The 136263-nt window shown below is 42.9% G+C and overlaps 1 protein-coding gene across 1 annotated transcript; it reads left to right on the plus strand.

Moving 5' to 3' along the window:
- The first annotated feature begins 22072 nt into the window (after window positions 1-22072).
- Window positions 22073-114173, plus strand: FGFR1 (fibroblast growth factor receptor 1). Its single transcript, XM_081333918.1, has 18 exons — window positions 22073-22122; window positions 45792-45997; window positions 78437-78700; window positions 81386-81472; window positions 83252-83427; window positions 86981-87104; window positions 91479-91669; window positions 92948-93098; window positions 97220-97416; window positions 101195-101340; window positions 102720-102841; window positions 103888-103998; window positions 104187-104377; window positions 105424-105546; window positions 107577-107647; window positions 108816-108953; window positions 111327-111432; window positions 112730-114173. The coding sequence occupies exons 2-18, from the start codon at window positions 45907-45909 to the stop codon at window positions 112904-112906; spliced, it is 2466 nt and encodes an 821-aa protein (XP_081190044.1). The 5' UTR covers window positions 22073-22122; window positions 45792-45906; the 3' UTR covers window positions 112907-114173.
- The last annotated feature ends 22090 nt before the right edge of the window (window positions 114174-136263 follow it).

Here is a 136263-nt window from a genome sequence, read left to right on the forward strand (position 1 = left end):
CATTCTTCTATAGTCGGCAGTTCCTCCTTCTTCCAATATTGACCTACTAAAAGTCTTGCTGCTGTAATTAAGTTCAACATCAACTTAGTGTCCACAACAGTAGTATCTGTAATTATGCCCAATAAGAACAATTGCGGACAAAACTTTATCCTTTGCTTAAATATCTTCTGCATATTCCACCAGATTTTAATCCAAAAAGCTTTAACCTTTTTACAGGTCCACCATATATGAAAATACGTTGCATCTTCGCCACCACATCTCCAACATTTAGGTTGGTAGTTCGGATACATACTTGCAAGCTTTTTAGGATCTAAATGCCACCTATAAAACATTTTGTAAAAGTTCTCTCTTAAGTTTTGAGCTTGTGTAAATTTTACGTTCCTCACCCAGATCTTTTCCCAAGTGTCCATTGTGATAACTTCTTGAATATTCTGAGCCCACTTTATCATACAATCTTTAACAAGTTCTGTTTCTGAGTCAATTTCTATCAATGCAAGATATATCCGTTTGATATGTGCTGGACCCTGATTTCTAATTTGCTTTACCAAATTTTCATCAGTCATTGAGAAACCAATTTTGACCGTTTTTCACACTACCGTTGCAGCATGCCAGTGTTCATGTGATAAAAATTCGGATGCTTGGCAATTGGTTCATATTGATGAGGGTTGCGGCTGTTATGTACTGGGCTTTTTGGTACCTCACCACGTGCGTTGCTGGAGAACTAACGGTTCTCCAGCAACCCAGACAGAATGTCTCCGGTTCTGCAATTGGTCAACTTTGGGCGGCAAGCATGGGTTCTATCCGATTGGTTGCTACCAGAGGGTCTGACTATATATTGTGGCGGGGTGCACCCAAGTCCTCAGTACAGTTCCAGCTTAATAAAAGAATGAGTTTCTCTGTACTCAGCTGTGCGTCTTCATTCCTGCTCATCAGAGCCCACGACTTAATAGCGGCGTCCCGGGGTCATGTGATCCCCTTTTGTGATCTTCTGACAAACAAAGTCAACACACTTAACCACTGTGTTACTAACTTAATAACTGCAGTGATTCGCTTAACAACCGTGGCAAGAAAGGTGGTAAAATGGGGTAAAATTCATTTAATAACTGTCTTGCTTAACAACAGAAATTTGTGGGCTCAATAAATTGAGGACTACTCATTCAAGGCATAGGGCCTGGTTGCCTGAGGAACCACCGACCTCTCATAGCATCTGCCCAGCTGTTTTGATCATGCACTGTTGATGTGCTCTGAATTCCTTTGATCAAACGCCGGCCTCTCAGAAAGCTGGAAGTCTGCCATCTCTGAAGCTCTCCCTGTCCTCTGGCATGGGGTTCCCCCAGAGATCTGGATGAACCCCCTCCCCTGCTGATTTTTAGAAGAGCCTTGAAGACCTGGCTGTTTGCCCAAGAGGGGGAGTGAAACCCCCCCACTTCTTTGCACTTGGCAGCTTTTACCTTTTATTGATTTTATTGCAATTTCTTCAGATTGTTGCGAGCTTCCCAGAGTTGCTGTTCTTATTTGCTCAGTGGCATTATGACTTTGACATTGCCAATCCCACAAGTTCTGTCCTCTCCATCAGTTTGCAAGTGTTACAGTAAGCTTTTCCTCCCATTAACTGAGATTCAATGGCGCAATGACTTTGAAAAGGTAGGCGTCACAGAAGCCACTTCCACCTCATTCCTGAACCAGGTTCCTCAACAACAACAAAAAAAGAAAAAGCAAAAAGAACACATTCTTTGCATACAGGGAAGCTGTTTGCAAAAAAAGAAAAAAAGAAAAAGTATCGAAGGATATTGTATCCAGAAAAGATTGCAATAGTACAGGTGGGCTTTAGGGGGTGGGGGGAAACGATCTCCAAAACTGCAGAGTAAGTGCAGAAATGGGAAATGGATGGATATATGTTTTAAAAAATGGATATATGTTTGGGGAAAAAACATATCTCCATCTCTTTGGTTTAAGGCAGACAAAGATTTCACGTCAAGCTATTTTTCCATCTAGAGAGAATAGGAGTTTGCTGTCTTCTCTTTGAAACTGCTGATGTGTCACTGGATCGTTGCCTGATATATATATATATATGTATGTGTATGTGTATGTGTATGTGTGTATGTATATGTGTGTATATATATATGTGTGCGTGTGTGTATACACACACACACACACACACACACACACACACACACACAGACACACACACAGTGATATTTATTATTTGTATCCCTTTTCCATTAATGTTCCTGGCAACATGCCTGGAAGAAGGAATGAGCAATACCAGCCAAATCATTTCTGAGTTCATTGATTTCAACAGAGCTAAACGGAGTTCAGTCAAGGCACTTTGGCTTCTGTAGAGCACAGATGAGGTTACAAAGAATTTTCCTTGGCAGGCTGCAGCTCCCAATGCAGGTTAAAAATCAAATATTTTTCACAATATGCATAACAGGGTCACTTTGAAACTTTGCACCTGGTATTTGCACAGCATGTTAACCTTGGTTAGCTTGTTGGCTACTTTATCGTAGTATGCTGTGTGAAATTAGAAAATAGGTTTATTGGATCACCAAGCACATGGACTAAACCCAAAAGTGTTTTAGAATATATTTACTCCAAGTGTGAGTGCTATTTAATGCTGGGTAACCTATTTAAGATAGGAGAGCTAAAACAGATGAAACTCTAAATGGGTCTTCTGGTTGGACAATAAAATGGCAGAAGGGGTCCTATATAAACCATATATAAAGAAATAGATGTGCAGTGATGAGAATAGTCCATATAGTTATCAAATTATCTTGCTGTATAGTAGTGTTTCTCAACCTTAGCAACTTTAAGATTTGCAGACTTCAACTCCCAGAATTTCCCAGCCAGCCTTGCTTGTCCTTGAATTCTGGGAGTTGAAGTCCACATATCTTAAAGTTGCCATGATTGAGAAACTCTGCTGTACAATACAATAGGATAGCATTCAGATTAGCATTGGCCTATTGTTGCTATTCAATGTTTTTCTATTTCTAGACCATGCTACTCCATTAGGAATAATACCTACTTTCCTTTAAGCTATCCAATCCATGACCACCTTCACCTATAGGTTTCTTACATTTGAGAAGGGAGAGGGGTAGACTTGAGCCCAAACTTTGCCCATCACTGTATAGAAGTGGAGTCAGTAGAGAGACTCTAGAAAGAGTGCAAAGAAGAGCATCAAAGATGATTAGGGGATTGGAGGCTAAGACATATGAAGAATGGTTGCAGGAATTGGGTATGTGTAATCTTGTGAAAGGAAGAACTATGGGTAGTCTTTCAATATTTGAGGGGCTGCTATAAAAAAGAGGGTGTCAATCTATTCTCCAAAATAACTGAAGGCAGGACAACAAGCATTGGATGGAAAACAATCAAGAGAACCAATCTAGAACTCAAGAAGGTTTTTTTTGACAGTGAGGACAATTAACCAGAGGCACAGCTTCCTCCTGGAGTTCTGGATGCTCCATCACTGGAGGTTTTTAAGAAGAAAATGGACAAACACTTGTCTCAAGTTGTACAGGTTTCCTTGCTTAAGCAGGGGGTTAAGACTAGAAGATCTTCAAAATCCCTTCCAACTGGTCTAAAAGTTCAATATAAAAATGCAACTAAATAGATCAAACCCTTTTTTCCTTTAAATCACTGCCCTAAAAGATAATGTTTTTTACACTAGCCTGTAAGAAAAAGTATTGTTGCAAAAAAAAACCACTTTGTCCAAGCAGGGTGAAGTACAGTGAAATGCCCAGATGCACAAATGATTTTATGATTGGGATGTGTTTATGTGATTTGGAAAGAAACATGTGTTTTGCAGCAAAGACACCTCAATAGCAATAGTAATAGCAGATTTATATACAGCTTCAAAGTGCTTTACAGCCCTCTCTAAATGGTTTACAGGGTCAGCCTCTTGCCCCCAACAATCTGGGCCCTTATTTTACCGACCTCGGAAGGATGGAAGGCTGAGTCAACCTTGAGCTGGTCAGGATCGATCTCCAGGCTGTCGGCTGAGTTAGCCTGCAATACTGCATTCTAACCACTGCACCCCCAGGGCTTAATGTTGGCTTAGTAGTTGCATTCATCATAATGCAGTTGATGATACTGGCATTATCCAAACAATTAATGAATTTTGGGTAAACAGGGCATTCTGGTTGAAAAACAACAACCATTAGTTCCACCCTGATTCTTCCAAGAAGACTTGCAGATAAACTCTGGAAAGGGCTTAATATTTCTGAGAACATAGAGCATATTTTTGCAGTAAAAAGAAAGGGGAAAAAACCTAAATGCTCTGGGCATCTTACATATAATATACTGTATATAATTTCTCTTGCACCTAAACAGAAATTGCCCCAAATTTAATTTGGAAATCTTTTTCTTTAATTCAATTGATAGAAGCACGCATGAACAGAAGTCTGAAGACACCTGATTACTCTGTCAATATATTTCCTTTAAAAAAAAATGTTACGAACTTTGCAGTACAATAGAGTATTGTAGAAGTGCCAAACCTGAAATCAAAAATAAGGAAAAGAGAAAAAGATGGAAAATAAGAAAAAAAAAGAAAGTGAAAAAAGAAAGAAAACCCTAGGCTGTTGATTTCCTCTTTTCTGTCCATTGAATAATTGTCACTTTATTCTTTCCTCTCCCTTTTTAATCCTTAATTTCTGCTCCCTGTACATTTTCAGATTAAAGAAGGAGGATTTTGTGAGCTGCTCCATCAGCAAAACTTAAAAAATAATAATGGTGGAAGGACGTATATAAGAAGTTAGGAAAGCTTGCAACATTCGTGCATCAAAGCTGGTTCTTGCCACAATTAATTACCTCAGTGAATCAATGGGAGGCCAGAAGTCAGATTCATCTCAAGCAGAAAGTACACTGCAGTGAATAATTATCCCCAAGGATGTCACAGAGCATGTATCTAAGTGATCACTGCTAACCTCAGAGCAAATTAAATGGATTCCTAGGGTGCTCAGCACAGCTGTGGGCTGGAGAGAGATGGGGTCAGCCCCTGAATTCTTGCTTACAATAATTAATAATTAATAAATAAATAAATAAATAATAAATTAACAACAACAACAACAACAACAACAACAACAATAATAATAATAATAATAATAATAATAATAATAATAATAATAATAATAATAATAATAATAATAATAATAATAATAATAATAATAATAGACACAGCCAGAGTGGAAGAAAAAGAACTGGCCATCGAAACTGCGCGACTATGGATGAAATGTGTAACAGTGATACCCATTGTCATCGGGGCACTGGGAACTATGTCCAAAAACTTTGCAAAATACATCAAGAAACTGCAGCTTCCTACAATAACTCCAGCAAAGCTACAAAAAACTCAGAACATCTTTCATTTTAAGGAGATACCTGGTTGATATCTAGGATGCTGGCAGCAACCCGTGTCAGCCATTAGTGCCAGTCAATTTGAGTGTTCAGTTGACTGAGTTTCATGTTTAATGAATAAAAGTTATATAATAGAGAGGCACAGTTACTCCAAAAGGGCCAGGAGGAGGCTGGGAACACCATTCAGCTTTTCCCTTTGGACTTTGGTCCTTCACGTTCTGAAAACTGCTAGAACTTTAACCAGGTGATGTTAAAACGGGTGCACAGTTCAACTGGACCTGCTGACCTATGGCCATTATACCGTAGTCCTTATTTTACAACCATTCATTTAGTGACTGTTCAAAGTTACCCCGGCACTGAAAAAAGGGACTTATGACCATTTGTTGCACTTAACGACTCTTGCAGCATCCCTGTGGTCTTGGTGGAGCAGTGGGCTAATGCCTCCTTAAGTAACACCAGCTGCCTGCAATTAGTGCAGGTTCGAGTCCCACCAGGCTCAAGGTTGACTCAGCCTTCCATCCTTCCGAGGTAGGTAAAATGAGGACCCAGATTGTTGGGGGCAATTAAGCTGACTTTGTAATAATGCCGCTTGGGGTGTGTGTGTGTGAAAGCCCTAATAAGCAGGCATATACATAGAATGAAGGCTACTGCTAAGCTTGTAAGCCGCCCTGAGTCTTCGGAGAGCTGCATTGGTTACCAGTTGTCTTCCGGGTGAGGTTCAAGGTGTTGGTAATGACCTACAAAGCCCTCCATGGCATGGGTCCAGAATACCTTGGGGAGCACCTGCAGCCGGCGTCATCTTCCCTCCGCCCAGTACGCTCCCACAGAGAGGGCCTCCTCAGGGTGCCGCCAGTCAAAGAATGCCGACTGGTGACCCCCAGGGGGAGAGCGTTCTCTGTGGGTGCACCGGATTTATGGAACCATCTTCCGGTAGAGCTCCGGATGGCGCCCGATCTCCGCTCCTTCCGGCGCGACCTTAAAACCCATCTCTTTAACGAAGCGGGCCTGGCCTGATGGGACGGGGTGGGATTGTTACTATGATTTTAATTTTAAATTTGTATTATTATGGGCACTGTTTAATCATGTTTTAATAATTTTAATTTTTTTGTACCTGTTTTTATGTATTGCCCTGTTAACCGCCCTGAGTCTCTTGAGAGAAGGGCGGTATATAAATTAAATAAATAAATAAATAAATAAATAAATATAAATGGAATTAAAATAAATAAATAAATAAATAAATAAATAAATAAATAAATAAATAAATAAATAAATAAATAAATAAATAAATAAATCTGGTCAAAACTCGGCTGCTTGCCAACTGGTTCATATTTATGATGGTTGCAGTGTCTTGAAGCCATACGATCATATTTTGTAACCTTCTGACAAGCAGAGTCAATGGGGAAGCTAGATTCACTTAACAACGATGTTACTAACTGAACAACTGCAGTGATTCACTTAACAATGGGGCAGGAAAGGTCATAACCTGGGGCAAAAGTCAGGAGCAAGCACTAGACAAATGCTTATTCTTTAAGGAGCAGTTCAAACCTGCAAAACCTATTTTAACCAGGCATCACCAATAAGAGCCAAGAATAACCACTTGTACTGGTCATCTCTTGCTTGCTTTTTCTCTCCTTTCTCTTTTTCTTAGTCTGGATCTTAAACACTGCCAAACTGTGAATAAAGTCATTGCTGGAAATCTTTTAATAGAAAAGATCAATTGTATTGACCAAGGAGGAAAAGTCACGTATAGTGAATTCTCAGACTGGAGGAATATACGCCCAGAGCTTTGGAAGAGTCCAGATCACTGTTTAAGAATCATTGTTCATTTTTTGGCAGTGGTTTGCTCTCCAAGCTTGTGTCAATTTCGTTACCACACTAGGTAACATCATCCGCAGGATTTTCTTGTCCTATTCCTCTTTTAGCTTATATATGTCTTGTGTGCCATTGTGGTCAGTTGATCGTGTGATCCATTCTTTGTTTGGAGCTATATTTAAATTCTGAGCAGCTGATTGGTTTTCTTGTTGATTGGTCGTTCAAATGGTCTAGTTTCTTATGTAATCATATGCTGGATCGAAATCAATATGCTTGTTAATTGCTCCTTTGGTAGAATATACCAGGCTTCAATAAATTCATGTATGTGGTGGGTGTTGGCATGTCCAATGATTTTTGTTCCTTCCCAATGGAACTGATGTTATTCATTGTCAAAGTGGCTTGAGATCAGGGCGTTTTGGTGGTGCTGTTTAACTGCTCGTCAATATCCATGAACCCTTTTTTTCAATTGCCTTCTTGTTGTCCCACATAGAACTAATTACAATTATTTCAATTGATTCTGTATACTATGTTGCTTTGCAATGTATGGCAGTGAAAGTTGGACCATAAAAAAGGCTGAGCGCCAAAGAATGGAGGCCTTTGAACTATGGTGCTGGAGAAGACTCCTGCGAGTCCCTTGGACTGCAAGGCGATCAAACCGGTCAGTCCTAGAGGAGATCAACCCTGACTGCTCTTTAGAAGGCCAGATCCTGAAGCTAAAACTCAAATCCTTTGGCCACCTAATGAGAAGGAAGGACTCACTGGAGAAGAGCCTAATGCTTGGAAAGATTGAGGGCAAGAGAAGAAGGGGACGACAGAGAATGAGGTGGCTGGATGGAGTCACTGAAGCAGTAGGCGTGAGCTTAAATGGACTCCAGAAGATGGTAGAGGACAGGAAGGCCTGGAGGAACGTTGTCCATAGGGTCGTGATGGGTCGGACACGACTTCACAGCTAACAACAACAACAACTATGTTGCTGTTGGCTTCCTTCTTCCAACTGACCACTCTAGCGCATGAGACCTATATAAGCTAAAGAGGAATAGGGCAAGAAAATCCTGCTGCTGATGTTACTTAGTACAGTAACAAAACATTCAGAAACTAAGACTGAAACCAGTCTTGGAGAGCAAGCCACCGCCAAAATATAAAACCCGAGCTACAAATATTTTCTATTACTTCAAAATCATTGTTCATGTTTTCTTCCTCTCTCGTCCTCCCCAAGTCTGCTGTTTTTCCAGAAGGATGAAGACACCTAAGGATCTCAGATGTGGAAGCCTGATCCACAGCATGGTGGGATGGCATGCTAAATCAACCCCCTGTCCTGATCCAAGATGCCTTCTTGATGAGTGCAATGAGGGATAATGAACATTTGACGCTGCCATGGGAGAAGAAAACAACAGTGTAATAAGTGGCTCCCTTCTTGGGCACTTCAGATCAGAGGAAAGCATTAAGTGTTGCTCTGGTTGCAAACACCACTGTGTAACTGTCTGGCCTGATTGTTGTCTGCAGACAATAAACCATCATGTGACCTTCCTTAATGAGCTCCTTGGTATGTGACAATTGCAGGCTAGTCATTCTCCTTCAAGCAGGCAGCTCATCTCCCGCACAGCCCAGCTGATACTTGCCCTTTTTAAAAAAAACTGCTTGCTTTTTGCTCAGAGGCCAGCTCTGAGCTGTTATCCTTCCCTTTCAAGCCTGCAAAATTCACCTGGAATTTTATTTATTCATTAAATGTGTATGCCACCCATTTCTCCTATAAAGCGACTCTGGGCAGTTCACAGATTACAAAAGAGAACTGGAAAAAATAATTGAAGTATTAGAAGGCTATAAATGAAATTTTTTAAAGTGTAGAAAAAAACAGAACCAATGAAGCTTCTTGGATGAGAAGCAAAACGTCTTCAAGGAAAAACAGAGAAAGTCCAACTGCCTTTTGGAAAAGCACCTTCGAGACAACCATGAGTTCAATGACTGAGAATCTCCATAGACATTTATACAAAAATCAGAACTAAGAGATGGACGAGGCGGGGATGAGTTCTTCCTACTCCATCAACTGCCTCCAATGGCCCCAAGCAGCCAGCAAAACCAAATGTTAATACTCTTCCAGAATGCCAAAAGGGTGGGGGCAGTTCTCACCTCCAGTGGTAGAATGTTCCACAGGAATGGAGCCACAGCTTAAAAGACTCTTCTCCTTGACCCCACCCACTGGAATTCCTCACCAGATGGAACAAGCAATAGTAGCTCAAACTCAACCTTCTATTCAGGAAACCAAGCCTCCTTAGGAAATTTTTTATGTTCTCTCAAGTCTGGTCACCAAATTTGGCACCCTTTGTTAGCAGTCATAGCTCCACTTCTGGCAAGGTCCTACTGGCGGTGGGAGGACCAAGGGCATCCAAGGGGGTGCCAAGATGGCAGCCATAGCCATGGAAGTCAAGCTGCCATCTTGTTGTTGTTTTTTACATTCCCCCTTTGCTATGGATGTTCATGCAGAAAGCCTTGCACAAGTACCCTTCGGGGCATGTACAGGCGTGCACATCACCTTCCATCCCCTTCAGCTCTTCCTGGCACCATGTCTGCTGCAAAGAATCAGTGTTAAGTTCCAGGTAAGCTTACTTATTCCTCATGCCTTTGACCAAGAATCTAGTCAACTAATGGTCAGCCCTGAATTGGAGCTAGATAAAAGAGTTAATGGAATTCAAGAGGGGTTGGACTTAAACTGCTTGTGGGTGTGTAAGGATTCCAGGCTGATTACTCTCTTGACTCCATCCCCCGTCCTTCTACTCACCACTTTATTTTATTAGTTTAACATTTAAGAGGGTTTGGGGCTTTTAAAACAGGAATCATTGTGCATCCAAATTTTTCCAAAATTCTATAATATAAGCCAATCCCCTATTGATACAATAATCATGCTCTTTCCAGTCACAGTCTTGTAACATTGGGCACTGAGGCCAGATTTAGTGGTCAAACCAAATTTTGAGACCTCTGGGGCATTACAGAAAATTAACCTGGCTGATCCCACTAAAGGCTATTGCTAGCTTCTCAAACAGAGTCAGAAAGATGTGCTTTGGGGAGATTAAAATGTCCACTCAGTTGCACACACTTGTACCAAGCACACTTACACCTGGGGGTTACAGGCCCTCTGCCATGAAATCTTCAAACCTTTGTCTATCCAAATAAGAAAAAGAAGTATCATTTCTGCATGCCATTCTTGGACGTCTGATATAAGTCCCAGGGATGCATTCAGATTGTCCAAGAGCTACCACTTCTGGATTGCAAAACTCTAGGAAAATCACTAAACAGCAGCAATTTTTAATAAAACAAAAATCAAAATCTCTTTGCTTCCATCTATAAAGAGATATAAACTTACTTTTAAGAATTAAAATTTTAATTATTAAATACAGGCCCCTTTAACTTGATAAATAAATAGTTAACTGGGAACAAACAATAAAACAGTGTATTCCAAAATCATATTTTAATGAGATTCATTTTTCTTAGCTTTGCATAATCCATAACATTTGGGTGTACCTCTGAGCGAATCTCATTTGTAAGTCCCTACTTATTTTGAATCAATATTTCCTCTTGATGGTAGCAACTGTAGAAAATACTGACATTGTGTTTTGTCTAAGTTTTCCTGGCAATCTGGCTTTGTGTGTGCAAAATTTGTGGCCCAGGGGCATCTGTAAGGGATCAAAAAAGTGAAGATGACAGCTGAGACTCTGGGATCAAAGACCTGCCACTTTGACATATGTTCCATGCAATGCAGATTTAAAGGAGGTGCATGTCTTTGAATATGCTGTCACATTTGCCATATTTACTTTTTTTACACACACATACACACGCACATGCAACCTGTTGATGTCCCTAGAACAACACATGCAGACACTTATTTGCAATGGCCATTCCTGCTGTAAGCGCTTCGTCCATTTTCAAACAATTTCACAACTGCTTTGTGTATCAAACTGTTCTATCCAATCTCACTTTTGTAGTGCTGATAGAAAACTCCTGGCTACATATGTAACATACAGCAAAGCTTTCAAACAGAACAACAGTACCATATCTGTAAATTCTCAGTTCAAAGAAATAAGGAGAAAAGTTGAATTATCCCATCACAAGGACAGCTTAGGCCCTCAGTGTGTGTTTTATGAGCAACACAATCCTCGTTGCAATAAAATATATTGTTTATGTAGATCCATCCAACATGTGCTCGACTATTGTCAGAGTTTCCCCATAAAGCATCACCTATTCCCTTAATCAGTTGGAAAACTATTACTAACAATGTAGATTGATCTTAATTGGATGTAGACAGAGCATTTTTCAAAGTTTTACAAACCTCCAGTTTGGAGCAACAAAATGCAACAAACCACTGTTTGTCTGCAACTACCATTCTTCAATTCAGCTTCTTTCTTTATCCAAATAATAGAAGCCAGTGCCATCAAGACCTTCCTCCTATGTATTGAGAGTCTTTCTTTTCTATGGCAGAAAGATGGAGCCTACTCTGTTGGCAGAGATGAAATATCAGTCTGTTTGCTTTCTTTCTGAAATGCTTGCATCCCAGCTGGTGATGATAAGAATACAAACAACTTCCGGCTGCTTTATAGCATTAGATCTGTGTTACAGCTGTTTGTTGTAAGAACTTTACAAGTCTTTTTTTCTTCCTCCTCCTCCTCCTCCTCCTCCTTTTTTCTTTCTTTGGTGTCATGATTCAAGATCACAAACCAAGGGGTAGGTATCGGTAAGAGTGAACAATCTCTCTTAGAATCATAAGAGAAACTCTTCTGGAAGGCGATTTGAAGCTTTTGGTTGTCTCGGGTGAGAAAGATTGCAAATTGGCTTGTTGGGAATGGTCAATAGAGAGTTCTCCCGGACAAGGTGCCTAAGTCACTTTGTGGAATAAGTCAATGACTGACCTCCTACACCATCAAGTCAGAAACTGTGGTTTCATAAACCACAATGCCTTGGTTTACATCACCCAGAAAGCCAAAATAAAACCTTATAATGGCTCAGTATGACATATGAACCCAGCCTTTGAGTCTCATAACCAAACTCTAACATGAACCAAAGATTATTGCAACTTATGATCATCTGAGTAGCAATTGCATCTAGCCCATGCCTTTTACTTTGGGGGATGTGGTACTAGCTAGTTTGTTTTGAGGGTCTGCTATTTTAGTCAATGTGTAACTGGGAATCTCTTGTGTCTTTAAAACTGGGATATAGGATATTGATAAAGAATATTTGTAGCTTAGGGTTGAAATGAGGGGTCCTTGGTGCTCTCTGAGCACCAGAAGTAATGGTACTGATGATGTTACCTAGTTTGGGCAATGAAACATCTGCAAGTAAACAACCAAGCTCAGAAAGCACCAAGATCTTGATACACTAGCAATGAAGGACTTGGAAGTGAGATTTGGATGTTGTGACAAGCCTAAGCTGCTTCTGTAGTCAAGTTAGATCAACTCCCTTAACTTTTTTTTTACTGAAATAGCTTTTAACAGAACAACAGAGTTGGAAGGGACCTTGAAGGTCTTCTAGTCCAAGCCCCTGCTCAAGCAGGAAAGAAACCCTAAACCATTTCAGACAAACATTTGTCCTCAAATAACTGGTTGGAATAATAATAACCAAATAAAGTACTGATGATGTTACCTACCTTGGGTAATGAAATGTCTGCAGGAAAACAATCAAACGCAGAGAGCCCCAGATAGGATATTGCTTTCTCTCATCAACCAGTTCCGCTTCCATCCTTCCTCCAATGAAATGTGGTTTAGCTGGTATCCTGCTGGTTCACAGAAGAGTAGGCATTCATACCTAGGAAAATATATGGAGGAAATTGACTTTTCATGTGATTATGAGGTTTCCAATGGGGACTAATTCTCTGTGTGTGCTTCAGCAGCAGAGGATTGGAAATGTGTTTTTCAAAGATTTTTATGGAGAACAAGCAGCTCTCAATGGACTGCAGGAATCACTTGTTTTAACATCTGCCTGTTGCCTCCAAGTTCTCATTTCTTCTGAGTGTTATTATAATTTGTCAAGTTGTGTTCAGTTGCAAAAGGGTTGAAAAACTGCTGCTGTCCAAGAAAAGCACACGTTGGAAGGGAGAAGCTTACACACAACAGTTCTGCCCCTTCTTGATATGCTGCTACTTTGGGCTCAGGTTGCATCAAGAGTGTGCAATTTCCACGAGCACTTTTCCTATAGAATGAAGTGATCATCAACACTATTACAGATTTACTTTTTTTATAATACAGGTTGCTTGCTGTCAGACAAAGGGGATTCTTTTGAAATAGGTCCAGAAACTCCAACAGATACAAGAAACTGAGGTCCACCTATTAACAGATGTGGCTCAATTTAAACATCTTACTGTCCTTCTAAATCCAAGGTCTTCCCAGGACTAATCTGGACATTGCCCTAAATCAGGGATCCCTGATAAATTTAAGACTTGTGGACTTCAACTCCCAGAATTTTCCAACTAGCATGAGAGCTGAAGTCTACAAGTTTGGAGACCCCTGCCCTAAATCATAGGTTTCTTTAATTATGCCAGCTCACTAGGACAAAGCAAACAATTTCAGATGTCAAATGTCAAGTTTCAAATTGCAATGACCACATGTGATAGCATCCTGATAGTATATAACCTTGTGTTATGTTTATAACTGGCTTTCTAGGATAGCTTATCCTGAAACCCAGACAATTGTATTAAAGAGGGGCACTTCACGCTGATCAGGACCCATTGGCAGAGTTCCTAGGCTTCTTTGGAGAAAGGGAATGACCACCAGACTAATTCAAGTCACAGGTCTAACTAACATCTTGTCATCTATTGATTTGATTTCTGCCCAAACAGCATTCAATCCAGCTAGAAAAAAATGGCAACTAATATAGGACCTATGGTCTAAATCCAAGCAGTATATCTTTTTTTACTAACCCCAGAATGTTTTTCTACACCAGCCTTGCTAAACAAATAAGAATTGAGCATAACTCTGCTGGATCAGTATCTCTTCCATTTCCTCCTTCCTTCTCAGCCAGTCTCTCTGCAAATACGCAAAAAGGATGGGAGGTTTGCCACTTTCTCCCCCCACCTTCACTTTTGGAGATGATTTCCCTCCCACCCCTCCAATCATGGTTCTTTTTCTGTTATTTCTGGACCAAAGAAAAGACAAGCCAGTCAAAATTATTCTCCCTATCTGAAGACTATATAAGCCTCTTGGATTTTGTTCCTGCCAAAACTACAGATGAGCTAAACCACAGATCTAGTTTAAGCAAGAATCCTATGAGTGAAAGATTCTTATATTATTGGTTTTATTCTTGCAACCTTCTGTTACAGTGTTATTTGCTTTTATCTACTTGTCCCTCCATCCTGAACAAGTGAGCTGACCTGTATTTCTTTGCCCTATTAAGCAACTGCTCTTCTGTAGCATGGAAATATTACCTGGATTTATCTAGCTATACAGAAGCCAAAGTGATTGGAAGGTAGAAATGTCATTTAATTCCCAAGAACTAAGTATCTTTTAGAGCAGGCTTATAGATTATACTAAGCTTTGGTTCATTGAGCCAAGATTTATTGAACATGTTGCAATTGACTGGGTTTATGCAATATACTAAACACATTGTCAGAGCACGCACAGTCTTATTGCGCTGAGGTAACCCAGGAGTAAATACAGTAAACAGTGGTTTGTATTAAATGGTGGTTAATATAACAATATCTACAAATGTACTAGAAACAAAATACATACACATGATAATATATCAAAGTACAATACACAGCAATTACAGCAGGAAAGAGAGAGAGAGAGAGAACACAGCAGCAAAAGCTTTCCCTTTTATACTCTGGCTCTTAAAGGGATACACACACCTACTGAGTCATTCCTATTATTGCATTATCCACCTTACATTGCATTACATCATTCCATAAATGTTTAGCTATTAAATTATTATCCTGACACACATCTTCCCAACCTGGACAATGCCCAGATGTGTGGACTTCAGCTTCCAGAATTTCTTCACCAGAATGGCTAGTTCACTGAAATATTAAGCTAAAACTATACTGTATTTTACCTTAGCCTTCTGTAACAACCAGGCTATAGACTTGGAAACATACTTATCCTAGGTTTAGAGCAGGGGTGTCAAACTGCCGGCCCATGGGCCAGATGCATTATGATGAAACCGCGCCCACCCCATGCCGGTAATGGGAAAAAATGTCACAATACATCACGACACATCACGTGACATTGTGAGTTTGACACCCCTGGTTTAGAGGGAAGGAAATGGTTGGTCTTGACATTTCAATCCTCTGGGGAACAAATGATATGATCACCCCTTTTTTCTTACAACCTTATTTGCCTCTGGCTGTTGGATAACAACTAGAAAGCCTTGCTAAAGTAGGGAAGAACAGTGGTTTAACCTCTCAGATCTGCTTCTCCTGACTTTGCTTTCCCCACAACCAGGGAAGGATGGTCAGAGAAATCTTAATGTCCCTTTCGACTTTAGAGCATCATGTGATATGACCAGATAACCAATTCTCAACAGACACCTCATATTTGAACCACCTCTGAGCAAACAACTCACCACAAATTAAACCCTGATTTCCTCCACAATGGCTGTAGGATTCACTGAACCCTAGATAAGCAGAGAAAAACAAACTGCACATGGGTCCTTACTGTTTAAAGATGGGGAAGTTATCAGAATCAGCTTTTATAGCTAGCTCATCTGATTTACAACTATTGATTTTACATTTTAAATGGAAGAAAGGCACTACAGTACAGCGTGCCTGAAAAAGAATTGCAGTCTTGGCTCAGCAACCCTTTTTAACCATTTACTTCCTCTACCCAATCATTGGTCAAGTATGATCAGTGCTTTTTTTGTAAAAGAAAAAGATGCCGGAACTCACACATGTCATACAACCTACCTTGCCTATCCTACAAGGTTCCATCTAAAAAAGGTGCTGGAACTCCGTTCTGAGCGTTCTATGAGGAAAAAAGCCCTGAGTGTGATAGATATCAGCTAAGGAATTCCTAATGGGGAACTATTTTTGGATGAGAGAAAGACAGGACAACATTTCTGCTGCTTTCCTTTCTGTTGTGTTTTAATAGCTGTATAGCCAACAGAAATTCAAGTGATTCCATCAGAGGGATGGGAGAAGTTAGGAGTTTCGATACACCCTGAAATCAAAACCATTGACTGTACTTTCACAAAGCATAAGCCATCATGTGGGTTTGACAGTGGGGAGCTAAACATAGTGGCTTGCAAATCATGATTTATAGCTTAGCACTTTCTGGCTTATCTAGTTATGGTTTATTTAATAAGCTTTGTTGATCCATGCCCTACCTTAGTGCAATGTGTCAACTCTGTCTTAGAGAAAAACAAGTTCCACAGAACTGCACTGTATTAACGAGTCCAATCTCGCCGGACAAATGCTTAGCAGGATTCTGCGTACTTGGTCTAGGAACTTGGGTTGTTTTTTTTTTTCCTCCAGTGCTGGAACTGAAGTGATGAAAGCAAAAAGGTAATAAAAAGGGGTGGTGGTCTTTGAGGACTTGCAACATGCCTTTCTTTGGCTATGACCCAATCTCCATACTCTTGGGATTAAGGGAGAGAACAGACGGGTCCTTGGTGCTCTCTGAACTTGGTTGTTTTCTTGCAGATGTTCCATTATCCAACTAGGTAACAGCATCAGTGCTAGAAGGGAGTGAGGTGTGTTCTCTGTTTATATACAAATGGCTTGACCTACCAGTTTTGATGGGAGAGTTCTTGGTAGTTTCTTGATTGGGAAGAACACCAGGGATTCCACAGTTCAATCCTGAACTATAAATGTTATCTTCTATTGGAAGAGTTATGTACAGCCTGAATTTAGGAAAGCTGGCTGAGAATGTCTTTGTCTTTCCATCCTTAATAGCAGTGATTTTTCTCTCTACATGGGGCTGCCCTTGAAGACCACTCGGAGGCTCCAACTGGTGCAGAATGCAGCCACACGAGTTGTGCTGGGAGTCTCCCGATACTCCCATGTTACACCTTTGCTCCGCGAGCTGCATTGGCTGCCGGTTGCCCTCCGGGTGAGATTCAAGGTGTTGGTAATGACTTACAAAGCCCTACATGGCATGGGTCTGGATTACCTACAGCAACACCTGCAGCCAGCGTCAACTTCCCTCCGTCCAGTGCGCTCCCACAGAGAGGGCCTCCTCAGGGTGCCTCCGATCAAAGAATGTCGATTGGTGGCCCCCAGGGGGAGGGCCTTCTCTGTGGGCACGCCAGACCGGTTGAGCTCCGGATGGCCCCCGACCTTCGCTCCTTCCGGCGCGATCTAAAAACCTATATATTCGAGCAATCTGACCTGGTCTGATGGGTTAGGGTTGGGGTTTTAATAAGTCTTTTAATTACTGTTTTATATTCAGGCATAATATTTAATTGTTTTTTAACTTTTGTTAAAAACTTTTGTATTTCGTTTTTATATTTATTGCCCTGTACACCGCCCTGAGTCCTTCGGGAGAAGGGTGGTATAAAAATATAATAAATAAATAAATAAATTTTCAAGAGATCCAAGCTCTGCCAATTTGTTCCCATACAGTAATTTTTTTGTGATGAAAACTTTATCCTAAACTTTGGGCAGGTGCTTAGCTTAGCAGGCAAAAAGCCAGGATCTCTTGCCTGGGGTGCCTCCAGATTCAGTGCAACTCGGCTTCCCAACAAAAACAACAATTAACAGTGGGCTTTTGTGCTTCTTTCTACCTTCCTGTTTTTCCTTTTATTCCCCAGAGTTCATTTTGAAGAAAATAAGATGTCAGGAGCACCTGCAACTTTGCGAGGTCCTTAAACACTTTCGGTAGTAAAAATTAAAAAGAAAATGAGCCAAGTTGTGTGCTTATAGGAATCCAGATTGTGGATTTGTACAGATTATACAAATTCCCCCATTCTGTGGTTTAGCAGCATGGGTGTGAAGTAAGTACTGTTGTTTAGTCAAACCATAGTTTAAACGAGCTATTGTGTAGCACACTTTGAGAGATAGAGAAAGAGAAGTACAGTATTGGCAGACCCAAAGAGATATAGAAATTGAAAGAATTTCAATCCTCCAATTTTAGGATATTTAAATTTAGTAGTTGGAACAGTAAAGTGTACAATGGGCCAGAACACACAGTGGTAGTTGATTGATTGGAGACTGCTGGCTCCGCATGAGGCAATCTATGCTATGATAGGTTGCTGTGGTTGTAAAGGGGTGTTTCTGTTTTTTCCCGCCTTTTTTGTCTGTGTGCTCCGTGTGCTGTCTAATTTACCTCATGGTGTTCCTGACTATCTTGTCTGCTGTAAATACAGAAGTTAAATATATTTATTTACGTAAAAACCACAAGTTTGTGTCCGCATCTCTAACTTCATTTAGACACCTGCTGTGCATGTCCCTGACATCTAAGATCCATTCCAAGCCTATTATTCTATGTTCTATGTTATTCCAGAGCATGTTGATCAGGCTCACAACTGCTCTAATTTCTTTGGTATTAACATAACACCAAGCCTAATAACCACATTATGACTTAAAGTATATGTATATGTATACATTTGAACTGGTATAGGTATGCATTCGAACTAGGTGTTTGTGTCATATGTGTATGTGGGTATGTGCATAATGTTTTTTTTTTTTGATAGCTGAATGCAACAAAATTTCATTTAATGTATGCTGATTAGTATACATTTAAAGTGATAATAAAGTTTCTATTCTGTTCCATTCCATTCTAAAGTGTGGATTCAGTTAGTCGTGGCTTATTCAGTCAACTCCATTACGCTGGTTCATCCCTATTACTATGACAGCGTGCTTAACCGTGCTTTGCTGAATAAGCCATAATTACTTGAGTTTCCACAACATTAACCAAAACCAAAGAAAGCAAAGATTTTGTGAGTTGAGTAAGCCAATTTGTCTCATTATGGGATTTGGGTGTCTTTTTAGGCTTAGTTTCTGATAAATGAGTTATTGAAAAGATGGTTTAGGCCAGTGGTCCCCAACCTTTTTGGCATCAGGGACCGGTTTCATGGAAGAGAATTTTTCCGTGGACTCTGGGAGGAGAAGAGGAGGAATGCACAACCTAGATCCATTGCATGCACAGTTTACAGTAGGGTTTGTGCTCCTCTGAGCATCAAATGTCTGATGATCTTAGGTGGAGCTGGGGTGGTGATGCTAGCGCTGGGAAGTGGCTGAAAATACAGGTAGTCCTCGACTTACAACAGTTCGTTTAGTGACTGTCCAAAGTTACAACAACACTGAAAAACCTGACTTATGACTGTTTTTCACAGTTAAGACCTTTGCATCATCCCCATGATGTGTTCAAAATTGATGCTTGGCAACTGGTTCATATTTATGATGGTTGCTGTGTCCCAAGATCATGTGATTCCCTTTTGAAACCACCTGACAAGCCAAGTCAATGGAGAAGCCAGATTCACTCAACAACTGGTTTACTAACTTATCAATTGCACTTGTTAATATTCAGTTAACAACTGTGGCAAGAAAGGTCATAAAGTGGGACAAAACTCACTTAACAAATGTCTCACGTAGCAACAGAAATGTTGGGATCAGTTGTGGATTGTAAGTCGAGGACCACCTCGACCACAGATGAAGCTTCACTTGCTCACCTGCCGCTCACCTCCAACTGTGCAATCCAGTTCCTAACTGGCTACAGACTGGTACAGGCCAGAGACTGGCACCGATCCATGGCCTGGGGGTTGGGGACCCCTGATTTAGCAATACATTCAAGTTCGTTCCTGATGAAATTCATTGTAAGACTTGCATGTGAACTCTTCATTGGCTTGATTGACCCATCAAAAGTATGGCTTGTTTCACTTAGCTCAATATGTGATTGAGTCATGGCTGTTTGTAAAGCAGAGTTTGTGGCTTAGTGTTAGGTATGAGCTGAGCCATTGTTTCAAACCACCATTTGCTCAGTCATGGCTCATAGCTATGGTTTCTGGCGGAATAAACCATAGCCATGGATTTGCATAATACAGTCATACAAGCAAACCCCATTACAACTTAAGAGTCTTATGCAAGTACAACTTTAGCTAAGCAGACTCTGGCTTGAAGAGGCCAGGATTTCAAACTTTGCTGTAGAACAATCCCCTATAAGGATACATGAAGTTGTGTGACCCCCCCTCCCCCCAATGTGAATAACTTGAAGATTTCGCTGGGATTGAAACAGGGGAAGAAATAAAGATGCTGCATTTTAAAATCATGACCGTACCCTTTAATCTGTATATCCCAGGCGGTCACTTTCCAGGGCCACAGCCATCCACTTTGCCAGGAATGCAGGGGCGCACCTAAAAGCAAATGCCAGCAGATTCGGATCACATTCCCATTTTCCCTGCGGAGGCATGATCGGATTTTTTTAAAAAAGCAAAATACCCCACAACCCTGACTCCTTTCTCAGTCATTCACCACCCTGCGGAGGACCCCAACTCCAGCCTGAACTCTCCTGGCTTAGAGAAAGGGACAGATGCGAGAGCACGGAAGTACAGGTAGTCCTCGGTTTACACCCACAACTGATCCCAGAATTTATGTTCCTAAGGAAGAAATTTGTTAAGCGAGCTTTGCCCCATTTTACTTCTCCCGCCACATTTGTTAAACGAATCACCGCAGCGGTTAAATTAGTAACACAGTTGCCCAGTGAAATCTGGCTTCCCCATCCACTGGGCTTGTCAGATAAATCACAAAAGAGAATCACATGACCCCAAGACACTGCATCCGTCATAAATGCGAACCAGTTCTCAAGCATCTGAATAAGTAAATCACGCGACCAGTGCTTTTTTTTGTAAAAGAAAAAGGTGCTGGAACTCATGCATGTCATACAACCCGTCTTGGCTATCCTACAAGGTTCCATCCAAAAAAGGTGCCGGAACTCCGTTCTGAGCGTTGTATGAGAAAAAAAGCCCTGCACGCAACCCTGGGGATGCTGCCACCGTCCTAAGGGTGAGAAATGGTCATTAAGACCCTTTTTCCAGTGCTGTTGTAACTTTGGTCACTAAATGAACCGTTGTAAGTCGAGGACTATCAAAAACACACTTTCTCTCTCTCTCTCTCTCTCTCTCTCTCTCTCTGTCTCTGTCTTCCCATTGAGGTCTGACGGGGGCTGCAAAACCCGGGAGACGGCATTCACCCCAAGGCCGGCCAGTAAGCCGAGAAGCACCCGGGTTTCTTCTGCCTCCGCACAACCCCAGCAGCTCGGCGTTGTAGCCGAGCGCCGCGCGGGTCGCAGGCAGCCCGGGGCGGCTGGGTTCGGCTGGCCTTCCCGCAACGTCCACCCCGGCCCGCCTCTGCCCGCTCCTCCGCCGGCCAAGGAGCAGCAGCAGGCGCCGCGGCGGGAGAGCAGCGCCGGAGCTCCCGGGGCGCCGAAGACCCCAGCAGGAGGGGCTGGCCGTCGGGCGGACGGGGCGGGGCCGGCCGGGCGGGCGGGGTGGGAGTGACTCACTCCCCCGGCTGCTCTCCGCCGCCGGACTGGGCGAGAGCCCGAGTGAGTCGCCGCCAGCGCCGGTCGCCCTGTGGAGCGCCAGGAAAGAGAAGCCGCCGCCGTCGCCGAGCTCGCTCGCTCTGTCCCCGGGAAGCGCGCGCCGGAGAGACCTTCCGGAGCTCCCCGTGGCCGCCGCCGCCGTCTCCCGCGCCACCTGCCTGCCCCGGCCGGCCGGCCGCCTTCCCTCCCTCCCTCCTCCGGCCACTTGGAAGGCGGAGTTGCAGCCGCCGCCGCCGCCGCTGCTGCCTGCTGGGCAGCCTTCGCCAGCGCTCTCGGCGGGTCGGCGATGGAGCCCGGACTCTGAGTCGAGCCGAGGAGGAAGAGGAGGAGGAGGAGGAGGAGCGCGCGTGGCTCGCCTATTGTTTCCCGGCGGCGGCGGACTCGCTCTCGTCTCGGCCGGACCTGCGGGGGACACCTGGGGCCGCCGGCCTCGGAGTAGGGGGGGCGAGGTTCTGCCCCCCTAAAAGGCTCGCCTGCGCCCGGGAGGGCCGCTTCCCCCGTCCGAGCGGTAAGTTGGCCGCTCGCTCGCTCGCTCGCCCGTGGCAGGAGAGAGAAAGTTTCGCCCAAACTTTTGCCTTTTCCCATCGGGGGTCCCTGCAGGCGCGGCCGTTGCGTCTCGGACCTCGGAGCCGACCGGGGAGCCATCCCGGGGGCCCGATCCCCGTTTGGGGAGGGGTAGCTTTTCCCCGGGGAAAAAAATGCTGGGGGGGGGGGTTGGCCGCGGCGAGTGTAATTGGCAAAGTTCCCGCTGGTATTCAGCTGAGCCGGAGTTCTCCATCGCCCCCGGCGTTTGGCGCCTGGCAGTGCAACGGCTTGGGGGGCGGGGGGGGGGCCGCCGGTCGGAAACCGGCCCGCTTCCCCGCCGGTGCGAGAAGGGGGAAAGAGACGGCCGGAGGCCCGCGGAGGGACGCCTACCGGCTGCGGATGTGCGGGGGCAGAGGGAAAGAGAGTTGGGTCGGTGGGTGTCTGACTGCCGAAGCCAGGGGGGCGGCGTGGGTGTTGGCCGCAATTCCTTTCGCTTTGGTGCAGTGGCTCGTGTCCACACGCACGCAGGAGGAGAAGCAGGCATCGAAGTCCGCGTGTACGCACCTACAGACGTGCTTGGGTTCCGCAAGCCAGGGGTCGGTGGCTTTCCTAAACTGCCGCCGGGCGCTCCAAGCTGGAGAGCGGCTTGATTTCTCTTCTGGACTCCAAGCTAGTGGTTGGAAATACCTGAAATTAAGGGAGGGGGATGTCCTCTGAGATACTCTTAAGGGACCCTTAACTCGTGTCTGGGGGCTTCAAATCTATTCGGGACCTCAGTCGTGGCTTCGGATTTTAAACACAGCCGTGTTTGGAACTATCGTTTGGAACTTGGACGATTTTACTTTTCAGTAGAAATGATCTTTCCTTGACTGGTCTTCCTTGCTATTTTTTCTTTCACTTCCGAAATTTGCATTGTAGGCTCCTCCAGTACCCAGAACGGGTTTTGTTTCGTTTTGTGATGGAATTTTGTGAGGTGCCAAGCACACAGATGGAACTATGTAAAACCCCTTTTCTTCATTCTGGTACCCTCCGTGGATTGCAGCACCTAGAATCCCCAGCTGGCATGGGTTCTGTAGCCCAGCAGAGCTGGAGAGCTTAAGTGAGGAGAAGCTGCACTGTCTATGGAGATTCTCAATCTTGCCGGTCACGGTTGTCCCAAAGGTGCTTTTTTTTTTTCTTCACCCCCTTTCTTGCAAAAGGCAATGAATTTTCTTGTTTCTTTTCTTCTGCTTCTCATCTAAGCAGCTTCCTCAGTTCTCAGCTTGGTTCACAACTGAAGAAGCTTCTTGAAAGGAAGTCTTCAAGAAAATCCAGGTGTCTTTTGGAAAAAAACAACCACACACCTCGGGGGCAAGGCTGGTATTGTGCAAGTGCTAATGGATTTGGATTTATTGATAAGGCCAGGTAGTTTAGAGATCTGTTACAGGTAGTCCTCGACTTACAACAGTTCATTTATTTATTTATTTATTTATTTATTTATTTAATTAAATTTTTATACCGCCCTTCTCCCGAAGGACTCAGGGCGGTGAACAGGGCATATCTTAAAACTACAAAAGTACAAAAGTTAAAAAAGAATTAAATTATTGCCCACAATAAAAACAATAATATATATATATAAATATTAAAACCCTAAGTAATTCCCCATCAGGCCAGGCCAGCTTGTTCAAATAAATGGGTCTTTAACCCGCGCCGGAAGGAGCGGAGATCCGGTGGCCCTTCAAAGTTATGACAGCGCTGGAAAAAGATGACATCTAACCATTTTTCACAGTTACAACCTTTGCAGCTTTCAGTCCATGCGATCGAAATTCAGATACTTGGCAACTGGTTCATACTTACGACCCTTGCTGTGTCCCGGTGTTATGTGACCCTCACTTAAAAAACGAAAATTGGGACTCACATGGCCGTGAGCCGAGGACTATCTGTACTCGGCAAGCCGTCTTTTTCATATGGCAGGAGTGAATGGAAGCTCCAACCAGGCAGCTGGGGAGTCCAGGAACCCCCATCTCCCCAACTCCCCAACTGCCTGCTGGGTTGCTGACTAGAAGCAAAAGAAGAGAATCGAGGGACAGAAGGCCGATGAGGGCAGAGACTCTCCTCATTGCTGAAGCACTGTCCAGGAAAACAAATGTATGGCCAGGCTCCACCATGCCAAACTGCCCCTGTTTCTCTACTTTGTTAGTCTTGACCCAACAAATGGACTTTGGGGCATATTGACCACCTGTTACTTGATGAGGTGGGAAGGGTTGGGAGGAGGGTTGTTTACAAGACAGAGGTGCTACTTATGTGTAAATTGGCTTGAAGAGGCCTCCCTATGCTGATTTCTTCTGGAGTAGTTGGATATCAAGTCTGTTCCTTCCTTCGTGGTTGGCTGGTCTGCAGAAAGGACTAGGAAGCTGACTGCTGTTGCCAACATCTGTCCTTGGCTTGTGCTACGTTGGCTGGTAGGCAGGGAATGGTCTTTGAGCAGAGTCCTGTGGCATCCTTAAGAGTGGACCATGATATCATGTCCCAGTGGACTAGAGCAGGGGTGTCCAACCTTGACAACTCAAGATCTGTGGACTTCAACTCCCAGAATTCCCCAGCCAGCTAGGGGAGTTGAAATCCACAACTTATTAATTCCCCAGCCAGAATTCTGGAAGTTGAAGTCCATGTGTCTTAAAGTCACCAAGGTTGGACACCCCTGGACTAGAGCCCAGTGCTCAGCTAGTACAGGTAGCCCTCGACTTACAACGGTTCATTTAATGACATTTCAAAAGTTACAACAGCACTGAAAAAAGTGACTTATGGCCATTTTTCACATTTATATGACCGTTGCAGCATCCCCAGGGTCACGTGATTTATATTCAGATGCTTAACCACTGACTCACTTTTATGACAGGCGCAGTGTCCCGGGGTCATGTGATCCTCTGTTGCAATCTTCAGACAAACAAAGTCAATGGGGGGAAACAGATTCACTTCAGAACCGTGTTACTAACTTAACAATTGCAGTGATTCAGTTAGCAAGAAAAGTCATAAAATGGGGCAAAACTCACTTAGCAACATAAATTTTCAGCTCAATCGTGGTCATACGTCAAGGACTACCTGTACTGAATGCTATCCCTTGTGAGCATCTACATAGGCTTTCTGGGAGATGAGATAAGCAATGGTCCTCCAGAGCAAGGAGACAAATGGTCAGACCTGTGACATGTCTCCTCATTGCTCCAAGGTATGCAAGATAAGGGAAAAGTTATCTGGTACTTGCATGGGTATTCACATGTTGTGCAAATACAGGTGCAAAAGTTTGTTAGTTCAGCAAGGTCATTGGAATATAGCCATAAACATAGATATTATGCTATGGAACAAGAGCTCTGCAAGAGAAGTGCAGATGTTTTTATGTTGTCTTATGTTCCAGACCCTAGCTGCCTCTTCATGATTAATTGCCAGCTCAGGAGGGAATAATACCTTAATATTCCCATTTATAAGCATACAAATATTTATAAAACACACGCCTTAAGGGGTAGACAGGGCTTTTTAGAATCAACTTGAAAGCAAATTGTTTCTCCCTTTGATAGTTTGGGGCTAGTTAATCTCTCTTATTCCTCCAGCTTCTATTCACTTTGGTGTGTACAGTAGCTAATATCCAACAGTATCATAGTCCATAAAAGATATTTTTAAGAATTGAATATCTTTTAAGTACTTTATTCCAAATTAAAAGCTCCTCTCCCATCATTAACTGAAATGACCTTACCTTCAAAAAGTACTGTAACTATTTTTCAATAAATATATAAATAAATAGAAACCATAGTAGTGTACCTCGAGATAAGGGGAACGTCCATTTAGGTTATTTTGAAAGACTTAGTTATATGCAACTTCAACAATGTTCTGGCATAATGTCACTTTGGATTATGATTATGGTGGTTATGTTAATATGTTAGCTGCAGGACAGAATGCACACTTAACAGGTTGGGTTAGATAGAACTGTATATGATGTTAAATCATAATAGTGCTTGGTTTTGCACTGGCATGCTACATGAATCCAGCCAACCTGATTTCTAAGCCATGATTTATGAGTTAGCATGTCTAAATCCCACCTATTATGGTTTATGCAATAACCATAGTTCGGGAAGTAATGGTTTGTTATAAAATGTAAAGAGATCATTCGCAAGAACGTTATATTATGGAGTGGGAAAAGTGGATTGATTATATCCAGAACAAATATGGGACTAAAAAGTTTCACTTAGCATTTGAATACCGTAAGTTTTTTTCTCTTTTTTTTTCTTTCCTTTTATATGTAATATTAGTATTGCTTGTAGTCATCTCATATGAGCTAGAGTGCGATAGACTTAATAGTTTATTGTTGTTAGCATATGGATGTTTATGATTGTTCTTTGTTTTTATACCTTGTACTTAGCTCTGGGAAGTGGGGGGGGAGGGGGGAATGGGGGGGAGGGATAGGGAGGGTTAGGTAGGGGTGGGTGGAGGGAGGGGGGATTGTTAAAGATAAAATGTATTGTAAAACTTTTCAATAAAAAATGTAAAGAGGGTCAGTAAAAGAAGAGAAGGATAGAATGGTTTTGTAAGTGAACAGTAAAGTAAACCCTTCAAGGGCAAGTATAGATATAGTTTAATTTTAATTTTAATATTTGTATTCTCTTGTATTTTATTGTTGTTAGCCACCCTGAGTCCTTTTGGAGATAGGGCAGCATATAAGTCCCATTAAATAAATAAATAAACTTGAGATGCAACTTTTTGAGGTGGAAAGTCTACCATATAAATTAAAATAGAAGTCAGTGATTCTTCTCAGTCATAAAGATCTGAGTCCCAGAACTAGATCATCTCCTCAAGTGCTGATTCTCTGAAGCTTACATTGGACACATCATAAAAAGAAAATAAAGTTCCCCTCCATCTTATCCTGCAGTCTTAAATCTGGGGAATTAAAACAGATTAAATGTTGTTGGCTTGCTAAAGAGTGGGTGATGAGCAAATCTCCTTCTCAGTTCTTATCTTGTAGTTCTTATCTTGTACAGAGCAATAAAAGGCTCATAAGAAACTTTATGATAGGTGACTTCTTCTACTGGATTACTTTCTTTCAGATGCTGTTTATGTTGGTTGAAAAGGGATTTAAATTTGTGAATTAAATAGCCCTTTTCTTGTTTTAAAAATTCAAGTATTAGACCACTTTTGAACTAATAAGGAACAATGGCATTCCAAATAAATACCCAAAGAAGGTTGAGCTGTCATCTTTTAAGGTGCTTAAGTGATAATTTGGCATGCTATTTAGCAAGGAAAGTAAATATGGAATACGTCGCATTTTCCAGGCTGTCTTGATGTCCTGCGTGAACTGGCAATCTTCTCTATACAGTGCTTTTTTGTGTAGCCAGATGAAATTCTGGAGAGAATTCAAAGGTTTCCTTGTTTTATCAGCATGCAGTAGTCCAATAAAAAGTATGGAAATGTTTTTTTATTTTTTCTGGAAATCAAAGCAACCCTTCCTTCTTACCTACCTACCTACCTAAGGTAAAGGTTCCCCCGCACATGCGTGCTAGTCGTTTCCAACTCTAGGGGCTGGTGCTCATCTCCATTTCAAAGCCAAAGAGCCAGCACTTGTCCGAGGACGTCTCCGTGGTCATGTGGCCGGCATGACTAGACGCCAAAGGCGCACGGAACGCTGTTATCTTCCCACCGTAGCGGTCCCTATTTTTCTCCTTGCATTTTTATGTGCTTTCGAACTGCTAGGTTGGCAGAAGCTGGGACGAGTAACAGGCGCTCACTCTGCTACGCGGCACTCGGGATTCAACCTGCCAAACTGCCGACCTTCTGATCGACAAGCTCAGCATCCTAACCCACAACCTCCTACCTACCTACCTACCTACCTACCTATCTACCTACCTACATTATTTTTGCTTTCCTAACTGGAATACATTGGTGGTGCTATTTTTTTCACCTCACAGCTGGAGTGCAAAAACTGTTTTCCACCAATGTTCCTGTGAATTTTGGTTTGAAGTATCTATGATTGCATAGATACTTTGTTGCATGTTATTGATTAAAGTTCCTCTTAAAAAACAAACATGGGGACTTCTGTGTATTTCATGTAAAAGTAGACCTTTTAGCACAAGTCCTTCTGTCCTTACGACAAAGACCATTTTGCTAGATCAAGGCACAAACCCTCTTTCTTCTCTGCTGAGCAAGTAGATTAATTCCATCTCAGCTATTCTTTCATCAGGGTTAACTTTAAAGGCTGCTCTCTGTGTATGTGTGTGATGCATTTTAATGGAATTACATTTATACTTTGATTTATTTGAATTAAAATATTTCTGTTCTGCCTTTTTATTCTTTCATAATGGAACAGGTCAGGATACATTCTACAAATAAATTGTAGAAGAGGGCAGAACGACTGCCAATGCCTATTAGGAAAATGCTTAGAGAACCGTCTATTATTAAATTCCAGGGTCTTGTATTATAGTCAAAGACCAAAGTCTTTCATCTGTGTAAAGCCCTTCATTCTTTTCTTGAGGATGGTTCCATATGAGGCATTTGTATTTCCCCAAACTCATATTGACACCAGTGTGATCACTTGACCTTGTCTCTATTCGGGAGCTGAGTTGATTTCTTTCCAGTTCAGCTGAAATCTCTGGGTGTCTAGTTTGGCAGCTGAAAACCTGTTCTCTTTGGTGGGAATAACTCCCAAGATTTTACCTTGTGTCTTTTCCCTGTTGGATACAACTAGTTCACCAGGCACCTTCGGGTGATGTTGCCATGATGGATGACTCCTCTTTTACAAAGCACCGAACCAGCAACCGTGATGGGAAAAGGGGATGGCTCTGATCAGGCTCCATTTTGACACATTCCCATTTGTTGGTTGGCGAGAACATTGGTTGGGGGTTCTTCTTTGTGTTTTGATAACAGTTGGGGTGAAAGCAGTTGGGGTGAAAGCAACCTTAGATCATCTCAAAGTGTTTCTAAGGGTCAGGGAGAGAAAAATAGTGGAACGAGGCTTATTCCAGAGCTATTAGCATGTGTGAAGAGGATCCAAGAAATGAATGGATCTTAAGATATCGGAATCTAAACATCTAAACATCATGAAACCCTGGTGATCAGCAGATGGATTGTTTTGCTCCCTAGTTGGTTCAGAGTGTGTCCATTCACAGGAGATATAATCCATGTTTTAAGTCCATTTTCCTCCTCTTACAAGTAGCTGATTTACATTCTCATCTTAACTGCTTGATGACTTATAATCAAGATGGTAACTCCCGTGTGCTAATGAGTCATCTCAGTGAGAATGCTAGTGCTTTTATTATACTAATCTTGAGCTTTTGGTGGAAATGTAGGATCTGTAGGAATTTGCTATACGTGGAGTCAAGTTAATGCTCTGCTTGTTCCAGAATTGTGTTTTCTAACTGGTACTGGGATGTTTTTCAGCATAATGTCTTACTGCCAGCCTGCTCCCTGATGTTTTTAATTAAATGATCTTCCAATGAATTCTCCCCACCATTTTGAGAACTGTAGGTTACAGGGCTGTGCGCTTTTACTTGGGAGAAATGGATCTATGGAGCTGAAATTTTCTCTTGAGTTCCTATGATCAGACTGCAGTACTCTTATTTCATTTCTTAGTTCCTTGTCCGCTTATCAAAATATCACTTGACCCTGCCGATTAACATAGGTGCTGTGGAATTCAAAAGACAAAGGGTATTTCGATCTTGGAATGTTGGCAGCCAATCAAACGTTAATAAGTGGCTAAGCTTTCTCTTCCAAACAGGCATTCCTTAGAAAACATTAGCAAGCATCGAAAATCTGTACAATTTGATTTTCTGCTTCTTTAAAACTCTCCTTTTTTATTTTGGACTTTTAAAAACTGGGAAATCATTTCTGTTTTGCTTGACTAAATCAATCATTTCCTTGAAGGTTTTCTAGAGATCTTTAGTTCACCTTACCTATCTGAATAGGTAGAGGTTCAGATACGGGAGACAATGTGAGGATTGTGAGTTTTAATACCCAGCCTGGTATAGCTAAGAAAAAAAAGAAAGACATGACGCTTCTTCTAACTGCCCTTGCCTGCTAGATATGGTCATTTGTTCCCATCCTAGATTTGCATGATTGAGAAAGACTTCTCTAGGGCCTCAGGTTTAGATAAGATTTAAATACATTATTCAAAAAACGACAAGAGGAAAACCCCCTTTATTTATAAATGAAGGCTGAAGAAGGATAATGTGTCTTAAGACTCTAAGTTTATTTATTTATTTATTTTATCACATTTATATACCGCCCTTTCCCGAAGGACTCAGGGCGGTTTACAGGGTGATTAAAAAACAAAGATACAAAAGTTAAAAACAGATTAAAAAAATTATATTCGTCCCTGCATAAATAAAACCCCAGTTAAAATTAAGATTAAAGCTAAAATTAGAATTCTCAGCTAAAATTAGTGATCCTCAAGATGCTGCCAAACTTGCTGTGAATCCTAGCATTTGACATTGTTGACCAGGTTTGCAGTAAAAAGCTTAGATGTAAGTGCTTGAGGTTAGAAAATGCAGAGAAACTTTCACCACCACAAACATCCAGGGAGTTGGGGTGGGGGGAACTATCTTCCTCTTTCCCCTCAACCCTTAGGTGAGAGAAAGCACCATCTTTCCGCATTTTTTTCCCTTTCCTAAATCTTCCTGTCTCCCGAGGGTTGAGTGAATTGAATTGTACTATTACCGTTTCCTGTTTTCAGTTGTCGCCCTTGGCCAAAGGGAATGACTTATGGAGACCCTAGATAAATACAACAAATTCTACTTTGTTTGCAGTCATAGCAGAAGCAGCCCAGGATCCAGGGAGGGGGGAGGGGCAGGAGGGAGGGGGGAGGGCTCAAGATGAATATTCAAAGTTGAGCAGATGGATTCCTGCAGACTTTGTTGTTTCCCCCAGCCTAGCGTGGTGTAAATAATCACGCATAGAGGAATTCGCCAAGGCTGAGCTCTGTTGGGGCCTGTCACTGCATTTCTTTGGCAGAAAGCCATTCCTCCCCAGCACACACACACACAAGCTCTTTCCTTCCGTAATCTCAGGGGTGGTTGGCAGACCCTTCCATTGTCCTCTTCAGAGAGGATTAAAAAGCATCAAGACAGTCTCTGACTGGAATAGAAAAGAAGATCCTGCTTGGGAATGAGACATTGGCTAGAGGGGGAAGAAAGAAACAAGAGAGTCCTTTACAGCAAGTTGTTTTTGTCTGAGCATAATAAGAAGTGCAGGCACGTAGGACTGGGGATGAAGGAGGACTTTCCAGTTTCTGGAAGATTCAGGACCTTTGCTGCTTAGTTTTAACTCTCAGGTACATCACCCTTTGGAAATAAAACATGTGGAACCCAAAGCTAAATTGCAATCTCCCCTTTTCAGTCAGTCAGCAGCCACAGATTCAGAGGAGGTCTCTGTTGTGGAACGCAATCAACATGGCAGTTCTTCTGACCAAGCTCTTGATGCTTGTGGAAAGGCTTTCTTTTGCAAAACAATGCCACAATCCACACCTGCTATAAACATAGTCTGAATAAATGGAAGCTAGATAGATGGGTTGCATTAGGGCATAATGTGGGAGTTACTAGGTCGGTACAGATAGTCCTTGACTTACAACCATTTGTTTTATGACTGTTCTGAGTTATAGCAGAACTTTAAAAAGGGACTTATGACCATTTCCCCCAGTTTGGACTGTAGCAGTATCCCTGTGGTCACATGATCAAAATTTGGATGGTTGGCAACTGGCATGTATTTAGGCAGTTGCAGCATCGTTCATGTATGCATGTATGTGTGTGTATGTATATATATAGAGAGAGAATAGAATAGAATAGAATAGAATAGAATAGAATAGAATAGAATAGAATAGAATAGAATAGAATAGAATAGAATAGAATAGAAAGGGACCTTATATATATTAAAAATGGCACAATCAATTGAGTTTATCCATCATGTAAAGTCATCAGTTACGGCTGACAAATGACTATGGCCAAAGGCAATGTAACTTACTAAGCCAAGTCTGTACAAATTGTATTTCCATTTTAGGACAATCTTAGCAGTCGTCGTGCAGTTAAGGAGTGGTTTAAAGACAAATCTGGCTGGGTGAGGGCATTTGGAGAGGTGTATTAGACCACAACTCTCAACTTCTCTGGATGTCACTAGATGTGTAAAAAAAAAAGAAGAACAACCCCAACCCCATGGCAGTTAATTTCTGTTTCAGAAGGTGTTAGTTTATCTTATTTTTCTTTTTGAGAGTTTCTCATAGGTAGTTGCTCGAGAGCTTTAAAATTGTGTTGGACCCATGCACATATCCTGCAAGAAGAAGAAGTTTTTGGCTGCACTTCCATATCTGAATATTAATTTTCCTTCTGAAGCTGTTGGAACAATGGATCAGTGCCGTCTTTTTCCTCTGTACTCAAAGCAATTAGAAGGACCATTTTTAAGAAAATGGTTTCTACTCTGATGTGCAGAAGTGGGTTTTTTCCCCTCTTAATTCTTCTCATTCAGCATCTGTACACTTGTTGCCACCAAAAATAAAACTTCCAAGTTGAGTTTGACGCTTGGTGATTTCATGGCTGCGTCCATGCATATTCTTGGCAACAGATTGCCACGGCTGCTTTCTGGGATTTTTTTTCAGCCCTCCCATCTATGCTGCAATTCCAGTTTTCTGTGGCAGGTTCTCATCAATTACTAACTAGACTCAAGCCCCTTTAGCTTCTGAGCTATAAAAAGATCAGCTGAGTGCTGATATGTGCTGAAATACACACACACAGCTTGCAAATTGGGGACAAGGTTATAACTGAAGCTGTAATTTAATTTAAGATGTTGGGTCTGGTAGAATTTGGACTAAGAAATTGGCCATAAGCATTTGCAGACTGCATGCATTTAGCAGTTAAATTGCTTCTCATGTTGTATGGACTTGAGTCTGTGCTTTCTCCCTTTGTACTTTTCAAGCTGATAATTAAATATAAAACTGGCAGGTGTTTTGGACTCTAAATGCCATAATTCCCAGCAAGCTTGCTGGTTGGGAATATGAGAGATATTTCAGACCATCGTAAAGTTAGGGAAGTCTGGCGTAATGCATAAGGTACCAAGTGGCTTCCATACTTGGTTTAAATCTCACCTCGGCTGCAGATTTGCTGTCTTGATTCAGATGTAATCAGCTAAGCTAGAAGGTGGCTTGTTTGGCTTGGTGGAAAGTCTTTTGGCTCTTGTGGTTTGTAAACCATGATTTATGATTTTGCCAGGTTCGGTGAATCTCAGCACTTGTGGTTGAGTTAAATCGTGATAAATCAAACCATGACTTGGTATGATGATGAACATAGTAATTAGGAGGCCGTCAGTGCTTATGTTCTTTTCTAGACTAAACCTTCCCTATCCACAGCTTTCTGTCTGGAGATGAGAATATGGACCTGCTTATTAGAGGTGAGATAATGATTACAATGAAATACATGCTTTGAACACTGGAAATGCAGTTAAGGGTTTGTTGACAGACTTGGTAATTGTCTGCACTAAAGTATGAATAAGGGATTACTCAGAGCTATTAAATGACTTTGTGCGTTCAAGCTGGCTTCTTCTCTTGAACGAAATATAGATGACATTTCCCATCTTGGATCTATCCTGATGTTTAATGGGGGCTGAGATCCTTGTCCATGGCTGTGATTTGGGGTCCAATTTCACGTTCTGAGAAGACAGAAAACAGGGTGCCTTATCTTCAAATCCCTCCCTGAAACCTTGCGGGGAGAAACATCAGACCCAAAGGTACAACTACAGAATGTTCAGTTCAGTTGAAATTAAGCAACATAATTTTATTGATCTGTGTTTTTTTTAATTTCCTAACATCAGAGAGGCATACTCAGTATTCTCCTTTAGTTTTACTTCCCCTGACAATAAATGTAGCCCTACAGTCTGGAAAATTTCTCAGACCTAGCCTAGAAAAAAATTGGCTGTACTCTTTAACAAAAATCCTCTTATGTGTCATTTTCAAGTAAAATATATTCAAGTTGCTGTCTAAATAAAATATGTGCGTTCAATTGTTGTTGTTCGGTCACTATGTTGTGTCTGACTCTCCACGGTCCCATGGACCACAGCATGTTAGCCCCTCCCCCCAATTTAGAATACAATAGAGCTGGAAGGGACCTTGGAGGTCTTCTAGTCCACCGCCCCCCCACCCCACCCCGCTTAAGCAGAAGAACCTACACCATCTCAGACAGGTGATTGTCTAGTCTTTTCTTAAAGATCTCCAGTGATGAGGCGTCCACGATTTCTGGAGGCAAGCTGTTCCACTGGTTGATTGGCCTCACTGTCAGGAAGTTTCTCCTTAATTCCTGGTTGCTTCTCTCCTTGATCAGTTTCCAACCATTGTTTCTCGTCCTGCCCTTTGGTGCTCTGGTGAACAACCTGGCCCCTGCTGCCTTGTGGCAGCCCCTCAAATACTGGAATACTGCTATCATATCATTCTTATTTCTTCTTTTCTTTAGACTAGCCAAACCCAAGTCCCGCAACCGTTCTTCTTATGTTTTAGCCTCCAGGCCTTTGATCATCTTAGTTGCTCTTCTCTGAACTTTCTCCAAACTCTCAACATCTTTTTTGTGATATGGTGTCCAAAACTGGCTGCAGTATTCCAGGTGTGGTCTTACTAGGGCTTTGTAAAGCGGTACTAGTACTTCGTGTGATCTTGATTTGCCACTATCTGCTGGTGTTTGCCCAAATTCATGTTCATTGGGTCGATGACACTATCTCATCCTCTGCCATCCCCTTTTCCTTCTGCCTTCCATCTTTCCCAACATCGGGGTCTTCTCCAATGAGTCTTCTCATTACGTGGCCAAAGTATTTGACCTTTACCCTCAATATCTATCCTTCTACAAGTCAGGGTTGATTTCCTTTAGGATTCACTGATTGGATCCCCTCTTATGTGAAGGGGATATGAATTCTACACACAGGCAACGTTTGTTTTCTTTTGGAAATATTCCATGGTTTTGCTAGTTTATGGGTGGGTGACCAGTAACAGATGTTGGCCGTGGTGGTGGGGATCCAGTTGTTATTGCTGATATGCCTCTTGACTCTGTTCCCTTTTATTTTCCCCCTAGAATATTCTTAGATGTCTACCTTTTGTCCTCTGTAGTTAACCAGCAATCATTTTAAACTTCCTGGGAGCCAATTTGTAACTCTTACTTCAGCAAAATTTTAGGCAGCAATGCACTGAAAATGGCCTGATGACTTTAAAAAAAAGGCAGGTGGCAACTTAAATGTAGCATTCCATCACAACAGAGTCATTTTTTTTAATTAAGATGAGCATAATATAAAAGGGACGCAGTGGCTCAGTGGGTTAGGATGCTGAGCTTGTAGATCAGATGGTTGGCAGTTTGGCGGGTCGAATCCCGAGTGCCGCGTAACAGAGTGAGCGCCTGTTACTCGTCCCAGCTTCTGCCAACCTAGCAGTTCGAAAGCACGTAAAAATGCAAGTAGAAAAATAGGGACCACTCCGGTGGGAAGGTAACAGCGTTCCGTGCGCCTTTGGCGTCTAGTCATGCCGGCCACATGACCACGGAGACGTCCTCGGACAAGCGCTGGCTCTTTGGCTTTGAAACGGAGATGAGCACCGGCCCCTAGAGTTGGAAACGACTAGCACGCATGTGCGGGGGAACCTTTACCTTTAATATAAAATACAAGTGACAATTAAAATAATTGGGAAATGGGAAAGGGAAAAAGGGGGGGGAAGCGTACAGGATAAACAGGAAAAAGAAAATAAAAGTATTCCAACCTTTTTCAGCACATAGAATAAAAAAATCAAGATACAACCTTTACATTTTACTTCTACGTGCTTACTAAGGACTAGCCATTTCTATAACAACAAGCTAATCTAATCCCAAAGTAAAGATTTCATTTTTCCCCATCTTGAGCACAAAATCTAGAAGCAGTTTCCAAGCAGAAACAAAATTAGAGATTTTTTTTCTAAAAGAGTTAATTTTGCCTGCCATCTCTGCTGAGTTCCATCAGTTCTTCCATTTTGGGGGATCAATATGCAGCAGAATCATTCTTCCATCCTTCCCACTCAGGAAAAATTAAGAGCTAATTCTGCAACCAGATGAAAGCCTCAAGGCAGCCTGAGCTCAGTGGAAGGACTTGGCCAACTAGGACATGAATTTTAAATCTTGGTCTTTGCTGCGATGGACTTGTTCTAAAGTTTGCAGTGGAGCTGCTGACGCCAGATGACATGAACAAGCTTCCTTGCCAAAAGAAAAGTTCTCCGGAAATATCTGTTGATTCAAACTGTCATCGACCAGGCATGAACTCTTGGTTACATTTGAGAGGCACCAATGAGGTGATTTCCAGATTCCACTCAGAGATCTGGTTCTTAACCTTGAAGGATCTAATTAACTTAGGACCCAGATACTTTTGAGTTTCAGGAACCAGCCATGCATCTGTGGAGATTCTCAGCCATCCAGGTTATGGTTGTCCCTATCCAAGAAGAGAAGAACTGAAGAAGCTTCTTGGATGAGAAACGAAACGTCTTCAGGGAAAAACAAAGAAAGTCCAGTTGCCTTTTGAAAAAGCACCTTTGGGATAATCAGCAATGTTTTTTTTTTTATCAAGATACCATTTCACGACATGGTCTGTGTTGTGCATCTCCCAGTAGTGCCTACTTTTTTCTATTCTCTCTTCCCTGTTAGTGGAACTCACGCCCTACATCCTATTTCACCAAAGACAAAGTTTCCTTGGCTAGCCATGTTAGTTTGGCTCCTGGGACAGAAAACTATGTCAGCAGCTCTTCTGCCAGACGGTAACTAGGCAGCAGTGTTACGTTCAACAATTAACAGTCTGCCCTTTAATAGCGCCCAAAATCAACAGCCTGCAATCTTGATAATTTTCGGTCAGCCTGACATAACAGGGAGAAGAAGGAAGAAGGAAAAAATTGTCTGGGTATCACAACAAGACTTAAAATAACGGAAGGAGGGCAGAGCACATATTTGCTAGGTCTGAATAAGATATCTGAACCTGTGGAAGTGCACAGGTAAACATATATAAAACACAGTGAGACAGAGGAATTCCGTATTTGCTTATAGAATTTTCTGCATGATCAGAGCCTCTGTTTTATCATGACCGTACATTGGTTCTGTATGTTTTCAAATGGATGCTAGTAGAAGCCCCAAGAGATAATGGCATAGAGTTATCAGCGATGTGGCCAAGGGATCCCTCCCCATACACTTAACCAGTGTTTCTAAACTTTGGCCACTTTAAACTCTGTAGACTTTAACTCCCAGAATTTCCCAGCCAATGTGTAAGATTCTGAAAGTTGAAGTCCACACAGCTTAACGGGGCCAAGGTGGAAAAACACGGCCTTTGACCACATCGCTGCTTCTTTAGCCATGATTCTTGATCAGGATTAGGTACAAATTTAACTCAGCTGCAGATTGGGGGTTGGTGAAGTGTGGTCTTCCAGATGTTGTTGAATGGACCATTGACATATTGACATCTAATGAGAGTTAAAATTCCCTAACATATGGAGGCCATCTCTTGCCCATCCCATCACAGATTTGAACCCAACCGTTTTCCAACTGGGAGGCAAAGCTACCCTAATCCTAATCAGGAGCAGCCAGTTTTGTTTTTGTTTTTTAGTTATATTGTGATTTTCATGTGCTATTCTGGGAAAATTCTATTATGAATGTCAATTAAGAGGCTATTAGTGCTATTCACTCCATTTTATGCATCAAAGCACCAAGATTAGCAGAAACTAATAGTACAAAGCCAGCCATGGTAGGGATTTCTTTAAAACCCATTTTAACAAAGTGCTAATGGTCTTTACTTAACTGTGGTTAACTACTGGGAGCGAGACAGCCCCGTGTTGAGTTATAAGATCTGTTGGTTAATATGATCTGTCAGTTAATACATCACAAACACATATCTGTGAATAATGGTTTAAATCATGTTTCTTAATCTTGGCAAGTGGCAGAAGTATACAACTCCCAGAATTTTCAACAATTGCCAGATGACTGGTGATTCTGGGAACTGACACCCATCCATCCAGAAGGTGCCAAGTTGAGAAAAACTCTCCTAGGTTGGGATGCCTGCTATTAGGCGAATATGTTCTCTGCCCCAGAAAAAGGCATTCTTCTTGTAGTTATTTCTATAATGTTATAATCAGTCATTTTTTAGTAGCCAATGAGCCCTGGTGTAATGGATTGTGAATACTTTTGTATTTCCTGTCTATTGTTTTAAAATAGTGCCGTATTGTTTATTTTCAGGGTTTAATATTTAGAATGTTGCAACTGACTTATTAAGAACGTATTAAGCCTCAAGGGAGGAAATAGGACCACGAGTATTTGCTCTTAGTCACTTCTTCTGGTATGTAAGAATCACTGCACTGCTGCCAGTTGAGAGATGGTTTGACATATAGTGGTAAAGAGCATGAACTATGAACGGGATTCACCTCTGCCAGTAACCTACTAGTCAAGAAGGGTGACAAAGATGATTAGAGGGCTGGAGACTAAAACGTATGAAGAATGGCTGCAGGAATTGGGTTTGTCGAGTCTAGTGAAAAGAAGGACTAGGAGAGACATGATAGCAGTGTTTCAATATATTTGAGGGGCTGCCACAAAGAAGAGGGGGTCAGCCTATTTTCCAAAGCAGCTGAAGGCAGGACAAGAAGCAATGTATGGAAAATAATCAATGAAAGAACCAACCTAGAACTAAGGAGACATTTCCTAACAGAACAATTAATCAGAAGAATGGCTTGCCTTCAGAAGTTGTATAGGAAGATCCTATACCCGTGGTGGCAAACCTTCGGCACGTGTGCCACAGGTGGCACACAGAGCCCTCTCTGTGGGCATGCACGCCATCACCCCACTGCTAGGCCTTCATCTGGTTTTATAAAACCTTTTCGCTTTAGCCCTCTGCCGCCGCGTGCAAAAAAAAAAAGATTCAATCAATCAATCAATTTCAACTTCTTGCAGGGAAAAAAAAGATCTCGCAAAGTTGGGATTGATTGATTGATATTTTTAGTCCCACCCAGTCTGCCGTTACCACCACAGCCATGCCCACCCAATTGGCCACACCCACACAACGAGCCACGCTCACCCAATGGGCCACGCCGACCCGGCACACAGCAATACATAAGTGGGTTTTGGGTTACAGTTTGGGCACTCAGTCTCTAGAAAGTTTGCCATCACTGCCCTATACCATTTCAGACAAGTGGCTGTCCAGTCTCTTCTTAAAAGCCTCCAGTGATGGAGCAACCACAACTTCTGGAGGCAAGCTGTTCCACTGGTTAATTGCTCTCACTCTTAGGAAATTTCCTTAGTTTAGGTTGCTTCTCTCTTTTAGTTTCCATCCATTGTTTCTTGTCTTGCCTTCTGGTGCTTTGGAAAAATTTGGGTCTAAACCTTGGTGTCTTTTGGCATTAATGTTTCCTTGCAGTTCTTTGTATTCTTCTATGGATCTTTCTGGGAAAACCACCATTTGTCAGACTTAAAGATTTTGTGCTGGATGGTGACAGTCCTGTGCCCATGTGCCAGTAGGCCTGCATAAATGTTCTCTTGCCGTGTGGTAGGGGGTAGTAGCCATTGCCATGTGTGCTAAACTTTTACTTAGTATTTGAAGATGTGCTAAAACCTTAAGCATATACACCCCGGGAGGATGTTATGAAGGTGGGTGGGGAACCAACCTGAGGTGAACAAGTTCCCATAGCTGGGAAGGAAGGAAGGAACGGAAATCGTCTCTGTTTGCTTTCCATCCTTGTGCAATGAGCAGTGAGGTTGTTCAAATTTATATAGAGTCTGTGTAAATACCAAGAAGAGCTGAGTCTCTATATTCTTTGAGTTCAATTGCCTCTTCACAGAACAGCCAAGACTCATTAGGGACTTCTGTTCCTGGTCAGAGCACTCCCTGGCCATGTGTATAAAATTGTCGTTGTTGTTCAGTCACTAAATTGTGTCTGACTCTTTGCAACCCTGTGGACTACAGCACATCAGGCCCCTCTGTCCTCTGCTGTCGCCCTGAGATTTCCCAAATTCATGTTTATTGTGTCGATGACACTGTCTAACCATCTCCTCCTTTGCCGTCCCCTTCTCCTTTTGCCTTCAGTCTTTCCCAACGTCACCAGGGTCTTTTCCAATGAATTCTTTCTTCTCATTTGTTGGCCAAGATACTTGACCTTCAGCTTCCTTATCTGTCTTTCCAAAGAACAATCAGGATTGATTTCATTTAGGATTGATTGGTTTGATCTCCTTGCAATCCAAGGAACTCTCAAGAGTCTTCTCCAACACCACAACATGAAAGCATCACTTCTCCAGCACTCATCCGTCCTTATAAAAACTTCCAATGTTGGAGCATTCACAACTTCTGGAGGCAAACGTTCCACTGATTAATTGTTCTAACTGTCAGGAAATTTCTCCTTAGTTCTAAGTTGCTTCTCTCCTTGATTAGTTTCCATCTATTGCTTCTTGTCCTGCCTTCAGGTGCTTAGTAGCCTGGCACTGTGTTGGCTTTTTTGACAGCAGTAGCTCTCTCCTGGCTCCTATTTAAGTGATTGTCCACTAGGACTCCAAGATCCCTCTCAGAGTTACTACTATTGAGCCAGGTACCGCCTATACTATACCTGTGCATTTGCTTTTTCTTGCCTAAATATAGAACCATACTACATACGCATCTAGCCAACCTTAGTTGATTGAAAAAAGCTAAGCAAAGTTAGACCTGCTCAGTATTTGGATTGGAGAAGACCAGGAACTCCCAGGGCAGGAGAGTAGATTGAAGTGTTGAAAAACATCTCCGATCAAAAACAAGGTCAAATTCCTTGCATATGTTGCTATACAAACTTTGTGGATGTGTCTCTGACGTCAGCAGCAGTTTTACTGCAGGGCGTTTTAGGTTTAGATGTAGAAGCCACATGGAGAGATCCATCTTGAATAAACATTCCTTTTTAAGGTGATGTCTATTGCCATGTTCATCCATCATTTCCAAGTCCAATTGTGTCCTGAAAGAAGCTTCTGGTTTATGCCCCATTAGTTTGTAAGAGGACAACATATCTTTAAAGGCTGCCCAGCTCCCTTCTCACCAATAACTGCTTCATGAGAATTGACCCTGTCTTTGTCATGACACCTCAAATGTTTTATTTTTGTGTTTCTTTATTGGGAATATGACTTTTGGTTTCCCAAGCTGCTAATAGGATTATACCTGCTGGCCCAGAATCCTTCAATGGACTTCCAGGACCCTCCCTACTTTGCATTTATTAGCACATTAACAATGGTTTATGTGTAATAATGAACATGTTAAACTTATAGACGTGTAAAGTTCCTCTAGATTTATTGAATGAAGTTACACTTCCTCTCATCTGAAAGGATCAGGTGGGTCTCCTTTTGGGGTCCAAATTCTCCTCGCCTACAAGCAGTTCTCGACTTATGGCCACAATTGAAAGTCAACATTCTGTTGCTAAGCAATCCGGTTGTTCAATGAGGTGTGGCTGTTTTTACAGCTTTTTACCACAGTTGTTAAGTGAATCATGTGGTAATAGAGTGGATCTGCTTGTCGGAAGTCCCCTGGGAAGGTCACAGATGGTGATCATGTGACCAGCCGCAACCATCATGAACACATGGCAATTTCCAAGTGCCCAAATTCTGTTCACGTGATCTCAGGGATGCTGCAACTGTTGTACGTGTGAGGGCTGGTCATAAGCCACTTTTTCTCAGTGCCATCGTAACCGTCATTAAGCAAGTGGTCATAAATTGAGGACTACCTGTATTTTTCAAAAAGGGAGATCCAGAAATGACACTGTGCAACCTTTAGTGTTCTCCTAGTGAGGCATTTTCAAGTATGTAGCTCTCCACACAAACAGAAAAAGCAGCTTGCGTGGTAGAAAGCACAAGTAATAGCTGGAGAGAACAGCAGGGAACAACCATACAATAATAGACCAGGATTTACAGTCTGCACTGTCCTAGTTCACAAACACACACTAAGCAAGAATTAAACAAATTACATCATCTCTTTGCTAACTGTGATCCCAGTCTCTCTGACTGACGTTTCCCTTTAACGCGCTTGGATTAGTTTTATGTGTTTGGCTACTTCTGCGCAGTGTTCAAAACCTAGGATTCTTTGCGCTTTGGGGAAAACAGCTAGCCTCTTTTCATTACATTTCAGCATGGGATCTGTGGCTTTTTTTGCCTCACAATGTTCAAGGAGACAGTGGTTCTCCTTCTTCTATTCCAAAACTTGCAGTTTAATTTGGCTGCAGAGTAGCATGTTTTCTTCCTGACACCACTTCCGTGCCCCTGGGCCTTTTTTTCCATGCCTGAAGGACAGCACATCATCTCATGTGACTCAACCTTACGAATCATGCTGGAACCATGAAGCTGTCCCTTGATGAAACTAGGATGGGCTTCCCCATGACTTCTTCAGAGCCAACTTTTGAGATATTTCAGGGAAGAAAAATTCAGGGGCTACAGCCAGTTTTAAATCATGACACTTTTCCTTCTCTCCTTCGACTTCCTCAATCATGTGAAGTGACTGTACTGCTTTGTGCTGCCCCGGTGAGATCACACTTGAAATACTACATCCAATTCTGGTCACCAAAATATAAAAAGGAGTTGAGAGCCTAGAAAGAGTGCAGAGAAGATCAACTAAGGGGTGTTGGTAGTCTGAAGGCTAAACCACATGATGAATGATTGTGGGAACTAGTTACATGTAGTCTAATGAAGAGAAGGACTAGGGGTGACGTGATAGCTATCTCCCAATACTTGAGGAGCTGTCACACAGAAGAAGTCAATTTATTCTCCAAAGCACCTGACGGCAGGACAAGAAGTAATGGATGGAAACTTACCAAAGAGACACCCAACCTAGAACTGAGGAGAAATTTCCTCACAGTGAGAACAATTAATTACTTAATGTGATTGAGAAAGTCGGAGGAGAGAAGGAAACCTGTCATGATTTACAACTGGCTGTAGCCCTTGAATTTTTCTTCCCTGAAACACCTCAAAGTTGGCTCTGAAAAAGTCATGGGGAAGCCCATCCTAGTTTCATAGGATGCCAGTTTCAGGGTTCCAGCGTGATTGTGAGTGCTTCAACACTGGAGGTTTTCGAGAAGAAACTAGACAGCCATTGGTCTGGAATGGTATAGGGCAGGGGTAGGCAACCTTGGCTCTTTTATGACTCGTGGACTTCAACTCCCAGAATTCCTGAGCCAGCATGGCTCAGCTTGGAAACCTCTCCCTTTCCCCTCAGCATGGCTGGCTCAGGAATTCTGGGAGTTGAAGTCCACGAGTCATAAAAGAGCCAAGGTTGCCTATCCCTGGTATAGGGTTTCCTGCCATGGGCAGAGGGTTGGACTAGAAGACCTCCAAAGTCCCTTCCAATCCTATTATTCTACGTTCTATATTTTCTCTTCTTTCCTTCTGTTCCACTCACCAGCTTTCTTTAAGAGAAGGGTCATGGGAGCAAAACAACCCCTTTCTCCTAATTTGGCTCCTCTTTGGAACCGGAGTAATCACTTCTGAAAAGACTGATGGCTTTTCCGTCATTCTTGGCTCACTGGACCAAATTCCACTTGCTTATCAAAAGCCCTGGTGCCAAGGAACAAAGCCGGGCACTTAAACAAAACTGGCACCAGACATGAAGGCCAGAGAACAACAGCAAGAGCCCGAACAACACATTTTTGAAATAGTTGACCCAGCTTTGAGGACTAGGCTTTAAATGTATTACTCAGAACTCACTGTTGCTTTTCAATTTCCGTAGAACATAGAATAATAGGGTTGGAAGGAACCTTGGAGGTCTTCTAGTCATCTCCCTCTGGTGCCAGGTTGGTTTAAGTATCTGCTTCAGCGTATGAGCGGTCGATAAGCCCGTGGGATTTGATCCAATGAACCAAGAATGGCTTTGACCCGGGAGATTTTTCTTCCTGCCTTGGGCTGGTAGAAAGATGACAACTAGAGTGCCTGGCATTAGGGATCAAGCTCTTAGTTCTGTCTGGCTGTCCAATCAGGGCGTCTACATTACTCTATTTCTCCTCTGAGTGTTGGGTGGGGTTTTTTTTAATTTATTTATTTAATTTAATGTGTTCTCCTAGCGTGGAAAGTGTAGAAAAAGACTGGAAGAGAAGAGAGACAAAACCAATCAAAAGATGGTGGACTGGTCAGTTAACAGATTATCCCTTAAGCAGCATCTTAGCTCAGCTGCAGGAAAAGCTGGGAAGAAGTATTTCAAATCATTCAAAGAACTGAAGAAGCTTCTTGAATGAGAAGCAAAACATTTTCAAAGGGGAAAAAACCCCCAAGAAAGTCCAGTTGTCTTTGGGGCAACCATGACCTGGATGACTGAGAATCTCCATAGACATTCGGACAGATGTTTTATTGTATTATTGAAGCACTTTTGTGAGTTTTGAAATTGAGTCAAGTGTGCAAAAGGCCATGCAGACCATTGTGAAGTGGATTAATGTCAGAGCAAACAACATGGCACAAACTGTAGTATCTTTTTACACCAAGTGAAGCACTCCCTTTCAAAAGAAAAAAAAATGACCCAGAGGTTGATTCTTTAGTGCTCTTTTTGAAATAGGTAGTTTGTGGAGTTGCATTTAGTTGGCTGGTTTTGATTTTGTTGTTGTTGTTTATTTTGCATTCACCTCAGTGAAGTGTTAACAGGTTCTCTGTAGGTTAAAAATTGTGACCTCTTGTTAAAAATAAAGGGCAAACTTGATCTTGCAAGTCACCATTCTGGCACAGTTGCTCCTCAATTTTTGCAGTTTCTGCTTGGTGTAATACTTTGCCCATCAGATGACTTCCGTACTTGGAAGAATGATTAAACCAAGTGGTAGTTGAACATTCCACGTGCAAGCAATAACCCACCCTGCGAGTTCCCACCAAGGACACAGAGGTGATTAAAAACGTTCCTATTTTAAATTAATTGGCCTGTTTCACTGTCTGCAAACCAGATGCAAAGAGACTGGCTTAAGCTGTGGTCCGTTCAAACAGATTAAGAGTGTTTTGCCATGATAAAATATCTTAATGACGTTTAGTTGTGGTATATGCATTTATTTGGTATGTAGGTTTTTGTGTGTTTGGGTGTTAAAAATATTGATTAGCTTGGATTGAGAATGCTGTTTAGATACTCAGCCTTTAAACCAGTTTTAAGTCTGCCATATGAATATATAGGTAGTCCTCAACTTATAACCACCATTGGGACCAGAATTTTCTTTGTTAGCCCAAGGCGTTTGTTATGTGAATCATGCCTGGTTTTACAACCTTTTGCAACCTTTTTTTTAACCATAGTTGTTAAGCGAATTATAAAGTTATTAAGGAAATCTGGCTTTCCCTCACTGACTTTGCTTATCAGAAGCTGGCTAAGAAAGTCAAAAATGTGATCACACAGCCTTGGGAAGTTACAGCTGTCGTAAATACCTTCCAAATTCAGGCCAAGTCCCTGAATTTGATCATTCAGTTGCAGAGATGTTGCAGCGGTCATAAGTCAAAAATGTTCCATGCCATTGTAACTTAGAATGGTCGTTAAAGGAATGATTGTAAATCAAGGACTACCCGAATAGTGTCGTGTGTACAAAACTTCTGTTAATCCATAAGAACACACAGGACACAAAGGATCTTAAATTTAGGGCCCTACTGTAATTGAAATATTAGAAGTATTACATTTTGATTTTTGAAAAATTTCTGGAGCATTAACTTATTTTTCTTCCTCCCCTCCTCCTCTTTACAGTAGTTGAAGACCTGCACTTCATGGAAGAACGAAACATCTCTGTGTTGACCAGCAAACATCCAAGCCCTCATGGATTCTGAGCACTCTGTTGCTGACCAGTAGCTGGAGAAGTGGGATGTTTACGTGGAAGTGTCTTATTTTGGGGGCTGTGCTGGTCATAGCCACGCTGTCCACTGCAAGACCAGCGCAAACCCTACCAGAGCAAGGTAGGCGCATCACCTGCTTTATTCATATCCATTAGTTTGTTTCCATCCTTATGTGTTCTACGGCCATGACGTTGGTTAACGGGAATTCTCTGCCAAACATATACCCAGAAGAACCGAATGTAACTCTCATAATTTCTCACCAGGCGCAATATTTTATTGGGTGTGTATTACAGTATATCAGTCCAGGATATTTTCTTCACCATAAAGAAGGGGGGGGGGTGTAACGGTCTCTCTTCCTCCATTCTCATTCATGAAACCTGGCAGAAAGGTGGTTTCCTCTTGTATGTTCTCTACTGGCTGTGTGACCTGTGCAGGATTGACCATGTGAGATATTCAAGGAAACCTGGTTCTCCAGTATTTGCAAATCTCCAAACTGAAGCAAGAGGGTTAGGGGGAAAGTTTTAAAAAAAACAAAGACAGCAGTCAATAGTGTGTAATCAAAGACATTACCGTGACTCTTTGGTCGCTCCTCACTAAATCAAACCTAACATTTTAACAGAGATTGCAGAGTTCATTTTATATTCTTGTACTCATAATAGGTTGTCTGTCTGCACAGTCAAATGCCTTTCCCAAGTGACAGTATTGATCTGCATTCACATAACCTTGTAAACCCACACTCTAGTTCATCAAATATAAAGATCTGGTTTCCAAAACATATGATGCCTTAAAATTGATCTTCTCCTTTAAGATGAACTGATCCTCACTATAGGCTATATTATAGTTTGTGAGGGAAAATGACTGGCAGAGCCTGGGGGCAGAGTGAAAAAGGGGATCAGCCTAGCATTCTTATATAGTCACAAGCAAATTAAGTCCAATCCCCCTTGAATCCTGTTGGCCCTTATCTAAGTCTAACCAGATGTTGACTGTTGGTTGAAAAGATTCCTTTGTATGGGCTTTAGCAATAAATCAGTTTAATTGAACCTTCTTGTGTGGACCTGGTCTTTCACACCTGACAGTTTGTTTAATCTTGCCTTATTCAATAGACCACAACTGTCGGAATTCAGACAATGTGCTAAGTTGTTAGTTGAGTCCGTACAGCATGTCAATCCAATATCAAAAGACCCAGTTTACAGTGTATGAATCACCAAAACAATCTATCCCAATGCACTGGCACATTTAAAGACATTGTTATACAATGCCATGTCCAAACAAATAATCCAGGCTTTTGATGATGGCCTGATTCATGTAGCATGCTAAGACAATGGCTACATTCTCACAACCTGCTCATCGACAAAATACCCAACTCCGTTTTTACTTGTGGCCTTCTCTCTGTTATGTCCCATTTATGGTTTGGAATGATTGCTTTTCTTCTCAGGCAAGAATCCTGTAAGATTTTATGTCAGAAGCTGGCAACAGATGGATGATGTTAGTGTACAAGAGAATTATCCCAAGGTGCCAGAAGAAGGTTAAAGCTGCAAATTATGAGCTAGAATAAATATTCTTTCAAGTTGAAGCCGGTGGTTAGATCAGAAGCAAGCCAAATTTACTGTTCTTTTGATCAGACAAGGACAGGGAATTAGTTTCTTTTATTTGTACTTCAAAGCTATCAACCTGATGTGAAGCCATCTTGCACATCTGTATTCTTTTCTATTATTTGAAGCTTACAAGTATGAAGGCCTGTCTCGATATTTATCCGCTGTCCTTTTGGCCGCACCATTCTTCCACCAACCTGCAAAAGGACATTTTCTCATGGCAATTGCAAAAATTAAAAACAAACCTCATGATCTGAAAGCATGTTTGAGCCTCAGGCAGCATTCCACATTAGCTTTTCAAAACAAAAGGCAGACTTTGAATGATTAATTGCCGAGCTCCTTATCATCCAAAACAATCTGTTAATACTTTCTAAAGAGTAATCTGCACTAGATTCACAAGCAGCCTGGGTAAATGTTCAGAAAATTGGAAAAGAAATAGGAAAGTTAACGGCACACTAGCAGTTACTGAAAGATAGCTAGGAGAATGAAGTCTAAGATGAAAGCTTGTCCCTTTTTTTATCAACCTCTCCCATGTGAAAAGTGTCATTTTGCTAAATATGCAACAGTTAGCTTCCAGGGTCATAATACAATTTGTTGGCTAATATTTTACAGAACTGAAGGTAAATATTAAGTGTCCCAGGATAATGTTGCAGGATCCAGCCGTCAACACTTTAATCAACACCTAAAAGCTATACACAATCAGAAGCCCATATAAATAAAACACGTAGAACAGCCCAGTGCACATATTCTAGAGAGAGAGAGAAATTCCCTCATGATGGGCTCCAGCACAAGGCCCAAAGCTCGGAAGAATAAACCCTGGGTCCCGGTGACCAACTCAGACTGGATCATGCTAATATTTTAATTACGGGAGGCAACAAAAATGTTTTTGCATTTTCCCAGATGGAATTGCGCAATCCCAGAGGAGCAGTGGAACATCCGAATGGTGCCTTTCCTTATTTCACTTAGAGAAACATTGCTATTCCACAAAAACTAATCTTAACCGGATTGCAGTTACAACAGTTCTCTACCTTTAGATTCTGTGATGGAGGTGTTTAGGTAGGTTTCAGGATAGGAACGCTAACAATACAGAGAGCCAAGGGGGAAGGCTGCGTGCTTCATCCCTATAAAGGCTGAGCCTCCGTGGCTCCTGTGGTTAACCTTCAGCTTTATGGAAATGGCAAATTAGCTGCTTTGCAATTTTGCCTCCAGCAGAGCTAACAGCATGTGGCTGGCGCTTTATTCATTATACACTGAATCAGCTTGATATAAATGCCCAACCATGATTTATTATGGCCTACGATAGTCTCTGGTGATCACAGAATTAAGCATCTCTTATTCAAACCTACATGAAGTCCATACGATACCTTTGAATGTTGACTCAAGGGGACAAGATTTGCAGACCAAATCTGGACGGTGCTTGATTATAGCTTTTGCGCTCTTATGGAATCCATTCTCCGTCTTGGTAATTTCTTCCTAAAATTTGACGATTTCTTCCTAAAATAAACAAAAAAGTATTCACATGCAGTGGTATTTAGGCTGCTCAAATTCCCAAAGCATTCAAACAAAATTAAAACAAAATGAAGCAGTGTATGGACTTGCCGACCATGCACAGATATCCTCGCCAGTTGCATCCTGTCACTGAGATACCAATTGATCCACCTGTTCCTTGATTGACAGTGTAGGTATTTAGAATCAAAGCTCAAGATCCTAGATAAGGAAAGTATATGAACATCTCCTTATGCTCTCAGATATATCATAACCTTGACGAACATGGATTTTTTTTTACAGGTATGGATTATTTGGATTTTAACTGAAAGAAAGTTGAATCTTCAAATCAGACCCTTTTAAAGGAAATTAGAGCTAATAGAACAGCACTTCAAAAACCAGGAATTCAAATAGGTATAGAAGCAGCAGTCTATCCTCGTATTCTTTTGATGGCTATAAAGTTGATGAGTAAAGCAATCAGGGAGAAATGTGGTAGTTTTCATTGGCAACTTGTTTTTTCAGAAATGAGCCAGTGAAGTTTACAGACGGGCTCGTTGAATCTGGATCTGAATGCACACTTTTACAAGAGACCCTGCCTAACTTTAGCTGTAAACTACTCCTCATTGGTAAACTGAAGTTTATACTTTCAGAGTATAGTTAATAGCTCAGAGTGCACAGAACACAAGTTTGGGGTTTGTTTTGTTTTGCTTATTGGTCTCTCTGAATCAGGGTTGACACCTGGTGACTGCCTGGACAAGATTTCTTGACAAGGTTTCAGAAGTGGTTTACCATTGCTTACTTCTTAGAGCTGAGAGACAGTAACGGGCCCAAAATTACCCAACTGGTTTTGTGCCTAGTCAGAATTCTCAGTTTCTTATCACAGCCCCTTAATCACTGTACCAAGCTGGCTCTCTTAATGGCCTACAAAGGTGCGCGAAAATCTCCATGCTGATCCTCCGAGGAAGCATAACATAGAACATAGAATTATCGGGCTAGGAGGGACCTTGGAGATCGCCTAGAAGACCTCCAAGGTCTTCTAGACAACCCTTCTGCTCAAAACAGGAGCCTTACACCATCCCACTCAAATGGTTGTCCAATCTATTTTTGAAAACCTCCAGTGATGGAGCAGTCACGACTACCTATTCCATTGGCGACCTATTCCATTGATTAATTGTCAGAAAATTGTGATCTCTTTATTTCACCCATTAACATAACTTGATAAGAAAATTAGCCCAAAGGTTAGATACTGAACAGAATTGCAGTTATTTTTTCCAATACCTCAATCACAGATAAGATTGAAGGATAGGCTCAGCTCTTTCTGCATTGTGCCAATATTAGCTGGATTCTTGAACCTGGGTATATTCTCTTTTAATAGGGTTATTTTTTTAACTGCATTGATTTATTAAGTTATATTTTTAGCATCCCATAAGTGAGTTTGCTTTTACAGGTCACTTGAGTATGCCTAGATAGTGTCTAGTTTTTCTGAGATAGGTTAGGGAAAAATGCTTTTAAAGTGTTTACAGATCAGGCTATTTTTTTTTCATACCAGTACAAAGTATATATAGCTCAGAGTTGGTTGTTGTTGGTTCTTGGCATTCACAAAGCTCTGAACTCAGTCCAACCAAGCTCAGAAACACCAAGAACCTAATGGACCAATGCTTCTCAACTTTGGAAGCTTTTAGAAATGTGGACTTCAACTCCCAGAATTCTGTTCATGGTTGGCTGGAGAATTCTGAGTGTTGAAATCCACATATCATAAAGTTCTCAAGGCTGAGAAATACTGACATAGACTGATCTCTGTATCTCCCAAAAATCAGTTTTGGGTCTAAACACATTTATTGGATGATGTCAGCAGTCTGGTTGACTCCCCCCAATTTTTGTGGGAATTTTTAAAACTGGAAAATAGATGTGATTGGCCTCAGGAAGCCATAACAAATCCACTTGTCATCTTTTTGAGGCCAAAAATTAGTTTAAAATAATTGCATAACCAAAAAAACCACCCGGTTTGGTTTGCTGCCCAAATTGAGCGGTACAACCTAGGAGTCCCTGGGAACCATACATTTTTGTTATTGTTGGAGAGCTGCATGTGGCCATAATATGTTCCATTTGATTTCAGTTAGCATATTGTTTGGCCAAATGTGGCACTGTCAACAAGCCATAGTTAGATTCAACCTGGTCTTGCTGCTGTGTGAAATCTGCGAATGGTAGCTGAGGATGAGACCCAACCTTGAAATCCTTCTAGAAGTCTATCAAAACATGGTTGTGCCAACAGGCTCGGGGATCTTAAGGAAATAATGGTGGCCTCATTGCCTGTTAACAACAAATCCTCTCTCCTAGGCTTTTCAACAATGATACTGATGTTTTTAATTGTAGAGTGGCTTTGTTTATTTTATATTCTCCTTTTATTGTGTACCACCCTGAGTCAGATTTTCTGAGATGGGTGGCTATAAGCAATACGACCAAATAAATGAATAAATTAAATGCAAATAAACATTGGTAGAGATTCACTTTCCAGTCTTTTCTGGGCAGATTTTTGTGTCAGGTATGCATTGGGGGGGAGGGGGTGCTGTTTGGTTTGGGTATTTTGCAAACTGAGCCACGGCACATGAAATCTAAGGATGGCAGGAATTTGGCTGAGCTGAGGGGTGCGTATAAGCCAGGCTGAGGGACCGAGAGAATCGGTGACCGGCTGATTTGTTTGATGCTGTGATTAATTACTAGGCTGTGGTCCAGGGGAGATGGGAGATGCAAAGAGAAGAAAGCAGTTACTGAACAACCAGGAGGTCAAAGGTCATGCGGTAGCAGCTGGGGCATGTTTTTACAACTCCCTTTTCCTACAGGGAAGCAAAAGTATTGCATTTTCCTCCCTGGCTCCAGCCTTGCAAACAAAGGAAAGCCCCCTACACTCTGGATTAGTCTCTCCCCCCACCCCCACCCCATCCATTAAAAATAACTCTTGAGTGACAACAGTCTCAATTTAAGCTTGAAAAATCCAATCTGCTGAAAGATTTATTGCTAACTTTTGCCCAAACTATGCAAAGGGGGAGGGGGGAGAGTAGGGCGGAAGAGGGAACGCAGGTACCTTAAAAAAAAACACCCAATGCATCATACCGAGATGAAAATGAATGAGCCAATTAGCTAGGTAAGGTTTCCTCCATGTCTGCTGAGAATTTTGCTTAGGGCATTTTTAAGAAAGGCTAGTCTTTTGGCTCTCTGTAGCATGTGACAAGGATGATGGTGCTATCCGTTCAATCCTGTCTGATCGCCCCCAATTCTATGGACATATTTCTCTCCACATTTTCCCCGATCTTTAGCGCTTCTTAGAGTTGTTTTACCCTCGTTTCCTTTTACCGCTGACCATTCCAAGCATAACTGACTTTTCCAGCATAACTGACTTTTTGATTACACGACGTGGCCGAAATAAGTAAGGTGGAATTTTGTGATTTTTGCTTTCCAGCCATATGACTGGCTTTATCTGCTCCAGTATTTGCTGGATTGTTACCTTTGCTGAATCGGCAGGTGCCTTCTCCAACAACAGAGCTCAAACAAGTAATCTTTCCTCCTGTTTCCTAATTTCTTTCTTCCTAATTTTTTCATGGCCCAATGTTGGGTCTTATTTATCTGGCCAACAGAGAAAGCTTGAGGGAGACATGATAACATCTTCCAATACTTGAGGGGCTGTCACAGAGAAGATTTAGTCTCCAAAGCACCTGAGGGCAAGACAAGAAGCAATGGATAGAAACTAATCAAAGAGAGAACCAATGCAGAACTAAGGAAAAATTTCCTGGCAGTGAGAACGATTAACCAGTGGAACAGCTTGCCTTCAGAAGTTGTGGGTGCTCCATCACTGGAGGCTTTCAAGACAAGATTGAACAGCCCATTTGTCTGGGATTTTATACACACTCCTGTCAAGGATTTTATGATTACAGCAGTACCTTGGTACTCAACTGTTTTGAAACTCATCAAATTTGGTACTCAGCACATTTGGATGCAAAAAATTGGTCCCGTTACTCATTGTTTGTATGGTACTCCATGCACAAGCTAGAACTTGTCGCGGTCAGCTGCCTTGTGACTCACTACATTGTTCCTTATGGGAAAAATGTGTTTGGTACTCATCGTTTTTGCTACTCATCTCTTGTCCTGGGACCAATTAACAATAAGTACTGAGGTATTGCTGTATATAAATACCTGTAGTTCATTCTGTCTGGTTTGTTCAGCCCATGCAGAGATGTTGGGGTGCCCTCAAATGATACTGAACCCAGAATTGCCACTGTACTGGGGTTTTCAATATACACCTGTATACCTTAACTCTAGAGAGTAGATGGTACTCTTCTTTACAGTCTCTCTGAGGGCATACAACTCTTTTTCAGAACCTTCAATTATTGAAAAATTAAGGAAGCCCCTTGAGCTTTGATCTGGGAGGGGTGGTTTTTTGGGGTGTGTGTGTTAACAGTTACAAGTTTTGCATTCAACTTCTGTTCTCTCTATCCCCTGAATTCTGAACAGCCAACCATTTTTTTTAGTTGAGTGGATCCTGTGCATTATTATTATTGGTATGCAATATACTTGTAGAAAATTGGATTGATTAAGTAAATGAGGGACAACTGGTTACATTAGCCTTGGATGAGTCAGGCAAGCACAATGTTTTTTTTGTGCATTTTTCAAATTGGGGATTTTATTGGAAAACTTTCCAAGGTACAAATATTGCTGCACAAAGACCTGGTCAAAGATAATTGAGAAATATTCACTATCCCCCCCCCCCCCGAAAAGGAATGCTGGCTAAAAGATGATTATTTGAACTGAAAGACAACATCCTCTTGGCCTGGAAATGTGAGACTGCGAGGAGCTGGGCAGGTTTCTCATTGCCACGGAGCTGGTTTTGTTGGGTCTTGTCCCTGCTAAACTCAGTGTTCCCAAATCTCTCTAATTCTCTCACACACAAATCATTAGAGATGTTGCTGTTTCCAAAACTCGAGGATTACTTATTAAAATAGCATCCTGCTCCTATGCTAAACCTGGAAGTGGGACAGGCAACGCTTCGTAAGGAAGCCACTGTTTTTCCTTCTAAATTGGAATTCAGGCTGAAGTCTAGATTAAAGGCCAAATGCTATCCTGCTGTCTCCTGCCCAGTGGTGGGATTCAGCCAATTTCGCACCAGGTTGGCAGAACTGGTAGCTAATTTTTTGTTGCCCAGGTCCAGAATGGACTTCCGGAAGTGGCATCCACAAAGAGAACCGGTTGTTCACATATTTGAATCCCACCACTGCTCCTGCCTCAAGGGACCTCATACAGATTATGTCTATTATATTAGATCTTCAACATATTGATGGTGGAGAAGGAAATTTGTCAGCCTTGCCAGGTAACCCAGACAGGAAAGGCAACTAGATGAACTAATTCCACTTCATTGTTAAAGCTATATTAACAGAATCTTGCAAGTCTGAAAGTACAAACTGCCCACCACTGCTTGATCTATTAGGATGGGTCCTTCCTAAATTTCTTCCTCTGACTGTCTATGGAGGTTCTCAGTCATCCAGGTTGTCCCAAAGGTGCTTTTTTCAAGAAGCAACTGGACTTTCTTGTTTGTCTTTGAAGATGTTTTGCTTCCCATCCAAGAAGCTTCTTCAGCTCTGATTGGTTGGTGGGAAATGGAAGGATTTAAATTCCATTCCCCACCACCCAGTCAGAGCTGAAGAAGCTTCTGGGATGAGAAGCGAAATGTCTTCAAAGAACAACAAGAAAGTCCAGTTGCCTCCTGAAAAAGGACCTTTGGGTTCTCCCCGACTGTTAAGCCACTGTGGGCTCCTGTCTCTCTTATCTCATTGTTTTCTAGGCAGCATCTCTTCCCCCAAGTCATCCATACCTTCTGTTGCAGAAATGGCAGGCAGCAGTTAAATGTGAAGCTTGCTTTTTTCAAGGTCATGTGAGACCCAAATGACTTGAACCAATTTCCAAACCTTCAGAACCCAAGTCCCAACTGTGCTTTTCCCAAAAGGCAACTGAACTACTTTTGGGTTTTTTTCTCCCTTGAAGGCATTTCACTTGTCATTCAAGAAGCTTCTTCAGTTCTCCTCTTGGATGAGAAGTGAAACATCTTCAAGGGAAAAAAAAACCAAGAAAGTCCAGTTGCCTTTTGGAAAAGCACCTTTGGGACAACCATGACCTGGATGATTGAGAACCACCATAAACATTAAGAACCTGAGCTGGTGACTTTGCAGTGGATTTAAAATGAGATTTGATGAAGTCATGGATAACTCTTGGACTGCTGGCTCCAGGTTCAGGAGCCACGTGTGGCTGAAAGATTAATTGGAGTGGAGCATGCCCTATTGAGAATTAGGGTCATGGCTAAGAGGGTCTCACAATCTGATCCAACAGCAAAGCTCTTCGGGTGACATCAGCAGATTGAACTGCACTGAGAGAAATGTGGAAATGGACCTGGTCTGCGTAGGACAAAAACCCAAATCTTTCAGTATTCATATGGCCTGCTGTTCAGAAGAGATGATGTGAAGAAATGGGAGGCCTAAGCAAAGGCATTCATAGAACATAGAATGATAGAGTTGGAAGGGCCCTTGGAGGTCTTCTAGTCCAACCCCCTGCTCAAGCAGGAGACTCTTACAGAGTAACAGAGTTGCAAGGGACCTTGGAGGTCTTGCATTAGACCGTATACCAGGGGTACGCAACCTTGGCTCTTTTATGACTCGTGGACATCAACTCCCAGAATTCCTGAGAATTCCTGAAGTCCATGAGTCATAAAAGAGCCAAGGTTGCCTACCCCTGCTCTACCATTTCAGACAAATGGTTGTCCAGTCTCTTCTTGAAGGCCTCCAGTGATGGAGCACCCACAGCTTCTGAAGGCAAGCTATTCCTTTGGTTGATTTCTCTCACCATTAGGGATTTTCTCCTTAGTTCCAGAAAGGACAGTGTGGTGATGATAGTGGTGGTGGTGATGATGGTTGCCTTTTTATCTAAGACCTATGAGAGTATCTGTTATTGCTTTTGGTCCTCTTCTCCATTAATCAATTCTCCAAAGGAGCTCAGCTTTTTAGATTGTAACCATTTACTGATTTTTTCAGTATCTGCTTGCTAAAGGTGGAGGCAATGCATTAATTAAAATGCGGTACAGATAGTCCTCGACTTACAACCACAATTGAACCCAAAATTTCTGTTGCTAAGTCACTGCAGTGGTTAAGTGAGTAACACAGTTGTTAACTGAATCTGGCTTCCCCCCTTGACTTTGCTTGGCAAAAGGTGGCAAAAGGTGATCACATGACACCGGTCACCGCAACCATTATATATATATGTGTGTGTGTGTGTGTGTGTGTGTGTGTGTGTGTGTGTGTGTGTGTGTGTGTTAAATGCTTGTTAACTATTTAGATTACCTTGCTAGGCCCCAAACATGGGACAAATCTTTATTTCTTGTTTCAGCCTAACCGAAGGCCAACAACAGGCAGTAGTCACAACAGTGACAGCTCATATTTGTGTAAATTTTTTAGATTGATTTTTTAATATAAACATCTTGATATTTGGTAAACGGCGTGTTGCCTGGGTTTATATTTACAAAGTAATCACTGACACTTAATTTCTATATTCCAAAATCCACATAATAACTTTGCTTGATTTTCTCTCCTTCCAATATTCTCTTTGCAACCTAAATTAATACAGTTCTTATTAATTTGATAGGTAACAATTAAATATAAAGATTTTTTCTAAAATTTCTACCAATAATCTCATCAATATCATGCTGCTTTTCTATCTGGTCATCTTGGTTGCCTCGTCACAAATCTTGTTTACAATTCTTATTTAAATTTATTTTCCCTACAATGTTCAAAACGTTTCTACTGGTTAAAATTTTCCCAGAATCTGGCTTTCCCCCCTTGACTTTGCTTGTCAGAAGGTGGCAAAAGGTGATCACGTGGCACTGAGTCACTGCAACCATCATAAATATGAGTCAGTTGCCAAGCGTCGGGATTTTGATCACCTGGCCGTGGGACGCTGCAATGGTCGTAAGTGTGAAAAATTGTCATAAGTCACTTTTCCCAGTGCCGTTGTAACTTCAAATGGTCACTAAATGAACTGTTGCAAGTTGAGGACTATCTGTAATTAAAACCATTTGGAAATCTACTGCTAAGGTGTTGGATAATATTTATACAGTAAATCAGGAGAGAAGTACATGCATGTAACAGTAAACTATAATTTAGGATTATTTGCATGAGTGGCAACAGACAAGAATGCCAGGCTCAGCCTTCATCATTCATACCTTCTTTCTTGTAGTGAGGAGCAGAAATGTACCATGTTTTAGATGTACTTTTAACAGAACTGAAACTCATACATCGGTATAAATTGAAACGTGAGTTAAGAATTTAAAGCAACTTTTAAAGCAAGTTTTAGGCAGCTGAACCTATACAACCCACTTCAAATTCCGGATCCTTTGTACCAATTTAGAAAACTCATGTTTACATATCACGTGTACCTCAGTGTCATAAATATTATATAAATCATACTGTAAAGAAAAAGAACTATATCCTAAAATAATTCCGAACATCTACAAATTATTGAAATCATCCATTCTGCTTACTGCTTTAAGTCATCTTGGGTATAATATGATTTAAATGTGAAATTTAAGGATGCCAAAGATCTGGAACTGTCTTTACTACACAGGGATGTCTATAAAGTAGTACTCATGACAGCAAATTATTCTCCTCTATTCCATTCTTGCCAAACCAAGTTCCCTTTTTTCCAACATTGCTATGAATCCAACTTTTCTTCAGCATTTTTCAGCTCAGAGGCCTGCAGAACAGTCTGTACTAGGCTACCATACAGTAAATAAAGAATTCCGTACAATAAATCAACCAAAAGAACAGGGTGAAATGACCATCATACAGACACAAGTCACCATAAATAAAAGTCTTTCCAAAGTGGGAGGGATGAAGAGAATTCTGGCCAAGTCTCCCATATCAAGTTTTGTTTTGTTTTTTGGTTTCTGGCTGAGGAATTCTGGGAGTTGAAGTCCGCAAGTCTTAAAAGCTGCCACGGTTGAGGACCCCTGCTCTAACAAGCAAAGTCAATGGGGAAGCCAAAGTCTCTTAGCAACCGTGCTACTAACTTAACCACTGCAGTGATCCCCTGAACAACTGTGGCAAGGAAGTACTAAAGTGGGCCAAAACTCACTTAGCAACTGTCTTGCTTAGCAACAGAAATGTTGCATAGCCATTAGAAAGCAAGAGAACTATCTTTCCGTGTGTCAGAAACCGTTCAAAAGGAGCCCTGCTCTATTGATCACGTGTGCAAGGCAAGCGTGTCTAAATGCAGAAGAGTTCGTGGTAGGTCCACATTGATGCTCACCCTGACGCTCTCCAGATGCGTTGGGAGTTCAAGGGCCTCTTGGCCCATCCAGAGTCAAGAGTGTGGAATGGCTTCCCCTATAATCGGTTGTGAAAGGAAGGATCCCCAAAATGAGGCGATTCAGAGGAGGAACGTAGGGCCTCCAGGTGCATGGAAGAGGGAAGATGGACCTCTGATTCCCTCCCTTCTCGCAGCTGACTCACATCGCAAGAGACTTGGTGGTGCAGTGGTTGGAATGCAGTATTGCAGGCAGACATTGCCCATTGCCAGGAGTTCGATCCCGACCGGCTCAGGGTTGACTCAGCCTTCCCTCCTTCCGAGGTCGGTAAAATAAGGGCCCAGATTGTCGGAGGCAAATAGGCAAACTCTGTACACTGCATAGAGAACGCTGTAAAGCACTATGGAGAAGTATATAAATACTAGGTGCTATTGCTGTCTGAACCACCCTCATCCAACTGTGCTTGTAGCTTTCATTCAGATCCAGCTATCGCCATCTTCCGATTGCAGTGAACACAACTGGTTGCTCCCCTCCTCCCCCCCTTTGCATATTTGAGGGCGTTGAATGTCTTCGTTAACTCCTGGCTTTAATAAGCTGGAAAACCTAGTTCTGAGCTGGGGTCCTGATTTGGGAAGAAGAAGTCCTTTAGGGGAAGGAATAAGGAGCATCAGTAGCTGTTGCCCACCACCACCCCTCCCACCCGCTCCGCAGTCCGAGTTCAGCCACTGAGACTTTGCCAAAATAAGAAACAGACGTCGCCCATGGCTTCTGTGCAGCCGGATGAAGAGAAAGCGGGATGGCTAATACCTTTGGCGCACCACCCCGGCAAAACTGATCCTTGCCAGCCTTCAGGAAAGGCCAATTAAGAGGGGGTTCCCCTCCACCTCTTCCTCTCCCCCAACCCCAGATAAAAAGAGACTGATTCCCAGAGGCCCAACTAAGCACTTCCTGTTGGGATTAAGGGATCTGGGGTGGCTGTGTGTACATGCGCACGAATGTGCGCACACACTTTCTCTTTTCAGGAAATACCTTTAGTAAGCCCTGGTGGCGTTTCTATGGCAACCACAGAGGGGACCTGCTGATCTCAGCCATTCAGGGTTTTGTTTTTTATATATATATATATTGTTCTGGGCTCCCTTTTGTGGCTCTGCATCCACAGGGCTGGCCAATAGCTACCATTTGCCCTTTAGGGGAAAGGCTCTGAATGCAAATGTGATTTAAAAAACAAAAACAAAACAAGAAAACATTCAGAGGGACTCAACCCACACAGGACCGTTTGCATGCAACACCTCCCGTCCCACCATTAAGGGTCCCCTCTGAGTATCCAACCAGCAAAAGTTAATCCAGCTGCTGTTCCTCTTCTCCCATCTGGGAGGGGGGCTTGGGTCTATCCACCTGGAGGTGGGCTTGGGAAAGCAGGAAGCAGAAGAAGAATACTTCCTCCTCTTCCTCTTCCTCCTCCTCCTCTTCCTCCTGTTCTTCTCCTCCTCTTCCCCCCTCCTTCTCCCTCCTCTTTTTCCTCCCCCTCCTTCTTCCTCCCCTCTTTCTCCTCCCCCTCCTTCTTCTTCCTCCTCCTCCTCCTCTTCTTCTCCTCCTCTTCCCCCCTCCTTCTCCCTCCTCTTCTTCCTCCCCCTCCTTCTTCCTCCCCTCTTTCTCCTCCCCCTCCTTCCTCCTCCTCCCCCTCCTCCGCTTCATTTTTAGCTGTACTAGCAAACTGTAGCGTGCTAACAGTGTCTTCCAACGATGCCGGTGTAATTGTACATATGATAACAGTCTTAGCATTTCCACCCAAAGAGTTCTGAAGAATTCTTGTTAGCTTACTGTCCCTGTAGTTTATAAAGCCTTCAGACTGATCATCACAAAGTTACTTGACAACCTGGCCCAAGATCTCCAGTTAATATTACATCCTTCTTTAAGTCGAATTCCTTCAGCCCCTCTTTGGCTAGCTCTTTCACTTCCTGCCAGATCTACAAAATTCAAATGAGAAACCATTACAGCTCCTTCATCACTTGAGCCAGACGTATGCTTTTCTTTACTTTCAATGATCATTCTAAAAATTGTATGAGAACGGCTGCTTCTTTCATTCATTTTTGTCTCACCGTAGCGTCTGTTTTTGTTCTCCTTTCTTAAAGCCAGCTCATAACCTCCTCTAGAGAAACCACTACTTCTTCATTCAGATCTTCAGCAAAGATTGTCCTATTGATGTCTTCATGAACCACTAATGACTTCTTTTTCCTAATGTTACTGCATAGCAAGTCTTGTATGGTTTCATGATGAATTTCCATATGTGATATACGGAGTAGGAATTCCCTATCTGGAATACTGCAGATAGTATCGAAGACATGATTAATTGCCATGGGTAAGATACCTGGACTATCTTTGGTACCCAATATTGTGTACGTTTTGCCCGAAGCTGTCTGACCGTAAGCAAAAATAGTCCCATTATATCCTTGAAGCGCTGACTTGATAATAGGAGCAGTCACACCTTGGTAGACTTCCTTTGTACTATTGTTGGGAGTGGAACACACGATCAAAGACAAATGACAAATGACTGTGATACAGTACAGTCTTCACTTTTCCACGAAACCTGTCCTTTTTCATCAAGGTCTTCATTTTCTCTTGCAATTAGTGGCCGTACTCTCACGCAAACGGTAACACCAACTTCCTCCTCCTCTTCTTCCTCCTCCTTCTTCTCCTTCTCCCTCCTTCTCCTCCTCCTTCCTACTCCCACTCCCCTTCTTCTCCTTGCCCCCTTTCTCCTCTCTAAGAACTGTAGAGTTTGTCCTTTGTCCCTCCCTGCCTTGCCTGGCTAAATTTGGGGATTCGTTTCATTTCAAAGCTGCATTAAAAACAAAAATTAATTGCCCAAGCTGGGGCAAAGGCCTTTTGGGCGTTACATCACACATGATTTCCAGCCTTGTTTCATAAACCGTTATGTAATGCTCCTGGCAGGATCTGGCTCCTTCTCCTGCGCACTGAAACCTCTGGGACGCCCCCTCCCTCCTTGACTCGCTCCAGGCTGAGATTCTCAGATTACAGCCTTGAGTGCAAGATATGAGAGACACTCTTTTCCAAATCTCTGGAGGGACACCATGCAGAGGTTTTTGCGGTTGGCCATCAATCTTTTTTTTCCAGCACTCTGTCACCGAAACATGCATATTCAGGCTTCTTGTTTGCCCAGGACAAATGTTCTTGGTGTTTTGTTTATAAACTCAGGATCCCAGGACCTTTGCGGTGATGGGTATTAAAGATCGTCCTTTCTCTGTCTTGTGATATTTTAATCTGAAGGCAACGAAAGTCAAGGGACATTGAAGCCATCCAGAGGCAACTCAAGAGCCATTCAGTCCAAGATCTTGTTTCTGATATGTACCAATGGAATATATAGCACTGCTTCCTGATGACCAACCAGAATCCCTTAAGGCAGGCATATCAAACTCGTGACGTCTCGTGATTTTGTCCCCATTGCCGGCAATGGGGTGGGCGTGGTTTCAGCGTGACGCATGCAGCCTGTGGGCCGGCAGTTTTGACATGCCTGCCTTAAGGAGTACTCTGTCAGCATTGGTCATCATCTTATTACTTCCTCAGCATAACAGAGATGGAGGGGACTTTGGAGATCTTCTAGTCCAACCCCCTGCCCAAGCATGAGACCCCACATCATTCTGAACAAATGGCTGTCCAATCTCTTCTTAACAACCTCCAGTGATTGAGCATCCACAATTTCTGAAGACAAGACAAACCACTGTCAGGAAATTTCTCTTGAATTCTAGATTGGATCTCTCCTTAATGATCTTCTAACCATTCTTCTCCTGCCCTCAGGCGCTTTGGAGAATAAGTATCCCTCTCTTCCGTTAGATGACACATACGCAGCTCCTGCAACTGTTCGCTGTACCTTTTAGCCTCCAGACCCCTCATCACCTTTGTTGCTCTTCTCTGCGCTCTTTCTAGAGTATCAACATCCTTTTTGTATCGCTAATCCTCTTTAATCATCGTTTCATGACAAATATAAAGAATTGTCATCACTACCAGAGAGGGTGGATACTTCTGTTTTTGTCTCCCATTTGTTTCTTCCTCACATTCTGTCTTCTCCTCCCAAGTCTGCGGAGAAAGAATGAGAAGAAGATAAAAAAAGGTAAAGTTGCCTTCAAGTTGAATTCAGCTTCTGATGACTGCATGCACATGGCTAGGTTGTTTTCCTGACAGTTCAAGTAGTCCTCAACTTACAACCACAACTCAAGTCCAAAATTTCTGTTGCTAAATGAGACTGGGTGGATGGGTGGAAGACCGTTGGAGGGAGATGCAATCTAGAACTAAATGGTGAAGTGAATTTTGCCCCCTTTTGCGACCTTAATTTTGCCACGGTTGTTAAATAAATCACTGCAGTTTTTTTTAAATTTTAGTAACACAGTTGTTAAGTGAATTTGGCTCCCTCATTGACTTTGCTTGTCAGAATGTCGTTAAAGGTGGTCACATGACCCCGGGACACTGTGACCGTCATAAATATGAGCCAGTTGCCAAGTGTCCAAAGGTTGAGCACGTGTCCATGGGGATGCTGCGATGGTCGTAAGTGTGAAAAAAGGTCATAAGTCACTTTTTCAGTGCCGTTGTAACTTTGAAAGGTCACTGAATGAACTGTCGAGGACCACCTATAATAAAGAATGATTTGCCATTGTTCTCTTATGGAATATTGTTTTCAATTTCTCCATCTAACCTACAAGATTCTTTGGAGATCTGGAATTCTTTAGCTGTTTCCTATCTAAACCTTAATCAAACCTGATGCCCCTTGGCTTTGCCAAGAGTAGCCAAATGGGAGAAGAAGAACAATTTGGAGGAAGTAGGAAAGAAGCATTTAGGCATCTCCCATGCCTGACAGCAGTATCCTTCTCCAGGCAGCTGTGTGGATGGGGTGCGAAAGAAGAGAGCCAATAAAAGGACAATGCCATTTATTGTTATTTCCAGCAGGGTAATGGGTTTGGCCTTCTTATTAGCCCTGAATGGTAGCAGTGACGTCATGCAGATGGTTAAGAAGAAGGAAAAAAAAGAGAAAGAATAGGAACCACTGAGAATCTGGGAATGAGAGAAGGGTCCTGCATTTCAGCCACTGTTATGGAAATTTCCTGGATGCAGGCCCTGATGATGGGAGACTCCATTAAGGAATTACTCTTTTCTTTCCAAAGCTGGAACAGGCCCCAGGCAACTATCACATCCTTTGCACAATGGGAGCAAACACAAAGAGCCACAAAGATAATCTGGCTTATTAAAGATTTGTTCAAAATGGGGAAAGTGTGTGTGTGTGTGTGTGTGTGTGTGAGGCTCCTTCAAGAGCTGCCCTAGGTGCACCTCCTTCTGGAAACTCAGCCCATCTGTTGTTGGCTGAGTTGCACTCTAACCATAGTTGCCTCTGGCTGGCCTTTTCAAAAGCAGCGATGGTGGCCTGCAGGGAGCTTTTGAGCCTGATAGAGTCCAGTCGTCAAATAGGATTTTCCTATTTACTTCCAAAAAACTGTAGGCTCCTTGGTTCTCTCTGAGCTTGGTTGTTTTCTTGCAGACGTTTCATTACCAATCTAGGTAACATTATCAGTACTGTTAAAGGAGTAGGTTTTGTCTTATTTTATATACTAGTGGCTTGCCCTGTCAGTGCTGGTAAGAGTAGACTTGGGGTTCCTTGTTTGGATTGTTTTACTGTTACCTTTGTTTGTCTGGGTTGGTGGTGCTTTGACTGGAGAATTGTTTAGCTTTGACTGTTGGTCTAGCATTAATCTTGGTTTTATTCTCGGCCTATTTGGGTGTTGATTGCTAAAGAGGAGATTTTTCTAGATTTTTTCTTTCATGGCCTAGTTGGGTCATGAAACGTCTGCAAGACAACCACCAAGCCCAGAGAGCGCCAATGAATCCACAGTTCAAGCCCTGGTCTACAAATATTCTTATCTATCATGTCCAAAGGAAGAAGTGACAACATCGTTCATAGGTCAGTCCCATCCCCAAAAGATAGAGTGTTTCTAGTGGGACAGTACACTAGGAATCATGGCAAGGAGAGTTGGAACACAGGTGCAAGGTTGGTCCAGGATTGGTAAAGAAGCAATGCAAATCCTCTCTGCCCAACGTTATCTGTGTTTCTTCTGTTCATGTTTTGACCTTCCCTTGCGTATTTGCAAGGGTTTTTTTTGTTTCGTTTGCTATTTTTGCTATTCTCAGTCAATTCTTTATAGGGAGGTAAAAAAAAAGAAAGTAAGTTTGTTAGGAATTCTGATTTTTACAGATGTCAAAAAGTGCAGCAGCCTTAATGTTTATTTTTTTTAAAAAAAAAGATAGTTTGGACAAAACCAAATTTTGATGGGTGTGGCTTTTTCCAGAGTTCATACTTTTGTTGAGGAAGGCTTTCTTGGGACCCAATCTGGGTCAGTCACTGGGACCAGAGGTTTGGTCTTCCAAAACTTTTGGACTCGGTGCTGGAGCCCCTCCTTAGGGGACTTCTCTCCCACCAGAATGTGTGCCATCCTGGGACATGTATATTTGCCTTCCTTCCCTAAGGTTTTCTCAGTTGGCTTTCTGCCTGTTGAAGGCGTGCTAAAGAAAGGTGAACGTGTGGGAGGGGGTTCCCCTCTTTTGAAATGGAGATTTGAAGCCTGGGATTGGGGGCTTTCTCTAAAGCAGTTCTCTCTCAGACGATTTGGTATTCAGGAGTCCATATTAGCCTGACAGCTTATCATTACATTATGAAACTTGTATAAAACTGACTTTAGTGAAAGGAATCCAGCCGCAAGGGAGTCTGGCTATAAGGTGCCTGCAACAGTCAACACCCCCCCCCCCCGTCCCCTTTAGAATCTTAAAGTCTCAAAATGGGCTAAAACTGGGTTGATCCCTGACAGGTATTCCAGTGGCACTCTTAGGAGATTGGGGGATCCCCAGTGCCTCAAAAGGTTGATCCCCCGGCAGGTAATGGGAAGATTCTCCAGCTAAAAGCTTGGCAAGCAGATTTCCTTCAAATCCAGGCTAGTTGGGAGAAATGAGTTATGGTAGCTGACATCCAGCAGCTTCCTGTGAGGGTATAAAACACAAGCAATGCACCTGAAAGAGGTTCTTGGCCCGTGCCTTGCTTTTTAATCAGTGGATGTGCTTAACTCCCAGTGATGTAATGCAGCATTCTTCCCCCCCTCCCCCCCCCACAAACCTTTCTGGCACTAGGGACCGGTTTCAGAAGAAAAATTGTCTTCCACAGACCAAAAGGGGAGAGGGATGGTTTCACATGCAGCCTAAATCCTGCGCATGTGCAGATGAAAGTTTTGTTTGGGCAGCCCTGGTTCCTATAAGGTCACGGACCTGTCCCAATCTATGGCCCAGGGCTTGGAGACCCCTTATGTAATAAAATGAGGGGGGAATCACTCATCACCTTATTTGCATCAACAAAGCCAAGGTTTTGTGAGCCCTCGCAGCTAGGACAATGAGGTTATGCTTTTTGGGGGTAGGGGTGGGGGTGGGACCACTAATCATTGGAAGACATCTTGAGGCCATGCTCCATCCTTTAGCTAGCATGGGGCTGTCTCCCCTTTCCTGGAAAAGCTAATGAAGCTGGATATGGTCATTAGCCTGTGAATGCCATCGTTCAGCGTTCCCACCAGGCCTATTTACCAACTTGTGCTCCGAGTGACCAATGGCCAGCAGCCTGCCTTTGCCCTCTGACTTCCTTCTCTCATCAGCTGGGGCTGGGAGGGAGAGCTTGTCTATCATGGGGAGGAAAGCATCTCTGCCCTCGGAGATCCCATTGGTCATGGCAATTTAATGCAGAACAGTGCCGGGAATGGGAGCTTTTATTGACTTTGAAATGAGATGACCCCAGCCATGCGCTTTGAGCTGATGTCTACAAAATGCTCCCTCCCTCCCTCCCGCACACTCTCTCTCCTAGGGACCCAAGGCAAATAGAAGGCTTGCAAGGATGGGGGGAGGTGAGAGAGCCCACCTAATTAAGGTGGCAGTGGGGAGCCCCATAGTATTAGCTTAGAAGAGGGAGACATGCAATCTCCCTTTTTCAGTTGTGTGCCCGGCGCTACATTCCCGAAGATAAGAATAGAATGAGAAATGGATCATAAATTAAAATCGATTGCACTGCATTCACGATTGCATGCAGTTAACATTATCTCCCTGTATGAGTGTACACTATTCATCTCACTTATTTTGGCCATGTCACGTGGGGGAATTCACTGAAGAAAGCAATTGTGTTTGGAAGAGTTAGCGGTAAAAGGAAACCAGGCTGGCAAAGAACATGGTGGCTGGACACCATCAAAGTTGACACCAGCCAGAGCATAGAAAAGGTCAAAAAAGAATGTGGGGAGATCTAATCGCTGAGAGTTGGACATGACTGAATAGATAACATCATTATGAATAATAGAGTTGGAAGGGACCTTGGAGATCTTCTAGTCCAGGGGTGTCAAACTCAATTTCATTGAGGGCCGCATTAGCATTGCGGTTGCCCTCAAGGGGCCGTGTGGGTGTGGCCAGGGTGGGCGTGGCCTACTGGGTGGGCGTGGCTACAGTGCGTATGGCCTACTGGGTGGGCGTGGCCAGCTCTACATCGTTCGCATCAAGGGTGCCTATGGGGGCCTGGGCAGGAGTAGGACAGATCTGAGGGTCTCTGACAGAAGGAGGGTCTCTGGGCCAGGGCCAAGGCAGTGGGGGCCGTTCCCTCACTGTTTCCAGGATGGCTTCGCGGGCCACATGAAACCACTTCGCGGGCCAGATCCGGCCCCCGGGCCTTGTGTTTGACATGTCTGTTCTAGTCCAATCTGCTGCTCAAGCAGGAGACCCTAGACCAGGGGTGTCAAACTGCTAGCCTTCGGGTCGGATGCGTCTTCCCAAAACCGCGCCCACCCCATTGCCGGCAATGGAGAAAAAGCTCCGGTATGTTGTGTGATGTCATGTGACGTCACGAGTTTGACATGTCTGCCCTATACCATTCCAGAGAAGGGCTGTCCGGTCTCTTCTTAAAAACCTCCAATGATGGAACGCCCACAACTTCTGAAGGCAAGTTGTCCCATTAATTAATTGTTCTGTCAGGAAACCTTAGTTCTAGGTTGTTTCTCTCCTTGGTTAGTTTCCATCCATTGTTTCTTGTCTTGCCTTCTGATGCTTGGAAAATAAGTTGATGCCCTCTTCGTTGTTGCAGCCCCTCAAATACTGGAAGACTGCTATTATGTCACACCTAGTCCTTCTTTTCTCTAGACTAGACATACCCAATTCCTGTAACCATTCTTCATCTGTTTTAGCCTCCAGCTACCCAATTATCTTTGTTGCTCTTCTCTACACTCTTTCCAGGGTCTCAACATTTATTCATTTTTAATTGTGATGACCAGAAATGTGGTCTTACTAAGGCTTTGTAAAGTGGTACTCATGGATGTATTCACATTGAACATTGAATATATTGTCCATTAAAAATTGCCGAGTTGGTGCTGACGTTTGGAGGGGGCAGGCTGGATCTCCAGTTACAGCTTTTGGCGAGCCACATCCAACCTTGAAACGTCAGGCTTACAGCTCAAAGGTGGTGGCGAGGCTGTAAAAGAGAAGGAGGAAAAAAGACAAAACACTCATGGAGAGATGAGGGAAGTCTCTTGGTAGCCTATCTTATAAACAGCAACTTAGCCCAGGTGATAAGAATGAACTCTAAAGGATGGTTGGGAGTTCCTCTTTCAGTTTCCTGCACACACATACATTCATACGCACAGCGAGAGACATACACATACAAACTTAATTGCATTAAAGATTAAAAACTAAGAAAAATATGGTCAGAGAAAAGTAGAGAGAAAAGGAGTAGGAGGTATGGAATGGAATGGAACGGAATAGAATATGGGACGGAACAGAACAGAACAAAATAGAATAGAACAGAACAGAACAGAACAACTTTTGAACAAATATTTCTGAAACTGGCATGGAATAAAATAGATAAACCTGCCTTTTTACCATCCTAGGTTCTTCCCTCCCTCCCTCCCTCCCTCCTTTCTTTCTTTCTTTCTTTCTTTCTTTCTTTCTTTCTTTCTTTCTTTCTTTCTTTCTTTCTTTCTTTCTTTCTTTCTTTCTTTCTTTCTTTCTTCCTTCCTTCCTTCCTTCCTTCCTTCCTTCCTTCCTTCCTTTCTTTCTTTCTTTCTTTCTTTCTTTCTTTCTTTCTTTCTTTCAGTTGGGAAGTTAATTCTTCCCCTTTTTACCAATCGGGCTCTTTGTTGGTTCAGACCTGCATTCAGATCAAGAAAAATGTAGTACAGAGCGTGAGGACAGGGGCTTTGAATCAATCTTGACTCATGGAGGTTAGCTAGAGAAATCCTTACAGTTTTCTGAAGTCTTCTTCCTAGGGCTGAGAGTCATGGACTGGCCCATTATTCAACCAACTGTGCCTAAGACAGAACTAGAACTGCTCCCCCAGCCCGAAGCCTTTGGCTGCTACTTCATGTCTCCGATTTCTTTATCGAATGATGCGGGACAGAAAGGTGGTCATCACTTGCGTCACGTTCTGAGTAACTGCAGAAAATAATGACGTTGGTAAAGCCACATAATGAAACATCCATTCAACTAAATTCACATAATGCGAACTCTGCATCACAGGTGATTACATGTATCATCAGACTGTTTTTGAGTCACTGCCTGTTGCTTTTACATCTTCCGGGCTGCTTTTTTTTCTTCTTCTTCTTCTCCCCAGAGCTGAGTTTTGACATTTTTAATTGCTTGGGGATTATTTTAATTTCTTGAAGATAATTTCTTTGCTCATCACCACTCCCGCTCCTTGCTTCTCTGCCGCCTGCTTTTCTGATGGGTCTTTCCTTTCTTGTTAGCTTAGCTAACCTGTTTGAATTGCTCACTGCACAATAGAATAGCTGAATTGAGCTAAAGTGGTCTGTTTACCCTTGCCCTGTTCGTATAACAAACAGAGCACGTATTTTTCTTTCGGCTCCGGGTCGTCCTTCCACCCTCAAACAGATTGCCCTGTTTTGCGATAGGCCTTTTGGGATTCATAGTCTGAAATACTAACTGGCTTCATCATTTCACCCTCCTATAAATGGGCGCTTATTTATTCATTTATTCTGCCACATTCATCTGCTCTGCTATATGAGGGTGGGGGAAGCTCTTCCTTGCAATACCTAAGTGGAAACATTTATTTAAATGCAAGAGTAGACTAAAACCATGTCATCGAAATTAAACGCAGCAAGAAAGAATAACCAGCCACGGTCTCAGAGAGAAACACGGAGATTGTAAACCTGGGTCAAGGCGAGGCTTTTTCATCATTTTTGAACATCAAGTTATTTGAAACGTGGCTGGCAATCTGCTTTTTTTCCTTTTTTTTATTTTAATCCCATTTATATCCCGCCCTTCTCCAAAGACTCAGGGCGGCTTACAATCTAAGCACAAATCAATGTGCTTAGCAATAGCCTTCATTCTATGTATATGCCTGCTTATTAGGGCTTTCCCCCCCCCCAGCGACATTATTACAAAGTCAGCTTAATTGCCCCCAACAATCTGGGTCCTCATTTTACCTATCTGGGAAGGATGGAAGGCTGAGTCAACCTTGAGCCTGGTGGGACTCGAACCTGCACTAATTGCAGGCAGCTAGTGTTACTTAAGGAGGCATTAGGCCACTGCTCCACCAAGGCTCCTTTCAAGGCAGTCCAGTAAAGAAGAAGAGCTCAACAGAGAAATAAATTTTAGAAGAAAAGTTTGATCTTTGGCTGGACCAACTTGCCCCATATTTACAAGATGTGGTTTAGATCAGCGGTCCCTAAACTTTTTGGCATCAGGGACCGTTTTTGTAGAAGACAATTTTTCCACAGGTGGGGGTGGGTAGGGATGAAGGTGCATGCCACCTACATCCTGCACATGCAGTTTTGTCTCCTGCTCCTCACCTTACAGCTGTGCAGCCCTGTCCTTAACAGGCCACGGACCAGTAGCGGTCCATGGCCCGGGGGTTGAGGACCCCTAGTTTAAATAATGCCAACTTCTGTAACGATGCGGCCTTCTGCATCTCTCTTTTCTCTTCCAGCCTTCCAACGCATTAATATTTCTTTCTGATAGACTTTAAGAAGTGCATTCTGCCTGACGGGTCAGTCCCTTGGGCGATTAGTGAGATAAGCGCCCATGTGTCTGGAGACATCAGTTGTTGGAGCAACTGACTTGTCATCTGGAATTGGTTCTATCTTCCTTGCGTAATCCTCTAAACCTCCCATATTGCATAGTGTCACATGGGTAGGAAGGAAATGATTTGCAGTTCCTCGATTTCAAATCGTAACAGTCTTGAATGGCAAGAAAAGACATCGCCATTAACTGCTTTTTTTCCCCCCATGATAATCTACTGTTCTCCAAGCAAGCATACCTACTAGGTGGCAACTATAACAGTCAAAAGGTATTTAGAACTAAACTGAGACATTAGGAATGTAATCCCAAAATTTATGGTCATGGAGCATTTACCAATTTCAGGATTATGATGGTTCAGAGACCCCCCAGCTTTTCCTTTTCCTTTTTCTTCATACAAGCAAAGATATACATTAAGCTCAATTATGAGAACATTAAAATTGCAATCCTATATACCTACATTTGGAAGTAATTATTGTTGGATTAAATAGGAGCTAATAACCTAATCTTGATCTACATAAAGCAGGGCCCAAAACCTCAAGGAATGTGCCTATTGGATAAAATAAAGCATGTGGATCCATCAGTGTATCAAAAACGTCCGTGCCCTTCCATATTTTCATCACAGGGCACCTCTGATTGTGCCAGTTCTTGCTTCAGTCATGCTTCATTTGATGATGATGATGATGTTCTTGCTATTCTTTCAGCTTAGTTGTGGGTCTGCTTATTTTGCTTTGTGCTCTTCTACTCCTTACAGTGAAGCTTCCTGGTGCGTGATGCAACATGTTTTGTTTTTTCAGCCATCTTGCTGTAGAGCTTAATGCTCTTTAGGGCTGAGAGGAAGAGACTGACGTAAGGGCACCCAGCTTTGCTTCCGAGCCTAAGGAAGGATCAGAATCTGGATCTCCCTGCACCTAGTTCAGTACCTTAACCATTACACTGGACAGTCTCTTATTTCCTTGATTTATTTCCTGTCTTTCCTTTAGAAGCCGAAGGCTGCGTGCATAATGACTGTCTCCCTTTTCCTGTAGGAGGGGGTCTCCAAACTTGGCAAATTAAAGACTTGTGGGCTTCAATTCCCAGAATTCCCAGAGCATCACACAGAAGCTGATCATGTATAAAAGTTAAGGTGGTTTTATTATACAGTGGCACCTTGGTACCCAACTGCTTTGAAACTCATCAAATTTGGTACTCCATGCATTTTGACATGAAAATTTTGTCCCGGAACTCATTATTTGTTTGCTACTCAATATACAAGCTAGAACTTGCTGATGTTGGCTGCCTTGTGATTCACTACATTATTCCTTGTGGGGGGGGAATTGTTTGGGACTCATCATTTTCGGTACCCATCACACCTCCTGGAACCAATTAACAATGAGTACCGAGGTACCACTGTATCTGAGGGTGATATTGAGATAATACCAGTGAGTGAGAAACCAAACCAGTGATCAGGAATTCAAGGCTAGTGTTTATCAGCCTAGCGTTTTGTTTTGTTGATTTTGCTCTTTATTAGATTATTTTAATCTGGGCTATCTAATTTTAGGTTTATAGCTGCTTTGGGGTTTTTCTAGTTTTGCATGCCATTGGAATTGGGCCACTAATAAATTTAAAATAATGGTGATAATGACAATTATGATTACCGGTATAATATATTTTAGCCTTTCACCTGGGAATTCTGAATGTGGAAGAATTATTACATTTCAGGTCTACCGGAGATTATTAGATGATAAGTGGGAACATTTTTGTCTCTAAGCAGTATCTGTAAAATAAGCACGCTTGAGATCTGTCCCACAAATTTATTATACAAATGGCCACTATAAAACATTTTTTGATGGCTGTCCATGTTGATTAGGGCAGTGACATTTGCACAGATAAGCATTTATCAATATTTGCATGAATCAAATAATGTCTGGAGAGAATACTTTAAAACTGATTTATTATTGAATATATTGATAGATTCAACTCTGTAAGTTTTCCACAGTGCTGCTGCTTCTTTCTATTTTGGTCCAAGCAGTTTTATAATCTGAATCACAGCTTCTTTTAAATCAGAGGGGTCCAGTCTTGGCAACTTTAAGTTCTATGGACTTCAACTCCCAGAGTTCCACTTGCTGGCTGGGGAATTCTGGGAGTTGAAGTCCATCAGTCTTGCCAGGATTGTACACCCCAGATTTAAATGTATATATCAAAAGCTAATGTTTATTGAATCATCATCAACACTTTGCACTGAGTCTGAAGTTGTAATTCAGAAACAGTGTAACCCAGTTTAATTGCAGAATTTGTAGGAGAACCGTTTGGGGTACGACAAGGCTTTTACACTTTTAGGTGCAGAATTTGTTATTTAAAAAATCCCAAGGATCTCTGATCAAGGGACAAAGCTCTAGTGATAGATAACCTACTGTGTTTGAGTGAACTCTTTTTATATCCTTAATTTCTCACAGAACTTCATCAAGGTCTCACAAATACCTTGGGTTCTGTAGCAGACAGGTCAGAAAAACCCAGCCTCCACCTTTAAATAACAAAAGGCGCTACCATATGACTCCTGATTTTCAGTTTAATTGGTAATTAGTGGACTAGCATTAGATCAACACTGTTAAATTACAGGTTCTCTTTAACAGTTTTGAAATCTGTTTTGGTTCTAGAATAATAAAGGTAAAGGTAAAGGTTCCCCCGCACATGCGTGCTAGTCGTTTCCGATTCTAGGGGCCGGTGCTCATCTCCGTTTCAAAGCCAAAGAGCCAGCGCTTGTCCGAGGACATCTCCGTGGTCATGTGGCCAGCATGACTAGATGCCAAAGGCGCACAGAACGCTGTTACCTTCCCACCATAGTGGTCCCTATTTTTCTACTTGCATTTTTATGTGCTTTCGAACTGCTAGGTTGGCAGAAGCTGGGACAAGTAACAGGCACTCACTCTGTTACGCGGCACTTGGGATTCGACCTGCCAAACTGCCGACCTTCTGATCGACAAGCTCAGCGTCCTAACCCACTGAGACAACGCGTCCCTTTTCTAGAATAATAGGGTAGCCATATATTTTTTTTAAAAAAAATATTTCTGTATGTATATGCTTATTTTGTTGTTTCTCTTGTGCCTGTAATTTACCAATCGCTGATTATTATATTTTAATTGAATCCGAGCGTATCATAAGGCAAGCCATTGTAGAGAAGTCAGCAACATCCAGAATCATAGACATCAAGGTTGATGTCTCTTTTGGAGGGGAGGTGAAAGGAACAGGAGAAGGCAAAGATTTGGTAGGGTTTTTAAGCAAGTACTGAACAGGGAATTTAGCAGCAATTTATTCTTCTCCAGAAACTCATCTTTTTGAACTTTTTGGACCATCAGTAGAAACTTAAAGGTAAAGGTTCCCCCGCACATGCGTGCTAGTCGTTTCCGACTCTAGGGGCCAGTGCTCATCTCCGTTTCAAAGCCGAAGAGCCAGCGCTTGTCCAAGGACGTCTCCGTGGTCATGTGGCCGGCATGACTAGACGCCAAAGGCGCACGGAACGCTGTTACCTTCCCACCGTAGTGGTCCCTATTTTTCTACTTGCATTTTTACGTGCTTTCGAACTGCTAGGTTGGCAGAAGCTGGGACGAGTAACAGGCGCTCACTCTGCTACGCGGCACTGGGGATTCGACCCGCCAAACTGCCGACCTTCCGATCGACAAGCTCAGCGTCCTAACCCACTGAGCCACCGCGTCCCGTAGTAGAAACTTACCCTGTAGTAAGATGGGCAGCCAATAAGTTTTATAAATACATTTTTTTAAAAAAAACACTTCCTGCATGGAATAGTGGAACGTTAAAGTTGTGAGCAAAGGAGAAACTAGTTCCGTAAAGTAACAGCTTCCCAGATGTGTTGAACTACAGTTTCCATAAGCCGCACCCAGCAGTGTATCACTAAGCTGATTCTTTGTCCGTTGCTTGTTTTTCTTTCTGATTTAGAGAACAACTTGCCCAATTAAGGGCAAAACGAAGCTCACCAAATTGGAGAACTGGGGAAGCCAAAGGGAAAAAAAAGTGAAGGACCTTTGTGCTCACCAAACAAATGTTTGGTTTTTGTGGCAGCTGTTTTTCTTTTCTCTTGAGTGTATTTTTGAGGCTGAGATTCTCTGGACAGCATTTAATAACTGGAGGCTTTCTTGAAGCTGGCCCTCTCTGGCAGCCCTCTCTTCTTTGTTGAAGAGTTTGCTACTCCGGCTGCAATTCTGCTGTGGGTCGCTTTGAATGGCCATCATTGTCCGGGCTTCTTGTCAGCTGAGATAATAAAAACTCCCCCCCCCCCGAAAAAAAGATATCGAGGGTGGGAAGGTCTCACAAGTTTAATCAGACTAATTCTGGTTTTCAGCAGCCAGGATAAAGGAGGAGGAAGAGTTGATCACCCGGTCCCAGAAGATATTTCAGGCTGATTTCTGGGCCTGGGAAACGAACGGGAACGGATCCGTTGCAAATTCCGCTCCCCCCTGCTCTTTTTGATGGAAAGAAAGATTGAGTAAAGAAACTAGGCAGATTCCTCCCTCTTTTTTCTTCTTCTTCTTCCATTTTTCATTGTGTTTTGGGTAAGAGGGCAGGAAAAGTACTGTGTAAAGAATCTCAGGAAGAACCAGACCATGTTTCTGATAATAGAGCCTCGGTGGAGCAGTGGGCTAATGCCTCCTTAAGTAACACCAGCTGCCTGCAATTAGTGCAGGTTCGAGTCCCACCAGGCTCAAGGTTGACTCAGCCTTCCATCCTTCCGAGGTAGGTAAAATGAGGACCCAGATTGTTGGGGGCAATAAGCTGACTTTGTAATAATGCCGCTTGGGGTGTGTGTGAAAGCCCTAATAAGCAGGCATATACATAGAATGAAGGCTACTGCTAAGCTTGTAAGCCGCCCTGAGTCTTCGGAGAAGGGCGGGATATAAATGGAATTAAAATAAAAAATAAATAAAATAAATTAGCCAGTGGAAGAGCTTTTGCCTCCAGAAATTGTGGGCGTTCCAACACTGGAGGTTTTTAAGAAGAGAATAAACAGCCACTTGTCTCAAATTGTACAGGGTCTCTTGCTTGAGCAGGGGGCTGGACTAGAAGACCTCCAAGGCGCCTTCCAATTCTGTTACTCTCTAATCCTTGGCAGACTCGGAATCAAGGTGTAGTAAATGAAATCAGCTTGGTTCAAGGACCACCTTTCCTTTTTTCCCATAATCCCTCAGATGAAGTGCTGTTCTGAAGGAAATAATAGTCTCTGCCATTGTCTTCATAAGCTGGAGGTGGCCGTCTGTGATGGCATGAGAGAATGACCTTGGGAGACAGTTGCAACCAAGGGCAGAGCCAAGATAAAAGGCAGCGTAGCCTGCAGTGGGAATGTGAGTGGGGAGAGATACTCAGAAAAGGCCCTCCCCAGTTTTGGGGTGGTAAAGGAGGGGAATGGTGGGTGGTGGAGAAAAGTACTTTCACACTTACAATACTCTGTTAATGTGACCTTAAGCTCATTCGGTAATGTTTCCTGCCTAGTCTACTTCATCAGGCTGACATCATTGGGGGGAAATGGGCCTAGCATCCCAACTCCGCCAAAATAATGTTCTCTGGAGAAAATCCCTGTCTCAGAATAACCATGTTGTAACTTCCAAACTCAGCTTGTATTCAATGGTAGCCAGCTTTGCCTTGCTAGGAACTAGATAAGAGATGTTCAGCTTGTAGTCAGACATGTAGCCTCTGAAAGCCCCAAAGGACCCTCAGGAAATTCTTCCTGAAAGGTAATTCTGGACAAAAATAGCAATCGTAATTCTGTCTATGCCAGGGGTAGGCAACCTTGGCTCTTTTATGACTCATGGACTTCAACTCCCAGAATTCCTGAGCCAGCCATGCTGAGGGGAAAGGGAGAGGTTTCCAAGCTGAACCATGCTGGCTCAGGATTTCTGGGAAGTTGAAGCCCACGAGTCATGAAGGGGCCATAGTACCCCCATGCTGGCTCAGGAATTCTGGGAGTTGAAGTCCATGAGTCATAAAAGAGCCAAGGTTGCCTACCCCTGGTCTATGCGGTTCCGGTTCTGGAATTCATTTAAAGACACGGTGTGGCCCACCTCTTGAAAAAAAAACAAAAAAACCCGAACACCTTCTGGCTATTCTTATTCTTAGCATGTTGAATTGCTGATGGAAAGGGCAGTCCTCGACTTAACCACAGTTCACTTAGTGACTGTTTTAAGTCGCATCGACACTGGAAAAAGGGACTTATAGCTGTTTTTCACTCTTACGAGTCAAAGCATTGCAGCATCCCCATCTATGGTCACGTGATCAAAATTTGGAGGCTTGCCAACTGGTTCACATTTATGACCTTTGCTGTGTCCAGGGGTCACGTGATTCCCCCTTTGTGACCTTCTGACAAGCAGGGGAAGCCAGATTCGCTTAACAACCATGTTACTAACTTAATGACTGCAGTGATTCACTTAACCACTGTGTCAAGATAGGTCATATAACGGGGCAAAATTCACTGTCTCATTTAGCAAACAGAAATGTAGGGCTCAATGGTGGTCGTCAGTTGAGGACTACCTTTAATTGAGAAAGCCAGCTGGGTCCCCAACCAACCTACTACTTCTGTCAATGGTTTGGAACAAGCATGGCAACTTGGTAGGAATTGCTGAGCTCAAGGCCTGAATCCCAGCCAACTATGGCAGTTTCTCTCTGTTGTCTGTCAAAGTGGTCGCTAGAGTGAATGATTTCAGCACAGGGTGAGACGACATGCCCTCCCAGTGTAATGCTTTCCCCTCCGCCCGTGTTATTTCTGATTTCCAAGCAACTGGAGAATTTATTATTCTGAAAATCAGAAAATGAATATTCCTCAAAACTCAAATCTTCTAATCCTCATGCCTGCCAAAATTTGATAAGCCCACCGACAAGACATCTGGAAGAAACTGTGGTTGTCTCTCTTGGGTGCTTTATTGATTATGGTAAGTAAGAAACATCTGCTGATAGCTAAGGAATGGAAAACTGTGGTTTTTGCTGATCTGAGACTAGACAGGAATGCTGGTGAATTTCTTGTCTGCAGAGCAATATTTCTCCCCAAGAGAAAATGGGGTGTTGATACTGTCCTTAGACTATTCCAGGGCAAGTGGACAGAGAGTAGGCTTGCAGGAATAACTTTCCATCCTATAGAAGCACTTTTTTTAAAAAAGCAGGAAATTAAATCAGCCAATTCTATCTTTCCCCTGGCATACTGATGTGGCATAGTCAACGATTCACTCAATGGACCATTAGCTTTGTAGAGGCAACTCCAGTGCATGGTCACAATAAAGGAGAATATTTGTAGCTCAGGGTTGAAAGGAGGGGTCCTTGCTGCTCTTTGGGCTTGGTTGTTTTCTTGCAGATGTTTCAGTGCCCAAACTAGATAAAATCACCATCATGCTAACACTGATGTTCCCTAGCTTGGGTAATGAAACGTCTGCAAGAAAACAACCAAGCTCAGAAAGCACCAGGGACCCCTCAGAGCATGATCATTAAGTCCGCAAGCGATGCTCTACTGATGACCTAAGAAAGAAGCCCTACAGAACAGCAGATCATGCAGCAAAAGAGGGGAGAGAGATTTCATTCTCCTGTAATAGCTTTTAACCCTTGCCTCCTCTTTATCCTTCCCTGCTCTGAAAGCAAGATGGCAGCCTGCTTACCTGTGGCTGAAGTTCAGGCAAAGCCATGACTGCTGGATTGCCCATCCTTGACTTGCCGTTTGTTTTGCGCAGCTCCTTGCTCATTTCAGCCCTCTTTGTTCTTGGTTCCTAATAACATTTTTTTAAATATATATATATATATATTCATATATATAAATAGCTCATGGATAGTGCTGGATCGTGCTTCATGGATAGTGCTGGATCGGTAATTGACATGAAAAGCTCCGTTGCAGATTCTTGCTTGCCTTGCTCTTCCAGAGACCTGCATGGCAGCTGACGCTCGAGTCTTAAAAACTGTCAGAGGACACTGTCCCTCCAACGTTTGCATGCTGCCGGAGGAATGCATCTGCAATAAAGCATTCACCACCTTGCTTCCCCCTCTCTCTGTCTCTTTTTTCTCCCCTAACATTTCCAGTTCTCCCCCAAACAAGCCTTGAAGTGGAGTCTTATTCGGCTCACCCTGGCGACCTCCTCCAGTTGCGCTGTCGGCTACGGGACGATGTTCAGAGCATCAACTGGGTGCGAGACGGGGTCCAGCTATCCGAGAACAACCGGACCCGCATCACAGGGGAGGAGGTAGAGGTCAGGGACGCTGTGCCTGAGGACTCCGGTCTTTACGCCTGCATGACCAACAGCCCCTCAGGAAGCGAGACCACCTATTTCTCCGTGAATGTCTCAGGTTTGTAGCAGGTTGCCAGCAGAATGACTGAGAGCTGCTGGGAAAGACAGTTTTGAATTGTCTTTGTCAGCCTTACCTCTTTTCCCCACCCTTACCAGGATTGGATTGTTGGGAGACCAGGATTCAGTCTATACAATGTGATGCCCAAGGGGAGACCTCTAGAATAGTCTCTCCAACTGTTCTTTTAAAAAAAAAAGCATTGTCCACACCTTTTAAAATATTCATGCCTTCAGCCTCTCCTGATATGCTCAGCCCTAGGATGAAAATGGATCAGGGTTTGAAGTGAGCTCTGGTGGTATGGGTAAGGTGGTGTTCCTTGAAAGGCTTTTATTGTTGGTGAAAATAACTGTTTCTGCTTTACGTCGAGCAAGCAATCACATACTTTTGTTTCTGAATTGTTCATTTTAATTGACCAGGAGGTATACATTTACCCTTTGAATTGTATGCCAGTTTGATGAAGGTAAGAGGCGATTCCCACGGACAGCTTTGGTGGGCCTCCTTCATTTCATGGACCCACCAAACTTCGTTTGGCTCCCCGTGGATACAACCAAACAAGTTTGAGGGTGCATTTGATCGTATTTTCCCAGTTTGAAAGTCCTATAGAAACTGACAAATTCATTTTGATTAGAGGTGATGTGGATGGTTGGGGGGAGAGTGACAGAATACGTAATGGCCATTTTCAATTTAGCACAGCTTCCTGTGTTCGCCAGCAACCTCTTGTAATGTGGAAAAGATCGTGGATTGATGGATGGTTGATGGAAGAAAAAATTGCTTTTCATTTTAAAAAGAACAAGATTCTGAAAAATCTAAATGGCTGAATAAGACTGACATTTCCCTTAGCTGAAAATGGAAGCATTAGCACCATGCAAGCTTTCCTGATGTCTCCCATCAGTAGTTCCTAATCTGCTAAGATAGGGAAGTGGCCTAAGATATCTTGGCCTAAGATAGGGAACTGCCAAACTTCATGATCCACCTCTGTCTTAATAGATTATTGGGAAGACTTACTTCTTAGCCACTCTGATTGTGATTCTGAGATTCTGTCAAGCCAACCATTTATGAATGGATAAAAGCCTTTCCAGGGAGTATGCTCTTTTTGATAACTCAGATAAGAAGCATATAAGAAGACAGATGTAGGAGGCCTCTTGAGGTTTTAGTTGGCTTTTCTCCCATGGAGAAGCTTTCCATGGTGTGTTTGTAGCTCCCTCTGGACTCTGAAATGGTTTGGTCCAAGTGCAGTTCTTATCTGGTGATGAGCTGTTAATAGAAGAACTAATCCATACCAAGTGACAGACAGGATATTCCTTACAGGCTCGCCAAATGGCTGGCTTAATGACAAACGTCCACACGTTTTGTCCCGCTTTCGGAGATAGCCAACGTGATTGCTAGTCACCAGCTCTGCCTCTCTCAGGAGAAAATCTAGAAATAGTAATAGTGACATCTGAAACATAGGATATCTCCAGGGTCCCAACTTTTGTCTGATGACAAGAAATCTTCCTTGCTTTGCTGAATCTGAAGAAAACTTACTTAACAATAACATCTCCGAAGTTCAGCACAGGATCAGCAAGATTGCCCGCTCTTCTCTAGGGTGGACTTTATCACAGTAGGATACACATTTGCCAGTGGCAAATGCCTATGTGAACTTTTCTAATCAAAATAATCAATGGTTGGTTTCCTATTGACTGTGTCTACCCTTCCATTCCCACCTCTTATTATACCATGCGTTAATGGCAATAGCAACAGCACTTAGACTTGTCTACCGCTTCATAGTGCTTTACAGCCCTCTCTGAGTGGTTTATTACCATGTCAGCCATTTTGCCCTCAACATCCGACCACTGAAGGATGTAAGACTGAATCAACCTTGAGTCAGCCAGAATTGAACTGCTGGCAGTTGGCAGAGTTAGCCTGCAATACTGCATTCTAACCACTGTGCCACCCTAGCTCATGATACCTGATTCCTCATAGTGTCACATTATGAGGAATTGGGCATTTTCTAAACTTGGAACCAAATTTCCTACGAACGTGTTTGTGTGGCTGACAAAATGAACAAGTACAGACTGTCCTCGCTTAACCGCCACCATTAAGCCTGTAACTTCCATCATAAGTTGCGGTGGTCATTAAGCAGGTCATCACATGGCCTGACTCCATTTTACAAGCATTTTGAACAACAGCAGTAAAGCAAGTCACCATGGTTGTTAAATGAGCTACATGGTTGTTGAATGACTCCATTTTCCCATATGGGCATTTTTGGCCAGAAACCAGCCAAAGAGATCATCAATTGTACTCATTTGGCCTCAGGATGTTGCAACCGGTTATAAATGCAAGCCAGTTGCCAACTGCCCAAAATGCAATTGTGGTGTGTGTGTGTGTGTGTGTGTGTGTGTGTGTGTGTTGACCTTGAGTACAGGTCTAAGTAACTCTTTTGGGGTGGTTATAACTTTGAACAGTCATCAGGTGACCGCTTAAGCACAGACTAATAAGGCAGTAGAAAAAGGTAAATGCTGTCCCTTTTTTATTCGATGTTTCTCAACTTTAGGAACTTTAAGATAGGTGGACTTCAACTCCCAGAATTCTGGGAGTTGAAGGTTCCACCTATCTTAAAGTTCCCGAGGTTGAGAAACACTGTCTTATCTCGTTGGGAAAATCTCAATTCCTCAACTCATATTTTACCTTTTCTATCCTCCTTAGATGCTCTTCCATCTGCGGAAGATGATGATGATGATGATGATGATTCTTCCTCAGAGGAAAAAGAGGCAGACAACTCCAAACAGAACCGTACGTAGAAGCATCTCCTTTCCTACCTTGCAGCCGTGACCTTTTGCAAACCCACTTGGTGAACCTTTTCCCAAAAGAACCGAATCTGGTGTAGTGCATCTTTTCTTTTTGCAGGAAATGGCTAGCCCAAGGACCATCTCCTGGGTTGCTTGCACTCCTTTACAGATTCCTTTGCTTTCACTGTCATTAGTTACTGCATCACTGATTTTTAGATGCCTCTCATGTTGAGACGTGACATGCACATAAACTATAACCTAAGCCTAAAATAGGCTTTAGTGATTTAACTAAAGAAAGAGCACATTTGCCTCCCACCTGGTGCAGAAGGAGAAAAATCACCATCTTGGCCAGATGTACTAGATTCCCATCTACTTTACAGGTAGACCTCGACTTAAACAATAGTTGTTTAACGACCTTTCAAAATTACAGCAGCACTTTAAAAAGTTGACTTACGGCCGATTTTCACACTTACAACCCCAGGTCATGTGATCAAAATTGAGGTGCTGGGCAACAGACTCATACTTATGACAGCTGCAGTGTCCTGGGGTCTTGTGATCCCCTTTGGTGACCTTCTGACAAGCAAAATCAATGGCGAAGCCAGATTCGCTTACAAATTGTGTTACTCACTCAACAGCCGCAGTGACTCGTTTAGCAACTGCGGCAAGAAAGTTTGTAAAATGGGGCAAAATTCACTTGGCAACTGTCTTGCTTAGCAACAGAAATTTGGGGCTCAAATTTGGTTGTAAAATTGAGGACTACCTGTATTATCCCATATACCTTAATGTCCCCCAAAGCTTGTACATGAAACTCCCAACTATCTGTGCCCTAAATTTAATCAGAGCATCTCCTAAGGCTGAATATTTAAGAAAAGGAATGCTTACTTTGCTTTCTCCTTTTATTGGTGGAGAAATGGGTGTCACAAAAGCAGCCTACTATAACTTCTTTGACGCCCACTGCTATGTAAGGTGGACAAGCACTTGATGCACCTGGATCAGAAGCTGTAAGGTAGGCTGGATGACAGGCTATCATCATGCGGTAATTTGATGGCTTATATATCTAAAAGATCAGTTGAATTGTCCAGATCCAAAATTTAAAAAAAAAGGCTTTGTAGTGAACCATAGTATGGCACTGATTCTCCAGTGTCGCCTGATTCCCATGCTTAGGAGGATTCCATGCTAGGTAAAGCATCCAAGTTTTGAACAACCTGAATTGCTCCCTCTGACTGGGATCTAGAGTGATTCAGGAGATGACTTCCAGTTAGAACTCCAGCACCAACGATGGTTGACCCGTTTTTCTTCAAGAAGGAGGGATTGTTTTTCTGTTGGGACAATCTCCTGTTGTCACGGTTTTCCGATCAATGACACCAAATAAATCAGAACTCCAAGGCATGGAAATTCCTCAAAAAACATGTTTATTGGCTACATAAATATCGGCACAGTCGAAAGTGAAACCAGATCTAAATTCTTCCCCTCCCCCGCAAGAATCAAAGTAATACAGTGTAACAACTCCCACACTTCTACTCATGCTATCCAACAGAACGGCTTGGTGGGCTTTCTGACTAAATGATCTTTTTTCTCCCCTTCGGAATGGGAAAGACCTTGGTTCCCACAGGAACTGCTCATGTTTAGACTATCAGAAATACATTTCCCCCACTCTCTCGTGGCAACCTAGAATGACAAAGATGGCTGCAGCCAGGTTCGTTGTAGAGTTGACACCCGTATCTTTACTAACCTTGCCTCGAAGGCTGTCTAACATGCAACCTAGCTGTTGGTTCTCTTGCAGAAGCCATCCCACCGTACTGGACGTACCCAGAGAAAATGGAGAAGAAGCTCCATGCAGTTCCTGCGGCCAAAACGGTGAAGTTTAGATGTTCTTCTAGTGGGACACCCACCCCCACCCTGCGTTGGCTGAAGAACGGCAGGGAATTCAAGCCAGACCATCGCATTGGTGGATACAAGGTAAATCATAAATGCTTGGCTTGCTTTTGAAAGATTTTTTTTTCTGGAAGAGAGAGGTCTTTCTTCTTTAGGCGGCTGTTTGGTTTAAAGAGGAGGGGGCTCCCATCTGCAGCGATCTCACTGCACCACAGGTTCCGAGGTAAAAGGGCCTTTGTCATCAGCCTTAACATTTGAACCTGAAGTAAGGCAATAAAAAGCTTCACCAGAAGGGCTCCATCTCCTCTTTAAAATAAGTTTTCCAAAAAAAAATAAAGAGAAGGATGGACGACTTGTGGCCCTAGGAGATTTGGGGGGTCCCTAAGTTCTTTTGCTGGTAACCTCACCTTATCTCTGTTTGCTGAAAAATGACGAATTGGTTTCCTGCCAGAAGTCACAATAACAGTACTTTTTCTCCTCTTGGCTGTTTAAGAAAACCTTCTCCCCCATCTAGAAAATGGGGGGGGGGAGGAGGAGGAGAGAGGAATGAAATCCTAGGCTTGCCCCATCCTCTTAATAACCCTAAGAATTTCTTCTGACCAACAAGGTTATTTTTTTTTAACAATCGCATGATTCATTTAACCATTGCAGTGATTCACTTTAACTGCTAAGCACTTTCACTGCTAAGCTTGTAAGCCGCCCTGAGTCTTCGGAGAAGGGTGGGATATAATTTAATTTAATAATAATTTAATTTGTATACCGCCCTTCTCCCGAAGGACTCAGGGCGGTGAACAGGGCAATACATAATAAAAAACAGAATACAAAAATTAAAAAGTAATTAAACCATTATGCCCGTAATAAATGGAATATAAATGGAATTAAAATAAAAATAAATAAATAAATAAAAAATAGCAATTCACTTAATGGCCATTTTGCCAGCAGAAATTCTAGGCCCGGTTGTGGTCCTAAGATGAGGACTAGATTCAGCACTGCTGTCCTTATTAGTACATCTATCCAGGAGCTGGATGGGCAGAGCCTCCTCATCCCGAAATCTTACTTTAAAGCCAAGCAGAGGTGTTTGGCTGAACGCACAACAGACGCTTGAGGAGTTATTCTGGCCTTTTGGCTTGCTATTTGCCTCGGATGTCGTCTCATCCTTTTTGCCTCTCAGCTGCACAATTTATTTCCATCCGGAGTGACTCAACCACCCTGCCTGGCCTCTCTGCCTCCTACTGCAAATGCCGGCCAGGCTCCTGTGTTAATAATGAAGCTCCTTTGAGCACCAGCCGCAGTGACAGGCAAGAGGCATCCTGTTTTGTGTTTTCCTTTCCTTTCCTTTTTTTTTTTAATCTTCATGGTTGATTGAAGAAGTTTCAGCCATAGAATCTGATACTGGCTTTAATGAACCGACAGTCGCTGGCGGTTGGGTTTTTGTTTTTCATTCGGTGCTGGACTAGCTGAGCTCTTGGTTCACTTCCACAAACACACAATGCCTCTTTCCGGAAAAGGTTGGGCCGTCTCTGGTTTTGTCCCTCTGTGGCTCTTGATGATCTTTGCAGGCCGGCAGCCTTGGCAGATGTGGCCTGCTGCTTGGCAAAGAGGAAAGTGGCTTGCCAAAAACCATGTTCTGCGTTAGGATAAAAGTAAAAGGGCTCGGATCCCGGGGCTCTAAAGTTTTATTACTATGGCTGACCGTATAGAAATCATTGTTTAAAAGACCATAGATATGTGAAATGGGGATAGGGAGAAGTGTTGCAGCATAAGGCATCCATTCCATGCTGGATTAAGAGTGGATCCTTTTTCCATCATACATCCCTCCCTTCCTTCCTTCCTTCCTTCCTTCCTTCCTTCCTTCCTTCCTCCCTCCCTCCCTCCCTCCCTCCCTCCCTCCCTCCCTCCCTTTATGATTTTTACAAATACAACAAGGTGGCAAACATATCCAACCCATCTTCCTTCTCATATTTTCCCCACAACAGCAACCTTGTGAGGTGGGTTGAGCTGAGAGAGAGAGAGAGAGAGAGAGACTTAAGGAAGGTCATCCAGCTTTCTCTCTTTGGGGAGCTGTTGAAGTTGGTGATTTTTGCAGAAAAGAAACAATCCAAACATTTTACCTGAGCTTCCTGCAGATAGAGGACAGTTTTCATTGCATGAGTTATCTCTTCCCTAAAGATCTGAAGGGGGTAGGCACCTTCTGTATGTATCTCTTGTCCAGTGACCACAAAGGCTGCTGTGCAGCCGGAAGGAAGTTTGTGTAGATGGATTAACTCCAAAAATTGGTAATTTTTCATCAAAATCCTGGGAGATGCTAGAAATGATGTCACAGTTCAAATTCGGTTGATCTCACTCTTTCTTGGGTGGGACTGTGTCTGGCTGGAAACGGAAACAAACCCACAGAATTCTGAATTTGTGCAACTTTGGTGAAAACCTAGAGTGTGAATGGGGTTGTTTTTTTTCATTTTTTTAAAAAAACAGGATCAACATTTTGTATCTTAGCCCTTGTACAAAAAGGCATACTTGTAGACCAGACTCAGCATTAACTTCAAGTTCAGGAGCCTATATATCAAAGAAATGGTGGAATAGAACCATTCAAGAAAAAATACTAAAGGAGGGACAAAATGAAATGTGAATGACAAGAAATAAGATAAATCCCCAGTGTGGAAGTCCTTCCATTTGCAATAAAACAGCAAGAGTCTGTCTGCTGTACTATTTTCTCTGTATTGCTGTGTATTTTTCTAAGCATCACTGGCTATGGTCCGCAGACTCTCAACCAACTGCAAAGCCCAAGTTCTGACCTTTTGGATTTTTGCTTTAACTTTTCCAAGGCATTTTTTAAAAAAAAAAAAATCTCCTTGATTTTTTAATAAAATTACATGGTTTTAACCAGGTTACATTTTACCTCCTTCTTTTTACATAGGTTGTAACTTAAGGTCCTGTGCATGTTATTTAGCTTGAGGTATTGTCTGTGTTGAGTTTTCTAAGTTGCATGGTGAGAGGTTTGGCAACCTGCAAGGTGGAATATGATGGACTGATACACAGTCATGGTGAAAGAACAGGTGGCTCACACACTCAGATTCCAGATTTGGAGATTCTGCAAATAAAATACTGTGCAGTTTCTTGGTTAAACGTGGAGCTAACTAACCTTCCTTCGTGGGAGGAAAGCAGCTGGAGGTATTTTCAGGTCTGGTTCCTGTGCTGGCAAAGCAACCTCATCCCACTCTTCAAGAATATCTGTTTCCAGATGTAGATAGTTCTGTGGTCAACCCTGCAGCTGACAGCAGTTATGAGTCTGTAGGCTGGAAGGGGGAAACATAACCTCAACTTGATGCTGTTACATGCTTCCAAAACCAAGCAGTAAAGGATCTGGAGAGACCTTTGGTCTTGCTCTAAGACAGGGGTCTTCAAACATGGCCCTTTTATGACTTGTGGACTTCAACTCCCAGAATTCCTCAGCTAGCATGCCTGGCTGAGGAATTCTGGGAATTGAAGTCCACAAGTCATAAAAGGGCCAAGTTTGAAGACCCCTGCTCTAATAAGAAAAGACAAAAGTGCAGTAACATCCACCATCTTCTTTTGTGCTTGAGTCCCAACCCTTAGTCAACAGGTAGTCTCACTGAGTCACCACATCCTCTTTCTACAGGTTCGTCATGCAACTTGGAGCATCATCATGGACTCTGTGGTCCCATCAGATAAAGGCAACTACACTTGCATTGTGGAGAATAAATACGGAGTCATCAATCACACCTACCAGCTTGATGTTGTTGGTAAGACATGGGAACCTTCGTGGGGGCGGAATCACTAAGGCAATTTGCTCAAAGCAGTGTATGCTAATTTGTGATATCTGGCTCATCTTGTAAGTAGATGTGGCTGACCAGTGACAGATGCCTTGGTTTGTGGTTCGTTCCGTGCATCATGCTAAGCAAGCTAAGAGCAAACCAGGACTTTATCTTTGGCTGACAAGATACAGCTAATATTTTTGGTAAATTTGATTTCCTATGTAAACCATGGACAGCTCCATCCATGGTTGGATTGCTCATAGCTGACAATTTTAGTTTTGCTGAAAAAATGTCTGTGAAATAATATGATGATCAGTTCTGGGACCAATATCTTTTTGGGGCCAGCAATGTTCTGGTGTAAGAATCTGTGCGTGTTTGTATTTGTATAGGAAGAGGAGAATGCTAATATAAGAGACATGGAAAGCCTCATAGCTCTCCGGACAATGAGATCTTTGCTTGATCATGCAGCCAGCATATTTCCTGCTTTGAATGAAAAAGAATTTAAAAGCAGGATGAGGCCTGGAAAGTTCTTGTCCAATAGCTCTCTGTATCGTCTCCTTTTGAAGGTTTTTATTCACCACTGGGATATAATTCAAGTTGATTCTTAACTCCTTGTAACAGAATGGTTTAGCCAGGAGACGAGCAGGCAGAACTGGGGGTTGGAGTTAAGCGCATCATTAGCTTAGAGTCATTACGTTCCCACAAACAATCCCAAGTTCTTGCATTCCATTTACCCTTGTCTGGTGCCAATGTAGCACTGAATTTTAGTTGACTAGAATATGTATAGCCTTGAGCAGTAAATCTTCTGAACTGTAGCTTCATGTATGGTCCTGATGCTTTGTGCCTGACATTAATCTCTCAGATGATTTGTGGGAACGTAACAATTCTAAGCTGTGCGTACACTGAACTCCGCCCACCAGCTCTTCCTGTTCTTCTACAGTGTATTGCTTGTTTTCTTTGGTCTTTGGAAACTCCTTAGATCAGGAGTGTCCAACCTTGGCAACTTTAAGACTCGTGGACTTCAATTCCCAGAATTCCTCAGCCAGCCATGCTTAGAAGGTATAGGCAGAATTTCTCCAAAAACATCCAAGTGTTTTTGGAGGCAGCAGAAGAAACGAATGCTGCCTTTTGCTTGTGATTGCCTCTCTGTCCAAAGACAGGCCGTTCCAAAGAATTCACTTTTCTAATTTTCATCCATACTAGCTCTCCACTGGGTGGACTCAGAAGACTGGCTTCACCCCTCAAACACAAGGCTTTGTCCCTTCTTGCATGTCACATTATGGTAATTTCGGAGGCTATACAAGAACTTTTTCTCATCAGCCTCCCCAATTAATTTCCTTATTAGCCTTGATTCCCAACCTAGGCTTGGTGATCTCAGTCCTTTGTGGAGTTGCTCTAAATGCCACTAAATGAAGCATTAAGAATGCAATTTAATTTGATTACACTGAGCAAACCAAAGGAAATAGTTTGCAAGGGGGAACAAAGGAGCTGGTTAATGCTCACTCACTATGGTGTCTGGTTCTTTGTTAATCAGCTAGGGCCTTGTTAGATTGGTTTGACCTTTGACTTCCAATGAAGAGGTAGCCAGCCATCTCTGCTACCTTCCCTGCCCCTTTGAAGCCCAACTCCAGTTCCACGAAATGAAATGTTCTCAGGTTCAGTTGAGCTCACTGAAATCCATAGTGGAGAAAAAGGGGAGTGAGAAGTGAATATAGAATAGGTAGCTTTAGAGAAGTAAATGAAAAACAATCCTCACTTCACCCCTTGGACCAGACACCTGTTTTTTATTACTATACATCCACAGATAGAAACTAAATATTTGTTGGAACTTCTGGTCTAACCTGTTCATTTTTCCCAATAGGGTTTTTTGTTGTTGTTATTTTTTTAAAAAAAAATTGCTTCATATTATGTGGCATTTCCCATAGGCAATGAACTCCGAGATGTTAGGATTAATTCGTTCTTGCTTTGGGGAAATAGATTAATCTAAGTATTATTTCATGGGGTGTCTTAGGAAGCAACTACTAGCACGAAGGCTTCACGCTGGCTTTCATGCTAAGAGACCCCCAGCTTGGTCTCTCTAATGAAGCTGATAGCAACCCAGATGGGCGCAGAGATTGAAAACATGGCCCATTTATTCCTTACAGATTAGGACAGTCATGTGAAGTTTTGCAAAAGTTTGCCTTTTAATCCAAGGTAATCACAGCTTTTGGCAGAGAAAGGGCTGGTCCTGTGATACTTCCTTCTCAAAGTGGAATTTGACTGTAAAATACAGAGGTGGAGACATTCGCTGAGAACTATTAACAAGCAGCAACAAGGACATATTCCCTTCATATTTTTAATAAGTGACAGGCTATAATGAAAAGAAAAAGGATTTTTTGGCTCCGGCTTCTTGTAATTAAAGGGGAAAACATTTTTTTCCTAATCCCTGCTTTGTTACATCAGAAGTGAAGATGTGAAGAAGGCAGACAACTTTAGTTTCTGTGCCAGCTGTCGTAATTCTCTTTTGTTTCTAAGAGGCTGCACACTCACTCCACTTCTGATCCGCATCTGACTAGCCGCGGGGTTCAATCAACCGCTTTAGAGCATTCTGGCCAGGCGGTTCAAAAACACACTTCTAAGCATAGAAGTGACCCACGTGTGACCTTATCTGCCATCAAATTTGCAGCTTCGGGAATCTCCCTCTCTCCCCCAACACTGCATAATCAAAATTTGCCCCTGCAGTCTAACATGCACAAAGGGGAGTATAAAGCTTATTTAAGGCCTAGGTATTGTAAAGTCTCAGCAGGTAGCCCTACCTAGCTGACCTTCTCTGAGCTAAAATGGTAGGATTCATCCTAGTTAGCATTTGAATGGGAGGCAACGAAAGAATATTAGAGCTGCAAAATAGACTGAAAAGATTTTTTTTTTAAATGGAAAAAGGGCAACTGCTGCTCCGCATTGCCAAGAAAATATTGATGCTTCCATAGAATCGCCAAAAAGCAAGCCTATTAAAAGAGGATCTTTACCTTTAACATCATAAAAGGCTACGGCATGGTTCTCTCATAAAGATTCATGAGAAGGTCATGTAAAGAACCACCTGCAAGGTCCTTTATCAATGGAAAGCATCCCAGCTCCCAAGTTCTCAGAAAGCCGGAGAGAGAAAGAAAAAAGAAAGAAAGAAAGGAAGGAAGGAAGGAAGGAAGGAAGGAAGGAAGGAAGGAAGGAAGGAAGGAAGGAAGAAAGAGGGGGAGAGAGAGAGAGAGAGGGAGAGAGAGAAGCTCCCAGCCTAATGAACTTTGGTGCACATTGGTATGACATGGAAAGGACTTTTCTGCTTGGGATTTTGTAACTCCATCCATGGCATCTCAATAAATCTTGCTAAAAAAGAATTCTCTGAGAGTCATGTTAGAAGAGAATCATTGTTGATGTGAGGAAGATGTCAAAGAGGTGAGGATTGGGGTTTTTTTCCCCTTGGGAATGGGGGGGGATGCTATTAATAAATGAGTTCCAATTGCCTCAGTTAAGTTGATATCCAGAGGCACCTCTGGTATCTCAAAAGATCTCCAAATCTCAAGTTTTCTTCAGTTGTTAGTTGGGCGGCAGAAATCCCCTTCTTCAAACTGGTTTTCTAGCATTCCAATACGGCGCAGAGAAAGGAGTATTCAAAATGCAGAGAGATGTGGAACCTGACTGTGTAGTTTGTACAGTTTCCCTTTTCCTTTTAGCAGTAGTGAGCAGGCAATGGACCATCTTATTAGAGCTTCCTTTTTGTGGAATTCAGGAAAAGATAAATAAGTAACTAACTCACCAGACTGACACTGAGGAGCCCTCTACTGTTATTCATTGCATTTTTTTTCCAGAATGTTATAATGCACCACTTTTGGATAGTGTAAAATAAAGCAAAATCCACACAAAAATTAGAATGTGGTGGAAGAGTCCTTCCAAAACCCCGAGAGATTGCTTGCAAAGGAGAATATCTATTTTAAAAAGTATATCCCTAATGCATGCCCCTAATGCAGGCCACGATCACGAAAAATCAAATTCACAAGTGAACCAGAAATGGAGATTTTGTATCCTGAATGGAATTATATCCTTGGGAGATTTAACTGATACGGATTTTTAATATTTTGTTTGGTCTAGGTAAAAGTGATTGCTCGCTTAAGTTTCTCTCAAGTTATAACATTTATTGTAATTTACTTTTTTGTTTGCTAAGCTTCTACTTTTGTTTGTAACATTCCTTTTTCTTTCTTTCTGGAGTGAACACTCCTGACTGACAGGCAGCTTCAAAATAAATTGGCAGAGTGATATGGACTCTCTCACCATGCCTTCTTCTGTTCCATTTATCAGCCTGCTGGAAACTCTGTTCTCCTGTTTCTTTTCTAGAGCGATCTCCTCACCGGCCTATCTTACAAGCTGGGCTCCCAGCTAACAAGACGGTCTCATTAGGTAGCAATGTGGAATTTGTCTGCAAGGTCTATAGTGACCCTCAGCCCCACATCCAATGGCTGAAGCACATTGAAGTCAATGGAAGCAAGATTGGACCAAATAACTTGCCTTTTGTTCAGGTCTTGAAGGTAAGGCCTTTCAACTTGGGTGATGTGACATTTTAGTTCATTTGAGGCTTATTTCTTAAAGATTGGGAGGGGAAGCTTATGATGCATCTCAGAAACATGGCCATGTAGCTTGGATTGAAGAAATAATATGGGTCCGGTCAATCAGACAGACCGTGTCAACTTGGGTTAAGTTTGGAACTTGGCAGTTCTAGATAAGTCTACAAAAGGGAAGCAGGTTCTGAAGGAGATCTGCTTGAATGAAGCTCAGATGCCATGGTTCATGTCTATGACCATAAATAGAATCAAATGCAGTTGTTGAGTACACATTGTTGAAGACTCTGAAATGGCCAGGGACTTCTTTTATTTGAGGCTCTCCTTATCAAGTGTTAAAGATTGCTTTAAATATCCTTGTATGCCAAGAAAAATTTCATGAAGTTTCCCAGTGTCTTCTGGTAAAACTGCATCTGTGGAACTGAACTGGGCCACATAGCTGTAAAATTAATACACTTCCTCCTTTAGCATATGTTAGGGTGGCAACCTGTAAGCTAAGGTTGTGGGTGGACCTTTGGAAACATATGGTGGATGCATTCACAAGATGGCTGCCACTGAGGGCTTCACCATTGACAAAGCGGCATATAAATTCAATAAATAAATAAATAAAATGGCTATGCCACTGAGTATCACAGGCAAACACCGTTTATTTACCAAAAGTCATACTGGGCCCCTGAGATGTTCTTGACATCCCTGGAGGGGCTCAAAGACATTTGGTAAATGATCTGGGCCCAGTGCTGTGGAATGCAAGATGTCACCTTCCTACTGAAATCTTTTGAAAAGTAAACATTGAGAAAATTTTAAAAGGGAGGAATCCCTTTTAAGGCGTTATTCCTAGACACACCAAGGTTATGTCTAGGAATAATACTGCTGTCCATGAGCCTCTTGTTATTACCGATGTCTGGTACAAGGTATATCTTAAGCAAGACATGGGTTTGATGTAATTTGTGCCCCTTTCCCAAGATTGGCAATTGTAAGATGCGTGAACCTCACCTCAACTCCCAGAATTCACCAGTTGGCTGGGGAATTGTGGGAGTTGAAGTCCATGCATCTTTAAAATGCCAAAACTGGACAGCCCTGCCCTAGAACTTCCTCAAAATGAGAGAAGCCAGGAAACTGGGAGTGCCCCACCCCTTGTTTTGGGTTGAGGCGAGGGGAGGTGGTGGTATGGTTGTTGGTATTATCTCAGAGCTGCAAAGCCCATCCGTTGGCTTCCCAGTGACTCCTGTGTTGTTGGTCTTGTTCTAGCACTCGGGAATTAATAGCTCTGATGCGGAAGTGCTGACCCTCTATAATGTGACAGAGGCTGAAAGCGGGGAGTATGTTTGTAAGGTTTCCAATTATATTGGTGAGGCTAACCAGTCTGCGTGGCTGACCGTCACCAGACCCATGGCTGAAGGTAAACGGGAAGAATGCCACTTTGGGCGATTCTTAGTGGTGGAAAAACCAAACTTTTGTGGCTCTCCTGTTTCTCCTCTGTTTCTGGTGCCATAAGCCATGGAAAAATCCTCGGAACGGCCGATCAGTTAGTTTCACGCTCTTTTCTCTTCTTCTTCCTAATATTGTGTTGTTTCATTCATCCTTTTCCTAATCCTCTTCCTTTATGAATTAAACTAGAAGTGAGAAACTATTCCTAAAATTTTTCTGCTTGAACACCAAATTGTGGGGCTATTATTATTTTTTTATCTCTCCATCGGGGCTCTGTTATAAACTGGTCAGAAGAATACGGATAATGATCTCATTTCTTCCCAAATGATTAAATATTTCAGTTATTGCTGTCTCAACCTAGATCTCCTTTTGAGACAGCAAAATCAAAACCTCCTTTAAAAGACATGCACCTTTGTGCGGGTGTTACACTGTTTGCCCCGTTGCTGTCAACCTGGCTGTCAGTGATGCAAGCCTTCCTTTTAGTAAGTCTGATTTTGAATTCTGCAGCTGTCTTGACTTTTCCAGACAAAACAAAATGGCGGCTTCTCTTGGGTGTCTTCCTATTGGAAACAACCTGCTCCCTCTTGTCTTTCAAGAGCCTGTCAGCTCTATCCCCCAACCTTTCTCTCTTCTCTGCCTCTTCCATTTCCATCCACCCCGTGTCCTGTCCCACGCCGTGAAACTAAGCTGGTCTTCGCCTTCCCAAGGTCCATTTTTCCATGTGGCCCATCCCCCAGCATGTCGATGGGCAGGGAGATTCAATATGGTGAAGGGTTGTTTTATTGTTTGTTTTTAACACTGCCCGCTTTAAGCCAGCCTGGATTTGGTGGTTGCCCTAAGGCTGTCTGTCATTAGGCTACAGTGGTGTCTCTGTGTCCTTCAGGAGTCTTTTAAGAGGCATGTTATCTCCTTACTCTTCCTTCAGCTTGTCTTACATTTGCTCGTCCTATTTCCTTTTTTTTTCTTTTTGTTTTGTTTTGCTTCCATTTTTCTCCCCTTTCTAGACAGCTGGTGTTAACACAACTGACAAAGAAATGGAAGTCCTTCACTTAAGGAATGTCTCCTTTGAGGATGCAGGGCAATATACTTGTTTGGCGGGTAATTCTATTGGGATCTCGCATCACTCTGCATGGTTGACAGTTCTAGAAGGTATATACCGGTTCTGTTCCTTTCTCTGTCTCCTTGCTGTCTCTTGGACTAGCTTTGGGAAGTAGCTGGCCATGGTTTGCAAGAGCCGGGCTCCTTGGAGGTAGGGAAGGAGGAGGAGTGTAGAGGGCCCCCACCAATTGGCTTCCTCTTATGGATGGCATTGTATATTGGTTAACCAAAATGCATCTGGCAGCCCCTGTTTAGGAGAGAGAGTCCCTATCATCCTGCAGGTAAGCCATTCCCTCTCATTTGGTCCTATTTTCTCATCTGCCAAATTGGGATAATCACAGCCCCCATCGTGGCTCTCGCAGGCCAAGGTCTTGTTCATTTCTAATTTGAGTTCAACTAGAGGCTAGATCCAGGTTTGTCATAGGCCAGTTTCATTCTTTCAAGCAAGGCCGTCGCCCTTTCTGTGCTTCGCTTTGTCTTTGGCAGAGAGAAGACAAGAGTTGGCACACAGGGCCCAAAAGGTTCAATTCCAGGAGCTTTATGAGAAGGACTCTAAAATGGTAGGAGGCCAGCCAAATGAAACCCAGGACAGAAGTCGGGGCAACATCCTTTGATTTCCAAACTTTTTCCAAATTGGAGGCACGTCTGTAAATGCTCAAATGCATCATGGAAAACTGTGTTGCTTTTTAAAAAGAAAGCAAATGAGCCACAGTCCCTACAAAGAAGTCGTTGTATAATGCTCTTTATCAGGGCTGCAGGGCCTGTCAATGTTCCCCTGTGTGTGCAAGTAAGAACACACAGCACACGGTTTTTCTCATTCTTCTGAGTAATGAGCTCTGCCCACTTTCATCACAATAAAACTAAAGGAGGCAGTGGCTGCCCTTCTCTCCAGGTGTGGTCCACATATACTGAGGATTAATTTATTTTAATTGGGGTTTTATTTGTACAGGGATAAATTTAATCTTTTTTAAACTGGTTTTAACTTTTGTATTTTTGGTTTTTAATTCCCTGTAAACCACCCTGAGTCCTCCGGGAAAGGGCGGTATATAAATGTAATAAAATAAATAAATAAAATAAATATACAAAGACACCAACTTAGAAGTCAACGCAATCCTGCAATAATTATTCATCGTTGCATACATACATCCACGTGAACAAACTCTGTCCAAGGGATACAAACAACTTGGAGGGTGTCCATCACAAATTGCTATGGCCGTCTTCCCCCAGCCGTTTTGCCACGGACAACCTGCCACTGGCAATTGGCGGATGAGATTTATCACATTGAGTCATCCCACATAGAATTGCCCATGGTGAGTTGTCCGCGACAAGTTGTCCCATTGCGAGATGGCCTTGGGGTGGTGGTGGTGTGTGTGGGGGGGTGCTGGCTGTGGCGAATTGTCCCACTCAGCTTGGAGGAACTGGAGATCCATTTTTCCCTTGCCCGGTTTATCTCCATGCAAGAGACATAGGAGAAGATGGGACCACTGTGGTTCCTAGTTCCCTCCCCCAAGAGCGGATTACCCCAGACTAAGTACCCCAAGACCCAAAATAAGACTTATTCCTACGTGGCCTTGAATGAGAATGGAATCTTGCCTTGGTAGATTGGAATCTTGCATTCTTTGTGGGCTAGAAGGTTTTGCATGAGTTTCTCTTGGTGGACAGACCTGCTGCCCTGGTGAGGCTTCTTTTTCCAGCCATCAGTAGGTGGCCGGCAAGAACCTGATAACTGACTGGGGAGAAAGGCATGAACTATTGCTCTAGATTGTGTTCATGCCCCCTTCCAAGTCTGTTCTGTTATGAGGGCTCACTATTCCTCTCCTTGTCCCATCTCCACCCATTCAGAGCCCTGCCATCTTTAATGGGAAAGATGATAACAGGGCTGTTAATTCTCTTTGATCACATCTCCTCTCCCCTCCTCAACCCATCCCCACGGCCATTCTCTGTTTATTATTATTATTTTGGGAAAGGAAAGATGGAGTGGGGAGGGGGGGGAAACTTTGATTTCTTGCTTCATCCCCTTTTAAAGCATTGCATCTCTACTCAGTATCTCTGCATAATACATTCAGAATATTGTTATAATACCGGCAGGTGTTTTTTTTCCCTTGCTGGTACTATAGCTATACAATGTATAGTCAAGTTTTAAGCTGTTGCTGCAGTGGCACTAGCTAGAACAAAGCCAGGTAAGGTAGTACCGCCATCTCAGAAACTGTTTTGCTGCTGAGAATATTTCAGAGCGAAAACTTTTTCCAGTTTGGTGCAACAGCAGAAGTGGCTCCACTTGATCTCCTTGACAGATCCGTTGTGCAAACCTGGTCTTGTATCATTCTGGGAAAGTCTGATTTGACAGCAGGATGTGGTCTTCAAATCAGCCAACTTTTACAAACGAGGACAAAATGAATGAGCTGGAAACCCTTTTTCAGGCATTTATTATTAGTGGAGAGTTGGGAGGGAAGAGTATGAAAGATTGCATCCTGTTGCACTGCCCAAGGTCAAAGTTAGCCTCCTTTGAAACAGCCACTGCAGTAACATCAAACAAAATCAATGGACTTTCTTTAGACTCAGTAGCCACATGTGAAATTACTGGTCTAAAGGAAGGGATTCCAGCATATCCTACACGAGTCCATTCTGGAAACTGAATTGGTGATGCTGGTTGGGTTGAGAGGTGCAAAGTCTTTGGTATCACCTCTCCCTCTTTTATTTCAAGGTCATGCAGAGGCCTACAGAAACATCCCAGCTTCGTGTTCAATGGTACAGACTCTGTACTAAGCCAGGGTTGTTGTTTTTTAATTATAGTTTCTTGACCAAGCACTAGTACCCTGATTGAAGTATTATACTAAACCATAGCAGTGGTTGGTCAAGACTCACAAACATGCCATGCCAGGACCAACATGCTAAGCTTGGCATGTGCTGTCCTTTTGACCCCACTGATTTTTCTAGCCTTGCGGTTCTTGATTGAGGATCTTTTGTGCTAATGCTTTCTTTATACTGATTCAGCTATAGAAGACAAACCAGCTATGATGGCCTCCCCTTTGTACTTGGAGATAATCATTTACTGCACGGGGGGCTTCCTCATCTCCTGCATGATCGTGACTGTCCTCATTTACAAGATGAAGAGTACCACCAAGAAGACCGATTTCAACAGCCAGTTGGCTGTCCATAAACTGGCCAAGAGCATCCCCTTGCGCAGACAGGTAACAGAAAGTAGATAGGGGGTTTGACTGCAACCTATAATCCCCCTTTCAGACTGTAGCAAAGCAGGCTGCACCTCAATCAGAGGCACCTATTGTTCTTTCCAACTCAACAAAATGTCAAGAAGATGTTCAGTGGGGTTTCAATACTTTGTCCATTAGCACAGAGGTCCCCAACCTTTTGGGCACCAGGGACCGGTTCCATGGAGAGAGGTTTTTCCACGGACCGGAGGATGCATGATTTTGTGTGCTGCCTGCATCCCGCAGATGGGGCTTTGCTGCTTTGTGCGGACCAGTTGCTGACATGCCGCGGCCCGGTACTGGTCCATGGATCAAGGGTTGGGGACCCTTGCACTAGCAGGATAACTCTCCAAAATCTGAATAGAACAGGAACAAATGCAGTGTGGAGGACGAAGCTACCCAAAGGAACATGGAGTTTGAAAATGAGCTCCATCTGGCAAGGGGCTGTGGATAAAAATGCCCCCATCCATTAGTATGGGAGAGGCAGTGGGGCAGTAGCCCAGAATATTGCTGCCTGCTCCTTTCTTAATCTCCCTTCCTTGTAGGATACATGACCCATAGTAGCTTGTCCTGGGTTGTAAAAATTGTTAGAAAGCTTGCTCTGTAAGGTTTCCTTATCGTTTTAGTCCTACCAACCCAGCAAAAAGCTGAAAGAAATTAGGTTCAAGGACCTTGGGACTTTGTCCATCCATCAGCTGGATAACTCTCTGAAAACATAGCAGAATGGAAGCAAATTTGGTCTGGAGGAAGATAATCTGGCAAAAGAGAAATTGTTTTTAAAATGATCCAGATCTAGAGAGAGGTTGTAGAGGAAAAAAAATTCCCGGAAAAAGGTCCCCCAATGCATCTCTTTGGGAGAGTCCATTGTGAATAGGGCTGACTCTTCCATTCTTAAGCCCGCCTCCCCTCTAGTCATGTGACCTGGGGAAGATGTATGACGAAGGGATTAAAATAACAGGTAGTCCTCAAATTAGAGCTACAACTGAGCTCATAATTTCCATTGCTAAGCAAGGCAGCTGTTGTGAGTAATGCCCTATTTTTGCAACCTTTTTTTGCCTTGGTTGTTAAGTGAATCGCTGCAGTTAAGTGAATAGCAGCAGCTGTTAATGAATCTGGATTCCCTCCTTGACTTTGCTTGTCAGAAGCTGGCTGGGAAGGTTGCAAATGGCGACCACGTGACCCCAGGAAACTTCAACCATCATGAAATATGATGGGGATGCTGCAATGGTCATAAGCGTGAAAACCAGTCATAAGTCATTTTTTTTCCAGGGCTGTTAACGAATGGTCGTTAAATGGATGGTTGTAAGTTAAGGACCAAGTGTAATTCTAAAGAGTTGTTCCCAGCCTTGTTTAGCTTATGTTTTCATTCTTTGAAAAGAAGAAACTCAAAAGATCTGGGCAGAGATTAAAAGATGTAGCACCTATGAGTATGAGAGCAGCTGCCAGTTCCCAAAATTCTCCCTTCTCCCCTCAATTTAGACAGTTTTGTTTTAAAACCACCTGAAATATTGCAGGAATGCTGAAGTCTCATTAACGAGAGTTCGGGCCTCACCTGAGAAGGAAGTTAAAAAATCTCAGAGGTGATCTTGACTGTCCATATAACGCGAAAGTAGGGCCCTGCCCAGCTTGGAAGCCATCAAGATGGGTGTCGTGTTACGAGAGCTACTGCACAAGGCTCTCCATTTTATACATCCAGGTTTATTACTCCTGGAGTTTGCAGGATATTTCATTTTACTTTTTGATACCCCTGTTTCTCACAGTGGGGCTCAGCACAGCATGCCAGGAATCAACACAAACACAACCGTCCGTAGAAATGACAAAGCGATAAAGTGATCAACCCTAAAATAAACTCTTTGAAGACAACAACGGCATCCGTTAAACCAAAATTCATCTGAAAAAGGCAGTCCCTGATGCGGAACAATTGTCACCTTGCAAACTTTGCCTGTGTGCAAATATCTGGTCTTCAGCTGCAACAATAGGTGGTTTGCCAGCTTCCCAGCATGTATCAGGAATTCTGCATCAGGATCCCTTCTTGAGCTGAGCAAAAGCTATTCAGATCCTCCGCATGGCATGGCTAATTAAGGATCTTTATTGGACACTACACCAAGCCACTTAAATTAATTGGTGGCTTTATGCCAACATGAGGATGCAAAAGCTACTTAACCTCCTCTGGAATTTAAGCCTGGGGCTGCTGTGAGCCACCCTTGCTTTGTATTTCTTTCCTCATTTAGTGGCAGTTTTATATTAATGCATTCAAGATTCTTGCCCTGAAACCCTCTGGCTTCCGATGAAGCTCTCATAAACTGGGGCCTTGGTGGTTGTGAAGTTGATCTAAGAGTTGGTTCCCAGACTGATAAAATTCTAAAGATTCTTACATAAAGAGCCAGCTGCAAGCTTCATGAGAAGCAGTTAGAAAAACAACTAGAAAAAGGTTCCTGCCCTATCGTAGCTTGGGGACATGGTGGCTGTAGATGGGAAATAGTTCAGTTGCTGGAATTTTTATAACCTCTTCTCGAAAATTCTTTCTAAAGAGGCTCTGTGATAATTGTGCTTGGAAGAAGCAAGAGTCTGACATTATGAATGAGTTTAGATACGCAGGCAGAGGAGGCGGCCCGTGTTAAGGTGGCTGCTGTCTCTTGCTAGTCTCTTCCAGCCCTAATTTGCTGTGGAGGCTTGCAAAGAATAGGAAGGACGAGGTGGCTGTTTTGATCTTGTATCCTTGCGATTTTTTTTTATCTCTGCAGTTCTGCTGGTTGAGGCTGGGGGCCTAGTTTGCAGGGGCCGGTCCAGACGTTTTCTCTTGACTCTTCTGATCCAGAGCTAGTTTGCTCCTCCTGCACTTAAGTAGGAGTTAGTATGCATGATGGTTTAAAGGCTCTTTCAGGTTGCATGCGCAGACAATGCTTTTGATAGGCTGATTGGAGAAGTGATATTCACAAACATACATGCACAGACATGAAGATGGCCTTACAAAAAAGTCTTCAGACAGCTATGCTGGGCTTCTCAGAAGCTTCCCGGAATTGTTTCAAACGGGGACACTTTGCTGATAGCACAGAATGAAGCATCCCTTCAGATGGTTTCACAGCCCTATCGAGCAACACATGTGCTGGCATAGGCCAATGGAGAGGAAGGAAAATAGTTAAATCCATTTTAAATGTTGTGGCTACAAGAAAGAAGGTAAGGGCTGTAGAATGCTCATGTAGTCCAATTTCTGGGGAGACTGGAGTTTAGGAAGCCATTTTATTCCAAATTGGACCCTGGTTAAGGCAGAGGTCTCCAAACTTGGCAACGTCAAGATTTGTGGACTTCAATTCCCATAATTCCCCAGCCAGCATAGCCACCAGCAAGTTTACACAATACTTATCATAGCATTGTAGCATAGCTGGCTGAGTTGAGCTCCAGAAGTCTTAAAGTTGCCAGGTTTGGAGACTCCTGGTCTAAGGATAAGTATTGTACAAACTTGCTGATTGTAGCTTTCCAGAACCACCAAGCAGAAGGTTCTCTAGGTTTTTCCATTCATGGGAATGAACGTAGCTCCTTCTGCTTACAAAGTCAACGGTCAACCATTGATACATGAGTCTTCTCCCAAATCCCAAGATCTTAAAAGTATCTTTATAGCAGGAAGGGCACCCAGTTCCAGCAAACGGCGACCTGATTGGTTCGAGGGCAGGCAATTCTTCCCCTACCAAGCTCCCAACTGCATATTCTCAAGAAGACTTTGACAAAGGTAACCCCCACTCTCTCCCTTCCTCTGGTGCAGGTCTCGGCTGATTCCAGTTCCTCCATGAACTCTGGCGTGATGCTTGTGCGTCCCTCAAGGCTCTCCTCCAGTGGGACTCCAATGCTGACCGGGGTCTCTGAATATGAACTGCCAGAAGACCCTCGTTGGGAGTTACCCAGGGACAGGTACCAAATTCTCCTCTCCGTTTTGGATGGGCTCAGCCAAAGAGGCACGTCGAATGTTTTTAAACAGATGTGTCAATGGGGGAAGCTTTCTGCCCATTGAACTGAGCACCCACTTTCTTTCTAAATGCAGTAATAAATTGAAAAGGCAGAGGCAGGAAAATTTCAGAAACATTATGTTATTTTTCCCCTAACGAGGATCTTTTTTAAAAAAAAATGCATAGCCAACTTTGTGGATAACTTTTCTGAACAATCAACTGGAGGAATTTTTTTTAGCATGAAGTGAAGGAGATGTGCAGGTAGTCCTTCACTTACGGCCACAATTGAGCCCAAAATTTCTAACTAAGTGAGACATTTGTTTTGCCCCATTTCACAACCTTTCTTGCCACAGTTGTTAAGTGAACCACTGCAGTTGTTAAGTTAGTAACACGGTTGTGAAGTGAATCTGGCTTCCCCATTGACTTTGCTTGTCAGAAGGTCGCAAAAGGGGATCACATGACTCCGGGACGCTGCAACCGTCATAAATATGAGTCACTTGCCAAGTGCCTGAATTTTGATCGCGTGACCGTGGGGGATGCTGCAACAATAACCATGTTCCGAGCTAAACAACTGCAGTGATTCACTTAAGAACTATGGCGAGAAAGGTTGTAAAATGGGCCAAAATCACTTGACACTTGCCTCGCTTAGCAATGAAAATGTTGGACTCAGTTGTGGTCGTAAGTCGAGGACTACCTGTATTGCAGAAGGCAATAACTATTGAGAGCCCTTGTAGAATTCCTTTTACCTTAAACAACTAGGCCTGGATTTTGAGGCTAGAATGTTCTACAAAGTCTCTGAGAGGAATGGTGAGATATTTGCTGGATCGTACAGACAGTATCAAGGGACGCGGTGGCTCAGTGGGTTAGGACGCTGAACTTGTCGATTGGAAGGTCGGCAGTTTGGCGGGTCGAATCCCGAGTGCCGCGTAGCAGAGTGAGCGCCTGTTACTCGTCCCAGCTTCTGCCAACCTAGCAGTTCGAAAGCACGTAAAAATGCAAGTAGAAAAATAGGGACCACTACGGTGGGAAGGTAACAGCGTTCTGTGCTCCTTTGGCGTCTAGTCATGCCGGCCACATGACCACGGAGACGTCCTCGGACAAGCGCTGGCTCTTCGGCTTTGAAACGGAGATGAGCACCGGCCCCTAGAGTCGGAAACGACTAGCACGCATGTGCGGGGGAACCTTTACCTTTACTTTTACCTTACAGACAGTATCACTGAACAGAAAGCAAAAAAAAGCAATTTAGACCCACACTTCAACCCATTTGGCTGAACGCCAGTTAATTCACTGCAGAGATTATCAGCCTCCTGCTAAAATAACCATGTTTCTTTGCTTTTATTGTAGGCTGATTCTAGGGAAACCCCTGGGGGAAGGATGCTTTGGGCAAGTTGTACTAGCTGAAGCAATAGGCTTGGATAAAGACAAGCCAAACCGAGTTACTAAAGTGGCAGTCAAGATGCTAAAATGTAAGTAAGGTTACAGTTATATTTCTAAATAGCCCTCCTTGTCTTGCTTCTTGCAAGAAGCTCTAGGTGAGAGCCGTCATCTTATTCTGTTTGGGGCCTCTTGAGTCTTTTAACATTTGAACTTATTTTAAACCGTACGTATCCATTCTTTCACATCAGCCAATGAACTGCAGCTTCAGGTGTACTTCAAATCTCCTTTAATATGTGTGCGCAGATGTGTGTGTATGGCTGTGTCAGGAATACACACACACACAGAGAGAGAGAGAGAGAGAGAGAGAGAGAGAGAGAGAGAGCGCAAGGATGATTTGAAGTTCACTGAATCCGAATTTTGTGTATGAAGAGCCATGGTGACGCAGTGGTTAGAATGCAGTACTGCAGGGTAATTCTGCTGACTGCCAGCAGTTCAATCCTGACTGGCTCAAGGTTGACTCAGCCTTCTATCCTTCCGAGGTTGATAAAATGAGGACCCATGCTGACTCTGTAAACCACTTAGAGAAGGCTGTAAGGCACCATGAAGTGGTATATAAGTCTAAGCGCTAGTGCTATTAATAGGAGACTAGAAGGGAGGACAAGAAGCAACGGATGGAAACTAGTCAAGGAGAGAAGCAACCTAGAACTAAGGAGAAACTTCCTGACAGTTAAAACAATTAACCGGTGGAACAACCTGCCTCCAGAAGCTGTGAATGCTCCAACACTGGAAATTTTTAAGAAGAGACTAGACAGCCATTTGTCTGAAATGGTATAGGGTTTCCTGCCTGAGCAGGGGGTTGGGCTAGATGACCTCCAAGGTCCCTTCCAACTTCTTCTTCTTCTTCTTCTTCTTCTTCTTCTTCTTCTTATTATTATTATTATTATTATTATTATTATTATTATTATTATTATTATTATTATTATTATTATTATTATTATTATTATTATTATTATTATTATTATTATTATTATTATTATTATTATTATTATTATTATTACCGGATGCTTCCAGTATCTTAATCTCCTTTCAGTGCATCCTTGATCCAATCAAGACTCGGTATCTTTTTCCTCCCTAGCTGATGCCACTGAAAAAGACCTGTCTGACTTGATCTCAGAGATGGAGATGATGAAGATGATTGGGAAACACAAGAACATCATTAATCTCCTTGGAGCGTGTACTCAAGATGGTAGGTGCTTCTAAAGTGGGAGGCAGTCTCTCAGTGATAGAAGCTCTCATGCTCATTCTTCCTTGGCATCCTCAACTGGCCCTCACTCCAGATGGCCAGCGAGGTGTCAGAAATAGCACATGAATTGAACTGGGATGGCGACAGTATCACTGTCTCTACTTAAAGCTTCTTGTCTTTTTCTGTGTCAGGCCCGCTCTATGTGATAGTAGAGTATGCGTCCAAGGGGAACCTAAGGGAATATCTACAAGCCCGTCGGCCTCCTGGCATGGAATATTGCTATAACCCTACCCACGTCCCAGAAGAGCAGCTCTCTTTCAAGGATCTGGTATCCTGTGCATACCAAGTGGCCAGGGGCATGGAATACCTTGCGTCCAAAAAGGTGAGCGATTGCAAAAGGAAGGAATGATAGACTTTGGGCAGCTGATTAGCAGCTTACGAGATTGAGAGTGAGGACCCAAATAAGTGAGGACCCAAAGCATAAGAGATGAAGATGTCTGGGAGAAATTTTAATAAAGGAGAATATTTGTAGTTCAGGGTTGAGGGGTCCCTGGTGCTCTTTGAACCTGGATGTTTTCTTCCAGATGTTTCATTACCCAAACTAAGTAACATCATCAGTGCCGGTCCTTCTTCTCAGTCCTAGCCCTGATGATGTTACCTTGTTTGGGTAATGAAACATCTGCAAGAAAACAACCAAGCTCAGAGACCACCAAGGACGCCTTACCTTGGATTTTCCTTAATGGTGCCACTTATTATCATCACCCACATTTATACTTACAGTAGCACTCGTGGTGACTTGCAGTGGTAAAACCTGACTCAAGACAAATCAGAAATAAAATCAGTACTGTTACTGTGTAGTCTATTATCCATTAAAAACGGTTGAAACAGTTTGGGATTGTAGTACCATTTTTGTGTGCTTCCTGCCTCAAAATGGCAGTGCCATTGGAGAGGCATTTTGAGGAGCCTTAAAAACTAAACGTCGGAGAGACCAGTGGCCCTAGGCTAACGAGAGCCCACTTTGGAGTTGAAAGGATCAGGAAGAAAGTAGTAGAATGGTTGATGAGATGATTGCTGATTTGTGAGCTGCCGTAATACATATGTTATGGGACAATGTACAAATAGCATTCAGTTAACAGATCATCACTTAGCGATCATTCAAAGTTACAGCAGACCTCCCGGGAGCTACTTATGACCTGGTTCCAGAATTTGCTTGGCTTGTATCATATTTTTTTTGTCTTGACACAATATTTAGCCTTTTAATGAAATTTGGAGTTGTTTGTAAAAATAAAGGTGGGATAGAAACAAACAAAAAAGATACACTTAAGTTTTTGCTGGTTTTTGCTGATCTTCAGCCCCAAAGCTTTGTCTTTGCCTTCCAGAGCTGCTCCACTATAAGAAGTCTGTTGTGGTCTGTGTTTCCCTGTTTAGTGTATTCACCGAGATTTGGCTGCCAGGAATGTGCTGGTAACGGAAGACATTGTGATGAAGATTGCTGATTTTGGCCTCGCTCGAGACATTCACCACATAGATTATTACAAGAAGACGACAAACGTGAGTGGCATCTCTCGAAGGGGGCTCAGATTATGCCATGTTCAAGCATCGCAGAAAAGCTCAGTAGAAAATTGTAAGAAAGGATGTGGAAATTTGCAGAAAACCTTCAATGGTCACATAGACTTAAAAATGTCTTAAAGACGAGGGAGGGAGGGAGGGAAGGAAGGAAAAAGGAGGAATCCGTACCTGTTTAAACTGGATTGTTGAGGTCTGTACAACTTTTCTAGATTAGGTATGTGCAGCATAATTTTCCAATGCAGTTTTCCTCTAGTCACAAAACCGGGAGGAAAGTAGATTTTGGGGTGAAATTAAATCCCGCTCAGAAGTTATCTCAGCTTCCCAAGATACTGTTGGGAAGATCAGCTTCCTGTAGCTTACTTATTGTCCTTGAGACTAGTAGGCATTGCAGAATAAGGCCAATACATTTGCACGTTCCTTATTCACGTAGTTTTCATGATTCATAAAAAAAAAAGTAAAGGAGTCCCTGTAGATTTTACTCCACTAGTTGTTGCCAACTGTAGAGGGTGTTGCTCATCTCCGTTTCAAAGCCATTTGAGCCAGCACTATCCAAAGACATTTCCATGATCACGTGGTCAGCATGAAATCACGGAGCACTGTTAGTTTCCCACCAAGCTGGTACCTATTTATCTACTCACATTGGCAGGCTTTCGAACTATTAGGTGGGCAGGAGGTGGGGCAGGAACAGGAACTCACCCCATCAGGATGTGGCGCTCGGTTCTCAAACCTGGGCTGCTGGGTTTCCAGCCGACAATCCCAGTGTCTTAACCACTGAGCCACTGCCCTGCCCTCTGCATGGTTCATACAGTCCAGAAAAACAAGATTTCCCTTCTTATTGTCTGTGTTCCTGTCCTTTGTGAAAGAGGAGCTAAAAAGGTAGTAAGATATTAAATAGCAATGGCGTCGCTTAGTTCAGCAAGATGACTGCATCGGGTTCCTTCAAACAACGAGAGAGAAGACATTATTTCCAGTTATTTCCAAATACCCCTCATCTTCCGTTGCTTTTGTTTATTGCTTTGGTATGATGAACATCATGAAAATCAACTGGATCTCTTTCTACCATCACAAATGAGGCTTCATTGCTCTGTTGGTGGGTAAGGCCAGCCACAAAACACACACTAACTAGACCAGGGGTAGGCAACCTCGGCTCTTTTATGACTTATGGACTTCAACTCCCAGAATTCCTGAGTTAGCATAGTGTAGCTGACTCAGGAATTCTGGGAGTTGAAGTCCATGAGTCATAAAAGAGCCGAGGTTGCCTATCCCAGAACTAGACAGTAAGCTAGCTCTCCGAGAAGCTATGTATTATCCCAGCGAGGACTTTATGAATACCAAAATCATTTTTGCAAATAGATGTGTTCCACTATTGAGCTTGCTATTTAAATGTTAAAAAAAACAGGCACAGAAAGACTGCTTCAAACTAAAGGAGATATCTTTGGATATATTGATCCCATTTATATCCCGCCCTTCTCCAAAGACTCAGGGCGGCTTACAATCTAAGAAGCACAAATCAATGTGCTTAGCAATAGCCTTCATTCTATGTATATGCCTGCTTATTAGGGCTTTCATACACCCCCCAAGCAGCATTATTACAAAGTCAGCTTACCGGTAATTGCCCCCAACAATCTGGGTCCCCATTTTACCTACCTCGGAAGGATGGAAGGCTGAGCCAACCTTGAGCCTGGTGGGACTCGAACCTGCACTAATTGCAGGCAGCTGGTGTTACTTAAGGAGGCATTAGCCCACTGCTCCACCAAGGCTATATATTGATGCCTATGAGCACAGTGTTGCTTACTAGTCCTAACTGCAGTCTGTCTTCTGATACAGATCAGTGGGACAAGTCGTACTAAAGGATCAATGTTGGGCTATGTGCTGAATTTAAGCCTGGGTGATCGCTGGTGTCCCAGCAGTCCTTTCTGTCTTGTAATTTCTGCATTAGTGATCTTTTTCCCCTCGCACTTCTCTCTTCCTCATCATTTCTGGATTCAAGCGGACTCTTTTCTGCTTTCTAGGGTCGTCTGCCAGTCAAATGGATGGCCCCAGAAGCCTTGTTTGATAGAATATACACCCACCAGAGCGACGTGTGAGTATTTCTCTGACTCCTTAAAGCAGGGGTCGCCAACCTCTGAGCCATGGCCCACGATCGGGCTGTGGCCCATTCAGAACCGGGCTGCTTGAGCAGCAGGTCAGCACACACTTGCATGCACATGGCTTCACTTGCTCGAGCGGTGGACCGGCACACACACACACACATGTGCACACAACTCGACTCATGCAAATCAAGCTGCTCGTGTGCCGGGCCACCAATCACACTGCACACGCACGTACTAGGTCATCGCTCACATGGCTTGGCTCCCCTCTGCCCCCCCCCACCAAACCAGGCCACCAAGCTGCAAGGTTGGGGACCTTTGCCTTAAAGTACAGTACTAGAAAAGATTTCCAATTGAACCTCTCTGTTGGTTCTCTGCACCTAATACGCTCTCTTGAGCTGGATAGCTATTGGGAAATTCCCAGCCAGGCAGCAGGAAGATCTCAAATGCAGGATTAGCCTCAAATCCTTGCGTAGGCACAAGAGATCCAGAATTGACCTCTTCCTTAAGGATCCAGAACTGACCTCCTCCTTAAGCTCCACACAGCCATATCTATCTATTCCCAGGTGAAGGCTGGCAGTCTGGGGAGATTCCAGAATATAATAAAGTAGTTGGCATGCTGGCTGAGGAATTCTGGGAGTTGAAGTCCATGAGTCATAAAAGGGCCGAGTTTAAGACCCCTGACTTAGGGTTTCCCCTTCTTAGTCCTGCCTGTTTAATTAGAATCACATTCTCCCTTCTTTCCTAACATCCCGCCCCCCCCTCAAATTAATTTGGTTGCAGATCACAGGCCCCTTAAATTTTCTAGCATTTTCAATTAAGGCTAGTATGCTGGGGATTATTCCCCAAGGTGGAATGTAGCAGATGTGATCCATCTCATCTTAATGAAATGCTAATTTCTATAAGCAAGAACAGTATTTTCAGTCTGTATTACTTGGCAGGAAGGGTGGCTTGGTCTAAAATCTGTTGCTGGCTTCCATCTGGTTGCCCGTTTGAGGGCCTCCTTCTTTTGGTGTGTTACTTTACACCACTGCAAGTTTACTTAAAAACAAAAACAGAACCTGACAAGGCTCCATAAGTCCATTGACTGTCTGCCACTAAGTAATAGCCTGCTTGTAATTGCTGCCCTCTAAGGCACGATATATCTTGTGTCCTAACCAGGTGGTCCTTCGGTGTCCTCTTGTGGGAGATCTTCACCCTGGGTGGCTCTCCGTACCCAGGAGTGCCAGTGGAGGAGCTGTTCAAACTGCTGAAAGAGGGGCATCGGATGGACAAGCCCAGCAATTGCACTAATGAATTGTGAGTGCTCAGTTGGGTGGGTGGTTTATTTATGCAGTGTGATGATAATGCTATCCATTCAGTCATATCCAACTCTTGATAGATTCCATGGGCCGGGTCTCTCCACATCTTCCCATCATGCATTACTTCTTTTGAGTTTTTTCTACAGTGGTTAAAAAGGCTGAGTTTGTCAGCTGGAAAGCTGACAGGCCAGGTTCGAGAGCCGAGCAGTGCCTGAAGGGGTGAGCTCCTGTTACTTGCCTCAGGTCCTGCCCACCTAGCAGTTTGAAAGCATGCAAATGGGAGTAGATAAATAGGTACTGTTTTGGTGGAAGGGTAACAGAACTCTGGGCACCTCAGCATATAGTCATGCTGGTCACATGATCATGGAAGCGTTCTTGGACAATGCTGACTTCCTAGGCTAGGAAACAGAGATGAATACCACCCCCTAGAGCTGGGTACCACTGGGCAAGGGAAACCTTTACCTTTATTTAGCATATGGCAATGTCACATTAGCCAGGAGACTACAGTATGACTACAAAGTAGGTGTTGGCCTGCTGATAATTGCTAGTCCATTCAGTTCCTGGTCTTGCACAATCCAGAGTGCATCGCAAGGGTCAGACTAGCTCCACACTCAGAAAGATTCAACGGCATTCTGCAGGGTCATTCAGGGCTTTCTCCTTCCACGGATGCCGCGTCACACTCAGGAGTCACACCGGGGAAGGCCCAGCGCTACCGTACAAAACACCATTATTTTCCCACCGAAGTGGTATCTATTTACCTACTTGCATGTAGCATGCTTTCAAACTGCTAGGTTGGCAGGAGGTGAGGCAGGGGACAAGAGCTCATTCTGTCGTGTGATACTAGGGCTTGAACTGCCGGAGTACAGATCTTCTCCAGCATCTTTAAGTCATTGAGCGCCTCTAGTTAGGTGAGTAAGGATGGCAAGCTGCATAGCCAGCTTGCAAAGACACTCACCAGCCCTGGCATCTAGCAAAAGAATGTTTCCAGCGCCACAAACTATTCCCCGCTTTTCTTAAAGTGCCATGTTCTGAAAAGACAAAAGGTTTTTTAAAAAATTTTTTTACAAAAATGAAAATCCATTTTTCGCTGCTCCTTGGCTCGGATGACTCCTCTTACAGCTTCAACGGATGGAAGCTAATCAATGAAATAAGGAGAAATTTCCTAACAATGAGAACAATTAACCAGTGGAACGGCTTGCCTTCAGAAGCTGTGGATGCTCCAACACTGGAGGTTTTTAAGAAGAGACTGGACAGCCACTTGTCTGAAATGGTATAAGGTCTCCCGCTAGTGCTGGGGTTGGACTAGAAGACATGCAAGGTCCCTTCCAACGCTGTTATTCTGTTATTTTATTCTGCTTCACCTTCCCATTGGAAGGAGAGCCAGAGCAGGATGGGGTCCTTTGCAAGTTGGAAACGAAGGGAGCTTTGGTCAATGCCTTCTTGGCAGGCAGTTCTCAGAATACTGAGGTCAGTCCGTTGTGAACATGAGCTACTCTGAGTTGCTTCCAGGTTTGACAATATTCAAACATAGCAAAGTGCCTGGGGACTCCAAATGTAGTCCATAAGAGTAAGCATTTTTGAAAACAGCGAAAATCTCAGTTCTCACCTGAAGTTTCATCCTACTCAGATGGTGTTCCAGAAGAGCTAGCTGTTCTCCAAGGCCTTGGGTAGAATGGATGGGACCCAATATTTGGCCTATGTTAGCCTATGTTTTGATGTTAAGTGGCTAGATGATCATTCTTGTTCATTTATTTTGTATGCTGTGAGCTACCCAGAGTCAACATGTAGCCATGTGGCACCTAAATTGAATGAATGAATGAATGAATGAATGAATGAATGAATGAATGAATGAATGAATGAATGAACAAATGGATGGATGGATGGATACATGGATGGATGGTCGGATGAGTGGACACATGCATGATTTGGTATTTTCAGGCCGTTTTCCCTTTTAAATTATTGTTCCTAAGTTGGGGTGTTTTTAATGTGTGAGGTTAGGTCATATGATGGTGTCCAGGTTTGAAAAGATTGCCAACTCCTGGAATTGCTGGTTTTCTCTGGTGGGTCTAGGACAACTTACTGCAGGACAACTTGCTGCGGACAATTCCACATGGTATAACAACGCAATAAAAATTATCCGCCATCATTTCTTCAACATTATTTCCATTTTGTCAATGGAAATAATGAAGAAACAGTGGCGGATAACATTTATTGCATAGTTATCCCACATGGAGTTGTCCCACAGGAAGTTGTCTCATGGCGACTTGGCTACGGCAAGCTGTCCCATGGCGCATTGGCCGTGGTGAGATGCCCATTCCGCTCTAGTTTTAACAGCGTAGATGCAGGCACCTTAGTTGCTCTCTCTTCCCAGGTACATGATGATGCGGGATTGCTGGCATGCCGTTCCATCCCAACGGCCGACATTTAAGCAGCTGGTCGAAGACTTAGATAGGATCGTGGCCATGACCTCAAACCAGGTAAAACACGCCCAACATCCATTTTGCCCTAATTAAATTGCTGGGAGGTTTTCACTGCATTCTTATGGGTGGTGGGTGAGTAGGTAGACAAAACAATTAGGTAGGGCAGTGATGTAAAGTGGGCGCTGGAAAATCACAAGCATTAGGGGCAAATTATCTGAGATTTTAGGCTGGTTGCACCATTTTTAAATTTAAATTATGACCATTGCAGGGTACAAATTACTCAGTTTGTTTGATTGTTTGTTTTGTCTCATATATCAGGAAATTATCTACTGGTTTTTGACAATAAAGTCAGAAGGGTTCTGGGGCTAAAACAGTTGCTTGATGTCTGCAGTTAGTCCTATTCTGGACTAAGTAGCTTATTCAAATCTGGGTGCTCAGTTCCAGCTTGGTCACTATTGGGGCTACTTTACTCTCTGTTCCTAATTGGAGAAGTAGAGATTCCAGTTCATACATTTTATTGCATGAACATTTATAGGCACTATTAGCCCAACTATATGTGTCAGTGAATTTCTAAATAAGCCGAAGGTACACCCTCTGTATGGTGCAAAGCAAAACAGAACATAGCCACCGTTTTCTTATTTTTAGTCTGTAAATAACTGCACCTGAATTCATACGTGTGTCTTCACAGCTGCAGAAAGATGTCTGGTTGAGTTTTGTACTGGGGAAGTTCTTGATGCTCTCTGAGCTTGGTGGTTTTCTTGCAGACCTTTCATTACCAAACTAGGTAATAAATGGTAGCACTGATGATTCAGACATGGTACCTGGGCTTCTTTCTCTTTTTTTGTTTGTTTGAAACATTTTGCTGCTTGTGCAAGTAGCTTCTTCAGGTTTAGATAAGACAGTGAAATATTTCAAACCCCCCCAAAAGAAAATAAGTCCAGTTGCCATAACTCAATTTCCATATAATTCTACCTGGATGACTGAGAGTCTTCGTCAACATATACCGAGGCACTGTATAGTTTGATGGTTGATCATGAAAAGTCTGCCAGATAACCAAGCTTGGAGAGCATCAGGGACCCTTCAGTTCACCCTTGAGCCACTCATTCCCTCTTCCATCGTTCAACTTTTGTACTTTCTTCAAAGAGAAATTACATCAGCTTCATTTCCTTTAGGAAGCCATAGAAAGATAGCTACTTACGCACATAATTGTAGGTGGGAGTTCCATCAGAGCAAACACAACTTCTGTGGCTAATTCCCTGTGTCTCTATTTTCATCTGAATTCATCCCCAAGGTCCTTCCTACACCTTGAGAAGAGTGCCAGACACTGTCCTCACAATTCTCTCATTCTCTTTAGGAATACCTGGACCTCTCTCTTCCATTGGACCAGTATTCTCCCAGTTTCCCAGACACTCGCAGTTCCACCTGCTCTTCTGGAGAGGACTCTGTTTTTTCCCATGATCCCCTCCCTAATGAACCTTGTCTTCCCAAGCACCCACCTCACCTCGCCAACGGTGGACTGAAAAGGCGCTGATGCCGCAACATCTGTGGGACCCTTCTGTGCATACGAGGGTGACGTCTGTGTGTCAGTGAATGAATGGGTGTCTGTGTGTGTGTGAGTGTGTGTATGTGTGTGTGTGTGTGTGTGTGTGTGTGCACAGACTCCATCCAGCTGGGCTGGAGGGAGGACCACCGGAGGGCAGCCATTAAAGAACTGTGAAAAGTCCATTCCAAGTAGCCAAACCTGCTCACCCTCATCTTCTTCAACACACTGCCATCTGTTGCAAGCCTTAAGCCTTCCGAAGAGCTGCTCATACAAATCTTGTGATCTGGGGTAGGAAGTGGTGTTTAAACAACAACAACAACAACAACAAAAAAGGAAGATCCAGATGCCTATTCCTAGCCAGAAGCATGTTGTTACTTCTCAGAAGGAGATTCTGGGGGGGGGGGGGGGTTGAAGGACATTCCCATGAAGACAGAAGTCCTTTATTTTGTTCTCACACATAAATCCAAGTTCTGCAACCTCTTGAGAGAGCAGAAAGCAAAAATCAAGGCTGCTCTGCATGATGCTACTTGTGGGCACCAGGATTCTCTTAAGCTGAAAAATCTTTAGCACCTGCTACTTGAGGATCCGTCACTGTCGCACGGTGGCATCTTAATTCAACATTCTGCAGGTTGGAACAGAGAAAGCAACCCCATTGTTTCTGATGTGTCTTAGGAGCTCACTGACCATTGGTACTTTGCTGGCCAAACCTGAAAGCGATCTACTGCATCGTACACCATACACAGCTCTGGCCTAAAATGTAAAGGAGGCAGCCGCAGGAACCCAGGGCTTGGACATATTCAGACAAAGCAAAGGAAATTAAAGAACTTTTGTACATAGCTGCCACAAAATGTATAAATATTAATTATATATTTACATGTCTTTTTTTTTTTTAATGGTGGTTACCAGAGAAAATATCACCCTGATAGTAAGTTACTAGTGACTGGTAGGTATCAGTTGCTATAAAAGAAAACCCAAACAAATCGTATATTTTGCTACTTCTGCTGGTTTTGCTTTTGTTTTGTTTTGTTTTGTTTTAAATTATGTTCTAAAACTTTTTATTTTCGGTTTAGGTACTTCAATAAAAATTGCTGTTTCGGTTTTATATCAAGCGGCGAGCCTGTGGGTAACCAAACCTCTTAGGGGGATTTGAAATCTTCCCCATCTCCTGCACACACACACACACACACACACAGGTCACCTGTGCTTTGGACCCCTATGAACCCAGAGCCCCCTTCACCACACGACACACCACTCCCCAATAAATCACCTTGATTTACTCCCTTGCTGTTAAGACAGAGCAATGCCGGCAATCATATTAGGCCCGAAGCCTCGTAGCGTAGTGAGTTTAAGAAGCCTGCGTGCCCACCTCCCCTTTTACACTGAGGGAGGAGCAAGGTTTCCCAAGCAACCCACGGGCAAATTCTCCAACAGATTGTGCTAGATTGGCAGCTTTGAATAGGTACCGGTGTTCCTCAACGTGCCACCACAGCTGAGCCCAAAATTTCCACTGCTAACCAAGACTGTTGTTAGGTGAGTTTTGCCTCCTTCCAGGACCTTCCTTGCCCCAGTTGCTAAGTGCACCACGGCAGTTGTTAAATTACTAACACGGTTGGGAAGTGAATCTGGCTTCCCCCATTGACTTTGCTTGTCAGAAGGTCACCAAAGAGGATCACGTGACGCACACACACACCCGGGACGCTGCAACTGTCCTAACTACATGCTAGTTGCCAAGCATCCGAATTTTGATCACGCGACCACAAAGATGCGGCACTGGCTGTGCGAAAAATGGTCGTAAGTCCCATTTTCCAGTGCCGTCGTAACTTCAGACGCTCACTAAATGAATGGCTGTAAGAGGAGAACTACCTGTTACTCTCCTTCTCCTCTGGGTAATGCCCAAGACCCCAGGGAGTGACTTATCTAAAGCAACAGGGACCTTCCAATGGGATGCTTTTCATTTTCTAAATGTCTTGTCCCTGTTTTTACTTGTAAGAATTACCCAGCCAAACGCTTGGTAACAATCCAGGTTTTTGTTTTTTTTCAAGGGGTAATATTGGCTTCTTCTTTTTTTTTAATTAAGAAGATAGGAATTCGCCAATCTGCATGGCTCATCCTGGTGCTTCTTTCAATCTTCCTTTTTCATTTCTTTATTTGGGCGTAGGGGAAAAAAAATCTAAATGATTTGTCTCTATTCTATTCTCTTTTCCTCCTTAAGCCTGGTGGCTATTTCAGAACTCAAGCCTTATAGGAGAAGGGGATTCTCTCCAAGTTATGAGAAAGATCTCCACTTCCTTTTCTCCAAACACCACATTATCCCAGCCACTAACAAACCTGTACAAATCGTGCTATCTGAAGTGTTACCTGTCTAATGCTTTGAACACACCTACCAGTCCACTGAAGGTGTCAAAACAGGTGAGTTGGTGGCCACAAACTGCGTTATCAAAGCCCCATCCCCCTTTTTATGCATTAATCACATGATCATGGCCACCTTTTTTGACCCGTTCTGTGGGTCCTGTTGTCCAGTTACATCTTCTCTGCAAAATCAAAGTAAGACAACTCTTCTAGCAGTCTTTAAAGTATTCTCAAATTCTTTCCTTTCCTCTTGTTCCTGCCATTGTAAAGGCATGAATTGCTGGTACCTTCCAAAGCCTTTGGGCATGCTGCTCCCAGAATTCCCCAGCAAATCTACTGGAGGATTCTGGGAGTTGCACCCCCATATTTCTAGTGTCATGTTTCTATGTAACCTAAATCCACCACCATTCATCCAGTACTCGGAAGCTTGTCCTGCCTTTGTATGGAATCAGATGAATTGCGTTTTTAAACGTTTTCTGTATCAGATTTGGAAGTCTTGTAATTTATTTTTTAAAGCAAATAATTTTAATTGTGAGAGTCCCGGAGCTCTTGTTGCCTCCCTTTGTGTGCCTTTTTTCCAGAATCGATGGCAAACTGGAGAATAAATCATACATTTATGTCCACTTTAATATCTTTTCTTTAGTACTTGGAATGCCTGAATTTCAGCCTAGAGATCTGACCGCTTAAATGTATCGGAGCTTGAAATCTGACATGAAAGTGACTTTTTTTTCCTGTGCTTTTGTAATGTGCCTTCTTTTTGGAAGGTATTCCAGAACATTAATGACCTGTTTTGCATACGAAATGAGTCTCAAGCCATTGCAGAGGACATACAGGCAGAAATTTTTAAGGCAGAGAGTTTCACATAGGGAGGATGTGCTATTAAAAATTAAGCATTATTAAAGTCCCAAGGCAGCAGACAGAAGTTTAAATATGCACAACTACTAGTTTAGTATGACTAAATTCAACTTCAGATTGCAAAAATGACCTAAAATACTATTTCTCAATCCCAGCAACTTTAGGCAACACTGCCTAGAGCAGAGGTAGGCAACCTCGGCTCTTTTATGACTCGTGGACTTCAACTCCCAGAATTCCTGAGCCAGCTGGCTCAGGAATTCTGGGAGTTGAAGTCCACGAGTCATAAAAGAGCCGAGGTTGCCTACCCTCGGCCTAGAGAAAGGCAACACAAAGAGGAAGACCCTTGAAAATTAGGCTGATACCATCATCCTGGAGAGCACAGGTGTTTCTTGCTGCTGGGAAGGCTGTCTGTGTACATACATAATTACTGGTGTTCATCTTATTAATCTTAACTTAAAATATTGTTTCCGGAAACAGATCTATTGGGGGGGGAACGTGAGAGCCCTCTTAGACCATGGTCTAAATCAGGCTGCCCATGTAGAACTGAATACAGAATAACAGCAGAGTCGGAAGGGACCTTAGAGATCATCTGATCCAACCTCCTTTGTCTGTTGCAAAGGAGTCGTTCCCAGTTCACAGAAGGAGTCGTGGCCAGAAGGAGTCGTTCCCAGTTCACAGAAGGAAAGGAAAAAGACTTGGATCTTTTGAACTCAGAGCATAGCCATTTCTAGACCTCCTTGGCTTAGTAGTGGACTATTTTGAAGAGTGAACTGAAAGAGAATGCGGAGTGAAGCCCTGGAGAGGGAGCTGATGTGGCTGATGCAGCGTCTATGGTCAACACCCCTATTCCATAAAGGTGTACATGGCTTTTCCCTGCCATGGTTGGTCTAGGTTCAACTGCAAGGAGGTAGCTCAGCTCTAGATTAGATAATCCCCTTGTTTTCTTTCCACCCAACTAAGAGATTGAACTCATCGTGCTTACTATACACAATGAGGAGAGAAAGGAAGGTGCGTAATCAATATCTTAATCTAAGGTAAAGGTAAAGGTTCCCCCGCACATGCGTGCTAGTCGTTTCCGACTCTAGGGGCCGGTGCTCATCTCCGTTTCAAAGCCGAAGAGCCAGCGCTTGTCCGAGGACGTCTCCGTGGTCATGTGGCCGGCATGACTGGACGCCAAAGGCGCACGGAACGCTGTTACCTTCCCACCGGAGTGGTTCCTATTTTTCTACTTGCATTTTTATGTGCTTTCGAACTGCTAGGTTGGCAGAAGCTGGGACGAGTAACAGGCGCTCACTCTGCTACGCGGCACTCGGGATTCGATCCGCCAAACTGCCGACCTTCTGATCGACAAGCTCAGCGTCCTAACCCACTGAGCCACCGCGTCCCTTTTAATCTTAATCTAGGACTCAACAATTTTGGAGGAAGAGCCCCCTGCTCAAGCAGGAGACCTTATAGCAATTCAGACAAGTGGCTGTCCAGTCTCTTCTTAGAAACCTCCAGTGATGAAGCACCCACAACTTCTGGTGGCAAGCTATTCCACTGGTTAATTGCTCTCACCGTTAGACGTTTCTCCTTAATTCCAGATTACTTCTCTCCTTGATTAGTTTCCATCCATTGTTCCTTGTTTTGGATCCGATGCCAACACAGCATTTCTCTCAATCTGTCTGTCTGTCCACCTACCTACTTACCTACCTAGTTTCATTCTTTCTAGACCACCTGTCTTCCCTCAAGGAGATTAAACAGCCCATTTGTCAGAGCCCACGTGACTTCACAGGTGCATGATTCTAGGCAGCTAACAAAAACAATAAACTGTAAAACAAAATGATACGAGTGGCACAAGCATGGATAGCAACCCACATCACAATAACAAAATATCACAACTGACACAATCAAGAAACTGACGTACCAAGCTTAATCACGTGTTTAAGGCCTTATGAAAAGTCAGGGTGAGTCTAATGACCATGATGAGGATGTTCCAGAGGTGGACAACATGGCAAGAGAAGACTACCTTCTAGTCTTGCCAGATGGCACTCACAGATGGGATCCGGAGCATGCCTCTTCTGCCAGATCTAACATACCACGGGAGGGGGGGGGAAATGGCTCCGTAAATAACCTGGCCCCAAGCCATGAAGGCTTTAAAGGTAACCACCATGCCTACAGTTATATCCAGAAGCTTACCAATAACCAATACCACTCATGGAACATGTGCAAGCACCTATAACTGTCCACATCCCTGCATTTTGCATCAGCTGGAGCTTCCAAATACTCTTCAAGGGCAGTCCCATGTAGAGCATCTTCCAGTAATCCAACCAGGAGGTCACAAAGGCACGAATGACTCTGAGAAAGCCCGTGACAATGAAACTGGACCAAGAAGAGAGCCAGTTTGGTCTAGTGGCCAAGGCACCAGCCTAGAAAGCAAGAGCCCATGAGTTCAAATCCTGCCTTAGCCATGAAAGCCAGCTGGGTGATTTTGCCCCAGTCTCAGCCCAACCCACCTTACAGGATTGCTGTTATGGGGAAAATAGATGGAGGAAGGTCATAATGTTGGATATGTTCACCACCCAGAGTTATTTGCTCAATTATGGGCATAAGTCGAGGACTACCTGTATTCCCTCAAATGAAGGCAAACATCCAGAAGAGGCAAAACCCCCACCTGATAGCTGGCCTCTCGTATGGTATCATGGTTTGGTATGCTGGTCTGCCAGCCGCGGACAGGAAAACATTACAGAGGGTGGTGAGCACAGCACAAGACATCGTGGGCTGTCCCCTGACCCCACTGGATGACCTCGCCAGGGCTCGGTGCCTTGGAAGAGTGAGGAAGATTCTCAGGGATGACTCACACCCTGGACGGTATCTCTTTACTCTCCTACCATCCGGTAGGAGATATAGAAATATAGCCAGCTGTACCAACAGGCTGAAAAATAGCTTTTATCCGTGGGCTGTTAGGCTTTTAAATGGGACATAATCTTATGCAGAATTGACTTGGGAGGCCGGTGTGTGGTGTAGTTGGTTCACATGGTGTGGTGGGATGGAGGGTTTGTTGTCACTGTGTGTTGGGGGGAGAGAGCACGGGGGGAGGCTCATCTTATCTCAATGTACACATGTTGTCCTTTGACAATAAAGGTTTATTATTATTATTATTAACCCAAGCTATGTACCCGATCCATGTTCTGCAGAAGAATTTGAGGCTGACCGGTTACTTCTGCTTGTTTCAGCTAATACCAAAATAAATAAATGAATGAATAGCTATGGGCCACAAGAGCCAGATGTTTTGGTGCTTTTCTCTGCGTTGCCTTTATTATTTTATGAAATGGCTTCATTTCAGAGACAACTGGGCTCTAGTAACATCCTGGAATGTGACCAATTGAGCATGTAACTTTAATTGCCTTCCTGCTGGACTGGGAGGCATAATAATGTCCCTGGGTAGGGAACTGTACGCTCACATCCCTTGGGGATAAAGCTGGCTAAAAAATGGACAAATCACAGCTGGTTCCTTCACATTTCATTGCTCCCTGGCTCTTTTTGTCACGTAGATGTGTTACAGTTTCTGTCATTGCCCAGCTAGAGCGAGTTCTTTAGGCACGAAGGTGTTCTTGACCAAGACAAGTTGCTTTTTCCACTCAGCTTCATTGGAAGCTGAGTCACATCTCTGGAAGCTCTGAAATCCAGCAAGCTCCAGAGGCTTATTCATCCCTCTGACAGAGCACCTTTAGAATAACAGACCCCAATTAAGGGAAGTTAAAGCGCGATAGAATTTAATATGTTTTTTTAGTTAGGTAGCATATTTTAGCTTAATTTGGTAAAGTTAATACCCTGTATTCAGCTCTGGGAAGTCGGAGGGGGGGGAAGGGTTAGGGAGGGCAAGGGGGAGGGAGGGAGTTTATGTTATTAAAAAATGTATTTTAAAACTTTTCAATAAAAAAAAGAATAACAGACCCCAGCTGTTTGTGCCGTTCACAAAACCCCAAAGCATTCTTTTTCCTAAAATTGCTTCCTATAATGTGTATAATTTATATCTGTTCAATAGACGCAGATAGCCTTGGCTTGACCAAGATGGTGCAGTGGTTAGAATGCAGTATTGAAGGCTGACTCTGCCGACTGCCAACAGTTCGATTCTGACCGGCTCAAGGTTGACTCAGCCTTCCGCCCTTCCGAGGTCAGTGAAATGAGGACCCAGATTGTTGGGGGTGATATGCTGACTCTGTAAGCTGCTCAGAGAGGGCTATAAAAGCACTATGAAGTGGTATAGACGTCTAAGTGCCATTGTCCTTCCTTCCTTCCTTCCTTCCTTCCTTCCTTCCTTCCTTCCTTCCTTCCTTCCTTCCTTCCTTCCTTCCTTCCTTCCTTCCTTCCTTCCTTCCTTCCCATTGTGGTGCAGTGCTTAGAATGCAATATTGCAGGCTGACTCTGCCCACAGCCAGGAGTTCAATCCTGACAGTCTCAAGGTGGACTCAGCCTTCCATCCTTCCAAGGTCGGTAAAATGAAGGCCCAGATTGTTGGGGGCAAATATGCTGACTCTGTAAACTGCTTAGAGAGGGCTGTAAAGCACTGTGAAGCGGTATATAAGTCTTACGTTCTATTGCTATTGACTTGTTGGTAATAAGAAGGAATCACTGGTCCTTTGCATGTTTTTAACCTCTGGATCCTGGATCTCTAGAATCTCTGGCAGGTAAAGGTCTTTTCCCAAGTTGTTATCTGATTTTTCCAGATCCTTGGTAAATGAGGACAACTGAAGTTTCTGGGAAGAGATCCAGAGGTAATAATGATTTACCTGAAGCCCTGAAGCCCAGATTGGCTTTTTGGATTGAAAAAATCCCTGCTATTATACATGGGGGGTGGGGGGGTGGGGGGAGGCAGAAGTAGGATGTCCTCAGATCAGCCATTCAGAACTGTTGATACAAAGCTGGATCAATCCACTCTGTTTGGATCATAGCTGAAGCATTTGCATTGTTTTGAAGGAAAATCCTTTTAAATTGCTGTAGAAGCTTTTCAGGTCTGAGATTTCTATATCAGGATACGAAGAATCACAGAAAACACTTTATGCTTTAACTGGGGCAACCATATCACAATGACGTAATTCATTGAGCACTCTAATAATCACACTGATGACGTTACCTGGTTGGGTAATGAAATGTCTGCAAGAAAACCACCTAGTCCAGAGCGTTCCAAGGACCCCACAGTTTTATCCCGAGGCACAGAAACTTTCTCTTCCATCAGAACGGGATTTTGACCATCTCCAAATCAACCATGCCCTGGTACATAGCTTGCACTGCCTGAAGCTGCCTTGAAAATTTGCCTCATACAGAGCAGAGTAAAGTAATCCGATTAGAATGCTCTGGTTCAGCGTGTTATGGCTTATGTAACAGAACATTGTTAAGCAAATTACGAGTTAGTGTAATGTATGAAGCATCCCTTCCTTATCCACTAAATTCTGCAAGTCCTGGTTTCGTTGCCTTGACCGAGAAAAGTCCCCCAGGCCTTGCCCATCGTCCTGGATTGCACTAAAGCAGAGGAAGTAACCCGTTGTAAACCCCCTATTTCCACAGACAGGAGTTCCTTGCTGAAGTTCATTCTTTGATGATACCAGCAACAATTCTCTCCCTTCTTCAACCCCGTCATTCAAAGCCTGATTAAATATGCTAATTTTCATTTGGCCCCCTCAGTACCATTCTCTGCCACAAAAGACCGTCTAAGGACAAGAATATCTTTGATCAGCAAAAGGTGCCAGGTTGCTTTTTTCTCAGCTCACCTCCACCTGAATGTAGCAGGTAAAGCCTTGGGGATGAAAATCAAGCCGACAAGCCTGGGAAAGAATTTAGCCATGCACAGTCAAGGCTTGGACCACAAGGCTCCTGAACAAAAGGGGAAAGGAAGGAGTTGAGGGCAATGGAAAAAGGCTGCCAATTCATAGGTGGCATTTACAGATGATAATCACTGACAATCGAGGCATTGTAAGAGCCAAGTGGGTCTTGCAATAGAAGGGTGGGCTCTGCTATGGGGTGGGGGTCGGGGGAGGAAGGAAAGGAAAGGAAAGCCATCATATCTGCCTGCAAAGTCATCATGGGGGAGAGGTATCCTTTGCAGCTCACCCATCTCCACCAGCCACTTGCTGCTTTCGAACCCAGAGCCAGCATACAACTTGCTTTGTCTACCACAGAGGTGAGGAACTACGACCCTTTTATGATCTGTGGACTTCAACTCCCGGGATTCCTGAGGCAGCCTGGCTGGCTCAGGAATTCTGGGAGTTGAAGTTCACCAGTCATCAAGGGCCGTCTTTCCCACCTCTGGTCTACCAGGACTGTATGGAAGAAGAGTAGGTGGTCCTGAACTTCCACCCCCCCTCCCCCTGGAACCACAGTTTCCATTGCTAAGCAAGGCGGTTGTCAGGTGAACTGTCCCTGATTTTATGACCTTTTCTGCCATGGTTGTTAAGCGAGTCATTGTACTGGTAGTCCTCGACTTACGACCACAATTGAGCCCAACATCTCTGTTGTTAAGTGAAACAATGGTTAAGTGAGTTTTGCCCCATTTTACGACCTTCCTCACCACAGTTGTTAAGTGAATCGCTGCAGGTGTTAAGTTAGTAGCAAACATAGGGGTCTTTCTTTTTGCTAGATGGTATCCCTATATTTGCCATTAGTTTTACTTTTTTTTTGGTGGTGGTACTCATCATAGCTTTACTTTTTTTTTAAAGCTTTGGAGAGCTACCTTACCCCCCTTATATGGCACTTCTTTTTGTATTCTTGCATAGTTCTTATGTCTTACGGGTGTATTCACGCTTGTAATATGTTCAACATATTGCAAACAGGCTTTTCATTTATTTTTAAATCTTGTGGCCAAGAGGTATCCCCTGAAAATATGTTGGCACTCAATTATGATAAAAAAAAAATCTCCCTTACATTTTCCATCTGTTCAGAATTTCCTCCTTATTGTCATCCCATCTGGGTTGCAAAATCCAGATGACCACTGTACGGGGTTTTTTGTTTTTTTTTCCCTTGCAGAAAAAAATGGCATGGCACCCAGCACTCTCAATCATAGTTAATCTGAAGGTAAACTTTGCTCAGGAAGCAACTGAAATCTTATCTGGTTCCCTTTGGAGTCAGGAATAGGGTCTGAAGCCAATATCATGGCTAGCTTATGGTTGCATTTCCACAATTTACTGAACAAAACTTTAGAGGATCTTGTTCTGTAATTCTATCCCTGTGGTTAACACACCGTGCAATATTTCATGCAAAGAGAGAAAATTAGATTGATTAAGTCACCCATGGAGAATGGGTGTCACATTTGTCTCAGGGATAGCCATCAAGAGTAGGACTACCGTGCCTATGTTGTAAAATCTTTAAATGCTAGATAGCAAGGGGAAATTAGAATTTCCCATCTCTCTCTGCTGTCATCTGGATTTTGTAACTTTTTTTAAAAAAAACTCCTGTTCAATTGTGTCCAATTCTCAGAGATTACCTGGCAAGATTCCAGAAGTGGTTTGCCATTGCCTCCTTCCTAGGGCTGAGAGAGAATGACAGGCCCAAGGTCATCCAGCTGGCTTCATACCCAAGGTGGATTAGAGCAACATAATTAGAAAGTTCTATTTGGCAGCAGAATAAAGTATGGGTAGATGGAATAGGAACTCATACATAAAGCATAATATCACTTATGGGGGTTGGTGATTTACTCATGATGTGTTATGTCTAAGCCACTTTTTGTTGCTGTTTAAGCTGTGTTTGCACAATAGACGTATTCAGGTTTCTGAGTTAATGTTCTGACTTTGCACTCGGCCTTGAATCATTAGCAAGCCAAACCTGCTGAGTTGACACAACACACCAACACCTCCATTATAAATAAACAAGCTTCAGGTAAAATGAACTGGCTGGATCTTTTAAGTGCTAAGATGAGAACAGCTAATGAATGGGGAAGCTCTCCTGTTCAAACCAGTTTCATCTGGTGAGCTGAGGAAATTCAACAGATGTAGTAACTCCTAGCAAAAAAAAGGAAGAAAGATCAGTATCCACCTCATATCTTATCTCCAAAGTTAAAATTGTTATTCAATTCTTCTGTCCCAGCCTTCGGCCTTTTTCTCAGTGGGGAGACCTGCTAATTGACAGGGTCTTGCTGGGACAAGTGCAGCTGAAAGGTGAGGTGAAGTCCAGGGTCAAAGACCGGGCCTGTCTGTCACACTGACTTGAAGGAGGACCTGGCACTCCACTCAACATCATGTCGCTCAAAACTTCATGTTCTTCCAAATCCCTGTCAGGTGCAGCAGAATCACCTCTTGATGTTGTTATGAAGGACTTCGTCTCTAAAATGTCAGGTGGTGACAATTGTCTGAGGGGGGAGACAAATGGCTCCTAGCTCTTCATTGGCATGCATGTCTTCATCAGTTTTAACAACAAAGATGGAACCAGCACTGCCTAGAATATTCCAGAATGATTTTGTTTTGTTTTTACTTGAAGCCATTTTGCAGGCAAACAAAAGGAAAATATCCCCGCCTGCCCCCCCCACAATCCCTGAAATGAGACACACAGATGTTGAGCACAGAGAATGAACTGCAGTTTGGGAGGGCGCAGCTGTGAGGTATCCCAGCCAAGGAGTTAGCACATAGAGGTCCAAGGTTTTAAGGCTTTAGGCAAGGTCTCCACGCATTCTCAGCTGTTTACATGACCGACGTCTATTTGTGCCAGATGAGAAAATGCTAAGAGTATTGATCAATGCTTTGAAGATTGTCAAAGACAATATAAAATCTAATTATAACTTTTTAAAATCCTTTTTATGCCTGGAACTGCCTTCCTAGCCATCTTCTTGAGGCGATTCCTTTGCCACTCAAGAGGAAAAAAGGGCCCATTGAATCCCATCATTTCCTTAAGGTTTGGTACCAACTTCTCTAATGCTTCCATCTTGATGCATGGATAGGGCAAACGGAAGATTCAGAATCTCTTTGTCTCCATATGTTACTCACCTATATTTTTCCAATATGATTTCCTTTTTTTTTACAGGCATATATATACCCGTTACCTATAACTTCATTCTGGAATGAAGATTAGAATAGAAGCATTATTCAAAAGCATTATTGAAATGAAGCCTAAGTATATTCAGCTGGGATGACTATCTGTTCAGATTCATTGTCTACCTTCATCACCTCAGCCGGGAATTTGTAGTCCTGATGATGCTTCGAAACCTACCACGCCTGTTAAGAGCCTAATGTAGTTAATGGTGTTGCTGATGATTGACTAGAAAAATCTTGGGTCAATGGCAGTTTCTCCCCCTTTTGTGCCTTTTGTTAGAAAACAATGGGGACTGGTGACACAGATCATTATAAATTGCAGCCTGTGTGATAATAACTCACAGGTTTATGGAGTCACCAGAACAGAAGTTAGTCAGGTCTAGCTTGCTGCTGTGAACATCAATAAAATCAATATTAGCCTGTAGGTTGATTAGCCGCATCGGATCAGATCTCAGGGGAATTCTTCAGGCTGACTTTGCTGCTCTGGGTTATCCCCGCAGTGCTGCTGCAAAAGATGAATGCTCTATGCAAAACTGGCAAGGTGATTCATCCTGCCTGATTTATAGAAATGATGTTTAATCTTCACTCCCGGCTCTGTGCAGCAGCTGAGCAAATCTGGGGAACTAGGAGGAAGGGGCACAGCGGTTTAATTTAAACTTATTTAGATTATTTAAATTTAATTTAATTTAAACTTGTAAGAGATGCGGTGGCTCAGTGGGTTAGGACTCTGAGCTTGTCGATCAGAAGGTTGGCAGTTTGGCGGGTCGAATCCCGAGTGCCACGTAACAGAGTGAGCGCCTGTTACTCGTCCCAGCTTCTGCCAACCTAGCAGTTTGAAAGCACGTAAAATGTGAGTAGAAAAATAGGGACCACTACAGTGGGAAGGTAACAGCGTTCCGTGCGCCTTTGGCGTCTAGTCATGCCGGCCACATGACCACGGAGACGTCCTCGGACAAGCGCTGGCTCTTCGGCTTCGAAACGGAGATGAGCACCGGCCCCTAGAGTTGGAAATGACTAGCACGCATGTGCAGGGGAACCTTTACCTTTAATTTAATAAAAAGAAGGACAAAGGATGACATGATACTGGTAGCAGAGCTCCAAATCTCTCCCCCACCAAAGAAGGCAACGCATCAACTCTGGGATCAGACAGATTTCCTTCAGAGACCCCAATACAGAGACCACAGTTTGAAAGGAGTCAATCTCCAATCATTAGGTTGCATAATCTGACCTAATTCATTAGAGGAAAAACTCAGCTTGTGTTCCTAACAGAAGTATAATTTTAGAATGAAAATTCTCTTTAAGAAGAAGAATTTTTGAGATCAAAAGAATCTAACTTGCTTTCTTTGGAGCTGTGTCCTTCCTTGGATATAACTCCAAAGAAAGGAAGTTAGATTCTTTTGATCTCAAAGTTCTGTTCTACTTAAAGTCAGGATTCTGGCTCCTTTCCCTGTTAATTAGAAAGCGTTATTCAAAATTGTGCTGAATAGCTTAGAATTTATCTTTGAGAACATTGGTTTCTTGGCCAGTTAGCCACTTGTAGAATATTATGCATGACCTGAAATTAAATAAGCTCCCTCCTACCACTAATGGCTTTTAATAATCATTACAACCAGTTTGCTAAAAGAGGCACTAAAATACCTTACACTATGACATTCAATTCCTTAAAGTTGTTGCGGGTTTGTTTGTTTCATATACAAATGTATTTAACTAGTCCCCTTGTTCTAAAATCAAGTCCAATGCATTAGCTCTGACTCAGATTTGTAAAGTGCATTTCAATTAACATGGCACAAACAAAGAACCATAATGGAACCATTTACGTATCCATGGAAATACCGAAATAGGCTTATTAATCTAGAATCTGCAACTATTAGCTAGATCAGGGGCCTTCAAACTTGGCCCTTTTATGACTTGTGGACTTCAACTCCCAGAATTCCTCAGCCAGGTCAATTCCTCTTCTGAAGAATTTGGGTAAATGTTAAAGATCAGAGACGTCAATTATCTACTGTCTGGGGCACAGAAACATGGCTATGAGGAGTCCTTGGTCCTCTCTGAGCTCTGACTAGGACTGATGATATTATCTAGTTTGGGTAATGAAATGTCTGCATAAAAACATCCAAGCTCAGAGAACACCAAGGACCCTTCATTTCAACCCTGAGCTACAAATATTCTCCTTTATTGAAGCTTGGAAAGAGGTGCAAAAATCAGATTGATTTTTATTGCAGTCAAAGACCAGCATAAGGTGGGTGGAGTAGGAGGAACTTAGCAACCTTCAAAATTATTCTTTGTTAATAAAAGAGAAGAAGCTCAAAACTATAGGACTCGTAGGAAGTTACTGTGAATTTCCCGTCATTTACAAATTCCATGATATTAGTGTTCTGATATTAGTCCACGCTTTGTCACACAATAGTTACTTTGCAATTAATTCCCAGCTGGGCAAGATCTATTGCGTGAGCTGTGTGCTTCAGTTGAACGAGGGCAATGTTATTCAGACATATAATGATATTTTAAGAATACCAGAGAACTGAGATTTAAATTTCAGACCATGGGGACTTGTTTTTCAAGTGTGTCTTTACAACCGCAGAAAATTACTGAGATAATATCCTTAATTCCTGCACAGGGATAAGGTTGCCTTGAAAACTCCCCCCCCCGGGAGATTTTTATTAAGACTATCTTAAGAGAACATCTTACCCTTTTTAATACAGAATAATGGAAGAGGACAGAATTGCTAGATAAACATTCAAGGGTTTGTCTTCGGCTTCTCAAATGAATCTTCAAAGCTCTTTCATAATTGCTCTTGGAGAGAGGTTTGTATTATATTATTATTATTATTATTATTATTATTATTATTATTATTATTATTATTATTATTATTATTATTATTATTATTATTATTATTATTATTATTATTATTATTATACCAAATAGATTTTTTTTAACCTTGTGTAGTAGACCTAGAAGGAGATCAACCCTGACTGCTCTTTAGAAGGCCAGATCCTGAAGCTAAAACTCAAATACTTTGGCCACCTAATGAGAAGGAAGGACTCACTGGAGAAGAGCCTAATGCTGGGAAAGGTTGAGGGCAAGAGAAGAAGGGGACGACAGAGAATGAGGTGGCTGGATGGAGTCACTGAAGCAGTAGGCGTGAGCTTAAATGGACTCCAGAAGATGGTAGAGGACAGGAAGGCCTGGAGGAACATTGTCCATAGGGTCGCGATGAGTCGGACACGACTTCACAGCTAACAACAACAGACCTAGAAGGAGTGTTTTGTCCAGGCCAGGCTAAGCCCAAGCCATCAAATTCTAGCTTCAAAAAAGGGTTGTGTTTTGTTGCAGAACTTTTCCTGGTTTTTGAATGAGCAGATATTTCCAGCTGCTTCCTTGGTACAAGCCCTAAATCTAGAAAGCTTTAACCGTTACTTATTATTTTTACCTGTGCACATGTCCAGGAGAGCTTGATGTTTGGAGTTGCCTCAGTAGACCATGCCTTTGGTGGATTTTTAAAGATCTAGATATGTTCTAGATCTAAAGCTTTAGCTACGTTCTTCTGCAAATTGGGGTACTCCACACCAACCCCGTGCCCTGAAAAACCCCGGCAATCTAGAAAATGTCCAGTTGGATTTATTAAAGTCATCATAGTAGGAAAATGAAAACCGTTGGTCAAAGCAGGGAACAAGGAAGAGGAAAGAAGTACGGGATTGTTTATTTGTTTTTATTTACATCCCATCTTTATTATTATTTTTAAAATGACTCAAGGTGGTGAACCTATCAAATATTCCTTCCCCCTCCTATTTTCTCCACACCAACAATCCTGTGAGGTGGGTTGGGCCGAGAGAGTGTGACTGGCCCACTCTCATGCCTAAGGTAGGAGTCGAACTCCTGGTCTCCCAGTTTTTAGCCTGGTGCCTTAACCACTAGACCAGGGGTGGGGAACCTTGGCTCTTTTATGACTTCCATGCTGGCTCAGGAATTCTGGGAGTCGAAGTCCACAAGTCCTAAAAGAGCCAGGGGGTTCCCCACCCCTGCACTAGACCAAACTGCCTCTCGGCTGGGCTCGTATAATTCACTCAGACCTAAGTGAACTTCAGAAAATGCAAATGCGGTTTGTAGTGTTTGCAAAGTATGCAATGTCCAATGTTTAATGGACACCGTTGCAGGTGTTCCTCAACTTGCAGTCACAACTGAGCCAAAAATTTCCATTGCTAAGCGAGACGGTTGTTACGTGAATTTTGCCCCATTTAACCACTTTTCTCGCCCCAGTTGCTAAATGAGTCACTGCAGCTGTTGAGTCAGTAACACAGTTGGGAAGTGAATCTGGCTTCCCCGATTGACTTTGCTTGTCAGAAGGTGGCCAAAGGGGATCATATGATCCCAGGACACTGCAGCTGTCCTAAGGACATGTCAGTTGCCAACTGTCCAAATTCTTATCACGTGTCCCTAGGGCAGGGGTAGGCAACCTCGGCTCTTTTATGACTCATGGACTTCAACTCCCAGATTTTATGACTCATGGACTTCAACTCCCAGAATTCCTCAGGAATTCTGGGAGTTGAAGTCCATGAGTCATAAAAGAGCCGAGGTTGCCTACCCCTGCCCTAGGGACACAGTAATGGTTGTAAGTGCGGAAAACAGTCATAAGTCATTTTTTTTCAGTGCCATTGTCACTTTGAACAATCCCTAAATAAATGGTTTTAAATCAAGGGCTACATAAAGTTTCCACAAAATGGCTGGGTTCCCAACACATGCTGAATCTCCTACTTTACTCCCCTCTCGTACAATATGTTGGTAAACTGAGGAAGCCAAGCCACAAACTTGCTGAACTCCATCCATATGGTTCCAACCTGGCTTGGCAGTTCTTTCGACCCAATGCTGGAAAAATGAGCTAGCAGACAGAGGCAAAACTCTGCATTTCCAACATCAACAAACAATGATTAAAATGTTTTTTGCATGTGGGCTGAGAATGTTAAGATGTGACCGCAAAAGCAAGCAAACGGAGCATGGCAAAGGAAGTACGGAGGGAGCAAACGCCACAATTTCTGCCCAAACGTTGGAAAAATGCTGATCTTTTCCCAAAGTTATGGGATGAAACAAATCACAACCAAACGAATTGTCTGGTGGCTCGGCTTTTAGTAAAAAAAAAAATTCTGTAGAAAATAAGCATCTTCAGTCAGGGGGCACCGTTTGTCAACAGCAAACAGCAAAATTCGGCATCCAAATTTTGATCACCTGACCACAGGGATACTGCAACGGTGGTATAAAAAATGGTCATAACTCAAGTTTTTTCAGTGCTGATTAAACAAATGGTTGTATTGTATAATGTATATCAATGCACATAATAATCTTAAAAATTTACAGTCTTGTGCATTACGAGCTGTCCAGGGCTACGTGTAGCTCATGTCCAATTGCTTCTTTAAAAAGCACCTTTGGGACAAGCATGTCCTGCATGACTGAAGAATCTCCATAGACATTTATTGAAGCGTGTGTTGGATGAAAGAACTCAAATGGACAGCATGCTTAGCCATAATCCATAGGTTGCAAATCACAGTGTCTCACTTCACAATAAGCCCTTTAAACCAGAAGAGTCTCTAAGCTACTTTACAATTTAGCACAATGTTTCTCAAGCTTGGCAACTTTTAAGACGTACGGATTTCAACTTTCAGAATTCCCCAGCCAGCATTGCTGGCTGGGAAATACTGAGAGTTGAAGTCCGCACGTCTTCAAATTGCCAAGATTGAGGACCATTGGTTTAGCACAGGGGTCAGCAACCTGAAACAGTGAAAGAGCCACTCGGAACCGGTTCCCTCACAAAAGGAAAAACTGGGAGCCGCAAAAAATGTGTGCACATGTGCGTACATGCGCACATGCGCAGAACAGAGTTTGACTGAAGAGTGGAGCCAAGGCGAGATATGCACCTACCCTGCATATTTGAATTGATTGGTTGAACTTTTTTAGTCCCACTTTTTTTTTTGGACTGCACATGGCAGAGGACTGGGAGCCGCAGAAGACGGTTGAAAGAGCCGCATGCGGCTCCGGAGCCGCGGGTTGCAGACCTGTGGTTTAGCACAGCTCTTGAGAATCGGTCTTACTGGGGTTGGAAGCAGAGATGTTGAAAGGCAGGTTTTATGAATGGGGAAAATAACCAAGAATTGATTCTGAATGAACAGGTCAACCTGGCCTATGTCCTGACAATCTAGTTGGATGAGATTGGGAGACTACATCTTCCCAGCTCTGGATGCCTGATTGCCTCTTCCATTTCATTCAGTCAAGCGATCGTGAAGACCAGGCTAAATTCTTGCCTGTAAATTCCTAGACCCAAGGGCACATTTCGCCCAAGGAACACATTTAAACGTGCATCTCTGCAACCTTTCCTCTGCCAGATTATTTTCTGAAAAGTCTTGCTGGCAGATAAGTAGAGGATTTGTTGTTCAGGCCCTGTTAATTTCTATTTGGCTGGGCCATGTCTGGAACGATGAAGGCTCGTGCTCCAGGCTTTGAAGCTTTCGGCTAAGGCTGCTGATACAGGGGAGGCAAAATGTTTGAAGTTTTCCTGGGACAGAAAACATTTCATTATAGTGCCCACTAATGATCAGCTTAGTTTTGCAGATTTGAATTCTTGAGCATGATTCCGTTCCAGGAAAATAAAAAAGCGGTAGGTGGGTGGATAAAGTTTTGGATGTCACTTTTAAATGCTTGCTCATTGAAATGTGTTCTTTTTCTTTTAATTGAGAACAGTCAGACTTGTTTATACTTTAAAGAGTTGCTGATTATAATTAGGGATTTGATATTTTTAAGGCTGGAAGGATCCCTAAGATTATCCTCAAATCTCATCTGTTGGCATCAGCTCCAAAGTAATGACTTTCAGATAGATCCATAGAACGTAGAATAATAGGGCTGGAAGGGACCTTCCAGGAGTAGCTCAGTCTAGCCCTTGGCTCAAGCATTCTGGACAAGTGGCTGTTCAATCTGTTCTTGAAAACCTCCAGTGACGGACCATCTGCAACTTCCAGAGATAAGCCATCCTACTGATTAATTAGAATAGAATTGAGCTGGAAGGGACCTTGGAGGTCTTCTAGTCCAGCGCCCTGCTCAAGCAGGAGAACCTATACCATCTCAGACAAGTGGCTGTCCAGTCTCTTCTTAAAAACCTCCAGTGATGGGGCGCCCACAATTTCTGTAGGCAAACTGTTCCACTGGTTCATTGTCCTCACTGTTAGGAAGTTTCTCCTTAATTCCAGGTTGCTTCTCTCTTTGGTCAGTTTCCAACCATTGTTTCTCGTCCTTCCCTGTGGTGCTTTGAATAATAATAATAATAATAATAATAATAATAATAATAATAATAATAATAATAATAATAATAATAATAATAATAATAATAATAATAATAATAATAATAATAATAAAGTTGAAAGGGACTTTGGAGGTCATCTAGTCCAACCACCTGCTTAGACAGGAAACCCTATACCATTTCAGACAAATGGCTGTCCAGTCTCTTCTTAAAAACTTCCAGTGTTGGAGCATTCACCACTTCTGGAGGCAGGTTGTTCCACCGATTAATTGTTCTAACTGTCAGGAAGTTTCTCCTTAGTTCTAGGTTGCTTCTCTCCTTGACTAGTTTCCATCTGTTGCTTCCTGTCCTGCCTTTGGGCACTTTGGAGAATAGCTTGACTCCCTCTACTTTCTGGCAGACCCTGAGATATTGGAAGACTGCTATCATGTCACCCCCTCATCCTTCTCTTCATTAAACTAGACATGCCCAATTCCAGCAACTGTTCCTTATATGTTTTAGCCTCTAGACCTCTAATCATCTTTGTTGCTCTTCTCTGTACTCTTTCTAGAGTCTCAACATGTTTTTTACATCGTGGTGACCAAAATTGGATGCAGTATTCCAAGTGTGGCCTTACCAAGGCATTGTAAAGTGGTATTAACACTTCATGTGATCTTGATTCTATCCCTCTATTCAACTGAGCTTTAAATCTTTTGCAGATGCATATAAGCACAGAACTTAAAAGATACTGATGAAATAAAGGTAAACCTAAAAATTATTTTATATATTAGCTGTGTTCGCAACAAGACAGCTTGCCTATGGTTAAGAACTATAATTTACTTAACTTTCTGGGGTTGGGAGATGCATCATAAATTGTTCACACAGACTGGATTGGCCTGACCGCAAAGTTAAAAATGTGTTTGGTTTATTTCTGGTTCAGCATTGTGCAAAAGCAGCCATTTTGATGTTCACTTGCATCAGTAACATTTTGCAATTGGATTTCAAAAGCAGCGTATTTTACATTTGCATTGCAGCTGCTTTGGAGAGAAATGTGGCCCAGCTGAACTCTTCAGAGCCAGGTAAGTTAAGCCAGATGTTTGCAATAAGTGTCCAGATGAAATTGTTTGAATGGGAGAAAGCAGAACATTTTCAAAAACTTCAATCTCAATAATGTACAAGTGCATGAAAGTTGTCTAAATGCACACGTGTGATGCGCATGATCCACAAGCTGAGCCTGTGAGGTACAAAGTATTTTCATAATCTTGTCTTGTTTTGGACTAAATATGCCTCCCCTGACTTCCACCAGTGACACGTTGCAAATCTTACTTACATAAAGTATAAATACCGTAGCACCTTTTTCAATTTTCCTTAGAATTGGTTACTGGGCTTCTGCTGCTCCCTGGTGGAATTTGTGGGAACAGCAGCTGAAACAGCCTTCTAAACTTTCTGCAGTGATTAGATTCTGCTATAAATCAATAAACAAGGCAGGGCCATGAACGCATAGAGTTCATTTAATTGTTGCTTTTCAAATTCACTTGTGTGTTCTGTTTTCCTGACATTCTGGTGCTGTTGTTTGTCTTTATACAGATACACAAAATGTTTTTATCTCCTCTTTTTCAAAGCTGCTGCCTTTCATATCATTGGAATGGGACATCCATCCCCAGCCAAGAAGGCGGGTGACATATAGCGCCATCCAACACATCTGGAATAGGCTAGATTGAAGAAGGCAAGTTTCCAATCTTCTGAAGCCTTCCTTCCCTATATGAGTCTACCTATTGTTTTAATTGCTCTGGAGGATACTTTTCTTTGCAGGCAAAAGTTGTCAACCAGAAGGTTGGCAGTTCAAGACCCAAGTACTGCTCAACGGGGTGAGCTGCTGTTCTTGTTCCAGCTCTTGCCAACCTAGCAGTTTGAAAGGCGCAAACAGATACCATTTCGATGGGAAGACAACACAGCGTTCTGTGTCTTGGCATATAGTCACGCTGGCTACATGACCACGGAAGCCAGCAACATTGGCTCCCACGGCGAAGAAACGGAGATGAGTCACCGGTGAGTATCAATGGCATCTTTATGGCTGCATCTCTGTAGGGCAGGTAGAAGCTACGTTGAACCCCACTGAAGGACCAGTGAATCAGCAAATGTTTCTGATGGACAACCTTTTAACAATAGGGAGTGGAAAGTTTGCTTCTCCACTTTGGTGAGGTTTGTTGTTGTTGCTGTTGTTGTTGTTGTTAAAATGGACACTTAACAGTTGGGTTCTCCAGATTGGTACCAAAGCACTGATCAGATTGTTTTTCTAGACAGTTAGCTCCACTTTCCAGCAAGTCTTCCTCAATGCGGTGGTTAAGAAGCATTAAAGTGTTCCATGTTAGAAACATTTGTACAGTAAAACAAGCAGCAGACTCTTATTCTGCATAGATGTAAAAAAATAATAATAATACTGCCAAGGATTCTGCGTCTTGTAAATCGGAAAGCCTGGTGAAGCAGGTTTTGACAGAAATTTCCAAAAGAATTAAGAGTGATCAAAGCTGCGCAGGCTGGGCTTAAAGTGAGATGTGTGCACACGCATATGCCTGTACCACACATAGTGCTGGAAAACACTTGTTCCACGATAATAGTTATGTCGGCTATTGAATGCTGGAGAGAGGCAGGCTTGTCTGTCAAGCCAAGTATGGCATCTGACAGCTCCATCAATAGCTGGGACTTGCTTGGTGCACCCTGGTTCAGCTGCCATGAGCACGGGAGGGGGGGCTACAACGCTTAGTTTTGAGCTAAACAAGGAGGAGGGGTCTAATTTAGAAATTCTGCAACTTTAAACAAGCAGCCATTATTATTTTGTGCATTGCCCAGAGTCCCTCTCCGAGGGAGAAGAGCAATTAAGAAATAAGAAATATACATAAACGAACCAGGGACTTTCAAAGAAATAGTACATGGTTCCATTCCCATTGCTCCCATTCCTGGTTGTTTTTTTTTTAATCTCTAGGCTTTTTAACGTTGAATCTGTGTTTTTCTGTTAACATTTATTTCTTTACCCTGCAGATCTCCCTCGTTTGCAGATTCTTTTTTTCCCATTAGCTGACGCTGGGCTCCTATTTTGCACTAAACAGACATTTTGTTTGTTTTGGATCAGTTTGCAGGAAAACAAAAACACTGGGGGTTTTATACAATTTAAATAAGCCACAAGTTAACAGAAGATGCAAGCTTTAGCTGCACGCAAGCCTTGAGCTTCGTTCCCCAAAGCTCTCTCCAGTGGCTCCTTCATCCCAGCATTCATTTCAGGAACGTTTATGTATGTGTGCGCGCACACTTCAGATGATTACGTAAGTCACATATCAAGACTCCCCACTGTTGAAACCCATCTGAACTAAAGGTTACAAAATGTCCTTAGAAACTCTGGGACTGTAAGCGCAAACAAGCAAAGCTTTTAAGAGACTGGGAAAAGGGTACAAATTAGCAAGAAAAGCTTTGATTTCCCCCAATAATGTTTATACAGGTAGTCCTCTATTTACGACCACAACGGGTCCCCAAAATTTCTATTGCTAAGTGAGACAGTTGTTAAATTAATTCTGTCCCATTTTACAACCTTCTTTGCCAGAGGTGTTCGGTAAATCACTGTAGTTGTTAAGTTAGTAACCCAGTTCTTAAGTGAATTTGGCTTCCCCATTGATTTTGCTTGTCTGAAGGTCGCAAAAGGGGATCACGTGACCCAGGGACCCTGCGACCGTCATAAATACGAGTCAGTTGCCAAGTATCTGAATTTTGATCACGTGACCCTGGGGATGCTGCAGTGATCGTAAGTGTGAAAAACTGTCTTAAATCACTTTTTTTTTCCAATGCTGTTGTAACTTTGGTAAATGAACTATTGTAAATTGGGGACCACCTGTACA

The sequence above is a fragment of the Vipera berus genome (assembly GCF_964194415.1).
Source record: "Vipera berus genome assembly, chromosome: 8".
In the NCBI taxonomy this organism is placed as follows: Eukaryota; Metazoa; Chordata; class Lepidosauria; order Squamata; family Viperidae; genus Vipera; species Vipera berus.

What these genes read in the sequence shown, in the direction of transcription:
- FGFR1 (XM_081333918.1), top strand. Translation starts at nt 45,907, where the DNA reads ATGTTTACGTGGAAGTGTCTTATTTTGGGGGCTGTGCTGGTCATAGCC. An exon ending in CTTTTGTTCAGGTCTTGAAG is followed by an intron (nt 91,670 to 92,947) that starts GTAAGGCCTTTC and finishes GTCTTGTTCTAG; the next exon opens with CACTCGGGAATTAATAGCTC. An exon ending in ATTACAAGAAGACGACAAAC is followed by an intron (nt 105,547 to 107,576) that starts GTGAGTGGCATC and finishes TCTGCTTTCTAG; the next exon opens with GGTCGTCTGCCAGTCAAATG.